Here is a 144,179-nt window from a genome sequence, read left to right as displayed (position 1 = left end):
TGTGTTTTGATTCTGTTTTCTTCTTCTTCTTGTTTACCTCATTCTTTGTCTTTTGTTTTCTCCCTTTAGCAGATCACCTTCCTCCATTTGACCTTATCATGAGCTTTTCAACTGTTGTACCAACCATCTCAATGTAATCTGCATTACATCAGTGCATCTTCTCTCAGGTCTTCCTCCTTCCTTCCTGCCTGGCAGCCCCATCTCCAGCATCCTGAGTGCAATGCATACACTATCTCTTGTCGGCACATGGCCAAATCATTGAGAACCTCCTAATACTAATCGCACCAAATAGAAATGTCACCTGAAGTTTTTTCTCATTGAACTGGCCAAAGATCTGTACAAACCTTTCACCACATAAGCACAACTGGTTTGCTGTGTAGCTCACGCTCCTCCACTCTTACTAAAAACAAAGCACTATGGACTTACAAGCAATAAGTTGCACCTTTCTATTAACTTTCTTTGTCTACATCCTAAATGAAGACAAAGGTCTCTGCTGGGTAAAGTGACTTTATTTAGCAAAACTCCTGGCAAGCCAGTGCATTTCTGTCAGGGCAGGACAAGCTGTGGATTCCTTCATGGCGGTTTTAGAACCATTTGTCTGGTGGTTCACCAGCTAACGTCTGTCACTTGGCCCAATTTATGGCAGCTTTCTTTTTCCTCTTCAATCAGTGGGCTGTTCTCAGTGTTTTCAGTCGCTGGCTTATCATTGCCCACTCTGAGGTTAATGAAAATTTTTTCTCTTGTGACACTCCAGTGTGCTTCGTCAGTTTACAATAACTTTATGTCACCAATCCAATCTGTTGTAATGATCTGGCAGTGCTTAAAGAGGATCTTGGCTGAAACATGCCACTCCTCAGCTTGAAGGCTGGTGTCTTTATTCCAACCTGCTCAAGCCGATAATGAGGCGTAAAAAGTGCCATCATCTAGCATCTCAAATGAATCGCAAGAGTTCACTTAATTTCCCATTTTAGATTTTCTAGTTTTCAGGGACAGTCACCAAATGAAGCCTCCATCACCCTCCACCTGATCATTTCCTCTTACTCATATACTTCAATATAGGCGCTGGTTTTTCTTCATCCTTGGCACATGGAGAAAACAAACGAGTCTGTGATGATGCAAATATTGCTCAAAGCCCAATGTCACATGCCAACATGAAATAATTCGTAACCAAACAAAATAAAACTCCAAAGCAATCAAAGCCTTCCAGTCCAAACTATGTGAAAACACAATATTTGGAGTGTGACGTGCCTCGATATGGTGATTGATCACGATGCGTGTTCAGCTTGTTTTTATGTTTCTACTCTGTGTGCATCTACGCATAAAAACATTCTAATATTCTAATGGTTTTTCTGCAAATCCATCTTTATATAAAATACAACTTTAGAGGGCAGCGCTTGGGTCTTGCATGGATACTTGTGCTGAAGCTGTCAAGGAATGTGTGTGTGGGTGTACGTTCCCACATGTTCATGCATTTTCCTGAGCAGAACAACTGTGGCTGTGTGCTTGATGCAAATATTTATCTAGCTTGTCAGCCTCACACGTGTGAGTGCCTCACTTCAATTTATCAGAATTAAACACGAAATGGAATCAACATATCTTTTCCACAGATGTGATATATTATAGTGGGGGTATTTGAATTGAATATATAGTTATATATGCGTTTGCCATTGAGTGAGTGTCGTCTTTTTCCTGCAGTGAGTTTAAAACAAATGTGAGCAGCCACATTTCACTACAGATGGTAGTTATAGTGTGTGTGGAGGTTCAAGTTCATGACAAGTGTAGGATGAAAGATTTGGATCTACTACTTCCTTCTCAGCCACAGCGGTGTGTTCTTTAACATACTGCTCCCTCCAGACAGGTAACCTCCAATCATCTCATCATTTCTCTTCACGTATCACCAACCAGACGCCTCCTCCTCGCTTCACACTTCTGCCACAACCCATCACATGTCCATTCTCCTTCAATATCATACCTTCATTCTCATCGCTATTGAGCACAACTCTCATTTTTCTGTCTGATTACTGCAGGTACATTCTGCCAGTGCTTTTTCAGCCGTGCTCTGAATTGGGACTCAGTACTGACTCCAGCCGGACACGCCTGGGCATGAATTACTGTTTTCCTTTATACTTCACATGGCCGACTCCCTTCATTTTCACTTTTTGGCTTGCAGACAGAATGAATGTCTCTCATTGGATTCAACTTGCAGGAGCCACTCTACTAGAACATGTTGTAAATTGTGAATAGAGTTCGCTGCATTGTTAACCTACATTCAGAATGTTCTTAGTGTGAAGCTTCAAAAGCCACCTTATATATCATTCACTGAAAGTAGGGTTAGGGTTATAGAAGGACGTCACAATGAAGGGATGGATAAAGGTTTCCAGCGCACATAGAAATCCTGATCCAACAAGGTCAATGGTCATACAGATGTTTGTGTTGCTTTTCTGATGTCAATAATGAGATTCAGCTTAAAGGATTTCTGCCTCCATTGCAGCTCTACCAGTGGTAAGGTTTTTTCTGGTATCAGGAGGAGTTCACCCAGTCTTCATAATAGCAGTTAAGTTGCCTTTATTCTTTATACTAGAGCATTAATTTGAACTTTGATCAAGTAACGTTGCAGCAATGAAATGATTTGCAGAATACAAAAGGTGAATAGATGACACTTTGTATGGAACTCTTGAATGATTATATTGACCTTCAGCTGCTGTTAATGCTCTTCTGTGAATGTTGAGGATGTTTTTACTGCCATACACTGACCCATCCGTCAATACAAACATGCTTACTGCAGACTAAAGTCACCAGAGATCAAGCTTGTCCCACATAACTGGTTAGATCTAGGCTTTTTTATTGTTAGTAGTTTTTTTTAATGACTTTTGTCAGTGATTTTGTTTTGTGGTTGTTTTGTTTGAAGGGTCAGCTGGGATTGAATCAAAGCTCCTGTTATCTGACCACACCGCCTATCACAGTGTTCACCATCTCACTGAGACCTCGTTTTATACAACAACCTTTCAAGTGAAAATACATCATCTTTGCATTTTGGGTGCTGTTGTTTGTGTTTGTAACGACACCTCACACACATCTACAGACAACAAGACACTATGAACATTAATGGTGAGTTCCCATCGGTTCCAAAAGAACTGTTGTCACTGACTCAAAAGGAGGGATACAAGTACTTGTGCGGTTCAGTCAATCTTAATTTTCCTGCATGCCTCCACCAGTGTCTCATGTTGATATATATATATATATATATATATATATATATATTACAGTTGAATCAGATGAATCAGATGAATCCCTGCTATCATATTTCATTTGTTTGTTTCTTATAAATGTACTATATTATTATTTCCAGATTAACTGACATTTTTGTAAGTTATTTTAGTTTTGTTTGCAGACTCAGCCAGGATGATCAGCTCCAGCCTCCTCCGTCTTGCTCCAAGTTGGATAACATGAGTATAGAAGATGGATGGATGTACAGCAGAGCTAACAAATTGGCTCTCTACCACTGAGACTGCGCTGCAGGTTATTGCTGTCCCCAGATTGGATTCTACCGTCAGCATTTAATGTTTATTTTCTTCTTTCTTTCAGGGACTTATCTAGGTTTTCACTTCCAAGTTATAACCAGGACGGTTGTTTATGGATGAGTGGATGTTTCTCAGAGTAGCAAGTAAGACCAGGAAGTCAATAAAATCTGGGGTTTAATGATCTATTTTCAAGTAAATGTAAATAATACTAGTACACTTGTGTCTGTCTCTCTGTTTCTTTTTTAAGATGGGCCAGTACGTTGGTTCCATTGTTAAACAATTGTATTCTCTAAAGCAAAATTGGGTAAAATGTATGTTGTGTTTTTCAATTACCCCGTGATTCAACATGAAAGCGACTATGTCAGCAGATTCAATCTAAATCTGATGGAAGAATTTCAAACAGATTTATTCATTTTAAGAGCATGGAAATGTCTGGGGCACAGTGGAACTCCTTTGTCTTTCCAACAGTGTTTTATGGATTCTGAACGTTTGCTTTCTGGTCTTACTGAAGGTGGCTATACAGCCGTGTGACAAGCTGGAGTGTGTGAGCAGCCAGAAATGTAAAATACCAGCGATGATGAGACAGAGAGAAGAAGCCATCACAGCCAGCGCTGCCGTGTGTTACACCTCAAGAAGCAGCAGCTCTTTTTGGAAAATGAGATGAACTTTTTATGGCTGTTCAAGACGCGTGTATCCACCACGTGCAGGCATCACACACACACACACACACACACACACACACACACACACACACACACACACACACACACACACACACACACACACACACACACACACACACACACACACACACACACACACACACACACACACACACACACACACACACACCTTTTACAGTGATGGGACTCGATCCTATCAAACGAATGAGTGATGACATTCTTCTGGATAACTCTTCCAACCTCTGCCCGTCTGCCTAAAACACAATAATATGAATAGATGGGGTAGTGGCTGGTCCGTTAGGGAGGTTTCGGGGAGATGGCAAGCATGTACCTCGGTACCTATGATTTAGATGTTATGGTTTATAATGTAATATTATATTTTAATAAAATGCAGCATTTAGTCTCCTCAACAGTCATTGGGTATCCAAGGTGGACCAAAATATATTTCATAGATGTGTTGACCAGGTTTGGTCTGTCGAGGCAACCTCCTTTAAGGTGGATCAACCATCTCTGCTGTGATCTCTGTTATGTAACAACGGATTGATCCAAAAATCTGCAGTCAGGCATAAAGGACACTGAAGTCATCCTCATTGCCCTTCCCTCTCCCCATCATCAGTTAAAAAGCAAAAGCACAGCAAACTACACTCACTGGCCACTTTATTAGGTCCTCCTGTCCAACTGCTCTTAACGCAAATTTCTAATCAGCCAATGACGTGGCAGCACCTCAAGGCCTTTAGGCATGTAGACATGGTCAAGACGGCCTGCTGCAGGTCAAAACCAGCATCAGGATGGAGAAGAAAGGTGATTTAAGTGACTTTGAACGTGGCTTGGTTGTTGGTGCCAGACAGGCTGGTCTGAGAATTTCAGAAACTGCTGATCTACTGGGATTTTTACCCACAACCATCTCTAGGGTTTACAGAGAATGGTCCGGAAAAGAGAAAATATCCAGTGAGCAGCAGTTCTGTGGGCCAAATGTCTTGTTGATGCCAGAGGTCAGAGGAGAATGTCCAGACTGGTTGGAGCTGATAGAACAGCAACAGTAACTCCAATAACCACTGGTTACACCCGAGGTCTGCAGGAGAACGTCTCTGAAGGCACAACACCTGGAACCTTGAGGGGGAGGGGCTCCAGCAGCAGAAGACCACCCCGGGTGCCACTCCTGTCAGCTAAGAACAGGAAACCGAGGCTCCAACCCCCACAGGCTCACCAATACTGGACTATAGAAGACTGGAAAAACGTTGCCTGGTCTGATGAGTCTCCAGTTCTGCTGCGACATTCGGATGGTCGGGTCAGAATCTGGTGTCAACATCATGAAAGCATGGATCCATCCTGCCTTGTATCAACGGTTCAGGCTGCTGGTGGTGGTGTCATGGTGTAGGGGATACTTTCTTGGCACACTTTGGGCCCCTTAGTACCAATTGTGCATTGTGTCAAGGCCCCAGCCTCCCTGAGTATTGCTGCTGACCATGTCCATCCCTTTATGACCACAGTGGACCCGTCTTCTGAGGGCTACGTCCAGCAGGATAACGCACCATGTCATAAACCTCCAATCATCTCAGACTAGTTCCTTGAACATGACAATGAGTTCACTGGACTCAAACGGCCTCACAGTCACCAGATCTCAATCCAGGAGAACCTTTGGGATGTGGTGGAACGGGAGATTCACATCATGGATGTGCAGCCGACAAACCTGCAGCCACTGCGTGACGCTATCATGTCAATATGGACCAAAGTCTCTGAGGAATGTTTCCAGTACCTTGTTGAATCTATGCCACAAAGGATTAAGGCAGTTCTGAAGGCAAAAGGGGTCCAACCCGGTACTAGCAAGGTGTACCTAATAAAGTGGCCGGGGAGTGTACATTGATATTTATGACAGTAATCGGTGTTAACACACTGTTACATCTGCTGAAGAGATAAACTGAACATTAGGAATACAGTCGACTGAGTAGTGAAATAGTTTTGCCTTTGGTGTTTCCATAAATATCTAAGAGAGTCACGTCACTGTTGGCTCTACCAGCTAAGAGTGACTGTCAAGTGAGGTTATAAATGACTGTAATATAGGATTTACAATTACCCATGATTACAGAAGGAAAAACAAAACCAGCCTCTGCAGTTAAGAGGGCCTTTGATTGCATGTAATGAAAAATGCATGACAGCCTGACTTGTTTAATTTGCTACCAGCATGGAGTTTCATGACTTTTAACATCAGATTTGATACTGATGGGCAGTGTGACAATTAAAATGTTACACGGTACTTGAAAACGCAAAGCACAAGTGATTCATGGTGCTTTCAAGCTTAGCACTTTCCTCTAGTGAGATTGCTGAATGTTTCATGAATCTTTCCATTATCAGACTTTCACAGCATCTTTAGGGTCATTTTTATAATCAATGTTATGACAATTTCATCAATTTCATGAGGATTTCCTGCCAAAGTGACATATTTTACATGACTGACTCAACGTGCCTCATTTTCCCAAAAACTTTAATATTTGTAACATGACCTGCGGCTTCTTCTTGGCTGGCGATGGCCTTCTTTGCATAGTCCTTCTGGCTCCCTCTTGGGCCGGGTGCATAGCTATCCCTGGGACGCTCATCTCTGGACTTAATTAGAATTAATAAATACCCCCCCCCCACCACACCCCAAAAGAAGACAAAGTTCTTGTTGTGAATTCCCTTTTCTTCCTTTTATCAACCACTTTTATGTTTTGTGAAGACTGCTCATGATAATTTGATTACAAAGCTGCTGTTTTTTAATGATGTTGTCGATGTGGTTTATGTCTCTCTCGGCTGCAACTATTCTATTTCTGTAGACATTTATGAACATTTTTATTATTGCCCTCTCTGTCTGTCCGCTATGCTGACAGTGGGAGAAAAAGAGGGTGGTGTCGTCTGCTGTCATGTCAGACCGTGGCTGTTTGTATGTTGGTGCATGGGCATGAGATAAAGACTGGAACAGCAGAGGGGGGAAGCACTTGAACAACAGGGTTCTGCTGAACGGAAAATAAATAAATAAATAAATAAATAAAATAAATAAATGTGTGTGAATGTCAACCCGTTACATTGGTTTACTGGGTACTCCCTCCTGTCAAAGATTTGAAATAGATGATTGATAAAATGCATAAATTGACCGAAACTGAGCTTGACAAACAATTAGTAACGCTGTTTTTAAGTAGTTTTTGTATTGGCTGTGCAACACAAACTATATTTCTCTCTCTGTTGACTCGTCATGTTCTCCTTGTCTGACCTCCAGCATGAACCAAAGAGAAAAATCATCCAAAGAGTGATTGACTGGAAGTCTCAGACAGGCAGAGATGAAGGCAGAGTCGACACAGCCAGGGAGCTTTTACAGCTCATTACAGACCGGAGTCCTGGAGTTTCTTCTCTAAATCCCTGCCTGTGTTTCTCGGGCTGTGTTTGTGTGTAACCTATGGGAGACAGACAAAAACAAAAAAATTAAATATCTGATTTCAAAAGTACTGACAACTGCAATGAATCATCCTGCCAATTAAACTTGCTATTTTACTTGTCAAATGTGTTTTTTTTTTTTCTAAATGGTTTTTCTTTGATTTACCTTTTAAACCCATAAACAGGAAAAGGAAAATAGACTTAACTTGTCAGTATCTCATTGCTGTGACTGTACTTAGCTGTGAGAGCCTTAAAATGCACACGATCCTGTTGAGACTCTCACCATGACGTCTTGGATTTAAAGGGCTGTTCTTCTCTGGGGGTTTCTTCATAACATTTTCTCACACATTACCACTACCATCTACTTTTGCCGAGAAAAAAAAAAGCTGAGTTTTTCCTTTTTTTGTTGTTGATAAATTAATAGGGGTATGTACTCCCCAGGGAGTGGGGGGATGCTGGGTACAATTCATGAACCCGCCACCCTTGTAACGCCCCCTTCAAACTGATTGTAGGACTGCTCCGCTACTCAGCAGGGTTCACTTTATTCCTGAAATGCTTTTTTCATGTACATTTAAGATCGTCAACGTACTATGCTGCTAAGTGGTTCTTACTCTACCTGTCCTGCACTTTTCCGCACTACTTCTACATTTTAAGTTCTCCAAGAACCTCCTGCTGATAAACCAATGGGAAAAACAAAACAAAAACAAATAAATGAAGCAAATTCTCTCTTACTTTGCATTTAACACGAGATGTGAGCGCCATCGAAATAGCAGATCTGAAGAACTACCACCTCATTTAGCACAACACAAAAAGAACATCAATTACGATTGGCTGGATAAAGTTAGGTGATGGATGAGAAGTTTACAAACATTCAGTTCTGCTTGGTTTCGGCCATTTTGCTTAAAAGAACATTAGTTGAGCGAGTGCACTGGCTGGGCCCCAATGCAGAGCAACTTGGTTAGAATTAGGGATTGTTGGGTCTTTATCAAAAGCCAAAGGAGATTTTAATAAAGTATCTATCTATCTATCTATCTATCTATCTATCTGTATGATAGGGCCACATTTGGGTTTTTTAAAAATCCACTTGTGAGTTTTCCATTTTAGCTTTTAGCAATTACAAATCAGTGGGAAGAAAAACGTCCATAAAAATCAATATTTGACACGACCACAGTTTGTCTTCAAAAAAACCCAACATGGTTTACTGTAAAAAAAATTAGAGAGTAACATTGATTTAAACTTACCACCAGTCTCAAAACAAATTCCGGTTGTCTGATTTAGTTTGGTCTCAACATGTAATTCCATGCTGAGCGACGTTAAGTTCAAGTCTCTGTGGCGGCCACGCCATCTGTTGAAGGACTCATATTGTAACTGGTGTTTCTGAGTTTGCTCATGAAACCCTCATTAAATATGAAAACCTTATTGCCTTAAATGTGCTTACGACTGTGGAAAAACATTGTTTTAAAGTTATGAAAATAGAGAACTTCAACTTCATCAAATGAGGGTTTTGTGTGCACCAGGCCCAGTTTACACAAGAAATATCTTCTGGACATGTTATTGATTTATTAGTCACTAGTTACCCCGGCTAGCTCAGTTGGTAGAGCATGAGACTCACAATCTCAGGGGTAGTGGGTTCGTGTCCCACGCCGGGCGTCATCTTCCCGTGGGCTCACCACCTGCACGAAGGTTCTTAATCGGTGCATTGTGATCTGGGTGACAGCTCAGACTGTCACCCCCGCGGCCTGGAAACGGATAAGCGGAAGAAAATGAATGAATGAATGGTCACTAGTTTGTCGTGGAGCGATTGTGCGGAGTCCCACACGCAAAAAATAAAAGGTGACAGAATGGTGGAGGAAGCTATCAAACGTATTGGAGTGTCGCAGCAAATAAATCACAATTTGGAGAAAATCTGGGCGATGATCAGTCACAAAGCCAAAGTTTGAGGAAAACATATTAGAATAAAGTCTGCAAGCAAAATGCTTCACACCACAATAACAGCAGCTTTGCAGTTCGCGTTAAAAACAGACTCAATCATAAACAACATCGACGTTTTCAGATCAAGTAAATTCCATTGCATGTTGTAAATTAATCTATGAGCTTCGACGCCTCCCAGTATTTTGCACAACTGGGGAGACGAGACCTGGGCTTCGTTAGTATGGGAGGCGAATGCTGTGACATGATAGTGTGCGTTCTTTAGGGCGTCTTTCAAATACAATCCTCGGTGTGCTTCGTCAGGAGAGCAGCTTTTTTATAGATTGCAAACCTTTTGTATGCAGATCCTAATTGTGGTGACATTTTTTATTTTTATAGGAATCAAACATTCTGAAACAACCTCATAGAGGTCCAGCTTGTCACCATTTTCTATTTGACTATTTCTGAAAACTCCTCTCTCCAACAATGTGCCGTGTTTCGTTATGTATTGGCTCTATGTTTATTTTTTGTTTCACTTTTTCTTTCTTTTGTATGTACAAATCGTTACATATTTTTTATACATGTTCGGAAATAAATAAATAAAGTCTAACTAAGGTTACCTAAAATGTATTTTGCGTTTGTTGCACATACGGCATGTTTAAGACGAGCTCGGGGAAGCTTGAAGGTCACTTGGTGATTCAGGTGTACATGGTGGAAATCAGAGAAGCTTTTTGGTCTTTTCATTTTATTGATAGACTGACAGCCAGTTTTGTGAAGATTTCTTCCCTTTTTGGTGCACTGTGACTTTATGTCACCACATAACCACAAAGCAGAATGTTCTTTATCATTTAGTGGTATGTCCTCATGACAAGTCCTCATCAGCTGTGATTCCTGTTTAGAAACTGTAAGCTGAATTTGTGTTGATTTGTTGTCGCCTGCTTTGTAATGAGCTTCATTTGAGATCCTCACTCAGCTACTGCAGCTTCAGAAGGTTACGAGAGTCACAGCACTGATCAGCTCTGTGTCGTTACTTGTTGATGTTTGAACACAAGCTTCAGACATTTTGAATCTGCATTTGTAATTAGCATAATGAATTCCCTGGGTGTCTTCTGCACCAATGGTTCACAATAGAGAAACTGCATAGTGGCTTAAAGCAATCACTGCCCTTGTGAATTGACAGATGTGTTTGATGAAGACAGTTTGGGTGGTGTCATGCACGTATTTTGTCTGACTCACTGTTAATGGTATTAGCTGACTGCATATGGTAAATGTGGTTAAAGGCTTCATTTCCAGATTGATGTACTGTGATAAACTATAAATAAATCAAAAATAATTGGAAAAGGTTTGTTTAAAAAAAACCAACAACAACCATGTGCTTCTGTCTGCTTTTATATTTCCTTAACAATGAAACTATCCAAGGTCAGACTCTCCTTAATACTCTTTGATTTTAAACCCTACACATTTTTAATCTACCAACAAAACAGACTTATGTTAAGTTATGTTGTTTAGAGTGAGATGCCACCCACTGTCCTTCACTTTCAGCCGTGTCATTAACAACAAGAAAAAAAGGTCAAATGTCCTGAAAACAGCTGCTGTCGCTGAAGAAGGAGCAGTACAATTCTAATTTCAGATAAAAGACAGTAAATTGTGATGGCTCCTATTAACAGGGTGGAGGGAATTACAGCACGGCAGACACGTTCATATGTTGGTGTGTGATTAGACTCAACATGTCATGCGTGATTAACATAATTAGCAAATTACAGGATGGGTGTATTACACACAGCTGTTGAGGATCAGGAATAAAATGTACCCACACACACCAACACACACTCAAACAAAAGAAGAGGACAGAGGATGTAAATGTCAATGTCCATCTCCTAATGTCCCCATGAATATGACACAGTGGGTTAAGAGTGTCCATACAGACTGCATAAATCAGTTCTTAACAAGCTCTGGTGAGCATCAACGATTGGCAAAGGTTCCATAAACCACAGATAAGAGGTTGATTATCAGGATAGTGGCTGATGCAAACGGTTGGTTACCACTGGCGTTTGGCTGTTTATGTCAAACTGAGTGTCATGGAATCAGGGACAACGTCCATCTCTTGGGGCGTTTCTGTTTTGTCCTAAATTCATGGATTATTGAGCTCATGCACAGCTGTGAGCAAGTGTTTACTGGAATGGGAGTCTTCAAGGATGAGGGCCGGACTTTTGGCAAAAATCCGTTCCAATCCCGCAGGCTTAGCGCTGGGAAGAAAGGGGGAGTAGCAGCCGCACACGAAGTATGACAGACACTTTCTCTTTCGGTCTCTCGCTACCTCATCTTGCTGCCATTTGTTAAGGACAGAGACGCATTACCTTTGCTGGGATTACAGTGCACAGGTTCACCAAATGGGAATGGTTTTATGAGTTAGATCAACAAACGTCAAGTGGTGCTGTCATAGAAAAAGGGATTTTTGATTTTATTCTGAATCACAAATCAGAATCAGAAAGATTTTTTTATTGCCAGGGATGTTCGGCATATGAGGAATGTTTTACAATTCATCAAGATATTACTATTACTGTTTATTACAATAACAAGAGCAGACATTTGTAAAAGCCTGCTGGCTTGAGAGGAATATTGTAAAGCATGGTCTCTTAGATATTTATGGAAACACCAAAGGCAAAACTATTTCACTACTCAGTCGACTGTATTCCTAATGTTCAGTTTATCTCTTCAGCAGATGTAACAGTGTGTTAACACCGATTACTGTCATAAATATCAATGTACACTCCCCGGCCACTTTATTAGGTACACCTTGCTAGTATGGTGTTTGTGTTAAAAAAAAACTAACAAAAACAAAACATGATTGGTTTTTAAAAAGAAACAACAGAAACAGCAAAAACAAACTGCTGGTATTTCCTGGACCTTTTTGTCTTAGCATACTATACACATACCATAATTTGCATGGTTATTTCTGAGAGGCTCATAGTTATGATAGTTTTGGACTGAGAACTTCATCTGAGTCCAGGCTTAGGGATCATTGTTGCATGTGCTCTGTGTGCATGCATGGGTGTAGTCTGGATACTTCAGTCTCCTCCCACAGTTAAGTAATGTGTTTGAGGTTAATGGGTGAATGTGAGTGTGTGTTTGCTCTGTGATGGACTAGTAGCCTGTCTGCTCTGTGCCTTCACCCTTATTCAGGTGGAATCAGCTTGAGTGCCCCGTGAGCCACAGTTAAGCAAAGGGATGTCCTTGAATGGATGACAGAATCTCTATATTGGGCGGGTTTAGAAGACTTCTGCAACCCACATTAGCTGTGTTGTCACACTGTACAAGTTTTCACAGTCATCAGGACAAGATGCAGGTGAAGCTGAGGATTTGGAGGCCAATAGATACAGCAGTGTTAATCCTCTAATGTCCTCTCACCAGTCACAGCAGGGTCCCATCATGTCAGTAATGGATGCAGGAGAAGCCGAGGTCACTGGGTCTGGAATTAGCATTATGGCCTGAAGCACACAATCTCCCCTCCAAGACTGCAAGACTGCAGGACTTCAAGACTGCAAGACTGCAGGACTGCAAAACTGCAAGACTGCAAAACTACAAGACTACAAGACTACAAGACTACAAGACTACAAGACTGCAGGACTGCAAGACACGGACGCTCCGTCTGCCACAATTATCAAAACAGTGCAAACTACACATATTCCCACTGCGGTCCAGATTTTGTGCTTCAAACTCTATGGTCAATTCTAAACATTGTGATAGGAGTCGGTACTTCAGGTATGTTGTTCTCTGTCCCGTGTGTCTCAACAGCACCCACTAGTGGCCCAACATGAGAACTACATCGTGTCCAGCATTTCTGTTGGTCCAGTGTAAACGGACATTACTTTCAAAACGTTGCTGTATAAACGTGGAACCTTTCTGAAAGGAAAGCGCATTTGACACATTGTTGTGTAAACGAAGCCGGAATCATCTGCAGAACCAAAACAAACTCAAAGTTCAATCTACTTGCGGGAACATGCAATTCAGCTTGCTTCATGTAGAACCTCAATAAATCAAGCCCTAAGTCTTTGACCTGAGGGTGAAGCTGAAAGGTTCAGAGGAAAAGTACAGGTCGAACATGCAAACTCTGCTCATGAAAGCCGAGTCCAGAAATCAAAGTGGAGGCTCCCTCATCTGGACCGAAGCTCTGAATCACTACTTTGCTGTAAAAGCCACGAAATCTTAACGTGAAGCTGAAAGTAAAATGACAGGAGGCGGTGTCGCCTCACATTAACCAGCAATAATTGTTTCTTGCTTGAAAGTATCATGGGAGATTGGAAACTCAGATACTGCCACTTTAGTTTTAAGCAGATTAGTATGACTGAGCTTTAAGGGCCTTCAGGCTTTGTGCTTCTATCTCACTTCTCTTACTGGGTCACTGTGATGCCGCTGCAACAACTTCTGTTCCTTATCAAGGCTGCAGCGCCGCCAACAGCGGCAGGAATGATAACAGGATGCTTGAACGCTCAAAGCATCACTGTGGTCAATATTTCTTTTGCAGCATAGATTCTGAAGCGATCAATTAACCTGATAATTTTACAGCACAACATAGTTGTCTTAAATTATAAACATGTGTTCCAGAGACTTTCGTCCGTTAGGAAACGTCAGTTTATTGACAAAGTCAAACACTGTTTTCCATTGAAGGCAAGTTGAAATATGTCTTGAAGCATCTCCTCAATGTGTAAAATGAATCCTGATATCACAAATGCCCCACAGCGATAAACACAACGCTCTGCTAAACGAAGCATTCGATCATATAGAGCTCCAATTACATGTTGATTGAACTGAACTGTAATTTAACATGTTTTAACAGTTAAAAGGCCCATTTTATGTGTTTTTTAAATTATTTTTTAATTTATAGTAAGAGGCAGTAGTGGTTTGGTTGGTTTTCTTTGTGCTATAGAGGCTGGTGTGATGACGTTCCCACTCAGTTGCTCATATGAGTGCAGACTTGTCCATAAAGACACGGGTATTCAAAATGAAAAAACATAAATGAATAAAAATCATTGGATTGTCTTCCATCAATTACAATGATTGTGGTTCGATCCCCCAAATTAGACAGTCGCAATGTCAAGACGTTCTTGGGCAAATCTCCGATCCCAGTGCGAGATGAGCGAACGGGTGAATGTGACAGTGTGATTCACAGTCAGACTGCTGAATCGGCACAAATGCACTTAAAGAGTGAAGTCCAGTCCCCATTGGAAATATTGTTATGTTGAGGAGGAAAGTGGTGATTTTGGCTCATTTGTTTGCAGAACTATCATTGTGGATTTGGTTGAAATAGTGCTTACTCTTGCTAAGATTGGTTTTATGCTGACTGAATTACTCAACCACAACAATGATGAAGTGAGGCGTCGCAATATGAAACAGATGTTATAACTCAATCATGCCACCCTGCATGGTGAGAACGAGCTGGTCCACGCTCAGATTCAATATCAAGAGTTTATTTGAGTATCAGCAGAAGTCAGCAACAGAAGTCCTCAAAGTCGAAGCTTGCAAAGGCAACTTATTGACTTCTAATATGAGGAGTATTCATTGATGGATGGGGCCAATCATATTGATATGTGAGTGTGTGTGCATACATTTGTAGAAATACGAGTGTATACAACAACCTGACAGTGTTTCAGTCTTTTCTCCAGTGTTATGCTTTCCTGCCAATCACAGAAGGTTTGCAGTCTCCATTATTTTGCCTTCTCATTCTAGGTTTGTTAATTTCTCTTGCCTCTTGATATTTCTTTGCCTCTTCACAGAGAAAACATGCACGTATTTTTTATTTAGTTTTGAAGCATGCGTGTACATTTGCAGTTTTGTAGTTCTCTCGTAGTATTTTTTTTTTTCGTTTTTGTTGACACCTCAGTTTCACATTTCCATCTGGCCAAGCGCTCAGAGAATCAGTGATCATCAGGTTTTTGCTTGTGGCCATCGCCAGCCTCCCTGAAGGTGAAAGGTTGGACAGTTTGCCCCCAGTGGGCGGGGCCCCACTCCCGTAGTACTGACTTTTCCTTTTGGACATTTTGGTATTTTTTTGCAGATTTTATTTTGATTTGTTCATAAATCACTCTAGTTGTCATGTCATGGGTCACAGAATGGAGATTTTAGGATATGCAGTTTCTGTTGTTATTACCACTGCTGGTAATAACAACTGGTGCGTACGCCACGATGTGAGAATCGAGACCTTGAAGGAAAGAGTGACTGAGTTAGTTTTTATCTCTGGCCCAGACCTCCCTGCTTGTTTTGGACCAGAAGTGTTTTAATGTCTAGTTCATGGATCAACCCTTGGAAAATAAAGTGCTCGGGTGCTCGTGAATGTTCAAAGGAATTGAACGTCAAGGTTCCCACCGTTGTAGATGAGCGAGCGAAGGGCTTCACCCACTGAAGGTCAGGAAACTGAACATTAAGTTACTGGCTTGAAAGCACTAAAATTGCATTTATGAACTAGTGTGTTGAAAGATGCTGGGTTTTTTCCAACCGTGCTTTCATGGAAGGAAATATTATTAAGTCAATATATATATTTATCTATTTATGCATTTTCTTTCTAAAGTGATGGGCAATGTGTCCACCTTCACCCAAATGTGATCAGATAAAGAATCAGAAGAAAAGCTATAGATCCAGCACTTTCAATATCTGCTTTGTCTCTTTTTTACCTTCACAAGCATCAGTTTGGCCAAATAGTTTCAAAAACTCTCTGCCGGGTCCCAGCCCATCCACTCGGACTCGTTTTGCAGTCATCTAACATCAACTATGTCCATCATTTTTATTGGTCAACTTTCAGTTTTACCAGCAGCAGATGATAAAAGGAGTCTACAATCTGAATTGGAGCCAATCAAGGAGAAAGTGCCTCAACGAAAATCCTCCTTTGTTTTCAGCTTCATTGAAGACAGTTTTGTCTTCTGCTGCTTGTTTTGCTGAAACAATATTTTATCAGTATATTTCATTTCACACAAAAATAACTTTTTTAGAGAAGAAATATTGGTTGTGTTGTTTTCAGCATATGGCTTTCTGTTGTAATGGCACTGAGCTGAAAGAAATTCTACGGTTTAGATCGAGTTGTCGACACTTTGGCCACAAAGTGGAGGAAGAGGAAGGTTTGGGAAAAAACCCCAAAACTATCAATTCATTCAAAAATCCTTTTTGCTGTGCTTTGAAATCTCAAATACTTTTATCTTCACCAAATTCTCATCCTCCTATTGTGTATTTTATAGGAAATATTTCATTCTTTCATTAAAAAAAAAAAAAAATCATTATTTAAATTAGGGCTGTCCCGATCCGATCGGTAGATATCGGATCGGGGCCGATATTGGTGATTTGTGACTGATCGGGAATCAGCAAATCCAGCCGATCACCCCGCAGATCTAAAAAAAAAAAAAAAAACTTTTCCCGTGAGCTGCCGTAAAGCGAGCCCCGTGTGCGACCTGCCGTAAACGGAGGTGAGCAGCCTGAAGCCACTGAGAGGATCAACCAGCAGTCTGGAGGGATTTTAAGGTTGATAACCAAACCAGTCCTGAGAGGTGGAGCACCAGAGCTTCACCACAGTCCTGAGAGGTGGAGAGGTGGAGCACCAGAGCTTCACCACAGTCCAGAGAGGTGGAGCACCAGAGCTTCATCACAGTCCAGAGAGGTGGAGCACCAGAGCTTCATCACAGTCCCGAGAGGTGGAGCACCAGAGCTTCGTTTAACACAACTAATCTGATAAGACATCTAAAAAGTAAACGTGCGGCGGAGTACGCTCAGGGACGTCCACACCAGGAACCCGGTTAACCTAAACCAGCTGTTTCTGGCCTCTCATCCACATGAGGAGTGTTTAGGAGCCCGGAGACGGGTTTTTTAACACGGGTCTCAGTGGGTAAATTCTAAAACCCCTGCAAAGACGATCATCCGTGGAAAAAAGATGACTTAATGGCCCCCCTCCTCCCCCCACCGCGGTCCACAACGTCCCCTAATAACCACAACAATCAGGGACTAGAAGCTCCGGTGGAGCTTCAGAAGCTAGAAGCAGGTAGAGCGGGGCCATAGACCTATAAAACTAGAGTTATACATAGTGGTTAATGTGTTTCTGTGCAGAAGTCTACTTGTAAATTTGTAAACACACACACATTGGTAGTTGAGGCTGTTTCCATCACACACACACACACACACACACACACACACACACACACACACACACACACACACACACACACACACACACACACACACACACACACACACACACACACACACACACACACACACACACACACACACACACACACACACACACACACACACACCTACCTACCTTCTTTCGGAGGCGTCAGCAGATGAACTCCTGAAATGCGTCGCCGCTCCAGTCTGACTGAGCTGACAAGCTAAATTGATGAAGTGTGTGGTCAAGCTGTCATGTTTAATTCTTCTTGGCGATGAGACAATCCATCACTGATACTTAATAATAAAAAATAAAAAAAAGCTGCACATAGAAAGGGTAATGGAAAGACGATCTGAAGTGGCGAGGAAAGAGTATGACTGTATTGATTTCACGAAGCGTGGCTGCATCAGTTAGTTTGTCACACGGCACATTGTAGGTGAGGCTGACTGTTGGCCTGCGTTACACTCTATCACCTGATTCTAAACTTATTCAATACCCACTTCAGAACATAATAAATAAAACTAAGACTTATCAAAACTGAGACACCGTTTTTTTCCCATTCTTATTCAATTAGGATTCAGTTTAGTTACTTTAGCTAAATATGATGTCCCAAAACACAAAACTTACTATAACAAGCTGCTGTATAGTCACTGAAGTCAAGCAAAGGCGATGGTGAAATAAAAACAACCTTCATTGAACAGGAAGAAACCTGCATAACCACTTGCTGCAGACGTGATGGGGCAGGAGGCTCAGATTATGAACTCAAGTTCTACTGTCATAGATCAGGCAGGAAGGTACAGAGAGGAAGGAGAGAGAGCACAGGCAAGAGACGAATGTTAGTGACATGTAATAGTGAACCATCCCTTTATTCAGAGAGAGAGGCCAGGGTCATCCAAGTAGTGTAAACCTACAGCAGCTTAACTAGAAGGTGGTTCTATAAGAGCCTGGAGCTGTTCTGTTTCAAGCCCAACCTTAAACGTAGAGATGGTGTCAGCCTCCTTAAACTAAAACCGAAGCTGCTTCCACATGAGGGAAGCTGAACGCTGAAAGCTCTGCCTCGCATTCTACTTTCAGAAAACCTAGGAACCTCCAGTAAGCCAGCACTCTGAGAGCGGACTGTTCTTCTGAGGTAATGTGGGACTAACTGTTCTTCAAGATGACTGTTAAAAGCTCTATAAGTTAAAAGAAGGATTTTAGATTCTATTCCATATTTAACAGGGAGTCATTGAGTACTGGGGTGATGAGATCTCTCCTGCTGGTTCCTCCCGGTTCTCTTGAGTTATTTATAACACTCATAATCACATTCACATATTCCAAACCAAATGTAGCACTAGAGTGGATTCGTTTCTCAGGATTTGTGTGGTTGTGTGCCCCCTCTGTGATGGACCGGTGACTCTCCAGGGTCTTCACCCATAGTCGAGTGGGACGGGCTCCAAGCTGCTCCAACTTAGATAAAATGTTAAGGACAATGAATAAATGGAAGCTGTTTTATTCCATTTCCTCTAAAGACGGGCATGTGGTTTGACTCAACCTTCAGAGCCTTATTATTTGCATACCTGTAAGACAGCAGTTAAGTTACACAACGCTCTCCGTTCTCCCCTGACATTTGCTGAAATATATTTCAGCCCTTAGAGCTGCATCAATGTAGATATATTGTGTTTTTTTTATTAAATCCCAGACACTATTGTCATATCTGCAGCATAGAAATGGCACTGTCTGCCACCGCTGATCCCATAGTTCATAAACCCGGGGAGTGTTCAAGGAGGATACACCATTATCTAAAGGATATACGGGAAGTGCATACAGGGTTATTTTCAAGAAGTGACAGCTATAAAAACCAGGATGATGAAGATGTAGGGAGATTAATTTATTCCCAGATGAAAGGCTACTGCCAGCGTGAAGCATCTAAACTGGCAACCAACAGGAACTCATGCCAGTCACAACATAAATGAATAATCAGGTATTCCTCAAAGATGGTTAGAATAATTCATGTGGCACTTCTACACATGCAATCCAAACAGCAACACCGAACATGTGAGGGTAATAATTTGCAATGACGCTTCAGTAATGCGACTATAAAAGCTCCATAAATACACAAATTGGATCAGACATGGCAACCACGCAGCAGTCTGAGTGCATGTGTGCGTCTGTGTGCCGCCTCAACAATGGACGCCGTGAAGTTTCACAAACCCCGAGTGGAAAAGTTGCAGTCAGAAAGAAAAACAAGATGTATAAAAGTTATTATGGTTGACTTTGCCTTCCCCCCTCCTCCCCCGTTCCTCCGACCCTCCCTCGTTTTATCTTTTGTTTTTAGCCGTGAGATTGTTCTCTCCACCTCCTCCCCCTCCATCTTCCCACTTCAGAAAATAAATGAGAGAAAACAAGCACATTTAGTGGTTATTGTCTTTCTCACTCCCCAGTTCTAGAGCAATTCAAAGGTCTGGTGGCGAGATACACCCGCATAAACCGAAGACGCTCCGTCACACTCCAGCACATACATTTTCACTTACACACATCCCTTCATGCGGGCTCACACACAAACTGCAACTTGGATGGCGCCATAAACACATTGATAAAACCATTTCTATAATAAGCTGTGTTTGTCAAGATGTCATCCCTCGGCCCCACAGCCATTATCACAGCTTCAACATTTATAGTGGCTCTTTAAATAAACGGCCCAGGCCTTCATGGCCCACAGTGATACCCATCTTAACGCCCACGCATGCACACAGACACACACACTGCGTCCTCCCACTGCATGTCTGACCGTTGCACTGCAGACTTAATGAGAACATCCACTTTGATGTAACGGGGCCTTTGCTTTTCTCCCTTTTTTGTTTTGGCTTCCAACATAAAACTAATTGACTGTCAGTGGATTTTTCAGACTGTGCATCATGAAGTCCTAAAATAAGACATAACTGGCATAAATGCTCACATAAACACAGAGGAAGGGTTGGTTTTATGCAGAATGGTCGATTGGATGATTTTCATTATTGATGCAATATGTATTTCTTTTTTAATCTGACCTTATTCACACTGTTGACTTTAATAGTGTTGATTCTAACACACAAAACCAATATTATTACAACTACAGGTGCAATACTTAATGGCTGTGAAGAGTTATATTGGAATAAAATGTGCATAGCTTGATATTTCTCACACTTTTATGACGTATCGCCCACGTCTTAAGTTTGTGTCAACTATACCAAGTATTTCATTATATTGTGTTGTTTTGCTGGTTTCGGTGTTATTATCTACCCTAATTGCCGCTATAGTTGCAGTCTTCAGTCAAACATATTTAAAAAACTCAGTGCATAGCAGGGATTAGGGGTTGGTATTGGTCATGCATCTTAAAAAGGACACAGAACACAAACACCAGTGTCAGGCCAATGGGTTCAGGGTTGTGTTGTCAGACTAGGGACCTGAAGGTCTCAGGTCTGAACCCAACTTCCCTCATGAAATCATCTGTTGTTTGATTGAGAAAAACACAAACACATTTGATGCTTGAGGGAAAAGCGTTGTTTTCTTATGTATTCTCTCAGATTCAGATTAAATATGCCTTACATAAATAATTCTCACTCCATGAGAGGTTTATCAGAGTTTTCATGACTCAAAACAATTCTTTTCATATATTTTGCTCATGTTGTGCTTCTTTATTTACCTGAACGAAAACTATTGTTGAGGTTTTTGCTCAAGCACATTTGCAATACCAAGTACTTTGTGAGGATTACAGGTTGATGAGGGTCATAAAAAGTACACTGAAAAACAAGAGCAAGAAAAATAAACAGCCGTCTCCTGTGGGGGGCGCCGGCGTGCCGACCCGAGGGTCACAGGTCCAAACGCCTCCTTAATTAGACTTGTTCCCCGGAAATGAGTGTTTCAAATATGTTTCAGGAAAAGCAACAACTACAAATGTGCAGCAAATAAAAACACCCAAAAAACATAGCTGAAAGAAGTTTTACAATTCCTGGCGTGGTTGATAAAACCTCCAAACATCCTTGAGACGTCTATCAAGGGGCGAAAAAGTCACAATGATTAAATGGAGTTTCAAATCAAACCCGAATAAGTGTAATATATTACTGATATTCAATAATATCATCGGTCTTGGGAATTAAACTCCAAAAGTTTGATGATGAAATCCACATTTGAAATACTAAATACTTTGTGGGGATTAGGGGTTGCTGATGGTCATGGGTTCTGAAACAAAAGAACTGCGGAAAACAATCAGACTTCTCTGGTGGCTCGCTGGGTCAGCGGTTGCAGGTTCTGAACCGAAGGTTGCAGGTCCAATCCCTACTGTGGTCATGACATTTTTTATTGTTTTCGTGTGTGTGTGTGTGTGTGCAAAACACTTACCCACACTTTTTCTTGGTGGGGAAAGTGCTGTTGAGGTGGAAGTACTCTCAGATGAATTTCACTCATTTCTGCTAAATGAAAATGTAAATGTGAAATGTTTTGTTGACCCATCTGGTTCACTCACCTACCTCAGCCTACTTCCTGTGTTGCTCCCATCACAATTACCACAGCCAGTTAAAAGCATCACTGGAGGTCAGAGATTTAGGAGACGAGTCATTGTTTATTGAACATGCTGCTAGAAAGCACTGCAAACTCATGATTTGATGCAATAATAAATAAAGTTTTGAAAAGTGTAAAATCATACAAAATCCACATTCTAAAGGTTCTCCAGCAGGACTAATCGTCTCCATACCTGGACTGACATCCCAGAAGTGAAGACAGTCTGTCCTCTCTGTCCCTGGCTTGTTTCAGGTTTTAAAAAGTGTGTTGCTCCAACCAGCCAATCAGAAATCAAACCCTATATAGTGTCATCGGGGGTTTAGCCAATCCCAATCAAGGTAGGCCCTCCCTTTGACTCCTCCCACAATTAGGCAGCTCTGCTCTGGCACATGGCACCACGAGAGGAAGTACTTCCTCCTCTTCCCAAGATGGGCATGTGTGGGCGGAGCCAGTCCAGCTCACACAGACACAGCAGATTCTGAATGCAGCTCCTATGATCCAATATTCAAATGAGGAAAATCAAGGAGGAGCTAGAAACTTAGAGTACTGAAGGTTTCTGGACCGACCAGACCAGGAGGAGGAGGAGGTGAACAGGAGGAGGAGGAGGTGAACAGGAGGAGGAGGAGGTGAACAGGAGGAGGAGGAGAACAGGAGGAGGAGGAGGAGGAGGAGAACAGGAGGAGGAGGAGGTGAACAGGAGGAGGAGGAGGTGAACAGGAGGAGGTGGTGAACAGGAGGAGGAGGAGGAGGAGGAGAACAGGAGGAGGTGAACAGGAGGAGGAGGAGGTGAACAGGAGGAGGAGGAGGAGAACAGGAGGAGGAGGAGAACAGGAGGAGGAGGAGGAGGAGGAGAACAGGAGGAGGTGAACAGGAGGAGGAGGAGGTGAACAGGAGGAGGAGGAGGAGAACAGGAGGAGGAGGAGAACAGGAGGAGGAGGTGAACACCTGGAGAATACGACTCATTCATTCATTCATTCATTTTCTTCCGCTTATCCATTTCCAGGCCGCGGGGGTGACAGTCTGAGCACCGTCACCCAGATCACAATGCACCATTTAAGAACCTTCCTGCAGGTGGTGAGCCCACGGGAAGATGTATACGACTCCTTGATGACATATTAAAAAAAAAAAAAAAAGCACTTTTTCACTTCAAGTAGCTTAGGTCTAGGGTCTAGGCTCCTCTGAGATGATTTTCACCTTTATGTAAGAAATGATTCATCCATCTGTCATTCAATCCTCTACATTGCTTTCATAAATTCATGGTCAGGGGTGCTGGAACCAATCCCATTTAGCAATGGCCAAAACCAGGGTTCAGCCTGCAAAGCTTGGACGGTGATACCTGGGCAAAAAACAACCAAACACACCCACATTCATACCATCCATCCATCCATCCATCCATCCATCCATCCATCCATCCATCCATCCATCCATCATCTATAGGGAGACGAGAATCCCCAGAAAGTCTGCACAGTGAAAACAATCTGACTTAATAACCAAAATGTGCTCCTGGTCAAATGTGCTCTTCCAACAATATTGCCATCCATCTACAACCGTGAATACTAGTAGCCTACATACTAACAATATTACTGATACATAATACAGAATATGACCAATCTAATCCCGAGAAAGTTAAAAAAAAAAAACAGCACTCACCATCACTGGTCGATGAAATCCATCCCGCTGTAAAATAAAACACAAAGCCTTTGTTGGTCGCAGTTCGCTCTTATATTGTTGGTGTCGGTCTTCTTCTACTCACAGTTTCCATTTCTTCTTCAAACGAGCTCCTTGAAAAAGGCCCAGAAGCAGGTCCGCCATCGTATCACCTGATCGAGATGTTCAATTCGCCGCCATCACCTCCAGAACGTGAGATAATAACAGTGCGTCATCACCACCTGCTCATGGGCCAATCAGTGAAGCTCATTTCAATGACGTCACTCAGACCAGCACGGGAAACTCCGCTTGTCTTGGGACGTTCTGTCAATAAAACTTCACAATCTGATTGGCTGATGATCCTGTCACTCAACATTTTAAGCCAATAGCAGCGTCCAGCTTCCATCAGAGGTTAGCGATGCAGTTACTGCCGTGATGCGTTTAGAGGTCGTAGGAGATTTGAGCTCCACCAAATAGAACCAGTCGTTTTCTGGATAAAGTTGCAGACTGAACAACTGCTAAACAAACTACATACTACTGTGAATGAAAACTTTAGCCATAAAATGAGCCTTTTCATGGCTTCATGTGAAAGAGAACTTTAATCAGTGTGTTTAAGTTGGTTACCATGGAAACAGCAGTGTTCTATCGTTCTACACCTCCATTCCTCCATGTTGAAGCGTTTGATTCAGACACGTCCAGAAATAAAATGAAAGGAGCAGAAATTCACGATGTAATGCTCAAATGTTGAAAAAGTTTATAACTTGAGGGAACAAGTTACTATCTCGTGGCCACAGACTAAATGATCTCGTTCCCACGCTTTATTATTTTTTCTCTATGGCCACTCTGGGGCTCTATAGAAGTGCATGTTTTGTGCAGATTTGAAAGCCTTGCAAAGCCAAAAATAACCATTTTCATTTGACAACATTGTTTAAATGGGATGTTAGTTGAATGAAAATGGATGAATAGACATACAGGCAAGTAGACTCAACATTACCAACTGTAAAAGCTTTTCCAGTTCACTTTGAAGCTCTACAAATAAATTCTCTTAAGGTCTTACGTCAGTATTCTCTTAAATTGTTCCCCAAAACATTTATAAAAATGTATTTCTAAAAATTCATTTTGCTCTGGTTTTCATGGAAAAACAAACGCCATCCTATTTGTGTGCAGGAGTGGAGGTCTTCCTGGAGAGCAATAACAACAGAGCTGAGAATAAAGGATTCATCTTGTTTGAAGTCATTGTTCTTCATTTGTTATTCAAGCCGAACTGAGACAGCAGGAAACAGTGGTAGAGTGCTACGGCTTTCTTTTTTTATTGTTTAATAAATTCTGTCAAGAGCCAGCGAGTGCACATTACACTCACCTCAAAGCTCTTTTTATTGTCTTTTGATGTTACAAAGATTTATTCAATATTCATTCATTCACTCCCACAAAGATTCAGGTGGTTCAAGGTTTGATTTATGAGCACATGCAGCATGTCTGAACATCCCTGACGTAAATTATATGTATGTGCATGTTTTCCTGTATTAGTGTTTCAATTCTGGCCCGACTTTACAACTTCATGAAGGCATTTATTGGCGCTTCCAGTCAAAGTGAGAACGTGGCCCTGAGGTCAGACCTGACGAGATCCTGAGAATACTAAAGAGAGACCAGGATGAGAAGGCACAGGGCGTAATGGGAGGTGAGAGGCCCGACCGGGGGGAAGAACAAACAAGAAGACTTGAAGATAGTGGGAAAATAACAAATAAACAAACGTTAGAGAAAACCGACAGGAAGACGTTCATTCTGATTGTAGCTCAGACGTGACGGCCGAGTCAAATCCAGGTCAAAATGTAAATACATGGCAAAGTTCCCAGAGAAAACTAAAAACCTGTAAACGTGAGCTTCACACAACAATCAATTTTGAAAAGACTGATCAATAGGTGAACGTGACAACATGTCTACAATTAAGATGATATCTTAGTATCTGCATATCACTTAAAAACTGTTTGCTATCCTGGTTTCTTTCTCACGTTCACTTTAAAGTAAAATAAATTCAACCATGTTGTCAGATATTCAGTTTATCAGTTTGCAAATAAATGTTTTATTGAATAAAGCCGAACGAGTGCAACCGAAATGTATTAACAAAATAAAGAAGTTCACCATGACGATACTGAAATAAGGAGATGACTTACAGTCGAGCGTCTCCGGTGGTTTGCAGCTGGCTGTCAGTTGAACTGTTGACAATGTGTAAATCACCTCCATCTCCTTACCTCCACCCGTCATGGTTGTAGCCCACGATTAGCCGTCTTTGTTTTCTTGTTAAGGTTTTCTCAGCTTCTCACCAAGCCCTCTCAAGTTCCTCACACACTCTGAACTGTTTTCTAATGGATATCTTATCATTTCACATTTCTTTTCCTTCATGATCACAGTTTGCTTGCACGTTCAGACAGACACCACAGTCATGGAGGTTTTTCAGTAGTACTGTAGCAGCATTGTCACCTCCATAGTGTCGTCTGCTGGTCCCAGATGATGCAATACGTCCTGGAATGTTTGGATATAGAACATTTATTCTATTCTTTATTTTATTAACAATCAACAATTTAGCTTTTCTTTAAATCTGCCCATAACTTGGTTAAATTCTTAAATGAATTGCCAACAGTGAGGTAATAAAAACTTCCTTTCCATCTACATAATGCTCTCACAATAGTTTCTCTATGGAGACATCTTCATTAACGTCAAACAGAAGCTGAGAACCCAGAAAAACCACATGTGGGAGAGAAAAACATTCAGAATGCTCATCCAGGGGAGGACTTCTGTATGACTGCTGTCTTAACTCCCAACAAAGTGTATCCAAGGCATTAAATTACTCAGCTTTAGTAAATATAAACATCAGAGATGATGGAGGTTATTCCCCATTGAGGGAAACTTCATTCCTGCAATTACAAAAACACAGAAAGTGCAGAGAAAAGGATGAATCATGCAAATCATCAAGTCTCCAAACTGCAGGGCTGTAAGATGCACTAAGACATTAAGACTGTTTACCTCATCCCTCAGGTGACATGCTTGTAGAAGTAATCAGATATAAAGAAGAAATGATGCACACAGGCCATTTCTTTTGGCCCGGAGCTTCCGCTCCGTCTCTGAGACTTTCAATAATCTTTTAATGGCAGGTGCAGTTTAAGCTGAGTGTCAAGTGGAAGTCTGCACTCTGCTGTCTCAGGCAGAGGAAGTGAAGGTGTCACGGCAGCAGACTGTGCATGCAGAACTTTTAATCTCAGTCCCAAATTAACAGCGTTACCCCGAGTACACCAGAGAATACCTGCTAAACCTGATTATCCCAGAAAATCCCATTACTCATTCAAATGCCAGGCAGTGTTTCCCGCTTTCGTCTTCCAAAGAACATTTCAAAGAAATCCACCGCAGCTTCACAGATTCTGTTTGAGGCTAGATATGTAATGGAAATGAAAAAAGACTAAATTGGGATCCTTAATGAGACACAGTGCTATAATTAGGTAGTTTTGGCCATGTATTAATCCCTTTTCCAAATAATTACCTCAAGTGAAAACTTCTTTACATTTTTTGATGCCGTAGAGTCACAGAAGAGCTGAAAACATATTTGCACAGTTGATGCAGGGACCAAGTGCTTGATCAGATCCATCAATTATCTGTACTTTATTCAACTTTATACTTTTCCCACAACTTTTAACGTCAAGTCCCATCGTTTGGAAACTAATATCTGTACTTTCTCCTGCTCACAATCTTCAAACTGACACAATCCTTATTTTAACTTTCCACCAGGAACAAAGCAGCTGATGGTAACAGTTCATATCTGAATGACACCACCATCACCACCACCACCACCACCACCACCACCATCATGGCCACCACACCACCACCACCACTACTACCATCACCATCACTACCACCACCACCACCACCTTTACAACCATCACCACCACCACCATTACCAGCACCACCTTTACAACCATCACCACCACCACCACCAGTACCACCACCACCTTTACAACCATCACCACCACCACCACCAGTACCACCACCACCTTTACAACCATCACCACCACCATTACCACCACCACCACCATCACTACCACCATCACTACCACCACCACCTTTATAACCATCACCACCACCATTACCAGCACCACCTTTACAACCACCACCACCACCACCACCACCTTTACAACCATCACCATCACCATCACCAACACCATTACCACCACCACCACCACCACCATCACCACCACCACCACCAGCAGGCGGCTGTATGGACGTACAGCAGGACTACCTGACGCCGCACTGCAGTTTCTTGTTGTTATTCTTCATCCCAACCCACCATTTGAAACCTTATTTGGAGACTCGTCACCTACCAAACGTCTCACCATAGAGCATATCAGCTCTGTGATTCAGGTTGAGGCTGAGAAACGAGATGCAAAACAAGCCCTCATACAGAGACGCAGCCCCTCTCAGTCACTCTGGCTCCAGAATAAAGTGTATGTATGTGCAAACAGGTGCTAAATCACCTGTTGAGGCCATTTTCTCCCCTCACCTAGTCTCAGAAGGCTTCCTCACCCTTTTACTCTCCATCCTCATTCTCACTTCACTCTCATCTGACATTCACCTCCTCGCTCAGCCGTCCCATTACCATTCTGTTCACTGCGCTGATATTTGAACTAATGACAAAGATATGAAGTCAGAAGAGGAGGCAGTATTCACTCTGTAATGAGTCTGCGTTTATATATACCGTGTGAGATATTTGAGCAAAATGTGCGCTTGCTCCTGGTGTGTGTATGTGTGGGTGTGAGTATTTCTGAGCCAGTGTCACGATTATCATATCCATGTTTTTCTGCTTATTTAATCTGAATTTCATTCTTTCTGCATAGTTTCAATGGGACGCTCGTGGCCTTTGTAGGCTACATAACTATGCATGTGTTTGTGTGTGTGGGCGGATGCACGTTACAGAGGAAACACATTAATTCAGAGCGAGGTTGAGACGATGTCCCTGCAGTTTTATAATGTCTCTCGTTTTCATGTCATTTCCTTTTCAATGTGACTATTTCTGGCATCGGCAGCTTCTGTCTGTCAGAGGAATGAGAGGCAGGTTGGCAGCTCGGCCATCTCGTGTGTCAGTTTCAATGCAGGGAAACGTTATAATCCTTTTCCTCGTCATTATGTCATACAAATACTCACTCATCTTTAAGTTTCTAGGAGTCAGGCACAGATGCATTTCTACAAGCTTTGATCATAATGTCAGATTCTACTGTTTCCTGCTTTTGGATTGTTCTCTTGGTTCTCTTTCTTTTCAAAAGTATTTGTGATTTATTTGAGTGGCAGCCGCCACAGTGAGAGTGTTGTTTTTCTAGAGAACTGAGAACACACACACACACAAATAGTGTACACGTTCACATGAATAAATACATGAGAGATATGCGTACATCATTAAGGCAAAGTTGTAACTTATCTGCTGGTGCAGTACTGGTACCTGGTACTGGAGAGAGATGATATCCACAGCCCTTTCATGATAAACAATGATATTTATAGTTAAGGTGTTGATGGGGGTAGTATCAGTGGTAGAAGGTACGCAATGGTGAAGAAATGAGTAACCAGATGATTAATGGGAAGCCAAGAAGGAAGCGAGGCCATGCACGCTCGATTCCACATCAGCATTAAAAAAAGACAAAGGATGTATGTAAATTAGGAACGTGCAAATACGCCCTTTGGAAAAAATAAAAATAAAAATTTCACCAGAATAGCTGGTTACCTGGTGTGACGGAGCAACTCTGTCGGCGATGGGGCAGCACACACACACACACACACACACACACACACACACACACACACACACACACACACACACACACACACACACACACACACACACACACACACACACACACACACACACACACACACAGGACTGGAGGAGACAGGGTATTGAACCTGCAACCTTGCAAATGAAATGTGAGTCACTCTATTTATGGATGTTGGTCATGAGCTTGGCAGCCCGCCAGGATTTCACCGCCTTTGTTGTGGTTGTTACGACCAAAATCCAAAAAGACTTCATGGGAACTTGAGCAGAAAGTTGTGATCAAAGATGCGGATTGTTTGTTGTTGTTGTTGTTTTTAGGTTTTTGTTGCAGTAGAATTCAGTTCAATTCAAATTTATTGAAAAAGGGTTAAAAACAACACAGTCAGAGAAAAGCCAACATGAGCCAGCAGAAGGGAAGTGGGAAGGAACCAGACCCAGAGGAGGAACCTGCAGGACCAGACCCAGAGAAGGAACCTGCAGAACCAGACTCAGAGGAGGAGAAACCTGCAGAACCAGACCCAGAGAAGGAACCTGCAGAACCAGACTCAGAGGAGGAGGAACCTGCAGAACCAGACTCAGAGGAGGAACCTGCAGAACCAGACCCAGAGAAGGAACCTGCAGAACCAGACCCAGAGGAGCAGTTAAAACCAGACCAACATGGCGGCTCAGACACAAACTTTCTCTTTTGTTACTGAAACAGTTCAGAGAAATGTGTTTCTGAAAACATTTGAATTAAACTAACTGCTCATTGTGAGAGATTAGATCAACTAAGTCAGGGATAAGTAACATTATTAAAAAAGTCAGTCATTCACCAATCACAGGTTTTTTATTCTATAATATGATTCCGGGGAAAGAAGAAGGGAATCATTGTTCAATCGCCTCCAGAAGGGACAACATCTGACCATGTAAGTAAACTGATGAAACTATGCAGTCATTGGTTTTCTGAACAGATGTTAAGGAATCAGTTTACCTGTTGATGCTTGTGAACAAGAGAGCCTGGTACTTGAAGCCATATGCTCATTTTCACCAGACTCTTCCTACCTTGTTAGAGAGTTTGGCAAACGCAGGAGGAGTTGTTGGCGGCGGGCGACACAAGATGCAGCGAGTTGATATCATTAAAAAACAATTTTGAGGGTTATTACTTTTTCACCTGATTCCATCTAAATGTGTCAGGTTGCTGCTGAGGGAGGGGAGACGTGAGGAGGAGAGAGGAAGTGGAACGGCCAGATGACAACAGACAGAATGTGTGATAATTAAAACTTCCTTCGAAGGGCTCTTTCTCTCTTTTCTCCACTCCCAGCCTCTGTGCAGCTGAAAAAAGCTCTTCTCTTTAAAGTCCTCATGTGGATGATGATCTGGGAGCCCCCAGTTGGGTTTAGTGGGGGGGGTTGAGGAGGCCTCCGCTGCCGTCCGCCCACTGGGAGACGGGAGGGTGGGGCTTGTTTGGCTCCTGCCTCCACACTTGAATCAATTTATTAATTATCCATGATTATACTGTTAATTAGGAGCTGATGGTGATTTGATGGGCTGTGATTGTTGTCTTATTCCACATCCTCCGAGACAGAGAGGGGGAAATCCAGAGAAAGCTGGAGTGCCAACGATAGTGCAGCGAGCGTGTGACAGTCACTGTACTGCTGTACGACAAGTTACAGAAAATGAATCTGATCTGTCAAGTTCCAGCTGGAAAAATGGACTTTCAGCAATATTGCTGTGTTGGTGTGAGAGAGACTGTACTTCTCAGCAATACAGTACGCAAACTTGAGGTATTGGAACAAACAGCATCTTGACAGGTCTGAAGGCCGTCACAGTAACGGCATGTAATTAGTCTGCATGGTACAGCGTGTGGATAGAAGTGTGTACAGGTGTGATTATTATACAGTGTATTCACAGCTTTACCACCAGGGAAAGGACCTTTACCAACCCCCTGCTGCAAAGACAATCAACTTTTTAAAACTTAAAAAAAAAAAAACATACCAGGTAATTCAGTTTTAAAATAACAAAATTAAAAGTTGTGAAAATTAAATTTAGCACAGTGACAACTTGTCTCAGAACCAGTGAGCCGGATTACACACACAGAAAAATTATCATTATCAGAATATACAAGTGATTGTGGAAACTGCATAACACAATGTGCCATCCATCCATCCATCCATCCATCCATCCATCCATCCATCCATCCATCCATCCATCCATCCTTCCATCCATCCATCCATCCATCCTTCCATCCTTCCATCCATCCATCCATCCATCCATCCATCCTTCCATCCATCCATCCATCCATCCTTCCATCCTTCCATCCATCCATCCATCCATCCATCCATCCATCCATCATGAATTTCAGTCAATATTCTGCTCTCAACAATAAGTATACTTTCAGGTTTCATTAGAGATGAATAGTGTTGTTGTTTTCTTTTTAATAATAATTTGTTAATCCCTTGGAGGAATTTATGCCAAACCTTCTGAAGGGATTGAGAGGGAACAGCTGAGGAGAGGGAACATCTGAGGGAGGAGAGGGAACAGCTGAGGGAGGAGAGGGAACAGCTGAGGAGAGGGAACATCTGAGGGAGGAGAGGGAACAGCTGAGGGAGGAGAGGGAACAGCTGAGGAGAAGGAACAGCTGAGATCAGCCCCGTGGTTTCCTCTGGCAGGAATCTGACAAGCTCATATCAGACCCTTCATCCAGGTGAAGCTGTGGACTTGGGGTCACTAATTTGATGGTACGATTCCCACAGGTCACCACTGTTGGTCCCTGAGCAAGACCCTTGACCCCCTGGAGCGCCCTCTTGTGGCCGCCCACCGCATAGTAGAAATAGAATGGGTCAATGCCGGAAACATAGACGTGCAGGCTGGATGTGGAATATGAATCCATGTGCAGGGAACAGCTGGACTCATGATTCCATCTCATCTTCTACATCCGCCTGATTGAAGGACAACATGCAAATTACACAGCGAGGCCTGGGTCCAGAATCAAATCAGTATATTTTGTCTTTCAAATGTATTTTTTCAAATAAGCATATGTGTATGGTACATACAGTATTCTTATATTGTACATACATTTTCAATACCTGCTAAGGACATAAAAAAACAACAACAAGACAAACCAAAAAGGACCCTCCCTTTTCTTCCTCCTCCCTCTTCCTCCTCCCTCTACTTTTCCTCCAATAATAGTCTTTTGTCATTAAAGAAATAAAAACGACCTTTTCAATGTAGAATGTACACAGCAGGCTCTCCATACAAACACCTGTTCAGTACTGAAGGTCTGCCAAAAACCTTCCATCCAAACAAGAGAAGGAAAAAGAGAAAGTGAAAGATGGATGCCCTCAGCATCCTTCCTATACTGGGTGTCTACCTCTACTTTTTGTCTTTCAACTCAATCTTTTTTTTTTTTTTAAATATCAGTCAATGATATCTCAAAAGATGGACATTAAAAATATAATTAGCTTCCCTCCATTATAGTAACATTCTAGAGATAAACTTCTTGCAGATTTCTATGATCAAACACAAATATTCACATGGTTACAATTAAGTAGTAATCGTCTACTTGTAGATTTAGGAGTATTTATTTCAAGTATATACAGTATATCTCTGCTTATACATCAGTACAACTTATATTGCCTTTCTCAGCCACTCTTGGAAAGATGAATTACTATTAGTACACCCAAAACTTGATGACTATAATATTGAGCCCCTCTGATGAACATGTTGGTGTTAACAAGCTGCTCCATGAAGATATTCACTTCAACAGTATTATTGATTGTGATGGAGAGCAGTTTAAATAATGTAACGGTAAAGGTTTTACTTCAGTACAAACTTTCAGTCAGTTTTCCACCTGTGGGGTCAAAAACCTTTAAAGAATTGTTGTGGTGAGTTTGCATGTTCTCCCTTTGTGAGCCTTTGTGGACGGAGTGTCACAGAAAACAATGGATGGAAACGATGCTCCGCTCCAATTTGTGGGAAGCGTTCACCACCTCCACCTGCCCTCAACCTGCCCTCTCCTCCCCTCCAACTGCCCTCTCCTCCCCTCCACCTGCCCTCTCCTCCCCTCCACCTGCCTTCCACCTGCCCTCCACCTGCCCTCTCCTCCTCCTCCCCTCCACCTATCCTCCCCCTTTCTGTATTCTGCCTTCGATTTGCTGCCGACTCACCCCCAAACTTCTGAGTCAGCAGAAAGCTTCTCCCGGTGACAGGGCAGAGCTTGTGATGAAAACCCAAGATGTAGAGGGGAGCAGATGAAAGGCTGGCCTCCTGTGGTGCCGCCGAGCTGCTCGGACACACATCCTGCCATCGGTCCGTTCAGCCTGGGAGGGATCCAGGAGGGTGGACGAGCAGTTCACCTGCTTACAGGTGCAACGTCAACAACTCAGTCCAGTGTGAAGTGTCGCTGAAAAGAAACTATGACTCAAATGAAAATTAGTGTTCAATGTTTAATGAGAAGGCGGCAGCTTTGTTTTCCCAGCGTGTGCAGGAAATAACAGTTGGAGAAACTTTTCCCATGATCATTGTGAAGAAAGTCAACGTCATCAAACAAAACAACTAAATCATCGAACTGGTTTTATTAACAAGAATATTCCTCTTCAGCAGAAATGATGGTTCTGTGTGTGTGTGTGTGTGTGTGTGTGTGTGTGTCACACAGCACCAGCTCATGGCCCGGCATGCAAACAACATTGTTTCCAGCATTTTTGTGTGAACGGACATTATTTTTTAAAACGTTTAAACGCCATGTTTTCCCTTGAAACGTAAACAGTAAAACATAAAAACTGTAAACAGGTTCTCAGGATGCAAACTAAATACTTCTCATTCACACACAAAGCTTTATAGGAACTTTATATATAAACTCCACAGACAACTCATTCACATGTAGATGGAAAGAAAACCTTGTGAGAAAGTTAGAATGCAGAGAGCAGAGCATCTTAATGGAATAAAACCATCATGTCCTTTTGAGTATATTCACATTTCTAAACACGCTGGAAAAGTCTTTCAAGTCTGATTTCACAAGTGTTTTGTCATAAATTTGAAGTGATCTGGTCACTAGATATTAAGTTCATGATCAGTTGATAAACGTAGAAAACTATTTGAAAAACTTTAGAAAGGAAAACACTGGGTAGAGTTGATTTATTTTTAAATAAAACTTCCACCAGATCCCATTCGGACTCCCATTTCCTCGCACACTGTCTACACTGTTGTTACAAGCTAGTTTAGTTTTTTTTTTTAAATCAGAAAACCAGAATCGAAACGAGTTCCCCAGAGAATCAAAGTAGTGATATTATTAGTGGGAGATGGTACTCCTGGATCTGGAGTACCACTGCATCATTCAGCATCATGTGGAACCTTATCTTCCTTTACTGCTTCCATTCCTCTGACAGACTGTCATCCCCTCCTCGCCCTCCCATTGTCTCCCCGTCTTCCTCCTTCTCATGTGGCTGTGATTGGTTCTAATCTTCCTCATCGTGTTTCCGGGTAAATCCAGGCTTATCTCCACGCAGACTCTGTTAGGAATGGAGATGCTGATATCAGTAGTTGGTGTAAAGTTGAGCTTTGAATCACTGCAGCATTTTCCTGAAGCATCCTAGAAGCCGATGCTGATTTCAGTGAGTGTTGTGACACATATTTTTTATATCAGGGGAGTTTTTACTGTTGCACGTTACGGAGGGTGTGCATGAGCAGCAGTTAAAGAGGCTTCCTCCAGGCTTGCCAGATCTGACTGACAGTTTCCAGCACAAACACAAGATAAGAAAAAAACTATTAAAAATCTAATCCGATTCAAATCTTAAACCCTATGGAATGTCTGGTTCAAACTGAACTAAACAGGAACAAGAAGGTCGCATCACAAAGCGGCTCCTCAAACGGCCAACGGCTCCATCCTCTGATCAACCACAAATACGTTTTCCAATACCTGCTGCATGAAATATACACCCGAATCCAACTTGCTCAAAATAAAAGTTTATAATACCCTCTCATGTACTCCTGCAATCTCCATTCCACTTTGGCCCACAGCCAGGAATCCCTCACTCAGTACCGAGAGGAGAACATCCCATAAATGACAGCAGTCTTACCTGAGCACAGGATCTCTTCAATGGAGCCATAATCAACATCTATAGACGTCAGGAAGGTCCAGAGGTTTTAAAACACGACAGCTTCAGTTTATCTTGGTTGATCTTCCTATTTGATTCACAAACATTTGACAGTGACAGATTAATCCATGACTATCACTTATGCTGATTTTAACTAGCAGATATTCTGCCATGTGTTAACCATGAGGCCCATTCACACGGGATAATCCAGGGTTTTGCACAAAGGTTCAAGTCTGATGGAAATAATACTGAATGAGGTTGGTAGATTTATTTAATTACACTTATTATATAACTCACAAATCACAAGAAGAACAAATACTGACAACATCTTAAAGATATTGGAACTGGGGACGTTCTCGCTCAGAGGCCGGACATTTTACATAAGTAAGACAAATTCCCTAAACAAAGCCAAACTACGGAGGGTAAATGAAACCGCCTCACTGTGATTGTGTGCTTTAGTTTTATGTTTACTTCCCAATAACAAGAGAATAAGTGAACAGATGCAGCCGGGCATCATCACAGCCAAAAGACAATAAATGATGCAATCTTTATTTCAATGATTGATATTTATTTTTACAGACGTCTCAGGAAGATTAAGCTGATTTTAGTTTGACACTTCTGAAGGAAAGTTTCTCAAATAAGAAGAAACTTTCAAGATAAGCCAGGAAAGATGTAAACATATGGTCTTCTTCACCTCAGTATGCCACACACACACACACACGCACACGCACACTCACACACACACACACACACACACACACACACACACACACACACACACACACACACACACACACACACACACACACACACACACACACACACACAAGCAGTGATGCAACAAAACAGCAACAGCCGAGGCCCTGATGAGGACGACTGGACAGGACATGAAGAAGAGGAAGAAGAGGAAGAAGAGGAAGAAGAGGAAGAGGAAGAAGAGGAAGAAGAAGAAGAAGAAGAAGAAGAAGAAGAAGAAGAAGAAGAAGAAGAAGAAGAAGAAGAAGAAGAAGAAGAAGAAGAAGAAGAAGAAGAAGAAGAAGAAGAAGAGTCGTGGCACGGCGGTAAATCCACACCGAGGTCAGATGAAACGCCAAGATCAGACGGGAAACCCAAATCAAAACCGACGGCTTCACTTGGGAGAAACGACGCAAAGTTGTTCCACATTATTTCTAATGCGCCGAAGTCAGAGACACTGAAGGAAAACTGGAAAGTTGAACGAACTGACAAAGATTGTTTCAAAACCTGATGAAGCGGAGGATGTTTGGTAAGCTGAGTGAGGTTTGTTCCAACACCTCAGCGGCTTTTCAGAGGCAGGAGAGGAAAAGTAAAAGGTTGAAGTCAATGTACATCCTGATGAGCGAAGCAACAAAGTCTGGACAGGAACAACCTGCTGCAACTCAGCAAGAAGGTTGTGGGTTCGAACCCAGGGCCTCTCTGTGTGGAGTTTGCATGTTCTCCCTGTGTGTGTGTGTGTTTCCTCCGGGTTCTCTGGTTTCCCCCACAGTCCAAAAACATGCACTGGGGGTCCCTGAGCAAGACCCTCAGCCCCCCCAGCTCTCCAGGACACACTTAAAAAAGAGATTATTAATCTCGATGTGGGTCTCCTGGCTAAATAAATAAAAATAAATAAAAATACTACAATTGCATTCATTTATTTTCTTGGATCTTCTCATGGATGTATAGAATTAAATAAATCTATGACATCCAAAGCACCGTAGTACTGATCTACTGCTGACAGGATGCTTTACCATAATGACCATTTGTTCAGAAAAAAAGCCTTTTAAATGTTGTTAATCCAGCAATGCTCAATCTGGAAAACATGTAGCCCACTGGTAAAAATATCTATACATCCATCAATCAATCTTCTAGCGCTTGATTCACCTCCGGGCACCGGAGCTGATCTAGAGGTCGCTCTACTATCAGAGGGCGAACAGAGACACTGTCAATGTCCTCAACCGAGTGGAGCAGCGTGAGCGTGAGCGCCCCCTTCTGACAGCAGCCAGGATCAGTAGCTGGTTGTGACTAAATTCAAAGCATTTGCATTGTTGGAGGACAGCTGGAGGTGAAGGACGATGAGAGAGCAACACACACAGAGACAGAGAGAGAGACAGACCGACAGAGAGAGACAGACAGACAGACAGAGACAGGGAGAGAGACAGAGACAGAGAGAGACAGACCGACAGACAGAGAGACAGAGAGAGACAGACAGACAGACAGACAGAGAGACAGAGAGAGACAGACAAACAGACAGAGAGACAGAGACAGAGAGAGACAGACAGACAGGTGGACTGTGGTAGAAAACAACCTTTAAGTAACATTTTTGTTACTTAACTTTGTCACACGTATTTTGTTCTTCATCTCTTTATCAAAAGGCCACTATGTTTTCATTCCTTTGACAAACTCCTCCATGAACATGACGTCTCTTCTCTTCACGTATAAAACTCGGTGGTTGAATTCACATTCTGCACTGGCAGCCAGCTTTGTTTTATCAAAATATATCTTTAATATCATTACTTTTTAATCAATCGGCCTAATTTGGCATAAAGCTGTAGGGTGAACACTTACGTACATTGAGGCTAGAGATTAAGATCATTTGTCTCTAAATTCAGTGGAAATCCGACCTTCTTCTGCAACTTTTAGATGCAATTCATTGCAGATTGACGAATCTCTGGTCGCCTTTACATCCAAGAGGCTGTGTCTCTCCAAATTGCTCCTTTTATATCCATTATCTCGATTTTGTCGCCGTTGTTCAACTTTTTTCGAGACGTCTCAGTTTAAACATGTGATATGCTGATTCTGTTCTATTGTATGAGGAATAAAATGGAGGTTCCTGAGCGTTGATAATCATCACATTGTTTTTACGTGTAACACGATGTACCAAGTTTTTTGGGAAGCGGGATTGTATATTCATGGTTTCTATATATTTATATATGTATGTGCTTTAATAAACTACTGCTGAGACACAATAATATCCCAAACAGTGCCTATATCTGTAAGAAGAGTTTGATATTACAGCAAATAACTCCCTCAATCTAAATAAAGATGTTTGCATTTTCCAAAAAGAAAAGCATAAATCAGGCCCGAGTTAGGAGGAAAGTTATTCAATGTAGATATTCCTGGTGTAGTATTTCTCTTCAGTGAGCAACTGTGAGCGACCTTTTGAGTTAGTTCAGCTCCCCACTGTGAATTTATGTCTTTTTAAGATCAGCCTGCACACAAATACACACAGAGGCAACGGATCACTCCTCCAACGGTTTCAAAACCAAAATAGACAAGAATGGGAGTTATTTTTATAACATTTGTCAAAGCTGGTCTATCCACAGCACCATTCCTCTGCGTGCCCACACACAGCGGGTTACATAAATGGTTTTGGGTCTCGGCCCACTCAGTGCTTTAGCGGCAGGCCACAAGTGAAAGAAAATGTATTCTGTAAATGACCTTTGCTTCTCACATTCTGCAAGGAATGTTACACCACTTCATGTGTTACTATCCTCCTACAGCCATTGTTCATTTACTGCAGAGAAAGTTAAGAGTGCAGGGAGTTGAGAGCGTTTTCGCCAGTGAATTCAGTTGAACATTAAAATTTAATTTCAGCTTTCGGCTGAAAATGACTCCGTACGTACTCAGACTTTGATTGTCGTCTCTTCACAGACATGTTCTGTGAGAGAAGATGAAGTATTTATGTAGGTAATGTGAGTACTCTGGCACCAATACGCCAGGAGGTAAAGATGTCATACAAAACATGATTGGTTTCTACGTGTACTTTTAAAAACCAATGCATTCTTAATGTTTGAGTGATTATCATATGGATATTTGAGCCTCTAATAGTCTTTTGAGCTGATTGCATCCTGACTTGTGACTGAGCAAGTTCCAGAAGTGACAGAGGAATTAAGTTTCAGTTTGGCTGATCGTATTGAGCTATGAATGCCTCTGAAAAAATCTAAACATCAGCAGAGCCTGCAGAATAACGGTACTGGAGCCTGTTTACCACACAGAACAGTCGTAGACCTGAGATCTCCACCCTGCGGGCTTTGGCCTCTCGGCTCCTTCAACGTGGCGGCGGCTCCTGGGTGCTCCTCCACCCCGGAAGGACACTTGGGCTCCAGCTCTGCACACTGCTGACAGTGAAAGCCAACATGAACATTTCTGATGGCTGGTGGAGCTCCGAGGAGCTGCGCCGGTCGTCACACCAGACCGGAGCATGGTTGGTTGTGCTCCACTGACCCTCAGGGTGACTCTGGGATATGACATATGAAAGTTAGTGAGTCTGATGCAAGTGGAACTTTCTTACATTTAAATTGCCTTTTTGTTTACATTATTGACCATCGACGTCTCGTTGGTTGCTCCAGGGTTTCTCACACCTTTTAGCTCGCAGAACAAACGACGGCAAAGTAAAAAAAGTAGAGTTGTTTTTCACTTGTTGACTGAATTCAAAATTTGGAAGAATGTATCGTGATTACAAGACAAAGACTGAGGAAGTGAGAGAGCAACTCATTGAATAGTGACACAAACTGCTTTTTCTCAATATATCATTTCTGACAGGGTGTATTTTGGACTTCTCTGTGTTTCCTCTCTTCTAGTCTTGCTGTGCCTCGTCTTCCTCCTCATCATATTAAATATTAAAGTCCGTCTATCAAACGCAGCAGATGCATATATCCTGCTTTCCACACATTGTTGCTGTACACATGCCACATATGGAAGGAAGTGTTATCTGTCCCACTGATGTATTGTTCCTTCTTCAGCTGTTTTGCTTGTATTTTATAGCTCGAGGAACCTTTTCACCCGCCAAGTCAAACAATCAGTCGGTTCAGATGATGAAGAAGACGAGCCAACTCTCAGGCTTCAGGGGTGAAACTCACTCAACTAACATGCAGCATGTGAAAATAGAACGTTATGGCAATTCTGTTTAATTCTGAACTTGTATTTTCATAATAAATGATGCATTTGGCTGATCGGATTCACAGAGAATCAGTGTTTATCGGAAAACTGCTGTTGGGCGGGGGCGTGGCTCTCTGGGGTGGTTCGCTGGGGTCTCCCCGGGCCTGGGGGGCTTCCGTCTGCCGGGGTGGCGGTGTCCGGGCCCGATGGCCTCGGACCCCGGGGTCTCGCCACGGGTCCCCCCACAGCAGTTCCGGTCCCACCCAGTGGACAAACCACACACACACACACACACACACACACACACACACACACACACACACACACACACACACACACACACACACACACACACACACACACACACACACACACACACACACACACACACACACACACACACACTTCCACTCCTCACTAAAGGTGCTTCTGAAGTTGCTTGTTCTCTATCATCATTTGTTCAAACTTTAAAAATCATGTTCCTCTTTTGTTGTCACCTCTTTGTTAATTCATGTTCCTGCTTCATGTTACTGTCTAGATAGAGCTGCTCATGCTGGTTAATCTAAGAAATCATCTTACTGTCTAGATAGAGCTGCTCAGGCTGGTTAATCTAAGAAATCATTTTACTGTCTAGATAGAGCTGCTCAGGCTGGTTTAATCCAAAAACAGTTGGAAAATATTTGGATCAGTGTGATAACTGCAAATAATATATGTAGCACAACAAGGATATTGTATGTTATCCCCCTACCCCCTCCCCCCTCCTCCCTCCTCCCTCAACCTTTTTCTCTCTTTTCTCTTCTCTCTCTCTTTGAGCGTTCCCCCCCGGTCGTGTACGGCAGCCATGCCATCTTCTGACGGAGAAGGCAACAGGAGGAGACTCCAGGTCTCTCCCTGTTGCTAGACCAAAATCTGTTCTGACTCCGAAGGCTCTCAATCACATCATATTGTTGGCCCAAGCTGCCGAACAGGACAAGGGCGAAGAAAAGAAAAAAAAAAAAAAAAAAAAAAAAAAAAAAGGAAAACTGCTGTTGGCTTTCAATGTGAAGAGTCTGATATAAAAAGCATTGAAATGTGTTTCACAGAGGATTTTCTACTCAACCTTAGTTCTAACTCCTGATTTCGTCACGAATCATCAACAAATCCGAAATGTGTATTTTTGAATCGGTTTAATGAATATTCACCTGCCAGAAGAAATCATAGAGAAATAACGAGCAGAGGCATGTCAAACATTTGTTTTTATTTTCCAGTGTATGAGAAAAGAAATTTCAGGTTCCATTATTCCACTTGAAGACCTCTGATGATAGAAATGAATCCAAATAAAAAAGACATAAAGAGAGACCCCACCATGCACTTTAGGCTCAACAGTGACACTTCTTCCTCTTCAAGTATGTTCAGCTCCTCTTCTCCTCCCCTTCTGTCTCTTTCTTACTTAATGAGGAAGCTAGTGAGTCAGAAGAGAATTAGATGGAGAGTATAGACAGAAAGAGAGAGAGAAGAGATAATTTTGTTGTTTTGACTTGAGATTTTTGTCAAAGCCCCCAAAAGAGAGAAGAGCCTTTTCACAACCTGTGGCTGATTATCTTGTTAGAAAATGTTCCTGCGAGTTCAAACAGCCTGTGGAAGCATGTAATCAGGAACACGTGCATTCATATTTGTCAAGAAGAGGGAAACTGAAGAGTTGCATATTTCCAACATTCAAAACACTTCAATGATAAATAAGAAGTAAAATAAGACGCAGTGAAGCGTACGATGTTATTACACTCAATTCATGTGTCCTTTATAGACATACATTCTGAGTTGCAAATAAACTATTCATCATACATACTTTTTTTTTTTTTTTTTTTTAAATTGCATAGTGTACTATTAGTATTGGTGCTGTAAGTCGTCTAAGAGTGTTTTCTAGATATCGGTCTGTGACGTCTTTATTAAAAAGGGATTTTCTTTCCGTGTTGGTCAGGACACAGCAGCTCAACTGAAACTGGGGGACACTCGGCTTTTTCACTGAAATCATCCTTGTTTTATCGAATTAGGCTCCGTCTACAGGACAATGGTTCACATAAAACTTTTTTTTGGGGGAATTTAGACGGCAAGAAACACTGAAACACCACAAATGATGTAGTAAACATATCAGGCCACTAGTTGGCACTGTTGGTTGTTTTAGTCATGAAACCACACACACATGCTTTATAAATATTAACAATGATGTAACAAGGACATCACTGTGATCATCAATCAAGTGACTCTCCAATATAAAAGCACCACGTCCAGGAGAACACAGAGTCATGACACTCTGGAGGCAGACATTGTTATCGTCCGTCTACTGAGCATGTGCAGAAGCAGTGTTTTCCAGCGTTTCCATGTCAACAAAGTCAGTGTTTTCAAAAAGTTAAACTTGGGAGCTATTTTCAAAAAGTTGCGTTTTCAGTGGCTCCAAGTAAAACTGTCATGTAAACGGACCCCCCAAGATTCCCGTCTTCACTTGGAACTGTTGTCGTCTAAACAGACAACAAAAAGTTCAATTAGCTGAAAACTTTTACAGAAAATGTCAAGAATATTCATGAAACACAATATTTACTAAGAATCCATTAATGCACGAAGTATAATAATAACAATAGTAATTTTAGGTCCCTCCAGTGAAGACAAGGTTCAGGCTCCATGACAGCAAATGATCCCCCGGGTGAAGAAGACCAACCCTCCAGACTCCAGAGGTGAGCCTCTGCAGCTGCTTATGTCTTTAGGTTTTCTGACCTTTAGCTTAAAGTGGAACCAAATGGCCGTTCCGGCTCACTAAGCAGTTGGGTTTTAGTGCCGTACATATTCACAACCTTTAGAACACATCCTTGGCAGCACAGTGATGTTTAATGATCGGTGTGAAGAGGTGAACATGTTTTAAAAACACTGTAGAGCATCAAGGTGGCAGAGCGACTCCTGAGAGGCTCTGGCTTTTTGTTTCCAATCGAGCTGCTGTCCTTAAATCAAAGGAATAATGAGAATGGATGGATTCTGTTCTGGCCTGCATTTCTGCACCGTGTCTGCAATAAGTTTGCAGTGATTTTATGTCAACTTCAGTGATTTTAAGATTTATTGCATGCTTGTATATTGTGCTTGAATAACTGTTCAGTGAGCTGGCATGCAAGCATCTGCACGCCGGTGGAACTGCGGTTACCTGTAGGGGTATCCGTGGTATTTGGACCTGAATATGGAGAGCAGAAAACTGAAGAAAAAGACCACCAGGCCAAGACCAACCAGGCAGATGACTGCAAGAGAAAACACATGTAAAGTAATTAGGTTGGAAGTAAATAACATTTAAAAAGAGAAACAAACCGTTAACATGACAATCTTTGTAGCTGAATTCACTCAATGTCTGATTCAAGTTCAAATCTTTGTAGGACCTGGAAGCTCCCTGATACAGGAAGAATAGTGATTATAAAATAGCCTGAGAAGATTTGATTCCTGGCTGAAGGAAAACATTTCATTCATTCCATGAACATTACAGCCGCTGATGCAACTCTGTGTTTGATCTCCGTTCAAACTGAATCTGCTGGCATGGTTTAGACACGGTACACGCTAAGAGCACGTCTTCTTGCTTGTAGTCCACACACACACACACACACACACACACACACACACACACACACACACACACACACACACACACACACACACACACACACACACACACACACACACACACACACACACACACACACACACACACACACACACACACACACACACACACACACACACGATTAAATGAAGACATGAAAAGAGTAGCAGACAGTTCCCAAAGTGTTTGCAGGAAGGACACAAACCAACACCTGGTGCTCGCCGTCATGGGAAACAAGACTCTTTAATATCCAGCTTTATTTATAAAATTGCTCAACATGTGCTGCCTGCCTCTTTCTCATTATCAACTCTGCCTTGGTGCAGAAAACTGTTTGAAGCCATTATCATCTTATTTCCTCGGTGGCTATTCTAAAGTGAAATATACATAGGCATGATCTTTAATCTGCATGGGAATAATGTGTGTGTGCATGGAAGTTGTTTTTTTGCACACATGCACTTGCAGCAGCTAATCCTTGAGAAGCACTGTGTTAAATTAAACTGTCACCACCGACTGATATTGTTAATCAGGGATTAGGATGAGTACCTCTGCTGGAGACTAAATAGTGAGATATCTTCTCGTTCTCACTGTGTGTGTGTGTGTGTGTGTGTGTGTGTGTGTGTGTGTGTGTAGGAAAGAGAGGGAAAGTTAGAATAAACGATTTGGCTGATAAAATGTTCATGTCAGTTTGTACCTGCAAACCCGAGGTCTTTGGAGGTGTGTGTGTGTGTGTGTATGTGTGTGTGTGTGTGTGTGTGTGTGGTCAGTGATGCACACACACTGAAGCAGCCATTGCTTAGTGTCAGCTGCTCCATGATTTGTGCGCTTTCTGCTTTTCACCATCTATGTAGATCCAAGATTTACAATTCAACATACAAATCTTAGGATTTACGCCATGACAGAGCTGTGTGTGTGTGTGTGTGTGTGTGTGACTTGACACTCCAGTAGTAATCCATCTCCTGCAGACTGTAGCTACCTGCATATGCAAACACACTAAGTGTTTTGGTCTTTCTTCACACCTCTGAACAGCAAAGGGCAACAGCAGCAAGGGTGAAGAGTCATTATTCCATTTAAATACAGTACTTAGTAAGAGGTGAGAGTTCAGTTTCCTGTTAAATGGGAGTCATTGCTGCCGATTAATTCAAGCTCCTGTGGTGTTGGAAGACAATCCTGCGGTACAGAGACTCAGCAGCTTAAATGACAATGATGGATATTTGAGAGGGCGTCTCCACTGAGGGCCCTCATGGCCCCGTGTTTCCTGAACGACCACATTTTCATATGTGGCCCCGAGTGTGTAAGTGTTACGTCTGTGCGTCTTTATTAAGTATAGAGGGACACATTTCCCTTCGCTCATCAATTATGACTGAGAGATCTTGGTATGCGTTTGTGGATAATGACGCTCTGGCACCGAGCATGCTAATATGCTAATACGCTAAGTGATTTATGACCTTGGCCAAATGACAAGTTGGTTAATCTGTATGATTCCCCTCAGTGACAAAGGTGGTAATCCTCCATGTCACTAGGTGATTTGGCTCAGTTCAAATCACAATATATTGGCTGAGGTAAAAAAACAAAAAAAACATTTACGATTCCCAAGTAGCAGGAAGGAACACATTAAGTTAAGCTGATCTCATTAAAGAGGTAAATATGAATAGATTGAGGCACTAAATGGTTTGTTCAGTTTATAGTTTGATCAGCAGCCGGCTGCAGAGGACAAAGTGCCTCCATCTGCAGGTAAAATCCTCCACCAGCGTTACTGTTTTCACAGTCAACTGCTGAACCAAGAGGAGCTTGGAGTTTATTTTGTGAAGTTACAGAATGACATACATAGTGAAGGCTTGTCATGCCCTTTGTCTCCAGTTTGACCATTTTAACCAACTCTGACAGAACTTAAGTGAGAAACAAATAATTGCTGATAATTGAGTATATATTCAAGAAGCGAAGCGCGTTTAGTCCTTCCGTTGCACCTGTACTCCACAATCATGGGGAGAGAGAACCAACGCTGGCCTCTGAAGCCATTTTCACCTAAATCTGACAACCCAGGAGTGTGAACCTCACGCTGTGGCTGCAGGGTCACTGTGAACAACTTTAATTGGCTGTGAACTGCACATGCTGGAAATGTTGACCCGGCTGAGTCACGTCATCAGAATGTAATTATCGTCCAGACAATGATGGCTGCAACCAACGAGTGAGTAGATTGATAGATTGGGATTGTGTCTTCCGCTGTGGTGAAATCACCTTCATGATTCCAGCTGGGATGTAAAATCTGTCAAATGCTGAAGTGTCAGAGACTCCAAACATTAAAAAAGAAAAACATCTTGTTGGGCCGGTTCTTCTATGGAACAGTGATCAAAAGTTTCCTAATGTCCGGGTCAACAAGCCACAACCAATCTGCAGTTGGTGTCAATAGGACTTTGAGTTTCCAGATAAACCAGCTCACAGTGCAGCGCTGGACTAGTTAAACTCCTGCAGCTCGTGCTGGAGCAGTACTCTGCTCAGGTTGGCATATTGATCACACTGCTGAATCCAAAGGCTGGCTCCTGATTACAGATTATACTACAATGGACCATAACACTGGGACGGGAATAATGGTTTTCAAGTATGGGGGAACCTTGTGTTGTCCTACGATGGAGATGTTCAGAGATGTTCTTCATTCCTCGGCAGCGTTGCTTTGGTTTGCTGCTTTGTGGCCAAAGGATTTCTGCACAAGTGGAGATCTGAATTGCAAAAGCAAAGCTGACTGCGATGCCAGATACTTAAACACCAAAGAAAGCAGATCGTCATGGACATTCTTTCAAAAATGACCTGAACCATGAATGTTCCAGGAGAAAAAGTTAAAGTTGGAGGAAGTCAGATCTTCAGGTTGCAGTTTGTGGAACTTGAGTGAATCATCTCTATTATTGCATCACATCTATTGATGTGGTTACAAAACAGTTTAATAAATAAGAAACAAAACGAAGGTACATTGCACATTTTTTAAGGAGTATTTCACACCTTTAAAACTTTTGTTGTCATTTTATAGTTTATTAATGAGAAAGGCTTGTGGACGACGACTTCTGTCACCATTTGCCAAAATATTATTGATATTAATGTGAGCAATCAGACAAAAGTCATCCTTTCAAATGTCTGCTCTGGATTTTACACTTTTTTCCAACATGTGCAGATTTAGTTTGACATCCTCAGACAGAAAGCTTTATGCTCTACCTGTGACATGTGCAACGCCTCACATTGGAACCACTGCCTTATGGGGATCCATCTTTCAATAAGAAATCTTCTGCAAGTGCAGGCTTGTGAAAAAGATTGTAGTTTACAATTATGACTTTTCTTAACTTCATCATAAATGACAGCTCCATCCCGGTTTGGAATCTGCATGTCAGGGTTTTCTCTGGGTACTTGGTCTCCTCCCATCATTCTAAAAAACATTAGTTTGAGGTGAATTCCATATTTCTCATCGGTGTGACGGTTTTGCTCTGTGATGGATTCTTGACCTGTCCAAGGTGTAGCCTGCCTCCACCCATACGAAGCTCACAGAGACCGTAGAGAAGTTGAAGGAAATGGATGCACAGACAGGGCTTGTTTCATATTTCAATAAAATAAAATAATGACATCCCAGTTAAATATGTAAATTGCATTTGACTAATGAGATCCTGTTGTTCTGGACTCCAGTCTTGTAGGCGACCACGGTCCGTGAACCTTCCGGCCATTAGATTTTCATTTTGATGTCGGAAAACGAAAAACCGGAAACCATCCCATTTTCGTTTTTCGATTTGATATTTGGAAACGAAAAACGGGAGAGGAGCCGTCTCCCGTCTTAAAATGTGATGTTCTTGTATAAATTAAATGATTAAAAACTTTAAAATGTCTTTGGACGTAACAGTGGACATGGTCCCCAACGGCAGGACTGCGGGTGAAATTAGAGTTTCAGGGAGAAATGTGTGACGATGGAGCTCCAGCAGAGCGAGGCTTCTCCACCTACATGGCGCTCCAGCAGAGCTTCTCCACCTACATGATCTCCAGCAGAGCTTCTCCACCTACATGACGGAGCATCACCACCAAGCTGAAGCTGCTTCACCTGCTGAGGTGAGCAGCGTTGTACCAGATTAATTAATATACAGAACATGATTAAAATCGCGTCTTTTCATTGATTTGCCTGCAGCCTCACAGCGCCCCCTGCTGTCAGAAGCAGCACAGATTGTCCCCGGAGCTCAGTCACATTAAATGAAACGTTTTTCTTTGTTGCTCTTCTTTTTCTGAGCGCTACTTAGTGAAACTTTCAAGCTCTGATAATTAATATTCTGATGATTACATTTTATGTTGCTTTGCAGGAATGGTATTGTTAAAAAAAAAAAGTTTTACTTTATCATGCATTTAAATCTTTTGTTGTTGTTTACATGCACTCAGAGGTTATTTGTGAAATGCAAATCCATTTTCTTTAATTTCAGAACCGTCACATTGAAAGGATTTGGGGAAGGATTGTATGTTTTTCTTACTGTGAGCCGTTAAGTTTGTTGAACTAAAATTGGAATTATATTAAAATGAGCTCCAACAAAATGTAATTGTCATGTATGCATGACTTTTGTTGTTTATTTCCAAGGTTGTACTTTGACTTTGTCTCTTCTTAAGAGACTAATGTGATCAAATCTCTTAAACTTCCTGAGTATTCTGTCTCCTGAGGTTTTTACTAGGAAATACTCCTGACAACTTTGTAGATAAATATCAGTCAAGTATAAAATAAAGGTGTGTCTGACACATTAGCAGGATGAAGAGTTCCTCAGGCTGCAGGATGGGGTTGCCAGGTTCTGTGTCTCAGACCTTGTTGCCAGGTTGAGTCCTTCCTGCCAGCGAGTGGCGACCCTCCGTCCTCTCTGGAGGTTCTGCAGCTCCTCATCCGGCTCAGCAGGGAACCACAAAGCAAAGCAAGAAAGTGCAACATGGGATTTGAACTAAATATTCATTCTTAATGAGAGAATTTGCTCTTTCCATGAAGTTAGTTGAAAAAAGGTGGGATTTCTATTTTTACTTAAATCTTTTTTTCGGTTTTGCGGCTCAATATTAAGACAAGGTTTGTTCATGAATTCAATAAATTAAAAAAAAAACATTTAACCAACACCTGGGAAATGAAATAATTATAAATTTATTCCATGCTATTTCAAATAACATAAGAAAAATAAGAATTTATTTTGTCATTTGTTTCATTTCAAACATAAATATAAGGAAAAAACAAAGATTGCAGTAGAAAAGCTAACGCAGGTGAAAAGGAGTAGAGGGTACGTTTAATAAATCCTCGCCCCTCTCCAGTCAATCTATTTCCACCATGTGTCATTTTTATCAATTTTTTTTTAAACTGCAGCAGCTGGAAAAACATCTAAATCCACTGGTGGGCAGGTTCGAAGCTCAGACAGCCTGAAGGGGGCAGCAACGCCATGCGCCGTTGTTTACTCTCCCATCAAGCAAAGAAGAGACTCCACTTCCGGGTTTTCCGACAAATCAAACTTCAAATAAAGAATTACGTTCGTATATTATTTCCCGATTTTTGTTTAAGAAACGCATATCTGGAAACTGGAAACCATCCGATTTACGTTTTTCGATTTTCAATTGTAAAACGAAAAACGAAAAAGGGATGCTTTCCGGTTTTTCGCTCTCCGACATCCGGACACGGACACGGACCTACCACATGTTGGCATTCAAACAGGTCAGTATGATAATAATAATCAATTCATTGGTTTTTTGTGATATCATGTTCTTTCGCCAATCATCACACTTTCCTGATTCCTCCTCCTCCCACCAACTCCACCCACTGATACTGCAGCTTTTAGACCTTCATTCACACATCTGGTTTCTGCCCTGTTGAGAAATGGAGCGGCTGTGATGATTTGTGTTGCCTGTGGCAGCAGCAGATAACTTCCTGCAGTTGCAGTCAGCAGTATGGAGGCTGCATGCCGGGGATTTAACACCCACATGCAGTGATTACACTTCCATTCAGCCTAATCCGCTCACCGTTACCGGCAGAAGACCATCATCTGTGTTCCCTTTATAATGCACTTATTTCATTTGTGTGTATGTTTGTGCGTGCCGTGTGGGATATAAAATGTTTTAATTTATCTGGAAGTACACTCATGCAATAGTATATTGCCATCTGCATGATTCTTTAATTTATTATATTAGAAAGTAGTAATCATACAAAAGAAGGTTAACTTAGGGATTTAATACAAAAATGAAAGAAATGAGCAAAATCACAAGAAAACAAAACTGTAGTAGTGAAGATGAATGAGAATAAGAGGAAGAAGACCGGTTTGGAAAATATACAGCACAGAAGTAATGTGAACAGGTGATAATTATCTTTGCGCATATGAATGCATGCCCCTGTATGTATTTATGTGTGTTTCCATGTGAACACATTAGTGAACAAAAAACAAGTCTTGAGGTAGTCATAAAGTCATTATCATTATAATTGCCAAGCATGAACATCTCAAGAGCTTGCCAGTGATAATCTTGCATTTGGATTCTTGACGGTGATGGTTCTCAGAGTGTGTGGGCTCAGAGAGGCGATGGAAAGCCTTCTCAAGTTGCTTTCTCATCTCACTGAATAATCTAATTCCACCCGTGTGTAACTGTGTGTGTTTGACGTAATTACTAACACAGGTCATCTAATATCCTTTTCCTGCTCTGATGATCTAAAGATTATAATGAAACTCTCCTAAGATATTAAGGGGCTGTGTGAATGCTTGCACCTATTTTCTAGGGAACATGAAAAACACCCAGAAAGAATCAAACCATCCAGAGGAAAATATTTGGATGTCCACTGTTTGTTGAATGAATAGTTTTACATCTGAACAAATATTCAGAAAATGTTGTGACTGGAGATAATTTGGAGGGTGTAAAGACTTTCTTTTTTATTATACTTATAATACTGGAGGTGAAGCAGGCCTTCATCCAATATGGTGGTAACAATGAGCGTAGCCCAGCAGTCAACAAGCCGTGCTTCATTATGACGGGAACAGAAAGGAACGTTCTCAGGTGCACCGACAATCCAACCATGTCAGAGTTGGAAAAAAAAAAAAGAGTCAATTAATTCCCTGTTTATGTGACGTTTTAAGTGAAAATGCATAGTTTTTGCTTTTTCGTTTCAGACAAGTTTTGGCATTCACACTGCAAGATTTAAAAACTGCTGAAAACGATGTAGTTTTCACGTCGGGCCACTAGTGGATGCTGTTGGGTTTTTTGTAATTAAACCACACACACACGAGCAGAGACCAGTACACTATAAATACTGAATTTACTCTACCAGAAAAAATCTTAACGTACACTTCACATAAATATCCCTCCTGCACAGAGAATAAACCACCAATACATGAAAAGTCAACCATCAACACTCATTTCCAACCTGCAGTTTCCCAAATTCATCACACCAAAGTCGATGTGTTTACAAGCAAACTGGAATCTGTATCCATCAAACTGTTTGTTTTACTAACTTACACCATGTTGGGAAACCTGCAGCAAGGGTTTCTGGGATATCAAAGATGGCGTCACAGCAGCTCAATTGAAAATATCAACATGTGACCGATTTGGCCCAAAAAAAAACCCTAAAAAAAGCCAGACTTTTTCAAAGAAAGAGTCTTCAAGCCACGACAATAAACTTAAATGTTGTGAAAGACATCGTAGATTGTTGTTCTCCGTGCGACTCGAGATCTTGCGAGATGGAGTTTACAAACAGGATCTTCCGGATAGTTCGGGGGTTCCCGTGAGCGGCAAATTTCCATGAAATTTAAATGCTGAAAACAAGCATTTGTGTGAGTGTAATGATGAATTTCCTTCAGAAAGGTATTGACAATGGATTAGAGATGTCCATCAACAACTGAAACTGGGTCCCAAAAATGTTCATTTTTTTATGTGTGGATTCTGGAAGAGTAACTTTAACAATGGAGAGTAAACATTTGTACGGACAGACAACCATGTTGGATTTCTATGTCTATTGCCACTCTGGAGGTCTCCATTATTACTGTCCATTTACTCAAGTATGTGCAGATGAAGTTTTCACTACGGCTGTGGTACACATGCGCAGGAGCAGCATTTAAAAAATGGTTGCATTGTCCCCATTTCCACAGAGCCGGAGTTTTTTCAAAATGTTCCAACTTAGGAGTCCTTTTGAAAAAGTTGTGGCCCTCAGCACCCTCAGTGGTGGTGGAAACAGACATCCAGAACCCAACGAAGGCTTTTCGATTGTCCGTGGAAAACATTGTAGAGTGTAATAATTTTTATGTGATTCCTCTTGTAATCAAACAAGATTAAATTCCCAGCCTTAATATCTATGCATGTACTTTTTATCTGTGCTCAACCAGCCATGGTTGACCAACACCTAACCGTGAATGCAATACACTGTCCAAAGCCATCCTTAAAAATCTGAAACTTAAGTGTCTATTCAGCTGCTCCATTTACACATTTACAGGGGTCGCCGGAGCATCTAACTGCAACTTGCACTGTCCACGTGGTTTTTAACCTTGAAGTGCTTTGTGCATCATGTGGGAATCAAACTCACCTCAAGGTCAATAGTTAAGCCATCCCCCATGAGGGACTAACAAAGACCTCAAGCAAGAGACATTGTTTTAGCACTGGTACACTGTAATTATTGGACTTCATGATTGCAGGTACCTCAGATATAAATAATGGAATTCTGCTGAATAATTTAAAGGAGGACTAGAAAGGTCCGTTAACCAAGGCATGCCTTCAGCGTGACGAGTGAACAAAAGAAACATTACTGTTTCTGTGTTTATGTGCTTGTTCTGACTTGGAAAAGATTCCAAAGTGCCAGATTGGCTCAGAAACAATTCTATTTAAAAATGTCTAAACTACACAGAAAAAGGTAGGAACATTTATGTCTGGTACATTATTTGTTAAACTATGACTTCCTGGCAGTAAATCTTACACCAATGGAACGTTTGAGCATTTTCTTTTTAAATGGTTTGTAAACAACAGGCATTTGTTGAGATGAGTATAGGAGTAAAAAACTGACACATCTTCCCCCCAATGCTGAACAATTTTGAATCCTTGAATTGTGAAACTGTTGTGAAGGTCACTCCGGCACAATCAAGCCCATCCCTCGACTGTTGGATGAGGTTGAGCTCAGGACTGCTGGCAGGTTATTGCATCCTCTCCACCATTCTAGAGAAAGTCTCTGATAAACTGCTCTGTGTCATCTTGGATGGTTGATTTGGTCCCAGACTTTACAGATATGGGATCGAAACCGTTTGAAAACTCTCCCCTTGCTATTTCTCTGCGGTGGGGGTACCAATCAAACACCGGGGAGAAGCTCCTAACAAGAGTCAAAAGCAATAGCAAAGAAAAGCTGTTTGGCACTGGCAGAGATTTGACAAACTTCATGGGGTCTACCTACTCAGAACATATTTGTTGCACATCTCACAAATGCATGTTCCCCACCACTGTGGTGCCTTCCATAACAGGTCTGTCAAACATCACAACACACCAGTGTGCAAGAGGCTTCAATCCAACCCAGTAAAACCAAGCAAATCTAATCATTTCAAAGAAAACTCATTTAATTTTAAGAGCTGGTTTAATCTAATAACAGTTGGAAAGTATTAGTGTGATAACTGCAGAAAATATGTATATGTATGTGCTTTAATCAAGCTACACAATAACACACCGAGGTTGAATGGTGTCCTTCACCGTTAATGAGATGCTTATTATCACACGAACAACAGGCTGAATCCGTCTGCTTCTTAACTGAGCACCTAACTACATAACCAAGTAGATAACTAAGCTGGAAAGTTGCACGGCGCTATCCTCCCGGCTGCGTGAAGCTGACCTCTCCATCCCCCATCCATTCCTCCCTCAGTGACGCCATCTTGAAGCTCCTGTTCACTGAGATGTCAAGTGGCTGGAGGAGTTTGGTTAATCCTCCAGGGATGATGGCAGGTTTGGAGTTGCAAGCTTTTATTTTCTCTTTCACCTGTGGCGTTACGTGCACTCCCATACTGTCCATCAGAAGACAAGCAGGGCCTCTTGCAGCACACACACATTTCTTTACTTTTTGTGCATGGATATAAATACTATAAAAGACAAATGCATGACCATGAACATATCAACTGAACCGCAACAAACTAACTCTTGTAGTTTAGGAGGACTTTTATAAATAGGCAAGCAGCTGTGAGCGAACGAAGAGCGATATCACTCTATTAGATATTTCACAATCTCTGGCATCATCACTTTGGGTTGTTGTGACGTCGCTCTGATGATGCAGATTTTTTTTTCTTATTATTGAGCATAAGAAACCACTGTTCGTCACAGCTAAATGAATTTAACTCCATTCTCTGATTGGAGTACTATGTTTCTGACGGCATTCATTTCAACCCAGCTCAACATCAGTTCAGATCTTCCGAGCTCGCTGGTCATTGTCGCCCTGAGCCATTAAATGTTCTCTCTCTTGCAAATTGTGTCGTTGGTGGCTGCATAATTAGTCGCTGCTGTTGTAAATCACTTGTTAATTTCAAGCAGATTGTGAGTGCAAATTGAGTAATTAACATTATTTTTTTTCTGTCCTTGAATCTTCTGCTGTTTACCGGACAGATCAGAGAGACCCAGCTGGATTTCATTTGCAATTTCTGGCCATGTGGTGTTCATGTAGAAAATGAACAAATGTGACCAAATCATGCTCATTTCCATAAAGGCAGCTCAAATCTATCTTTCTACATTAACCTCACACACAGTTCCCATATATTGGAATGAACATTTTATCTTAAAGACAATAAATAAAGAGGTGGAGCAGGTCAAAGATAACAAGAAAAACAAAAACAACAACCTTTCCTCAGGCAACCAATCCCTATACTTGGTGACATTTTGTGTTTGTTTCCGATAGTATGAAAACATTTGTCATACATGGAAGAAACATGGTTATTTGATTTGTATAATCACCTCTCGTAGTCTCCCTCATCCTGAGTCTGGTACCTAATTCAAGCTATTCGAGGGTATTTCACTTTAATAGTGTTCCAGTCTGAAAGTGTATGTGTGTTCAAGCTTTCTGGAAAATGAACAAAAGCTTAAAAATGGCAAGTGTCTGAGCTTCCAACGTGTGATTGTTTTATACATTCCACAGGTTGGAGGTCGGGCAGTCAGACACAAAGCCTTGGGTCTCCAATCTGCTGACCACTCCAAGGAGAGTTATGAAAATAAACTGATTTGCTGTTCAAGATATCAGCAGTTTACTTTCAGTCCTCTCAGGAAGCTCAGGTTCAGATGAATGTTTCATAAGGCGGCTCAGAAATGCTCATCAATGCATTATATAGTATTGAGATCTCTATTTGTCCAATAGAGGAAGGTACAATCTGGTTTTGATGTCTTGGTTAACATTCATTTGCAGTTAGCAGAGAAATTGAGAGATCAAAAAACATTTGTTTCCACAAACTGCATCATATATTTAGGCTTCAGTGTTTACAGGAACATGAGATGATAGTCCGTCCATTGTGAGACTGCAGTGGTGTAACTTTTAGCATTTTAGCTTTACAATGAGACGTGCTCAGTTTGAGTAAAGGCTTGGAGGATTTTCAATCTGTAGTTTGCATGATCTTCCTGTGGGGAGGTTTTTCTCCAGGTATATAAATGTCCTCCCACAGTTCATTGGGGACTTTAAATGTGGCAGCCTGTCTCTCCGTGATGGCCCCGAGTTTGACCTGTCCGACCCTGCTGGATTGTATTGACGATTAATACAAATTAATGACAGGCCAGTCTGAACCTGCAAGCTGAAGAATGGTGGATTACTTTCTAGTGGAAGAGAGATGCTTTGCCACACGTGTACACGGCAGCGTATCAAGGATGTTAGTTTAATATACAAGGTGGACACAGAATACCAGTCTCAGGGCCGGTGTTCCTTTTTTTAAATAAACTTTATTTACCAAACAGGTGGTCTCCCGAGGTATCTGATACAGATCAGATTATATTCTCAATAAAATAACCATCTTTGTTAATTATGAATCATGATCGATCATCACCATATAAATGGTACCAGATGAAAATCCCTACATCTGCAATGATGGATTGTGGATGTAAATCTCTGGAAGCCTCCAGGTGGCGGAGAGAGGACTGTACCATCTCCAGCCCAGTGGAACTCTGACATTGTTTGCATCTGGCTTTAAGAACATCATTATTGGCTTAATCCTTTGAATTTGAACTTGATTCTCTGTAGTAAGTCACTCAAACTTGATATTTGAACTCCCGTCTTGTGAAAGTGTCGGTTCCCCTCCCTGCATCAAGCCAACACAGAAATGACCTCAACATCTTCGAAGCCCCGCTCAGAGCTGGAAGGACTGTACTGTAAAAGGTGCAATGCAAACTTACTTCTCCTTTTGCCAACGTCTCCCTTGGAGGTAGCAGCCTCGTTGAGCAGCACCATCCCCATGGTGATCGCAGCATCTGGGACAAGGTTGTCAAGGAAACCACACAAGAGCTTGAAAGAGAGGAAGAAGCTGGAAACAGAGACTGACCGAGGGAGAAACACCGGAGCGCACACACACTCGCAGAAAAGCCGATATACATAGATGTACATACAGGTACACGTATGTACATACAGGTACACGTATGTACAGCATGCAGTGGTCAGCACATGAAGGTGCACTCCTGTGATGTGTTGAAATTGTGTGTAGAGCTGAAACGGCTCATTTTGAGGATTGTGAAGAGGAATTATAACAAGAAATTTCACTTTTCACCCCCCGCCTCCCCATGTTGTGATTTTTCTTTGCTTAAAAAAGCACATAAGGTCCCATCACATCTGCAGTCACAACAAACCAAATAAAGAGTTGAAGCTGCAGTCCGACGTCGCAGTGATAGCTCACCTTTGCCGGGAAAACATCACAACAGACCCCCAGTTCATTGGATTTCTCTAAAAAAGTTAACTCTTTAAACAAACCGGGAAAGGAATAAGAAAACTGCACCCCAACACAATTTATTTTTACCCACACGCACACGCACACACACACACTCTCTTAGAGACCTCATTAATAGGTTAAAAAGAGATATTTATTCTGTTCTCTGTTTACTTGTAGTCAACAAAATCTTTATATTACTGGATCATAAAAAAAAAAAAAGAAAAAGATCTTTTATTCAAGGTTCACAAATGCACCTACATGCATAAAGTACACGGGCAGTAGTACTTGTCAGGATTTTTACTTTCCATTGTCCAAGTCTGATGAATGCATTCTTTAACAAACAAGCAGCGTGTTTATTGTTCCTCATTGTGATGTAAATGTGTGACTAATGTTTAAAGGTTACACCCTGAAATAGTATTCATACTCGAGAGTTTCATAAATCTTTAACAATACCTGGTGATATTTTAGGGGTTTACTTTCAAATGTTTAAGTATTAGGAGAGAAAGATGTATCCTAAAGGAATCTCACACACTATAGCCTTTTAGCCTAATCTTTTTTTACAAGCACATCCTAAAGCACATGTCATTATTCTGAAGGTTTCTATCCAGAAAGTAAGACTGTGATTTGGAAAAGACAAACACAAACATACCTGGAATAACACGGCTCAAACATTAGTCAGATAAGAGTCACAATGTTTGAGAGATGATTTCAGTTTGTGCATAATCAGAGAGAGGAATATAAAACTAATTCTCAGCAGATAAGAATCTTGTTAAAACGTTAAAACAAATATAGCTGGAAAGTTTCCGATCACACACTATAAAAAAACCAACAGAACAACAATTGAGGAAAATAATATAGTCTTTTTGTTTCAAGTTTGAGAGTTGACACATTAATGTGAGCATCTTTATTTAACAGAAGCAAAGAGGGCTTCCTTCAACACCTGAGCTTCTCTGAAATGACTGCGAGTGCAGCCTCTCACGGCTCAGAGCCTAATTACAGATTTCTCTCTCCAGCATGCTCGGAATACAAATCCATGTAACTGAACAAACCCTGATGGGGCGCACAAACACAGACTGCCACGCGGGAAGATACAGTGCAGAAATGGATGCAGCCTCATGATGATATGGTAGAAGACATGACACAAAAACCAGCCACGAAACTGAAGCATCAAAAGTGGCAGTGTGGGTGGCTGTGGAAAGCTATAGTGTGATAGTACAGTCCTGGAAAACAAACCGTATTCGTGGATTGACTAAAACTATGGAAGAGCATGATATTGTAATCATATAACAGAGCCTGGTCTGTGAGTCTGCATGCATGAGATTCTCACTCCTTTCCAAATCAATTCAACTTCAAAACTGTAATTTAGTTTCAAAAGAATCTAAATTAAATAACATCAGTTATCAACTATAGAGTGAAAACCTGCATTCAGAGATGCAATTTGCTATCAGTTGTCACAATATGAGATCCTCATAATTAAGATCAACAATCATCACTGTATCAACTGAAACATAATTAACTATTTCTTTGTACAACCCTCCATTAAAAAGGCAGAAAACAAACGTTATAACTACTCCAAGCTGTCCTGTGTTTTAGACATAAATGTCGATCAAGACTATTTGAGACATGTTTTAGTGGAGGTTATGTGATAAAAAGTAAACCTGCGGCCCACCTCATTGTAACCTGCAGCCGCTGTCCGTCTCAATGCAGCCTCCCTCAGGCTATCAAGGATATCCATCAATACGAGCTAAGTGGCTATCTGATTTTTGTTTACAAATTGAAGTAACCTGTTCACCGATATGCGACGGTGAGTGAGCTGCAATTGATCAGAATAACACACAGCGGAGTATTGTCTTTACTTTAGGGGCACGACTTAGACCTTATAGGAAGACTAACTTCCTCTGTTCATACAACTCTGGACTGTTAGAATCCTCAGGTGTGTGAGCACTCACACTGTTTACATGACAGGCATCATTTTTGCATTTTAGTTTCAGAAAAGTTTCCTGTGTACATGGACACATTTTGAAAACGATGTGATTTGACATGGAAACATGAGAAACGCTGAAAACGATGTCGTTAGCATGCTGGGCCACTGCCGTTTGTTTTTGCAATGAAACCACACGTACATAAAAAAGAATACCCTATAAACATTAGCAATGGCGAGTAAACGGACATCCGTATGGACCGATAACGAAGTTGTACTGCTATTAGAGTAACTCTACAGTAACCATAAAACAAGTCCTAGGAGACTATGGACTGGGAGCCATGACACTCTGGGAGCCACCATTGTTGTTACTGTCCATCTACTGGCGTATGTGAACTAGTCACCATGGCAGTTGTGCACATGCATAGTAGCAGCATTTCTGAAAAAGTTGCGTTTTCCCCCATTGACGGAGCGTTTTCAAAAAGTTCCACCTTGGAAGATGCTGTCAGTAGCTACAAGCATCGTTGTCGTGTTAACGGACAGCCGAATGCAAGATTTCTCATTTCAAGAGAAAACGTTACGTAAACAGGGCTGAGAGGGGAAAAAGACACCAATGTTCCTGTTTCAACTGGGATGTCCAGAAATCATGTTAAAACATGATATAAAAAAGTAAAAGATGAGTTTCTGAGACTGTGTTGGTAAATCGAATACTTTTGGCCCACCATAGAATAGGACAATCTGATATTATGACTGAAATTCCTCAGAGTTTAAAACATCCTCGCTTTTCCTTCCAAGGTCTCTTTAATCTTTATCCAGGATTCACTGTGTTCCATCTTATGTCCAATAATCACATTCAAATGAAAAACAAACACACAAATGTGTAAATATGAAAATGTGAAATGCGTCTAACATATGATCATCCTATGAAATGCACAGTATATTGATAACTCTTCAAAGAATGATGTATGTACCAGAATGTACGAAGGATATGATCACACAACTGTGAGTAGGTGTACACATGTGAGGAACTAAATAAGGTGACGTCCATGGGGAGTCTACCGCTGTGATGGTCATAAAGTGTGTTTACACCTCCTGCACAGGCAACAAAGCAGAGTGTGTTTGTGTGTGTGCCTGTGCGTGTGCGTCGGTGTGTGCGTTTCATTTAGATGTAATCAGATGGGCAGAAAATGAAAAAATAAAAAATAAGCTGTGGACAAACAGATATTGCTCTGCAGCAGGTGTGACCTTGGACCTGCGGTTTCCTATGGGGACGAGAACAACCGCGAGGATTGAACAGTATCATTACCTGTACAAATACAAAAGCAGCAGTGCAAGTACACATGGGCATAGAAGCGGAGAGAGAAGCAGACAAATACAAACTGAAAAATCTATCCAACCAAACAAGTCCACAATCAAACACAGACACACAGAGCCAATGAGGGGTTGAATTTGGAACAAATCAGGCAAGAAGAAGAAGTTAAAAGAGGACAATTTCTTGTCTCTGTATTGTCTATTTGTTCAGGCCATCAGGCAGCCGCTACACGCTGAATGCACACAAATGACGACACCTTTGTCTCGAGAGAATAACAGGAAAATAAAAACAGCAGCAGATCCAGTTTGGGGGATATGAAAGGTGGACTCCCCAGAAGAATCATCACTGAAAGGTAAATTGGTCCGTAGGACTTCAATTTTGCAACACAAACACAAAGAATTTGATGAAAGGATACTCAGAAGAAGGATGATGTGGGACTCCGCCACAAACTGAGCCTGACTGCTGCCATGGATGTAACTCTGGGGAGAGAAAAGAGAGAGAGGAAACAAAAAACAGTTAGCAAAGACATTTTCATCAACACAGGGTTGCTTTGCTTACTGAAATCCCTTTCATAAAAGACACTGAGACCATAGTGGGAATTCAGTCCTGGGTTTTGGATAAATCCCCAAAATACTTTCACATTACTTCACCAAACATTTCTTGCTTGACCTCAGACCAACTCGCACAAAGTGACCTACAGGAGGAAAGATTTATTTACCTGTTAGAATTAGGCTCAATAAAAGGAGACCTCCACATGCGGACAGGGGGAGATGAGGGGTCAAACCTGCAACCTTCTCTACAGTGGCTGAGAGTCAAGCAACAAAGTCCACCTGGACATTTCCATCGTACCACAAACATCCGTCACAGTCAAACTCCAAAGAACGACCACATCATCTTGGATTAAAGTGAGACGGCTGAAAGCCCGCATCCCGACGTGCAATATAGACGAGGCTCAAAGGAATCCTCTTTCTGAGGAACTCAACTGGCAGTACACATTACTAAAGTAGCTTGAACCAATACAGTAGTTTTGGGAAGTAGCAGAATCATTTTTGAAGGGAATCCAGACAAAAAGTTTCATATTAAGAGAAAAGAAAGTTGATAAAACAGGATTGTAGATGATCTGGTCAACAGCAGCTATAAAAAAAAAAAAACCTTTTGAAATACTATGAGACGAAACATTGTCATGGTTCATGTATGAATGATCTCATGATGTACTCTGTACTCTGATGTAATAGTTTCCTTTGTCATCACTGATGGAACCAGAATCCAACAGCTGGTAAAAAGCCTCTCAGGTCTGCGATGCAGTATAGAAGCAGCAAGTCGTGTGTTTGTGAAACAAACATGCGTGAGTGTTCCGTGAAGATTTATCTGGTGTGTAGGTGTGCAGAGGCGGTGGGCCGGGAGTTTAACCCTAAAAGGAACAAACACAGAGGACGACTTCACAAGCAAGCCTCAGCATCAATAGGTCTTCTCTAAATACAAAAACTTTTACTGCAAAATCATCAAAATCAATGTGATGGTTCTTATTTCGTTGAATAAAATCGATGCATGAGAATAATGACCAGTCCATGTTATAATGAACCACTCGGGCTTTTACCTCTGGACTCTGTGTTTGTATCTGTAAAGTGTAAAGGTACAACCTTTTTGTTGGATGTGATGGAAAGTAGTCCACATTATAAACTCATCGTTATTAACCGACGCGTCACAAACTGTCTGCACCAGGTAGAATTACTAATCTATTTATTGATTTTGAAAGCATTTTCTTTCAGCTGCAATCCGAATTCTCAAGTAGTCTATACCTGTTGTATGAGTCAGCCTTTCTCTGCTTCCAGGGAAAAAAAAGAAACGCTTAATGTTATTTACCTAAAATCATCAAATCTCATTAAAATATACCACTTTGTGAACAGATGGCATCATCAGCTAGAAAAAGCAATTCACAAGAATTTCATGCACTTAGGACTTCGACGAGCGTCGCTTATCTAAAGTCGCACAAGCGAATCTCACAAAGACGGGGGAGAAATTGACATGGTGGGAACTGAAAAAAAAAAAAGCTCTCCTCCTGAGGTGTTAGTGTCTGTCCATGTTTGTTCAGCTAAATGAACAACAGACCAATGCCAGGCTCTGCGCAGGGTTGTTGACATGATGAGAGGATTAAAGCATGGCAGCCCAATCATGCAGTCTGAGAGACACAGTGGGAAACAAGTGAAGAAATGACGGCAAGCGAGTTAATCTCACCGGGGTTTCTGGTTCAGCCCGCATATTCTTTTGTTCATTAGCAACCAAAGCCACTTAGCACAAGGCCTGTCAGTCACTACTACAACTGGAAGGCTGTGATACAGAGAACCTGAGGCAGAAAACACTAGACTTGATGAGTTACATGTTCTTCAACAGTGAAACAAAGAGAACAATTATGATTTGAGGTATAAAACATGTCTTAGAGGACTGACCTTTTTATTCGCCAGCCACTGAACCGTCTTTCCTAAGATAAGGAGTTTATACTCTATTTAGAAGAGGGGTGTCAAACTAATGCCATTCTTTCTCACAGCTGACAAATTTCATGTTGCGGGCCGGTTCTGGCCTGTGTGCCGGACGTTTAACATCCCAGATTTAGACTGATGGTCGAATACAGAGTCAAGACTCAAACTGGGCAGAAGTCGGCTTCTCTGATGAGACGTTGGAGGCGTACCATGACTGACGTCTGTTTGTAAGTAATGCTATGAAGCAAAGAGGCAGACAAAGAAGAGACAAAGTGGAGGTCTTGTGGAAATGAGACAAAGGGAGGAGGAGTGAGGGGAAGGAGGTTTCACAATGTCTTTGACACTGTTGAGTCCTCGCTGATAATTAGCATCTAGGTTTACTGCGCATCTTGAGCCTGCTTTTCCACTCCACTGGCCCAGTGTTCATTTTTCCCTATCAGACAAGAATAAGGATGGAAAGATGAATAGGGGATGACAAAGAGGGTGGAGTAATGGGCGGACAGCTTTTTCTTGCTTCAGTGGAGAGAAATGAAGAATTTTTGCACTTGAAAGCAGAGAAAAGGATGACAAAGGCTCAAGGCTGAAACAGATCCTTTTGTCTTTTAAGCTGGGATTTTGAACAGCTATCAAGAAACTTTCCTTACTGACTGACAAGTCCAGGCTCACTCCTTAGCACAAAGAGGAGCTTTGTTTTTGTTTTGCTAAACCCCAAAATTCTAAATGTTTCCTTGAGAAACAAAGTTAAACACAAAGTTAAACACAAAGACATCAATACTTAGGTACATATCAATCATTTTCTAAAACGATACCATATCGATATTCCGGCCACCAATATTTCTGCCTTTTTCTAACAGGAAGTGAAGCAAGTTGTCGGATTTAATGCTGGGGAAAATATTCTCAGCATCTTCATCTTCAAAAGAAGATGTCTGGGTATATTTTGGTTTCAAGCAAACGACGGGAGTAATGGAATGGACAAAACACAAATTATTTGCAAACATTCCCTCGCCGCAATATGGCACTTGAGTAACATGTTCAACTGCAAAGACAGCAGGCTGAAACGGCTGCAGTGTCGCCTCACATATGTGTGTGGTTCTGTCAGCAAAACGTGGAACGTCAGCTCCCAGTGCTCAGATATGCAAATCTCACCACATCCGACCACAATATCTGAGCACCGGGAGATGATATTGTACGTGTTGCAGATGAGAGCCAGACATTGTGGAGGAGGAGAAAGATATGTGGGAGGCAATGTCTGAGTCAACTACTATGAGAGCAGCAGGAGACTAATTTGTCAATATAGTCATATATATCATACCCAAACAAACCATATAGCGCCTAATGAAGGTACGTATCATATTGTGACACACGTATCGAGATATGTATTGTGTTGTGACTTCCCTCACGATACCCTGTCAAAAGGGTCAAAGGGAATCTGTCTTGAAATTAAAATTGTAGAACATAAAACTAATGTGACACTGGTGGTCATCACTATAAATGGCTGAATTTAGCCTCTTCTAATGGGGTGAAAATGGAGGAGACACATGAGCGAATGTGCAGTTTTTAACTCGCCAGGGGAAGAAATGTTCGGTTTTCGTATGTTCAAGGCATTTATGGGGCTTCTTGAATAAAACTGAATAATATGTTTATGAATCACTCTAGTGTGGATTGAGCTTTTCCTGTACTTAGATATGACGCCACTAGAACAGTAAATTGAACCTGTCCAAGTGTTTTGCAAGGTTTGTTACAAAGCAGCTACGACAAAGTAAAAAAGTGTTGTTCAGCCATGAGTCGAATTTTACTACACTTCTTTGGAGTGCATAAAAAACTATGATAAAACCTCTACTCAGGCAAAATCACAAAGTACAGTATTTATAAGAACATAAAAGAACAAAATGTCCTCAATAAAGCATCCATCCATGTATTTAGCCATCTTATTTGGTAATGTATGAAATGATAATTATAGAGCTGAATAAACTGTCGTCTTCTTGTTTGAGCAATTTTTTTTAGGGGTTGCCACAGGTGATCCCCCTCCCTCACTGCAACCTGAAACTCCTCAATGGTTTTCTCCTGTTGCTTGGAAACTCCATCGCCTCCACCTGACTGTACTCTGGTCTTTGTCTTTCCTTTACACTTTGCTGGTTGACCCCAAGTACTAAAACTCCAGTATCTCTGTTGTTTCCACTCACTGCATCCACCCTTCTTTCTTTCTCATGAAAAACTCTCCTTCACCAGATTCTTTTCAACCAGCTCACAACTGTATGATAAACTGATATCTGAGAATAAAGGTGAATATGAAGTTGATGAAAGTAGTAAAATAAATTAGATCAAGAATTAAAGTAGCACAAAGACATGCTGGTGGCTGCTTAGGCCTCAATTCATAATAATAGTACTAGAAATGTGCATAATATCTGTATATGAAGATAGGATATAAACAATTAAAAGGCAATGAGTAAAAGGCTAAAAGTGATCCTCAATTGAAATAAAGAAGCTCACTACACCTTTCATCAGATTGAAAATGCTTATTTCGAAAACGATTACGAGTCAAATATTGTCCAATCAGAGAAGAATAATACAATAAAAATAAATACTATACGAGTCTAAACACTATTACCTGATGACAGCAGTAGTGTTGAGATGGTATTTTTTTCCTTCCTCTTTCAATACCACAAGTAAACCATCATTAGTTCATATTGTGGCGTTTTGTTTTTGGTGGGTGGTTGGGGGGGGTGGGGTGGGTGGGGTTAAGGACTACCTGCTTGTGGCCTCTTGAACATGAAAAAGAATAGAATGCATGTAGAGGCTGCAAGCTGGAGTAGTGCTCAGGAGATGAAACATTCCTCAATCCATGGCCAGGCACATCCAATTAATCTGATGGATTAGAAAGCAGGAGTTTCATTCATTAGTGTGCAGAGCTGAGAGTACACATGTTTGGGAGTATCTAGCTGAGCACAACTATGCTGAAAAGAATCCCGCTGCAGGTAAACGTGGGATTGCAAAGGAGACCGTTCAGGGAGACTTTGTTCATGTGGAAGATGTACGAGTGCGTGCTCGTTAGAAAGGTGCTGCTGAAAGTAGTCCCTGCTTGCCGAGCTAACATGAAGACAAATGGAAGGGCAAACTTAACACTCCACAACTTTCACTCACCTACTTAATGAAAGACACTAGTTACCTGCATAAATCAAGTGATTTGCAGTCCAAGAAGTGTTTGAAATAGTTGGTTGTGCTGAAAATAGACATTTCTTTAAACGATGCACTCAGAAGACAATGTGTAGAGAGTGAGGAGTCTGGAAGACGCCAATGGGACATTTAGATGAAGACGGCTGTCTATGCTGCTTTTTGATTACTTTCATATACTGTTAAAAAGTAAGACATCCATTCAAGAAAGATTGAGCTGTGGAATATAAAAAGAGAAAAGTGAAGTAGCATATCAACATTGTTTAGACACACGGGGTCCAGCAGACCTAAAACATACTATCAACAGCCTCAATGTCTGAGTTCAGCAAACGGCTTTTAGCAGGTAGCTCACATCACAACGCTGCCGCAGCAAATCTCCGAAACTTCCACTTCACTAAAATCACTAAATCACTGCAACAAAAGTTTTCGCTAAGGACTGATAAATATCTAGTTCTGTAGATAGTATATTTGCATTTTTGCATACGTCATATGAACACTGATGTTTAACTGCACAGCATGCTGACACACACATTTCCTCTGTTTTAAATAGACTCACAACAACTCTCAGGCATTCATTTGGGCAGGTGCATGCTGGGGAGCTGTCGGAAACAACTGCAGCGTACTACTACTCCAATTAATCTGATGGATTACTTCCACAATGTCTGCAAATGAAGTCGAAACATCTGCTTTTAACATACAAAGGAGGAATGTGAAACAGAACCACCTGGAAATCAAGTACCCTTTCATATTTGGGGGCGTAATGAACATTTGACCCGGATGAAGCCAATTTAACCGACAGCAAGTTCACAAGATACATTCTGCATTCATTATTACGCTTTGCATTTATAAGCACTAAGCCTGATGCAAACATTTGTTCAAGCATTTTGCATCCCGAGAGAACCCAACCGTGGTTAAAAGGTGTGAGGTTTTGTTGTGGGCTGTCTGAGGCAAGTGTGAAAACTATTTTCTTAAAGGTTACTTCAATCAAACATCGAAATATGAGCAACAGAACTTTAACACTAATCACATCCCCTGGGAATGATATCATACAAAGCTTTTTTATTTTTTTGATGAACAAGCTCCTAGGATTAAGATCATAGGAATACATGCATTTTTTTATTTTTTATTTTAAAGAGGAAGAAGTGATCCACCATATATGTGTTTATTCCAATACATGGACATTAAAGCCTTGTTTATATAAGTACTCTATATTAGAACCCATTTGTCATATTGTGATGCAAATTACTTGTCTGCCCCATTGTACACATATAATAACATTTACACAGACGAAGGGCCGGAGTTATTGCACAAAGCTTGAGAACAGACACTAACAAGTAGCAGTCAATGCGTGACATTCAGACGTGCCACATTTCACAGAAAATATACATGGACAGAAACATGAGTACTAATAAATGTCACGTCATGTACATGCCATTGTCGATGGAAAAGCAAAGCAACACTAATAACTGAAACCATAGGAGCAACGAACACACGCTGCCCACTGTTTGTTTGACCACTTTCTTTTTAAAACAAAGCAGCTGTAGTGTTACTTGTTAATAGCTGAGGGCCTGATAACCTTTGCAAATAGCTAAATTCATCCTTTCCCTTCCTGTATCATGTATTTGTGTGTTGTGTATGTGCAAATGCGTGTTTGTGTGCATTTGGTTTGCTAAAGGTCAAGAGCCACTCCGACAGGAAGAGGGATAAATGAAAAATCAACAAAGCAGAAGTGGGGAGCTATGTGCTTCATTTATAGAGGGGAGGGATGTTTTTGACGTGCATATGTTGTTACTTATGGATGAAATGACCGGATATCTCAGGAGTCAATGTCGGAAATGACTCTGCTAAGAACAGAAGAGGGAAAGAAAAACAGTCCAACATGTGAGGTGATACGGCAGGAGAGAAGCAGATGAATAAAATACCTAAAAACAGCAAGAAAAACACTGCTTATGCTCGGTTTACACTATGTTCACAAGAGCTTCCTCCCAGACCGTGCGCGCCGTGGCTGACCGGAGGAGAACGCAACGTCTTATCACAATCATTGTGATAAGTAATCCTTGTCTCCTGAGACTTCTGCTGGGTGCAGACATTCCTCTGGATTTCTTTTTGGGTGGCAGAGCTTGTAGAAGCTGTTCTGTCGTTCATCGCTCAGACTCCGATGAAACTCCCCTCTGGCCCGGCTTCCTCCCAGACGGTGCTGCGCCGTGGCAGACCGGAGGAGAACGCAACGCGTCAGGTCCACAAACACGCCGGGATAAGCCGGATTAAGCCGCGATTGAACGTGATGAAACGGCTAACATACACCGTAACTCCGCCGTGAGGACCGTGACGAAGCGCAGCGCGACGTGATGAACCGTGACAGAACGCGCACTAAACGTCACTTCCTGTAAGCCTCCCGTCCCACTACGGACCGCCTCCGGGTTCTATTACGGCCAATTGACGGCGCGGATGAGAAACTTAGTGGCCCGTAGCAAAACGGGATGAACGTCACAAAACGTCAAATTTTATCACGTCGCGCTTCGTCACGGTTCTCACGGCGGAGTTACGGTGTCTGGTAGCCGTTTCATCACGTTCAATCGCGGCTTATCCCGGCAAAGCGTTCTCCTCCGGTCTGCCACAGAACGTGAAAAACCAACCTTATGTTTTAACAGTTTAAAAATCTGGCACGGTGCCCACGGCAATCACGACCTGTTACGTTTGTCCATCCCGTCCCCCTGCGTTGTCTCATGTCCATCCCGTCCCCCTACGTTGTCTCATGTCCATCCCGTCCCCCTGCGTTGTTGCACGTTGGGGCTGCCGTGAACATAGTGTAAATGTTCCTTTAGATATTTGTAATGAAAATATGTGCAGTGCAACATTAAGAATGGACCAGCCCACCAAGCAGACTCCAGGAACAGAGTGGTTGGTCTATTTTAGGAATTCAGGTAATGCTTCCAAATCTCATTTACCACTGAATGCTTATGCAATGCAAATCTCCATGGAGAGTTCGGTTTGATTACCGAAGAGACATTTGTAGGTATTTCGAACTGATTTTTTATTTTTTTTTTTAAACATGTCAGTCAGTTAAATATGCTAGACAGATGAGGGCAATGGCAAACTGTCTAACAGTGACTTTCGTGTGATTCTACTGTCTTACTGCTTTAATTTTACTAAAGGTCACCACTGCAAGTCCTTGCACCCACCGACCTGGCTAGACTTTACACCGGATGCCAGGATTCAAAGCCTTTAATCTGAAAGTCATGTGCCACCAGGCAGGGACTCATTTATGTATTTTTATATTAACTAGGTTAGAGGAAAGACGTTTATTTAGGAGCAATGGACTTAAAAAAAAACAAAAGACATTTCTGGTTTTACAAGCGACGCTATGAATCAAGGCACTCTCGGGAGCTCATGGGATTGAAGGGTCTCGCTCAGGGTCCAACAGTGGTGACCTGGGAATCAAACCTGCGAATGCTCAATCCAGATCTAGCCTCTCTCATTTGGTCTGTTATCTGGGACACAGCGGCAGGGTTCATCCCGATCAGTCACAGACAAACAACTTAAGGTAACAAACAAAAACAATATGTCTTACTGAATACATGAAATCATTACAAGATCAAATAGTGAGTTCCCAAATTCTCATCCTAGGATGCCTGTAAGCTGCAAAGCAACATTGTTGGGCAACAGATTTGAACTGAGAACACTTGTGTTGTCAGGCGACGAGCGAACCACTGGTGCTTCCTACAAAATGATGATGTTTAGTAATGTTTATGCTTTAATCCTGCCAACGTCTGCTGGGTTTCTGGGGAAAAGACAAGCTCAATGTCTTCACCTCTTCATCCGGTATTTTGAGTTAAATGAATTGAATACATGTGTGATATGGATCCGAGTGTAAAAGGATTCAGGAAGGATTTTCCACTATCTTCTCTAGCTTGGCTCTACTACTGGCAATAAAGTGCTCACCAATCTCTAAGTTACTGGTGTGCGTATGTAATAATTATAGCTGCCGATGCTACTTAATAATCCATTATGCAGGTAGTATATTTTGACATTTGACACTAAAACCCTGTTTAGTGCACACTCCCTCACAGTTTCTGAATTTCAGAGAATGTTACAGATTATTCTACAATTACTTTTCAAACCATCCTTTTTTTTTATTGACATCAAAACTGACTTTTATTGAAATTGAGACACTATTGTGATGTGGGCAGTTGGAAATGATCCATCATTTCTCTGTAGTGTTAGTGAGTGATATAAAACTCTTAAGATTCGTATCACTGACACAAACTCAGGAGAAATAAAAAATCTTAACTACAATAAATGTTTTTGTCCACTGTGGAACAAAAAGTGATTAGAAAAGTACAGAAATTATCATTTCCTGATCATTTAACAATTCATTTTTAAATAAATGTGAACATTCAGGCCTGAAGCCCCCCCCTGCTCTTCCACCTCCAAGATGCTTTGTGCAACATATCCTCTTTCTCTTCTCAACATTTTCTGCAAATTATTCCTCTAAATCGTCTTTTTCTTCTATCTTGTCCATTCTCCTCATTTCCAAGGAGAATCTCAGCATCTTCATATCTGCCCTCTTGAGCACAACCTGCTGGTGTGTGTGTGTGAGAGAGAGAGAGAGCGAGAGAGAGGCTTTATGTTTGATCTGCACACACACACACACACACACACACACACACACACACACACACACACACACACACACACACACACACACACACACACACACACACACACACACACACACACACACACACACACACACACACACACACACACACACACACACACACACACACACACACACACACACACACACACACACACACACACACACACACACACACACACACACACACACACACACACACACACACACACGTCCTCTGCAAGCCAAAAGTCAACCATTTGCAATAAGCCAATAAAAGTGACAGCAGTGCTTCTGTAAATTATGAAAGGTTAGCAGTAAAGCAGGGAGGAGCCGCTTCCAACAGCTGCTGAGTGCCATCTACCAATCAAATGAAATCAAGCGGAAATATGGAAATGTCGTCAGCCAATACTGTAGATTATAACACTGTTGGTCATGATAGAATAATAGTAAAATCACTGGCGAAAAGCCACTTCCCAACGTTAATGTTAAAATGCATACCCTGTCATTTTGAATTCCTTTTTTCTTCTCAGGTGAAACACTCAGGCTGTAACATTAAATCAATGCAAGTAATTGGGTATGGCACTTTCTTTTTATTAGTCACGAGTGAGACTTTCTTTTCTTTAATATTTCTTGTGCATGATGATGCACCAGTGGTGGAGGTATTGATTAACACTGGAGAGGTCACTGTTTCATTCTGGGTCACCTGTGAGGTTTAGATGTTCTCCTTGTACATGGATTTTTTCATGTTCTCTGGTATCTTTCTAGAGTCCAGAAATGTACAATTAAGGATAACTGGTGACTTTAAATTGCACCTAGGTTACAATGCACATGTGTGATTTTCTGTTTCTGTGAAGGATTGGTGACCTGGCCATGGTCTACTCTACTTTAACCCCCAGTGAGCGAGGGCCGGCTCCATCGCCCTCAACCCTGAGCGCTACAGACGATGGGAAGACATTTTGTGTTTGTAGCCGATTGCTGGTTACCTTCTGACTGACATATTACTGTATAAGCAAGGTTGCATGCATTGTATGACAATGTAATGCATATGTAAATGACATTAAAATGATATTTTCTATGCACGTTGTCATCACCCGGCCAGTTCAGTAGGTAGAGCATGAGACTCTCTGTCTCCAGGTAGAGGGTTCAAGTCCCACGCCGGGCGCCACCTTCCTGTGGGCTCTCCACCAGCAGGAAGGTTCTTAATCAGGTGCAATGTGATCTGGGTGACGGCGCTCAGACTGACACCCCCACCACCCGGGAACAGATAAGCGGGAGAAAATGGATGGATGGATGGATGGATGGATGGATGGATGGATGCACAATGTCTTGGGAAGTGAATGTTTACAGACTTGCTTGAATATAGGGATGCATTTTCTAAAGCTGACTTGGTGTGGAGGTTTTCGTTTGCATCACAGAGAGAAGGTCTGAAGCGACAGCACCTTTAATACAATCCAGAGGGTTGTAGCAGGCTGGTGAAACTACATGTTAATGTGGCTGCATGAGTAGATCTTGGAAGCCGAACTTCCACACAGGCACATTTTACATTAATTAAGCGATTTATATATGACTGTACGGGTGTATACGAGTACATGTGGCAGGGCTGATTGACGGTGATTTGTGTGATGACTAGAGGCAGCTGAGAATGGCTTTAGGCGCCAATCCGGATGGATGTATGGATGGATGGATGGATGGAGGGAGAGGAATCTTTGTTATGGCAACAAAAAAGTCCACCCACATGAGGAAAATCCTTAAATATTTCAATGACCACAACTTTTCCGTTTAGGGTACGGTGGGTTTAAAGCAGTAAGCAAGCAATAGTTTGAGTTAACAGCCAAGGACAGGAGAAAGTAAGAAGGTGTAAAAAGAATGGCTGTGTGTGTGTGTGTGTGTGTGTGTGTGTGTGTGTGTGTGTGTGTGTGTGTGTGTGTGTGTGTGTGTGTGTGTGTGTGTGTGTGTGTGAGCCAGCACTATTTTCTATGCTGTAAAGTCAGATGCGCCGTACAATTTCATCTGCTTGGCCGTCCCACTTGTCAGTTGACAAATCCTTTCAATGTGGTCTACCTGGCCTCACTCGCTCTCCTTTTGAAGGAAACACAGTGTCTGGGGAGAGGGCAGGATTACAGAAGCAACACAAAAGGTGGTGGGAAAGAGAGCAGGAATATAAGATAGGCATCTTTTCAATATCACAACACCTTTTAGAAAAAACAAACAGTGCTCAGGTGGGATTTATAGAAAGCATTAGGGGAGGAGTCGAGGGTGAGAACGGTGCACGGGTAATGAGGTGAATGAAGTAGGTTTTGTGAATCAGACTAAAGTACAGTAGCTAAACCTGCTGCTGTTGTGATTGTATAGCTGCATAATATATCAGTTGCATTGGGGAAAAAAAGGATGACTATATGTGTTGTATGCCACTATGGCAATGAGACTGCTGCCTTTAGAGAAGAATAACTCCAAGGTCACGGGAAGCCGAGCCTGCAAGGCCGACCTGCAAGGCTCACATGAAACAGGCATCTTTTACTGCTCAGAAACTATACGAGTCAATTATACACAAAACTTGTAAAAATCATTACTGGCATAACTTTAATTGAAACGGATAAAAAAAAGGATTTAAATATTTAATGTGGATTACACTAGTGGTAGTACTAATTAATGTTCTAATAAATGCTCATACAAATGGGGCATCTTCATCACTGTCAGAACCATTTAGTGTAATGAACTGATAAAAGTGGACAGAACAATATTTTGCGGTCCACAGAGCAACACATGTCTGAGAAGAAAACCAGTCGTTCCGTTATAAACCTGGGCGACACCCCCTCCACCACGCCCCGTCTTATTACAAAAAGAAAACGCTGAAGGAACCTCATACCACTCTATAGGTGAAGGAAGGTTTTATTGGGTCTACTTTGTAAGGCCGAGTTCTTTTCCTGTGAGGAGCAGTTTGTTTTCCATGTTGCTTTTCTCCAAGTACAAAAGCTTCCTTTTCCATTGTTGCCCCAACATGCAGCTTTTGTATTTTTGGGGCATCAACAGTCCGTGCACCATTTCTCAACATGACAGTCACACACAATCACACTTCATTATTTCTTCCTTGAACACGATTTTAAATTGCATATTTTTGTTTGGATTTCCAGTTGTCGTAGCAGTGGGTCTGTTCATGGAAACTTTCTTTCTGAAGTTTTTTTTTTTTTTTTTCAATCATTTTTGAACTCTGGCCACAGCTCTTGAGATTTAGATTGCTTCAGTTTTGCACACATCACTATTGGCACAATCACGCTGGTGATGGCTCTGAAGACTCAATCAGTCATATTTGCTTTGCCAGTAAATCTGATGACGCTGTGTATTGGGGAACATTGCCAGGCTCAGGCTGCAATAACATTTGGCACTAATCAAGTGATTCAGATGGTCCAAAACAATGAAAAACAATATGAACTTCAAAAATATCTAAAGATTTGAACAGTGCAAGTTTAAAACTTTAATGAAGCAAAATATGTAAATAGCTTGTTACTGAAAAGAGCCTTTCACTCAGAATCACTCGAAGCAAAACATAAAAAATTGAGATTTCATTTAATTAAAAAAATTATCAACGAGGGAAAAGACTGATGTGGGCTCCACTTATTCCACTTGTTTCAGAACTTCTGGGTAAACTACTAAGTTGTAGGTGGCTTTAAGCAGCCCGACCCCCAAACCCCCCCACCAGGTCGCTGGCCTCACCTAACTAGCATAAATCTGTTTCTGCAAGCTCAGCAATAAATTGTTGGCGAACTTCTGACCTCTGAATTTGAATCAGATGCCAGTGGCTACTGCTTCCTAAAGATGTTGAATTAATATCTGTCTTTATATAAAATGCTGTTTCAACACTTGACTGAGAGGAAGCTTCAATGCCGCCCTCAGTCCGCTCAGTTCACGTAAAGACAAGAACAGGAGAGGACAAGAGGACGCGAGGACAAGAGGACCGCAGTGTCAAATTAGCTGACTGCACCCTTTTTTCCCTCTGGAGGCTCTGACATGGTTTGAGGATGGACAGAAAGAAAAACAAAAGGGGTGAGAAGTAGTCAGAATTAATCAGCGAATGAGGAGAATTAATATGGAACCAGATGTAATGAAGTGAGGAAGTCGTTTTATATATATATACTAATATATATATATATATATATATATATATATATATTAGTATACCAGTCACAGGTAATGATTTCTGTCATGCCGTGAAGCAGCATAACAAGATATCGAGAAACTGAAGACGTGAATCTCGTCAATTATCCCATGTCATGCAAAACTAATGCGTTAAGAAGTTATCATCATTTCCCATCCGCTAGTTATGACAAAAAAAGGAAATAATGTTGATCACCCAGGGGCACAAATATAATATGAAAAGTAAAAAGAGGGCCAAATCTACATTCAGGAGCAACACTGAACATTTTATGTCTCCGTTGTGAGACAAACTGACAAAAGTGCCTTAAAAAAACAATTGCTTCTTTCACAGAACAACAAGAAGGACCAGGAACAGAAAAATAAAAATAAAGTGACAAAGGGCTTGACGGGCAGGCTTGAATATTGTTTCTTTATCCATCTTTATTTATTTTGAGTCGATGAAAGTCTCCACCTCCCCGCGTACCGTCTGTCTTTCTCTTCTGCTGAGAACCAGGAATCGACGAAACCTTTTCAGCTTCTGGATGGGGTGAATTGACTTTTCTAACAACGTCACCGCTGGAAGTTCTTAGTCTCGTGTCCCTTTGAGTTACTGTCTTTAGTTTAGGGTCATGTTTGTCACAAACGCATGAGTGGCGTGCACATACGCTGAAAATACAGCGGTGAAGATACCTGATTACACTTTTTCCTCACTCTTTAATTTAAGTGCCCTTTTCCCTCTCCATCATTTTATATCTAAAGTTGTCGTAGTTTTCCAATATTTTTCATTTTAATTTCACACTTGAGTGAACAAACTTAATCGATGACCAGCAAAACTCTAACTGCAAACGCAAAGCATGTGTGAGTGCTTCCACACGCCTTGGTGATAATTGGCAATTGTCCAAATATCAGTGAAAATGTATAAAACTTTGCGGGTTGGATAAATATCAAGCAGATAGAACATGGTAATGGCATATTCTCCATTTTACTGAAGGTCAGTATACTTACAGATGTTTTACTTGGTTGTACTCGATGATCCAGTACAAACACAACTGATAATATGAATATCACGGAATAAACAAAGCCAGCAAAACGGCGGTTCTTACCACTTGTCCGTTCTGAGGGTTCTTGTGGGCGTAGGGAGGACCTCTGATGTGATTCCACATCTGGCCAGACGTCATTGCAAAAACCACACACTGTTACAGACAGACCACAGAAAAACATTGAAGGACAAACTGGATGTCAAAAAATAACCTGAGACCACTTATCTCAGTTCTGTTTTACTTTGGCACAGCCCATACATAATCTCTTTTCTATTGTTTTATTATTAAAAAGTGGGGCCGGTCCATCAACATTTCTCTACTGAGCACAGTCGATTCCAACTTATCCACAGAAGAATAAATGCCTTTTTGTCACTTTGATATGGAAATGTTCACGTCCTGCTGCTGTAAGCGTGTAGGAAGAAGACCAAACACTGGATTGTAAAGCTGTTTTCATCACTGACCTGGCAACCCACTGGCTTTCACCCCCTCTGGTGGGTGCAAGGTCAGTGTGACTGTGTCTGAATGACTATTCTGTCCCGAAGGTCCCGATGACGGTTGACCTGGATCACATTATGAAAGGGTCGTTCCAATGTGCTCAGTGGGACCAACTGGGTCACCAAGGAGCAAATTTGTCAAAGCCAAAGTGTCACCGACCCGTTTCAGAAATCAGCCTAACTTGTCAACTTCAGTGTGGAAATGGTTAAAAAACAAAACATTTAATTTTAAAATATCTCCAGACAGTTTAGTCTAGAAATCTGAAGAAGTTTGCAAGTTGTATAAATTGGAACGTTGAGTTTGAAGTAATTCAAAGTTACCAGACTGAGGCAGGCCACCATATGTTTGCACTTTGAGAAAAAAAAAAAAACCATCACATTTTGAAGTTGGGAACATCTTCAGAGTACTATACAAAAACTGTACAATTACGTGCCATACCAGTGCAGCCATGGCCCAGCCAGTCTTGTTGTATATGAATTCCAGGTTGTTCCTCCTCAGGTACAGCAGACCCCCGACCAGAGACACTAACAAGGCCAAAGCAATGGTGCCTGAATAATTGGGTGGACGAAAGACACGTATCTGAAAAGATGGAGAGGCAGAGACAAAGAGGCACGTGAAATTATATTTATAGTGGGATGTAGAGAATGTGACCTTGACTATATGTCTAAATATTCATTTCCTAAATGTCCTTCACTCATCATGTAACTTAGTACACGGTTTATAGAAACATGTTTACAGCGGAGACATCTTATTGCATTGGGAATGTTCTCAAGTGGCTGAAGAACTTCAGTTTGTGTTCAGAGACGTTTTTCTTCTTACGGTATCGGGAGATTTCAACATTCAGCGTTCTTTTGTGTTTAATCAACTAGTTTACTGATTATCAAAATAAGTTTCATTCGAGTGCCACATTAATCCTGTGACTTTCAATTGTCATAAATGTGTGAAAAAATACATTAAATATTATAATTAAGAGATAAATGTGTCAGACTAACACACAAATAACATGATTTGAAAAATATAGTCACCTGATTAGATGTGTCACTGTGTGCGTGAGGACTACTACTTAGTATGTTTAAAACTGACAACGTTTCCTTTTATAGCCAGTAGTTATTCAGTTGAGTTGATTTCTCATATTTTGATGATGGTGAATAAGTTCTGTTCTCATGATGGTTGGTGATTTTACTCAAAATGAGTCTAAAGTTATTTAACCTGAATTTACTGTGAAAAGGTGAAAAAAATGGTTAAATCAAAGTTATAATAAATATATAATACATAATGAATTTAATCTAATCTGATTTAATCTCGTAAAATCTCAATTGATAGTTCTAAATCATCAAATCATCAAAACAATCTTTTAATCAAATACACGGTTGAAAACCATATGAAACTAGATATACTAAAACTATTATAACAAAAAAAAATAATAATCAATTCTTGTCACTTTAAAGGAGATTGGCAAGTCTTGTTTGAAATCCCTGAGTATAAAATGAGTACAGAAATAAACAAAATCAAAAGAAGGATTTTTTTTAGTGGAAAATAAAATTAGTTATTTAATAAATGTCTCATGTTCTTTTTATTCTACTTTTTGAGCAGAAGATCTAATCAGTCAGTCACAAATCAGGGACAAGTTCCATCAAGATATGCAGACACAATTGGGACAACCAGCTCTGGCTTAGAATATTTAATTAAATTAATTTCACTGAGATCAACTGGGATTCACAAACACGGCCGTCTTTAATAGACAGGAAATGATCTGTAAATATGAAGTGAGCAGCAGCAGCAGGTGTCCAAGCATTATGGACAAATTAGACCTGAGATTTGTGTCAATAAGTGTCTTCTTTAATACTTACTTCATCTTTACTTTACCAGCAAATCCAATTGAGTTCCCCCCCCCCCCCCCCCCCCCCCCCCCCAAGTCATTTTTGCAAGGCAGACCTATGCAAGGTAGCAACTGAAGGTAAACTAATAAAGTAAGAAACGTGGTGAACTCTGTATTTTGTGCATTTTTCACAGTTCTCAAAGGAACCCTGCCTGCTGCATTTAACAAAAGTATTGTATTCTTAAAAACTGGGTATTATATAAGGAATCGACAGAATAACAGAATGTTTGCCGGTCCATTTCAGAACATGGGCTTCCAGTTCCTCCATCATACAAAAGTGTTCATCTCCATCGATCACATATCGGTCCTTTTGTCTCTTCTGTTCTGTGCTTAGTTTATAAAGTCACACTGCAGCGTCTGAAAGCTTGCACCTTTTGTAAACGCTCCCCATCAGCTTCTCTAAAAGGCAGCCTTTTGAATAAGGATCTATCAGAAAAGTGCCAGCAGGACGCTTCCACAATGTCTGCCGGTGCAGCGCTGAACAGGCCCTTCAGACAAAACCACAATTTGATCTTACATGCGTCGACAACTCAGGAGAGTGAGTGTGGGAAGCTGACTCCCATGAAGAAGTGACATTTGGTGTTTGCACTGCATTTACAGAGAAACGAAAACAGCTGTAAAATGCTTGGGAATATTTGAGGAGTAGTTATTATACAAAAGAGCCGAATTGTTTTGAAGAGTTGATACGTAGAAAAATGGATCTGTTGTTGGAGAGGCGTGACAGTCGCTCCTGCACTTCTGAAACTCTTTGGTTTCCGTATGCATGAGTCGTCTACAACACGAGAGTTTGATGCGAGTAAGAACACAGGGAAGCACTTGTCGCGCTGAGACGACCTGAAGTGATGGTCAACGATTACGTCTAAGCAAACGAGATGAGAGATTATAAAAACCACCGACTTTAAAATGCAAACGCTTAACAAGTGAGTCCACCTGTGGGCGTAGGCCTGGTGGCATTAGTGAGTGAGACAGCGAGCAAAGCACGCAAAGCACACAGCAGGCATACCAGAGCGGGAAAATCTGAAGGTCCACTGGACAACTTCCCCAGAAAAACACAAACTATGAATTACTTTCAAGCGAAATCAAGCCCAGTTAGAAAAGATAGAAAAGCCAAACCATATTGTGTGACAGTTACAACAGGAGCAGGAAATAGGATGAATTGCAAGAGGACCATTAAAAGATATCTTAGAATATGAAAACAATATTACCAAACATGACCAGAATTGTGGGCGGGGCTACTCTTTTGGTTAACTAAAGGCATTAGGAAGGACAGACGATGGAAAAACACAAACATTTCTTAAGAAGTTACAAAATCAACACTCTCTACTCTAGTTGGTCAAGAAGCAACTTTTCTTCCATATTTCTAACAGATGTACTGTGAGTCTATGAAGAGTTAGATTTTTCAGTACCTGGACGTCTGTGCGGTCTGCAATCCACTTGGCCAGCTGCTCGGAGGCAAAGCCGATCCTCTGCAGGTCAAACGTATCGGCTCTTTTCGGTTTCCCCTTCGCTGGGAAATGCATGAAGGTTGGAGCGCTGTTCATGTTCAGCTGGGGAGGCAAAGAAAATCAAAAGGAATGCATCAAGTTAGTGGATTATGAAATGTAAAGCTTTTCCAGACTGAATATACCTTTTCTGTCTGACAGCAATTCAGTATTTTACACATCTTCATATTTGAGAGAATTAACTTTTGATCAAGACACATGAAGGAAGATTTCTATTGTTTTTATCCCAAACAAACATTAAATGGGGGTTCACCCCAAGCAGTCATTGTATTCTTATTTAGCAAACTATCCATCTATCTGTTATCCAACTTGCAGTTGCACAGCGCTGAAGCCAATCCCAGATGATTACAAGCGAAGGCAGGACACAGAGTTCATGACAGGGCAGAGGGACACATAATGACACACATTCACATCTACAGTTATTTTACAGTCATCACGCGTCCTTCTTCTAAATCATCTGATATCCTGTTCAGGGCCATTTGGAGCTGGAGCCAATCCCAGCGGACTATGGGTGAAGGCCGGCTGCATCGCTGGTCCATCACAGAGCAAACAGAGACACAGAGTCTCCATTCAACCTCACATGCATGTTTCTGGACTGTGGGACAAAGTAGGACTTCCTGGAGAAACCTCGTGCATGTGCAGGGAGGACATGAACTACAACTGGGGATATTCTGACCGTGATGCCAGAGTGCCAGTGACTGAAGACTGTAAATTCAATTACTACAAGGTTCTGAGTGGGATAGCAACATTCCTTAAGCCAAATCCAAGATTAGTCTTGACAATAGCCCATAGCAGCCAAAGCCTTTTACAGCCATTAACAAAAGAAAACAAGTGGCTTCCATCCAAAGAAGCAGAATCAAGTACAATATGTAAAAAGATGTACAATCTAAGATATTTCCAAGAGATAAACATACTATTGTGTAAAGATACAAACACATGACTATATGAAGGTTTTATCTGATCTTAATGGTGCACAAGAGGAACAGACTCCTTTATGTAGAAAGCCAATCTAAATCTTAACCTTAGATTTGAATAGAACTAATTCAGGAGGCAAACGACCAAGACCAAACTGCATCAGTGGCTCAGCTTCTGCACGTTCTCATAGCAGCACAGAGTACTGCTGAAGTCACGTGGTTTTGTTGAATATAAAAGGTAAAGTCTGACTTTCTGATCCTCTATTGAGCTAAAGTTGTCAGACGACCTGATAATGGCCCTGGACTATCAGGAGCCTGACGGCACCGAGGGTTTGATGAATCACACAGTATTGATAAATTCTCCCTCAGGGGCGTCGCAGCTGGTCGTAACATTCAGCAGGATGATGATGAATGTATTGAAACGTAGTGACATAGGCCGTGATGCATTATGCATTCCTCTGGGCTTTAAATAGGAACCGATTTCTGAACACACACACATTATTAGAAGAACCGCTTCATATACAAACGGCTTAATATCAGTCAGCAGTTTCATGAAGGCATCAGACACTCTGTGCTTCTGTATCCGAAACACTTTGCAGGTGGCCCAGGTTTCTAAAGTGCTGCTTTCAGCTGAAAACTGCATTTAAACTTCAACATTTTCTTCATGCAGAGAATGGTAAGAGGTTGCCCAAATCCTGTTCACATCTTCCATCTACATTTTCAGAATGACGCTTCTCTGTGGATTTTTATTAAAAACATAATTACACACAAATTGCAGAAATAAAAAGAGAAGATTACCATGCTGGTTATATTTCACTACGAAGAAGGACTAAGCTCTCGAAATAATTCACCAGATTTGACAAGTTTGACTGCAGTACTGTCAACCTGCAGTGGAACATTCATAAAGATAATAGAAGAAGGCGTCGGACTCAAAACTGAGCAAACCCAATACTGGACCACTTGGCACAGAAGCAATGACAAAAGAATATCCTTCAAACGGTTATTGGATAAAACAAACTCCATCAGTGTATTGCTCTGTACAAATACTCTGGCTCAACATATAAAAATGGGAAGGAAAGCATTTCCAAGGAAAAAGTTAATACTCAGATCCTCCTGCACTCACATGACATTAGAAATGTGTAATATTCTGAAATGTATATATCTATATAAATATTCACGATCACAAATTTAAAACGATAAACTCAAGTGTCTGGACATACAGTCTGACGATAAGCAAACAAGTACAGATTAGGACCCCACATTAAATGTTCGGTTCTTTAATCAAGAAAAGTTCACATACTGACGTCTAATCTTGTTTTTATTCGTCTCTGGAAAAGAAAGTGATTTAATTGCAGGTAAACAACTAAAATTTACCTTGTTTTACTCATTAAATAAATGATAAACAAAAAAGCAGATTCTTCCATAGCACAGAATTTTCCATAGCAATTCTTTGGTTTCATGGAAAAAATTGATATTTTCATTACGTATACTATACGCAAAAATAAAGAAAACGCAAAAGTTAAAATTTAAAGGTTATTACAACACTATTTTACCTGTTCAAGAGGAATTCGGGCTGCTTGTGGTCCCTGGATTAAAATGTATTTGACATTAGGATGTGCGATATGGGCAACAAAACTAAAACCTTCTTTCTCTCTCAGCTGCATCAGTGGCTCCTCTCCTCTCCATTCTCTCCTCTCCATTCTCTCCTCTCCATTCTCTCCTCTCCTCTCCATTCTCTCCTCTCCATTCTCTCCTCTCCATTCTCTCCTCTCCTCTCCTCACCATTCTCTCATTTCCTGTCCATTCTCTGGTCTTTCTGCCCTCCGTCTCCTCTGCTTCACCTCCTTCCAGCTAATATCACTGGGAAGAAAAATATAACGTGCCCCTGAAAGGTTTTGAAGGACATTATACTGTTTGTGATATTTACACCAAGTCTGAATATTATTAAATTTCACCCAAGATTGATCCTTCAAATGCCGTCTGTTTCTTTCTTCTACCTTGCAGTAGTTGTGTTCTCTTTGTCCTTCTCTTTATCCCCCTCATGCCATTTCTCAGCCCCATCAAAATAAAATTTTTAAATCTGACCGCAGACATTTCTTTCACTCCCGCCTGAATCGGCGCTGTTTTGAGCGCCGCTGCGTCTCCAGAACGTTCCTTAAAAGTCTGATTTCTGTCTTCCTGACCTGGTTAGGACAAAGTCATGGTACAGCAGCAGCATGTGGACCTTTAGAGACAGAGACGTCTTCTTCTTTCTGCACACTGCGCTCCGGCCCGCTATGTGGCAAAGAGGCTGTGGTTTTGTTTCCTTTTTGAAAGAAAAAGAAAAGGGAATATAACCACACCCACAGATGTCAGATCTGAAGCCCACCCACCACTAAATGTGGAGATATGGACGCACACGCACTATAAAGAATAGCTTAGCGGGAATTGCAGAAAGTATGTGCAGATTCCTGCATGTTCCCTCCATGTGAAACTCTCCTCCGTGTGTTCTGCTATCACACCAGACAAAAGCACAGATAGATTCTGGTATTTTTTTCCCCTTAAAGGTACAAGAACATCTTTGAAGTGAAAAACTCTGATATCAGCACATTTTCTGAGCCGTTGTCAGTTTTAGTGTTTTACTTGTACCGGTGGTCTATAATTGGTCGCTGCTGTTCCCTCGCAGTCACACAGGCTGTCGAGATCACTGAGCTGCACAATCTGTTAGTTGGGCCCCAAGAACTGGTTATTACATCACACGTAGCCAATAAAACAACAATTTAGTGACATGTCGCAGTGATTAAAGAAAGTGTGATGTGGTCGACGTAATTCGATGAGCAAGTCTAATTTGGATCATCTATCCTCTTCATCCCCGTGCAGCACAGATTACACTTCAATTAAACAACAAATCATTAATACATGAGAAAAGACAAAAATCAAGAAAAACATTTAAAAAATAAATGAATCTATTAGTGTTGATTTTGGGAGAACATATTTGAAAATAATTCTCCATGTATTAATTAGTTACCTGCTGGAAAACATCTGCTCCTTCATCATAGTCCACAACGGTGAAGAAGAGCTTGTTGGAGAATGCAGAGGAGTAACGCCACGAGTTGGCCAGGACCTGGTACTCCTCGTTCGCCTGCCTGGAAAACAACAATCCAACAGGAACACGTCATGAAGAAAAATGGACAAAGACTATCAACTTCTCACGTAAGACTTTGGAAAAAGCTAATTAATGATTAAATGTAATGATACTGAAATGCACCCCCCACCCCAGGTTGGGGGGTGGGGGCTGTGTGGGTGTGGGCGAATGAGGGGGGGTGCCCTGGCCACTGGCCTCCGGCTGGGCTCGCACTGGGCCCTGCGGGTCTCGGACTCTGCTGTCTGGCCGTTGGATGGGGCGGGGGCTCCCTGCCCGGGTCCCCTTACGGCGCCTTGTTGGGGGGGGGGGGGTGGCTCCCCGGGTCCTAGGCCGGCCACTCGGGGGTGGGGTGGGGCAACGCGGGGGGTCCAGCTGGGCCAAGGTCCTAGCGACGGGGGGACCCCCTCCCTCAGAACCCTCCCTGCCTTACCTCACCTTATATTACTCCACAATAGGGAACAGTGGGGCGGTGCCTAGGTGGGGGGTCCGGGCTACTTAACTGCGGTCTGGGTCCTCCCCCGACTTTGCACCACCCACAATTTTAACCACACTTAGTCACGCAGGGTCTTGAGGGGGTAAGCCGCTTTCGGGGTTCTGCCGCTTGTCAGCGGTAGAACGCCCGGGCCCCCTACCCCCCAATTTTAAACCGCACCATAGACACACACATTGCATCCACCTTTTCAAAACACAAAGACACACCCTTACATACATCCAACACACATATAGGGCAGGGGAAGGGCGGGAGACGTGGCTCCTCCCGCTGGGGTCCCGCCCCGGCCCAGGGTGAGTGCGGCTGGAATGCGGGGGGCGCGCTCCCTCGGGCATGGCGCTCGTGGGGGGGCTGGGGTGCGGTGCTCCTTCTCCATTTGCTGTTGGATTGGTGGAGGTTGGGATACCGCGGTGGCCGGGTGGGGGCCTGGCCGGCGGCCTGGGGGGGCGAGAGTCATCACTCCCCCCCCGTCGTGTGTGTGTGTGTGTCGGTGGGGGGTGGGTCAGGGGTTGGGTTCTTCCAGGAAGATCGGGGGGGAGGATCATGGGGCGGGTGGGATATGAGGCTCCTGGGGGTGTAGAGTTGACTGTCCTCCGACCGGGGCCTGCGCCGGCCTTCGCTTTCCTGGGTCTGGGGGCGGGGCTGGTCCGGGGCGCGGCGGCTGTGGCCGTCTCTGCCTTGCCGGGTTGGGGGGGGGGGCGGTGGGTGGGCCTGTTCCCGGGGGTGCGGCGGGACTCGCCGCCGGGGTTGGGGGGGCTCTCGGCCCGGGGGCCCTGCTCCGGCCTTTTCTCGGCTTGGGTCGGGGCCTGGGGCCCTGTGCCCTTTATCCTTCTCTTGTGGGCTCCTCTTGCCTGGGGGGGATTCCTCTCTGCATTCTCCGCCTGGTGCTTTTTGGGCGGGGACGTGGCTCTCTGGGGTGGTTCGCTGGGGTCTCCCCGGGCCCGGGGGGCTTCCGTCTGCCGGGGTGTCGTCATGGGCCCCCCCACAACAGTTCCGGTCACACCCAGTGGACAAGCCACACACACACACACACACACACACACACACACACACACACACACACACACACACACACACACACACACACACACACACACACACACACACACACACACACACACACACACACACACACACACACACACACACACACACACCTCACGAAAGGTGCTTCTGAAGTTGCTTGTTCTCTGTCATCATTTGCTCAAACTTTAACCTCTTTGTTAATTCATGTTCCTGCTTCACGTTACTGTCTAGATAGAGCTGCTCAGGCTGGTTTAATCAAAAAACAGTTGGAAAGTATTTGGATCAGTGTGATAACTGCAAATAATATATGTAGCACAACAAGGATATTGTATGTTATCCCCCTCCCCCCTCCCCCCTCAAACTTTCTTCACTCTCTTCTCTTCTCTCTCTCTTTGTGCGTTCCCCCCCGGTCGTGAGAAAAAAAAGAGGAAGAAGAAGAAAAAAAAGAGAAAAAAAGAAAGAAGAAAAAAAAAAAATGAAATGCACTAAAATAAAAAGGTAAAATAATTTAAAATGTATTGAAATCCTTTATTATTCTAGTGTTGCTAGTAGAAGACACACACACACACACACACACACACACACACACACCCCTATCATGATGATTTTCAATCAGAAGCAAAGTTATTTTGTGAAAGCAATAGCAATGCTGACACTCTGACCAATAAACTACACTCACAAGGCGATTACATGAGGGGTTCTCTTACTATGATCAAACTCCAACAGTAGTTTGTTTTCCTCAAGTTTGTTTCAAGGTTCTTATCCAAAGTGAAAGACGAGGACCACGTTTACATGTTTAAGTGAAAAAATATTGTTTTTGCATTTTTGATTCAGAAAAGTTTCATGTTGGCAACATTTTGAAAACGATGTCTGTTCACACAGAAATGCTGAAAACAACGTGGTTAGCATGCCACACGCTGACTCAGCGCCGTCAGTTTTTGTAATAAAACCACACACACAGTAAAGAACAATAAACTACATGAACAATGGCAAGTGCAAGTGGACAGACCACCAAGACTGTTATTACGGTGACCGTAAAAACAATCCAACTTGGTGGTTCTATTTTGACAGTGACTGTCAAAATAAAACCACCAAGTTGGATTGTTACTACTGTGACTGTCAAAATAAAACTACCAATTCCTGGAGAATATGGACTGGGAGTCCTGACACTCTAACAACAATGGCAGCTTCCATCATCTTGCACATGTGCAGCAGAACTTTGTTCTACGGAGGTGACCTTCTGGCAAAGTAACGGCATTTCAGAAAATGTGTGTTTTCCATGTTTCCCTGGCGACTGTGGTTTCAAGAAGTTTTATTTTTTTCCCCAGTTTACAAGGAGACATTTTCAGAAAGTTGCGCTTTCAGTGACTCCACTGTTGCGTAAACCGACACCCTCAAGTTTGCAGTTTTTCACTTGAAATGTGTGTGAAACTTCTCAGTATGGGAAACTTGTCACGGATCCTTTCATTGTAAGTCTTCACATGAGCCACGCTGGGTAACATTAGGTAAAGAAAGTAAAAATATTTGAGAGTTTGTAGTTGAAAAGAAACCTATACTGAGGCAGCAGCAACAAAACACACGTGTCGTTTACCGAGTCAGCACTTATTCCCCGGAGCTCTGAGTGTGCTTTCTTAGTTTCACTGTCTTTTAGATTTTTATTCTATTTATCGCTCTGCTCCTTTGTCCTACAAGAGACGTTATTTTCATTCTGACACGCCATGGGTACAGACACTGCACAAAGGATGAAATTAATGTATTTATTCATGAAGAGACAAATAGGTCTGTGAAAAAGGAGGACACCAGGAATACCACAACTGCTGACCTGAAAACAGATAAATGGGCGAGATAGTGAAAGTTAGAGGAAGCAGGTTGTGAGTGAAAAGGGCTGCACCACGCTTCCAAACAAAAACTAAAAAAAGGTGCCGAGTCAGAGAATTCACAGGTAAATGGGAGGAGATAAAGAAAATCTATGGCATTGTCTTCCTCTTCATCCAACGATGTGGCCTTTATTCAAATATTACTTCCTCCTCCTCCTCCTCCAGCCCTTTAGAGGCTCGTTTGTCATTTTATTTCCATCTCAAGCATTATGAGCTTATTTAAAGAAGCAATGGTACAACAGTCACTCTCTCTCCTATCTCTGAAGTCTCGCTTGTTTTGGACTTCATCTACACATCTCGTCTTATTTTGTGTCTCATGTCAACCGCCTCTCATGTTCCCTTTAATTAGTGGGAAATGATCTGCCGAGATGTGTTATGTGTGCTGATGATTCTTCATTATCTTCACTGCTAATGTTAGGATGGTCTCTTTGAAGTGTCGGTTTTAAAAAGGGAGAGCAGCTGAAGTTGAAACTCAGGCCAGCGGATTGTCTGGATGGCTCGTCTCTCTATGAACGCCACCAACGTTTTGCCGAAAATCAGGGTTTACCGTCTTAATAGTCCACGTTTATTCATGGTTTTATTTACCTACCTTCAAGACTGACATGACAATAACATGACACAACAGAGAACATTGAACAGCCTCCATAGCAGCTTCAACAGAGCAGCATACATTAACCACTGCAATTAGTTTGTTGCAGAAAGCAGAAAAGAAAATAACTTTTTTTGGTCATTGTGATATTAATTATTTAACAAACAGTTAACATCAAATAAAGGCCAACATCTAAACTCAGTATTTTAGTACAAGCTTTCATAAAAAATGCATTACAGTGTGCTACACTGCAGCCGTATTTTAAGCTGCAGTGTTTTTCTCATAGATACACTAAATAATCAAAATATTAATACATTTAATTTCCAAGCACCTTTCAGGGACACACAAGGTCACTATACACTATGACATGTTGAAAGGCAGTTCAAAACAAGTTAAAAACAAGTTAAAAACAAGTTAAAAACATTCAAAGCTTTAACATGAGCATGCTTATCAAAAAGAAATCACACTTTAAGATGGGATTTAAAAGTGTCCCAGGATTTAATGTTTGGGATGTAGGGTGGGAGTGAGTTCCAGAGGTGGAGGGCCGAGCGGCTGGAGGCTCCGGACCCCATGGTGGGGCTGGAGGAGTGGTGAGGCTCGGTGAGCAGATGAGGAGAAAGTCAGTGAGTCAGTTTTAATAAAATTTTCTTTTTAGTTGACAAAGAAATTGGCCCTACTGTTGATTACTGCAAAACAGTCAACATCAGATTCACTGCTACTCATAGAAAACTTCCTTTATCTTCTTGCCCAAGAAATAAAAGCATCATGACAGAAAAGCCATATGAAGCAGCAAAAAGTCTAAATAACCTAAGTCAGCAACAATATAGGCAACTGCAGTATGTGACTTATCTCTATAATAGATAACTACATTTATTAATAACAACGATAAATACCACTAGGCAATAAATCATTAATTACCACCAAATTCAACAATAAGAAGCACCTTTGCTCTTCTTTTAAGAATCAAAACAGTAAATATAGACTTCAGAGAAAAACCCCAACAGATAATGCCTTTCAAATTAAAAAAGTGATTTGAGTGCCAGAAATTGGTGCTGCATAAACAGTGTGATCCGCCAGTAATTACATGTTGAAAACCCGTTCAGTCAAGGATAAAGTATGAATGTAAACAATTTTTTTTTTAAAAAAAGAAGCAGAATATAGGGAACTGCATATTGTAATATGGCATGAAATGTTGGTATCTGCTATAGAAAAAGATTTGGGAATTAAAATACACCCATCTGCTTTCACATGACGGTGCTTTCAAGTGAAAAATGGAACCCTTTCATTGCGCTTCAGGTGTCCATTTACACGACAACGGTGCTTGGAGCCACTGAAAATTCAACATTTTGAAAACTGCAAGCATAGTGGAACTTTATGAAAATGATCCGACTCACAACTTTTTTTGAAATGCTGCTACTGTGCATGCGCCGCAGGGCCGTACTAAATAGCTCTTCTGCACATATTTGAGTAGATGGACAATAACAAGGTTTGCCTCCAGAGCAGCAGGAGATGAGTCCATATTCTCCTGGGAGCTGGTAGTTGTATGTTTGACAGTCACCAGTAATAACAATCCAACTGCGTGGTCTGGCCATAGGAATGTCCTTGTACTCCCCATTGTTACTTTTTACAGCATATTGTTCTCTGCAACCATATGTTCATGTGGTTTTATTACAAAAACTGACAACAGCACCAAGTCAGGGTGTGGCATGCTAACCATATCGTTTTCAGCATTTCTGCGTGAACAGACATCGTTTTCAAAATGTTGCCATGCAAACCTGAAACTTTTCAGAATCAAAAATGCAAAAACGGTGTTTCACTTGAAATGTCAAACAGGATCTTAGTCTCTTCCTCATGTTAAGATCCTTGAAACAAACTTGAGGAAAACAAACTACTGTTGGAGTTTGGTCATAGTAGGAGAACTCCTAATGTCGCCTTGTTAGTGTAGTTTATTGGTCAGAGTGTCAGCATTGCTATCGAACCTACATGTGGGCTGACACTGTAAAGAAGCCTACGTTCAAAAGCAGTCGAGAGCTGTTCCATTGAATTTAAGCTGAGGTCTGCAAGCCAAAATACAGGAAGTGAAAGACACTATAAGACACTGTCAGAGTCCAGCTGTTTTTTGCTCATAAGGGTCCCTGTTGGACTTACTGTAATGTTGGGAACATTTCCAGGGGGTCCACAGCCTTTCTTAGGAGTAAACTAGTAAAACACGTTGGAAACAGCAGAACCTCAAAGTGCACGGCTCCAGCCTAAGTACCTTTCAGGACCAGGGACAGCTCTACAGGCCGACACTGAGTGGAGCTGTCCCTGGTGCTGAAATACAATTCAGAATCCTTGTTAGGGAGATGAAATAAGTTTCATTTTAATGAAAGATTTCACTCCTAATCCTCGTGTGCTTTCTTACTTTCTGCTGGCATAAATGAAAATCATAGTTGAAACAAATCATTGACATTTTTGGAGTAATTCACCCAATATATGAACCGCGAGGGCCTGAGAACCCACAGGTTCTTTTTACATTAGGCTGTTTTCTGTGGATCCCATGCTGTGAAACTCTATATCAGTGTGCGCATCACAGCTGACAAATTCCTCCAGTGCAGGTCACAAAGTAAACTTGAGGAAGGACAAAAGAATGGTTGTTATAGTATGAGCTATGCTCCATTGTGGCCTATAGCACTGGCTTCGAGCGCGAATGTGTGCGCGTGCATACCTGCAGACAGAGCACTGCCTTTGAGGCTGCAGGGCAGTGAACATGACGATGACAGAGTAGTTCCTGGGTGGGGCCTTGACAAAACGACGGAACTTATCCCCGTTCATCCGGACGACCGAACGCCGAGAGGACCACTCCATCATCTGGTCAACCTTCTCTGACAGCATGTTCTGAATGCACAGACAGAAGGACAAAGAGGACGACGCATCCCATTAACATTTTTAGGTTCAAACAGCACAATAAGATTACAAAAAAATAGGCATTTCAAATCTGAAGGAGGATGAAAATATTCATGACAGATTTCTTTTTTTAAATGCTTCAGTGATCAAATGAAAGTATAAAGAACTGGTAAAGACACTCCACAGACTTCACTCTGCTTCAGAATATCAGCTTTTCTTGCCTGAAGAGCAGACCTGCCAACTATTCCAGATCCATGGGAAAAGTTTCTCTGTGAAAACTTCCAGCTTTGAAACTCCGAGGCTTTTAACAATGAGTACTGCGAGATGGGAGTGACAAAGCATAAATTGTAATGAGTGTGAATCTTGGCCTGTGTTTACCAACACAAACAGAGAGCTGAGCATTGACGCTTGTTCATGTAGAGAAGCACCGACTGACCCTGGATCCTCTTAGGTGACGTGACAATACAATCAATTACAAGCTGAACAAAGCACAATATACATACAACAATATAAACACAACACTTTTGTACACTTTTTCAGAGTACAACATGTATTCAAACACATCACACTGTGCCCTATGTGTAAGAATGCTTATAATGAACAATTATCTTTGTTTCTGTGTCTGACATACAAGCCCCTGAATTTATTCTAGAGTGTGAGTTCTCTGAAGGACAGTTTGGTTCCTACCAGCATCTTATTTGCCAAACTTCAGCTCTCCAAGCTGATGAGTGATGAAACAGTAAGACTGCTGATGAAACACTTGCCGTTTCCAGCCTCTGCTGATTAAACTGTACAGCAAAAATATTTAAAATAAAAATAGGAACAGAAAAAAAACTAAAAACTGTGCAAAAAGCATATTTCAGTTTTTGCCACAAGCTTTTTTTTTTTTTTTTTTTTTTTTAATCTTAGTTCTGCTTTTCGTTTTTGAACTAGAAAAAAGCCAAACCACAGCTGAGTACTCGTCATGCATTTTTCATTAAAGACGAGGTTTTTAGAAGCATCTAGCAGTGAAGTTACAGATTGTAATCAGTTGCATACCTCCTCCTTTTAGTCTCCTGACAAACATGGAGGAAATGCAGTAGCCTTCAAGGGCTCAGTCCAGAACCGCACTCTGTGGAACCACACTCAATTCTCTAAAACAGCTCAAATTTCATTTCATGTATGACTGATTTGTATTTCAAGTCTTGCCTCACAGTGAGAATTTCGCACAGCTTTTCCAGGTGAAAACGGAAAACTTTAATTGCATTTTGTCTAAAGTAACAAAGGGTGTCAAGACTCCAAAAATATAGGTCAGTATAACTTCTGTATGAAATTAACAAAATACAACATAAAGTATTCTGTGGCAATCACACAAGAATGTCCAGTAACATGCTCAACATTTTTGTAATAGAAATTGAAATTCTCCTTTTCAAAAGGGTATATGAGCTGAGCTCTCAAAAATAAAACATCAGCCAACAAATACAATCAAGTCCAATGGAACTGTGCAATGCTGCAACCATCACCTATTATGCTTATTTTTCTGCAAAAGAATAATTCTTATTTGCTTTTTCGGGAACGTTATGCAATCTTTCTGGACTAATGGCGTCTCCAGCTGTGGAGACGGGGTGGAGGACACCTGCACACACAGAAAGCTTTTAGCCCGTCCTGCCAGCAGGGGGCAGTCTCGCAGGGGATGAGGGGGCAGGCTTCTGTACAGCTGGATCAAATTTACAAAATATTCACTTTGCGAGTATTGCAAGTTGTCCTGTTGTCAACCCTTTCTCATGATATGTAACAAAACTTTGGAGCGTTTGTGCTGCTTGGGCGCCATGTTTCCTGCCGGCGGCACCGTTGAATGATGTTGCCGCGTAAAGTGCGTAACGATGTCATTTGTACCCACTGGAATCGAAACAGGAATCGATCGATTAGCAAACGATTGATGTTAATAGTGTATTGTTCTCTGCATGCATGCGTGTGTGGTTTCATTAGGAAAACATCCAACAGCACCGACTCCAGGCCTCTCATGCTTACCACAGGATTTTCGGCATTTCTGCCGTTTTACTCGTGTAAACAGATAAAACTTTCTAAGGTTTTCTTAAATGAAAAGAAAAAAAGATGCATTTTCACTTGAAACATCCCCGTATGTACTTGACCCAAGTCCCATAGTGAGAGTTCACGGAGTGAAGTTTGCACGGTTTCCCTTCGTTTAGCTTGAGTTTTTCTGGAGAAACTCCTCAGTCCGGAAACATGCATTCGGCTAATTGGTGACTCTCTAGTCCCGGTCGGTGTGAATCTTCGTACGAGTGGGTTGTCCTTCTCTTTGCGTTTGCTCTGTGCTGGACGAGCGACCTGTCTGGGTGTGTCCTGCCTTCAGCCATGTATAATATACTGAATCTGAGTAATCGTTTTTATGCAGTAAAAAAGGCTGCCAGATCGTTCAGCGACCTTCACAATGGAGTTTTTACTACTTCACAATACTGCTGTTTTTGTATTAGGTCGACTAAGAAAAAAGAAGAGCACACACCCACTGATCTTCAAACTACATTTTTCAAAGAAGGAAGCAGCCTCGAATGCAAAGGCCGGCACACAGAGCACAAGATGTGCAGGAGACTTTTTTTATTTACATTTGAAAAACATGATAGACAGTTGAGTAATGTTGACCTTTCAGCCTTGACAGGAGGTACATGTCCTGATGCTGGCACTGCTAGTTTTCACACCGAATGTGTATGGATGTACACAAGTCTTGCAAATGTACTCGGGCATAAAACTCTAGTGGAGCACAAGTCTGACACGTAATATTTGAGTGCAGTTCATGGGGAAACATATAGAGGAAGTTTCTTTGAGCAAAGAAAAATTGGGAACATTAGGAGCAACTCAATATTCACTTTTTTCATTTTGAGTCAACATATATCTCCTTGTGATATTTCTCCTCTTTATTTATTGTTATTTTCTTGTGCTGTTACTCACAAGAGCTATGAACATGTATTGAATTTCAGAACATATTTAAACTAGTCTTAGAAACGTAATCCATACATTATTGCAGATAAATACTTGATAAACTTCTGATTATTTGAATCAAATGCCAGCTTTGGATTCTAAAGGAGATACGTAATGATTTAGGAGAATGAAATTATTTTCATTCTTGAAATAATTGTTGTAAAAAGTTTAGAAGAACAAGCTGCTCAGCTTGGACGCGGCTACAATGGACACAGAATGAAAAGCAGTAGGCCACACAGTCAGTACATGGACGTACTACAGTATTGTACTTTTAAAGAGAAAATCTTTACTTGAATTCCACAGTGCAACACAGAGCTAAATAATTGGGGAGATCGCTCATTAAACAAACAGTTCTAGTCCAGGTGTGGAGTTTTCATGTTTTCCATGAGCATGCATGATTCTGTGGGAGGAAGCTGGAGTGTCCACACGGCAATGCCATTGTGAAAGACAATGAAAGAGGGTCAAATAGTTGGTTTTAGTTGGTCACTATAAGAATCAGCCTGAATCAAGCAGGCAGTGGTACGATGGATAAACAGTCTGCTGATCAAATGATCACTCAAGATTTTGAAAAAGTCGGCCTCCACTAATGGCAGAGCATAAAAGTGGCAGTTTTAATAATATCAATACGTTTTATGTATTGAAGAATTCCCTGTGAACTCAGACACTACTTGTTAAAATCCTGGCAGGATCCCTTTATCCATCCATAATTATAAGTGCTTCATCCACGTTAAGGCAGCTGCACACGGTGAGACGCTGCTGGGAAATCATGACCATATATTTGATCGCGGCCTAAAATCTGTGGTCTTATGTAGAACACTGAGGAGTTTGTGCAACCACAGGCTGTGATCATTCTCTAACAGTGTCGGAAATTTCAAGATCATTTCTTCTCGACACTGAACAGCATGGCTGCTGCTTTGAGCTACAGATCCTCCCAACCAATAGAAAACCTGCAGAAAATGACCTGCTGATCAAAGAATAGCTGGCAATGCACCACACCAACAGAAAGACAATTCAGAGAGGTCCAATGTTTTACCACATCAACTTTCTCAGACATTTAGATTATATGATATGAAAAGAGACTAACGAACCGACTTAACTCAGAGGAAAGCATCTTATAATTGTCGCGCCTTGTTGCTGCCAGCAAGCATATATATATATATATATATATATATATATTCCAGTTTTGTTCAGGCAGAGAAAGCCTATAATCTGAGTCCATTGAGAATCAGAGGTGCTTCAGATTGTGATTTTGTTGATATAATCCCTAAATTATGCAATCAGTTGACAGCATGAATGCAATTTGCACTTTATGCACAGTAACTTTCCTTCACCAACTTTCCATTTCTGCCCAAAGTTTGCTCATATTGGATCAAGTAGACGGGAGCTAAATAATTTAGCACTGCGCCTCACTGCTACTGCTAATCGGGCTCAGAATCTCATTCTTCTCTCTCTCGATCACACAAACACAGGTCTCTCACTCCAGACTAAATCTCTCCGGTGAGCCGCTTGCAGACCGGATCGACTGGGACAAACAAACGCTGAAAGGTGAAAGGGGACGAGGAGGAGAGTGATTTGACAACACCAAGAAGCAAAACCCAGCAACGTGGACATATGCACATCCTCTGCATGTCCAGTGAAGGTTCAAAATACTTTGTGCTCACCTTTCCTTTGGTTATCTTTAATTCATCCACCTCGTATTTGCTGGTGTGCACTCAGCCCCAAACGGAGAGCTGTCAGTTCGGGATGCCAATCATACAGGCAGTAACGATGCACTCTCTCACCAGTGTTGGGCGGCACACACAAACAATAGCGATAAAAACAGCGAGCAGAACTGTGCGAGGGTAGAATAGATGATAAAGGTTCTGCGAAACAATGGAGCACAAAGCAGCAGCAGAGAAAGAACACTTGGCTTATATGCTTTCAAGCTTGCTCTATATAATCACAACGCTGAGGAGATTTTAAAAAGTGTCTGGTCACTATGTGACAAATGTTATCGAGATATCAATAAGATGTAGAAAAGTAAATAATTCATGAAAAGACAAAATTATGGAATTTGAAATAAATAAAAAAATCCAGAATTTTTTACGTCCCCATTTACAAGACATTGTTTTCAAGTGAAAATGGGAAACTTTCATTGTGATTTAGTCCATTTTGCAATGACGATGCTCAGGACCACTGGAAACGCGACTTTTTGAAAACAGCTCCTAAAGTGGAACTTTAAAAAAAAAAAAAAAAACTCCATGTAAATGGTAGAAAAATTTACTTTTTTGAAATAGCTGCTGCACATCTGCATCACAGGCCATGGTAAACTGTTGTTCTGCACGTGTGAGTAGAAGGAAAATAACAACAACAACGTTTGCATCCAGAGTGTCGTGACTTCCGGGACTTGGTTTTATAGTCGAGAGTCATAATAACCATAATAACAGTCCAACTTCCTCATATGTCTATAGAAAAGTCTGTGTACTTGCATTCTTAATGTTTATAGCGTATTGTGTGTGTGTGGTTGTCTGCCACAGCAGCCTCGTGGCCCAACATGCCAACATTGTTTTCAGTGTTTCTGCAATTTCTGTGTTAATGGACATTGTTTCCTAAACGTTGCTGTGTAAACGTGAATCTTTTCTGAAATAAAAAAGCAAAAAACCGGCCCCAAGTTTGTGTATTTACCCCCCCCCCCATATCAATTATTACTGCGTTACATTATTATACATTAACAAATTCAACCTGAGCGCAACATTAAAAACACTACTCAAAGGTATCCAGTCCCACGGTCATGGTCTTGTCAGTTTGTATTCTAACATCTTGTTATTGAAATATTATAAGTTCAAAAAAGTGGTCAGGAAAGACAGCGACGTCCTAAACTTCACCTCATAATGTACTGATGTCCTTCAAGAGGCGGAGCTCATATTTCTGTTCCAACAATAACATGTGAATGTTCAATCAAGTGTCAGTCACCACCAGTACACATACACACACCATTCTGAAAATATATAGTTAAAAAGGACAGCAGGAGGCGCCTGCTCCTGGCCCGACACCTTGATGCAGTCGAAATGAAGGGAGTTGCAATGAGTCTCAATCTGTGTGCCGACAGTCACTTGGACAACTTTTGCCAAGCTGGACGAGTTCTGCAATTTAGAAGCCTTCAAAAAAAAAAAAGTCCCCAAACAATTTCATCTTGCTGAAAGAGTGAAAAGGCAGAAAAGCACACTCATGCTGTACTAATGTCAGGTGGCTGTGAACCCACCTACAGAAAAGATACTGAACCGTACTGATTAAGATATTATCAAACAGTGACGGTAGATCAGCAGGTGAAGAGGATGATAGTAGAGTGAAACACTGTGCTGATATGCCTCATCAAACATCCAGACAGACAGAATTCCTGCTTGTGTTTCACCAGAAAGCTGCACTATTCAAGTGCAACACATTAAAAACCGCTTTGCATTACATTTCACGGCATGCATTTAGAGTGTTATACCACCTTGACCCATGTGTTGAAGTTTGAAATTACTTCTAATTATGATGTTGTGTAATGATGCAGAAACAAGTGGAGGGACTTTGAAAAGCTGCGAGACGCTGCAAATATGGATGAGTTTTATTGTATATGAATTAATTACAACAAAATATTGGAATTGTTTCTGGAGCGGACGATATTACATCACAACCAGTAATGTCGCACATTTTAATGAACTCTGTCAAATCGATAAAAGGAATCTGACCTTGAAAAACAGAGGAATCCACAAGAAAAAGACCAACGGAAACAGAAGCTCTGGGAGAATCAGTCTCTAGACGAGATAAGTCAGGTCATTAATTGATAGGTCGAACTAATGAACTATAAATTATGCATGTAAACCACAAAGTATTTAAAACACACCCAAGGAGCTTATCTTATCGGTTGTTGTTCCTTCAGGTGACTCCTACACATCACTTCCTGCTTTTACCTGACCTACACACAAACATGTCAAATACACATGTCAAACAGCCCAGAACTATTAAAAACGTTTGTTTTCTACCTCACTGAGCACAAAGGGCAGAATGAAATGAATCACGTGTCAGATGTGTGTATGATGCAGGCTCAGCAGATATCCTTGATAAGTTTGATTTTCTGTTACTCACTGCCTGAATGTCATGACCTCTCTGCAATACACACAAATGAGAGGTCACAGGGTGGGCAGTGAGCTGCATCAGTGGCATTGAACCATGGCCTCAACCTCTCATTTTCCCTACATCAATTTTAGACTTAGACTTAGAGTGTAGTCATTTCTCCTCTCACTTATTTTCCTGTTATCTTTTTTTTTTTTTTTCTTGCGAGACATTGTCATGTTCACTCCTGTAAGGCAAAGTGACTGCAGTGAGCTCGGATCTGGAAGTTACGGCCACATAAAGAATAACTGTCAAATGAATAAAACTACTTTGAAACAATAAGATTGTGTGAGCAGAGCACTGAAACTGAAAGGGAAGACTCGGAGTCATCAAATAGAAGTAGTCCATGAGAAAGAGGAGAGAAGAACAAAACAAAAATGGTGGGGAGAACAGGTAGTGAAGTGGGAAAAGGAATATGGTGAGAGAAGAGAAAAATAAGAGACAGGAGGAGGATGACACACCGAGTAGAAAGCAACTGACTCATGGACTGATGACCGCACAGTGAGAGGTTTGAAGGGGTATGGTAGAGAACAACAGGGTTCATCAGCCCTCCAGTTATACAATCACACCTTTTCTCTGCTTGCTGTGTCAGCCACTGTCAGTCTGATCCCAAACCATTTTGTAAGAGCATGGAGAAATAGGTGGTCACTATAAGATTTGGCCTGAATTAAGCAGGGAGTGGGTGGGTTGGATAATAAGACAAGTCTGATGATGACTGCTCAATGATTACTCAAGATCTTTTTGTTGTCCTCCACTAAAAACGTACACATTTTCGGTGTATTTCCATTTTGACCTTTTTGCCCTGCACATGAAAACTACATAAACAGAGGTTATTTGTTACCTTTGTTTATTTACTTCCTGAAGGCATACAGTAAGGGGGTCAAACTCATTTTAGTTCAGGGGCCACATACAGCCCAGTTTCAGCTCAATTGTTCAATAATAATCTTTAAATGTCAACTTTAAAGTGTGCAACAAGGTCACTAGTGTCCTTGCCAGCATCACCAATCATCTCAGTATTGCGTTGCTACTCCTAAGATTGGTTTTTCTTTCATCTATGTTTCTTTCAATTTGCTTGTTTTCTTTGAAGTTTGTTCAATTTGCAGACGGATGACAGGATGACTATAATTTGTGGGGGTAATATGCTACCTCCACAGAGGAAAACCCAGAGTCCAGAATCGAACCAGGGTTTTGTTGCCGAGCACAAAAAAGTGCAAACCGCTGAAAAGTTCATGTTATCGACTGCCAGCAATAAACAATAACAAATAACATTTTTCATCACGTTATTTAAGTGCTCCAAAGTATATTTCTAAATCAATAATAATGCATCACTTATGACAGAAATTAAAACAACAACAGACGTTTCTACGAGTCCTCAGAAGAAACAATGTTGTCCAGAGCAAGAGGACAGGAACTGATCCAACCAGCGTGATTATTGTTTTAATCCTCGATGATTAGAAAGGATTGACCTCCCTCACTGTTGTCATCTGGTGTAAAAAGCCTCAGCGAACTCTTCACTTTAACTTTTAGTGCATGAGCAGGAAAAATGATTTGTGATGCTGTAGCAAACAAATGATTGATGTGGACCAATCTCGGGGCTGGTATAATCCACCTTATTCAAAATAATAACACTGGTTCTAAACAACTATTATATCTTAACAGCTCTGTTGGCCATCTTTTGCCGATATTCTATTTGTATATTCCAAAGACCTCCATCAGCACTTGAGATTACATGGTAAGAGTTTCCACATGTGACACTACTCCATAGCGCCAGAACTGTTCGACTCTCCACAGGGTGCCTTATAATAGATGGTAGAAATCAGCTACATTGAACCGTGAAGTTCACATAAAAAGCTACCTGTATTTGTTCAATCATCAATTTCCTGCACAACCCAATTTTAACTCTGGTCTATTGTAAGTGAATAGGTCTCAGCCTTATCCATCAGCCTCCTACAGGACCCTGCAATTCTTCCATTGAAAGAGGGATTATTGGAAATTGGCTTCTTATAACAAGGGACAAAGAGAGATCTCACTCACACTTGTAATAGGTTTTTGTTGGTTTTCCAATTTCCTGTAATCGTTGAGTCTCTTTGTTAATTCCAGGACTTTTGGTTAAACCACAGAGATGCATAAAACACACACAACAGTGTATGTATGAGCTCAGGGGGACAGAACAAATGAGAAACATTAAGCTCAGGTTCAGTTTGTTATACTATTGTATGAGGACAGAATAAAGAATTCCAGCAATAAAAAAAAAGGGTGTGACTATGAGATTAAAGTATGGAGTCTAAATACATGTATTGGTGGGATGAACAAAGCGCATACGGAGATAAGCAGGAGAGCGGTGGGAAAACTAAAGAGGAAAGCAAATGTAAGCACAGAAATGAAGAAATGTTGTGGAAACCTTGGGAGACAAATGTAAGACGGGATTTTAAAGTGACAGAGCGGCAATGAAGATACACAAGTGAGCTCAAGATTGAAGAACAGTTTTACTCGGCAGCAAACCAGCCCACACACACACACACACACACACACACACACACACACACACACACACACACACACACACACACACACACACACACACACACACACACACACACACACACACACACACACACACACACACACACACACACACACACACACACACACACACACACACACACACACACACACACACACACACACACACACACACACACACACACACACACACACACACACACACACACACACACACACACACACACACACACACACACACACACACACACACACACACACACACACACACACAGAGGAAGAAGTGATAATGTGGTGCGATATAAACACATATGCCATCACACACGCTGACAGCTCGTCTCAGAGTCAGTTTGTCTGTTGCCGTTATTGTTTCAGTCTCTCACCTCCACCGAATCAAACCAACAGGCTTTCATATTGCCAGCTCTCCATTTGTCAGCCCATAATCTGTGATTCCCAGAATTATCCTGACTTGTCACCAGAGGGGCTGGGGGAAGGGATGTGTCAGCTTATCTGCCTAATAACAATTATTTTTGAAAAAGAAAAAAAAAGAAGCATTTTTCTGCTTTTGTCCATGGATCTCCTTGTGAGTCATCCTTTAGGGATTTTATTTTACTTCATATCTTTCCTCCATTAGTGTCACCGATCGTGTCTCTCAGTGACGCTTATGGATATCTAAAGAGTTCTCTTTTTGCTTACAGATCAGCGCTTCCCTCTAAACCTCCCAGACACACGGTGTGACAATTTAAATCTTCTGTCATTTCTCTTCCTTTGGGTGCCTGTCTAAGTCTTCTGTGTTTGTTGGTTTAAGGTGTCTGTGACTTTCATCATGTTAACGTATAAACTTCTTTTTGACTGTTTAAATGCCAATTCGGGGGAGATTTACGTCAAAACATGTAGATGAAATAAAGTGAAGCTAATAAAACACAATGTGCGTTGGGTGTGAGTGACTTGGGCTGAATGATCAGAAGCAAAAAAAAAAAAAAAACCCACTATAACAGAATCCAATTAAAGTGACAAACTAAATTAGGACTTGAATAATAATGCATGGGTTTTATATAACTTTTTTTTTTTCTGGGAACTCAAAGACGCTCTACATTGCATTATGTATTCCCTCCATACTGGACGGCGGTAAACTACACAATCCACTGGTATCTCACGAGGTTTGTGCAAAGGTCATCATTATTGGACCTGAAGTAGAACATGTTCCTCACAGCTCTTAGTAACCGGATTCTGTCAGAGTTCAGTTAATATACCTGTAAACACATATTGCCCATACATGCATTTGGTATTGACTTTTTACATTAAGCATGATCCCTCAGAACATGCAATCGTCACTGCTGCTTTTACCAGCATGAACCGCAAGATGACTGCATCTACTTTCTTACAGAAAGTACAAGGTGACACATTATTCATTTTGGTTTTTTTTGTTGTTTTTTTTAAATCATATCATGGACAAAACACACCCATGACTAAAAACCCTTTTCACCTGATTTTGTAAGTACATAGAATATCTAGTAGAGAAAGTAGAGGGGCACAAATACACTTTGTCTCAATTCAACTCTTCACCAAAAATGTTAACGATGAACAAACGTGCTAAACTGAACCCACAATAGTCAAATAATCAACGGAACCAAATTCATCTACTGAATAAAAGAAACAAGATGGAGAGGATAAAACTATGCTTGGAATGCAGGACATTGTGCTCACAGGTGATATCTTAGTGTGATTTTTTGAAATGTGGCCAATATTCCATTGTGATGTGAAATGCTCACGGCCCTGAACATATCAGCTGAACAGCAAAACACAATAACCAGTGTGTCAGGTGAAGCCCTCTACAGTTCACAATTACATACCAAGGCCACTCAACTTAGTGTTTACGGAGCAGTTCAGCAAGGATTTGAAAACAAAACCATGCAATTTGTGAACAAATGAACCAGGTGATGATACTTTCCAATTATGGCTCTTTGTGTCCTTTATGTTGGAGTGAGGACATTGAGTGGGCTCACACAGTGGACGGACCGTGACACAAACCGCTTTGCAGATACAGATTTAAAGTGTGTCAGCAGGCAGTTTCATCAACATTGGTTATCACGTCTCCTGAATCCTGAAAGATTCAGAGTGTGGATGGACACAAACGACACAAGGGACGAGTCGAACTATAAAAACAACAGGGAGTCAAGGCAGGCGCCCTGGGAGCAGATGGTCACTATACCACTCCCAGCTATAACGCCAGGAGATGAAGGGAATGAAGGAGGAGTGGAAACTCAATTAGAAAACATTTGGAGGAATACAAGGGTGTGGAGCAAAAGGAAAAGGACAAGTCAAAGGTAAAAGTATCAGGCGAACACAGCAGAATAAAAACAGAACATCAAAGTACGTGAAAAGGTTTTTCCAAAGCTGACCTGCAGCAGAATTACATTGCTGGGATGGAAAACATGTTAAAAGTAAATTTATGAAAGTTTTGGCCAGCGGCTAATAAACTAGATATTTGTTAAGTGTTAGGTCGAGGTAAACTGCAGTTGTATGGAGTACTCATTCTTTTTTAAATCCATTGTGGTACACTGTTTTCATCTTTTATATTGTGTTTTAGTCTTGCTGTTTAAATTTTGTGATTTCAATATGGCACATTCTTTCGTGAATCATATTTTTGGTGTATAATTTGAATGTGTTTTGTTGTTGCTGTGTTATTTAAAATTCCTCTCGGGTCCAGGCAAAAAAAAAAAAAAAAAGAAAGAAAGTCAATGAGTAACAAAGATGAACGGGAGCCTTTTTGTCTCTAGTACCAATGAGCCAGGCAGCAAGTCAGCGAAGGCAAGTGATCGGATCATTAATACCTTGTGTTTCCCACTGGGATCAAAGTGACTCTGCAGTGAAACCATGAGAAATATTCAACTGTTCAGAATAACCTTGGAGAAAAAGATCTTTACTTGTTGGCAAGAGCAAATCCATATATTAACATGCAGATTTACATGTTGGTACATGTTAAAGATTGGTGCATAGTTGGAATTTCTGGTTACCAAGTCCTCCTTTCTCTTTACAAGGCCGAAGCATTCAATGCAGCCTTCTGACTTCATTTGACTTTCAGCTCAGAGATTTTCTTTGTGTAGTCTGATAGTTGATGGAAAAATCTTTTGCAGGTTGTAGTTTATTTTCTCAAGTTCAGCTTTAAATAACCACTTGACGTTGAGAAAGTTTCAAAAAGTAAAACTATGAAATTATTCTTTCTGTAGAAAAACGAGGTCAGAAAACGAATCCAATCCAACTTTAGGGCAAGAATAACAAATAGTAAATGGGACCAATTTGAAAAACACTGTGGAAAGGAACTCATGAAAGAAACACAAATCTAATATGAGATCCCCTTTATTTGCATGAAATGGGGCAAATTCATCAAGTCTTTTGATACCTTCGTGCCTGCAGCTAAATAAGTGCCCACTTAGTCCATGGGCCCAGGCATATATCGGTACCATCAGAGGAAACCAAACTTTAGGGCTACTAAGTTATTGGTAGGGACTATATGATTATTTCAATATGTGATAACCGTTCTAGAAGAGCAGCTTAGTGTATGTATTTTGCATTTTTACCATTTCACCATTCTGAGATATTGACTTTTTGGGGGAAAATCACACAATGGACTATTGACACATCCCATGAAGGTAATATCATTCAATAACAGCTTCGGATATCCAGAATTGGACGCATTGATGTTGTCTTCGATGTTTACTGAGAGACGTCCATCAAAGACGCAGAGAGATGCAACAGAGGTGCAAGCACAGCAATCCAGTTCAGGAGCATCGCACCGGGTCACAACATTCAGCAGTGGACGAAACTGCTCTGCAGCTCTTCCAACAAGGCAAGTCTAATCAAGTTCCTGGTAGAGGAGTGGAAAGAACCAAAGAGCAGGGAGAAACTGAAGGAAAAGGTTGCTCTATGTAACCTGCGAGGAGGTCTGCTACAAGCTCACCAAGGACCACTGGGAGGAAGTGGCAGAGCTGAAGTCCACGCAGGAAGAAGCAGACACCCGAATGCTTCTGCATGCTCTGCATGCAGCAGAGGCCGGGTACAAGGCTGTGGTGATCACTGCCGAAGATACAGATGTCCTCGTGCTGTGTCTTGCCTTCAATAAGGATATCCCATGCCCCGTGTATCACAAGTGTGTTACGCAAACCCGCACGCGGTTCCTAGACATTGACAAGCTTGCTAGAGCGATGGGAGGCAGTGTCTGTGATGCCCTGGTTGGACTGCACGTGTTCACCGGTTGTGATACAGTCAGTGCCTTTGCAGGCCGGGGAAAGATGGGCGCCTTGAAGCAAATGAAGTCGGATAAGACCTACCAAGAGGCCTTCAGTCAGCTCGGTCATTCATGGGAAGTATCCACCGAGCTCTTTCAGAAGCTGCAAGAGGTCACCTGCCACATGTACGTGTCGTCTACCAACACCACGAAAGTCAATGAACTCCAACATCAACTCTTCTGTGCCAGCCGGGGAGAGATAGAGTCCAGTCAGCTTCCACCATGTGAAGACTGCCTCTTCATGCACGTCCTCCGTGCAAACTACCAGGCTGCTATTTGGAGGCGCTGTCTGCAATGCCAACCCTATGTTCCAAGTCCCAAAGGTTGTGGATGGACCACTGATGATGACGGGAAGCTGGCCATCAAGTGGATGCAGGGTTCTCCGGCACAGGATGGAGTCTTGCAACTGCTTTCCTGCAATTGTGTACGGTCGTGCAAACTCCCAGACTGCACGTGCCTTGCCAATAGCCTGAAGTGCACTGACGTGCAAGTTGCGAACCTGCAGCAACCAGCCTGCTGATGTCGAGGAAGAGGTTGTAGACCTCGAGGACTCTGATGCTGATAACAGTGATGAAGACTAGACTACTGATCCATGGTGTGAATGTTTTGGCACAATCACAAGGACATTCATGGCTACAAATATGCATGAGTAAAACATAGTACATAAACATGCCACAGTAGCTTGGTGAAATTTCGGTTATACATAAATTTCACTTTTTGGACGCCTGTTGGAACTAGGGTAGGGGAAGGACAATTCCTATAACTGTGGTAAAAACTTGTAAAATGTTCATAAATGTTTTCCTCATATAACATGTGCATGTTGTAGGCTACTGCGGTTCAGTAGAACTCCCAAACTTGTATGACAATATTATAAATTAAAATGTACTGAAAATCACATAATCAACAACATTTTGATAGACCCTTGTGTTCGCCCCTTTCTGCCATAAAACAAATTCTGCCTTCAGGAATGACAGAAAGGATTATTCGGATGGTATCAATAAAGCATTTCAGACATGTATTTGTGGTTTGTAGTTCATTCTAGCCCCATGTGGAAAAAAGCAATTGCATCATTAGTGAATGTTTCCGAGTTTGCTTTTTCGCTTTCATTATGCGGAGGGTGGGTACATTCCAGAGATGAAAACTACCAATAAGCTGTCAGTCTGCAATGGTTATCACGTCAAAATATGATCTATATATATACACACCAATTAAAAAATCATAACTAGGATTGGTTTCCTTAGATGGTACCGACAAGTGGAATTTCTGGTCTGGGCCCATGGACTAACTCAGGGCAAGTTGAACCATGCATGTTTAAACTCCTCAGTACAAACTGGCCGTCTGCCTGACATTTCATTTTTCAAACATTTATGCGACAAAATCATTCAACGAGGGTATAAAGCAATTGCAAAGTTTGTGGATTCAAAAGCCGGGGCCCAGCCACGGTGGTCTTGAAGCTTAATAAGGACCAGGTGAAGAAACCTGGGGGTGCATCCGAATTGTCTCTCCTCTCTCCTGATAGCCCCTCTCCTCTCTCCTAACAAGTCCATCCTATTTCCTAATAGTCCCTATCGCTCCTTTTCTATCCACTTCTCCTCAACCCCAGAAGTGTTTAAGTGGCGGTCATGATAAGGAGCATTGGAATTCTCACGAATCTAAGGAAAGGAGGCTCAGTGCTTCCTTTAGAACCTCCTTTAGCCTAGGAAACACTGACAGCTTTCCTCACTCCTTTAGGAAGCACCCTAACACCTTTCCTTATCTCCTTTAAGAAGCCTCCTAACACCTTTCCTTAACTCCTTTAGGAAGCCTCCTAACACCTTTCACTAACTCCTTTAGGAAGCCTCCTAACACCTTTCACTAACTCCTTTAGGAAGCCTCCTAACACCTTTCACTAACTCCTTTAGGAAGCCTCCTAACACCTTTCATTAACTCCTTTAAGAAGCCTCCTAACACCTTTCACTAACTCCTTTAGGAAGACTCCTAACACCTTTCATTAACTCCTTTAGGAAGCCTCCTAACACCTTTCACTAACTCCTTTAGGAAGCCTCCTAACACCTTTCATTAACTCCTTTAAGAAGCCTCCTAACACCTTTCACTAACTCCTTTAGGAAGCCTCCTAACACCTTTCACTAACTCCTTTAGGAAGCCTCCTAACACCTTTCATTAACTCCTTTAAGAAGCCTCCTAACACCTTTTCTTATCTCCTTTAGGAAGCCTCCTAACACCTTTCACTAACTCCTTTAGGAAGCCTCCTAACACCTTTCCTTATCTCCTTTCGGAAGCCTCCTAACACCTTTCTTAGGAAAAGTGAATAGTCCCGAACAGTCCCTTCTTTCTCCTTTCCTAAGGAGAAGAAAACAAACCAAGGAAGCACAACTTCCTGTCTTTTTCTCATCCATCTTACACCAAACAAAGTTACCGACTAAAATATTCTCTATCTCAATATGTGTAAAAAAAAAAAAACTGAAGGTATAATTAACATAGCAACTAAAGGTTAATGTTCACTGTGCAATTTAGGCTTGTCAATCATTATTCCATTCTGTGGTTTAAAAATGTTGGCCTGTCAGATAATGAGAATGTTCACTAATGGCCATTGTCATTATGGTGCGACCACAGAAAGCCTGTGATCGTCTTCTGACAGCGTCAGAGATTCTGCAGCACACGGTGCGACTGCAGCTACTAACAGACAGAAATGCAGGAGAAAATGAAGTGACTATCAAAGCACTGCCCAATTACCAATGAGGGAGATTTTCCACCAGGTCCACTTTCTCCATTTAGCTTTTTCCTGCACATTAATGGTACTTGAACAACTGCTGGATTCTTGGTCTGCTTCATTTATCCATTTCCTGAAGGCTCCGGCAGTGTACAGAGACGACGTGCAGGATTACGTTATCGAAGTACATTTTATTGGCTGTCATCTCCGATCCAACAGGGAGAAACATCACACAGTCAAGTTTACTGTTGTAACCAAGTTTATGAGTCAATGTGTCACAGAACTTATAAAAAAAACTGCACACAGTCGATGGCACTTTTGAAAAATGTGCTCGACAACCAGGGACAAGATGAAGAAACCGATAAAGGCTTAGCAGGATAACTTTTTCTGGAAGGAGATGAATGAAACATTACAGGCACACACACAAATCTGAAGATTAAACTGAGCCCAATGAAACTCTGCTGAAATATGGGAAGTAGAATGAATCTGAAAAACTAAAACAGGAAGAGACAGAAAGCAAGTCACATTTTCTTGAAAAATCGATATATTTATAAAAGCCACTTTGTCATGAAATACAGACTCACCTCAGTGAAGACAAAGGAACTGTCAATAAGATAAGTAGAGAAAAGCCCCTTTTTCAACTGAAGGGTGGAAATGCATATTGGAAAGGGAAGTTTGTGGTGAGATCTGTGTGAGAATTAGGACTCCAGGAAGTTCACATCTTGTGAAGGTTTGAGCTCAACATAGAGGCAGTGTCCTTCCAAAACTCTTGTCAACCGATTGTGACGAGTCTGATTCTGCTGGAGAACAATTTCAATATCAACAAAATAGGAATTTTAATCACAACTAATCATGGAGTCCAAAAAAAGGATAAAAATTCTGAAGTCTTTAACTTCAACAAGTTAGGTGGAAGCATCTATGATGTCCCATGGACCATTCAATACGTACGCCTAGGAGCGATGTATTGAATGACAATAAAGCATTATCTATCTATCTACTCAATCCAGGTTGGGCCACAGATGATCCAAATTGTCAAATTGCCCCGAGTGTAATAGGCTCTGCTCATCATAGCTCATTGCCCATTGGCGAGGTCATGGTTTTTTCTTTTCTTAAAAATCGCACAAACTATCTTGGTTTACTTTTCTGAATGAGTGTGTGTGAAAGGAGCTTCTCTCCAGTTCACAACATATCTTAAAACAAGGGTTTATTCAAGGCTCTGTAGCCTGGACTAGTGTGGGGCAGCTGCATGAAAGTGAAGCTGTCTTTAGGTTAATTGGCTTTCAGTTTAATTTAAGTGAGTAATATTTCTGGCTTGTGACAAGCAGCCACAGACCTCCAGCAACACCGAATAAGTTCATTTTCACTTGACAGAAATATTTCTTATCAAAATGTATTACAGTCCAATTTTAATGAGTGTGTATATAATTATGATTATTCATATTGTGATTATTAACATTAATATTAAAAGCAAAAGGCACAATGTGTGAAAACATTGACAGAGGACTAAACAGTATGTGGGCTCATCTATAATACGGAGAACCACAGTAACTTAAGGAGAGGAACACGGGATAAATAGGGCATGACGAGAACAGAAGAAAAATGTCCACCACTATTATTTGCATATTTCATTTAGCCCCTTGTCGAAATTATTTATCCACATTTAACCCACACTATCTCTAGGAGAGGTGGGCTGCCATTACGGAGGCACCCACAGACCTGCTGGTAGTCAAGGGTCCTACTCAGGGACTCACATTCCTCTTCTTTAACCTCGAGGCCACCACACCAAAGTATGTGAAAGTTGCACTTATACAAGGATTTTTCACATTTTATTGTAACCAGACATGCTGCAAAATAAGAAGAGTGCCAAATAACACTAATACAGCAACTCATGTAAAGTATGTGAGCACAAACAGCAGACCTCCACTCACTCTTAATCCTATTTCTGAAAACACATCAGGATACCTACAACAGCCTCTTTGATTGCAGTTTCAAAATTCTAAATATGAATGTTTTTCTATATGTCGGGTTTAATCTTTCGAAATAAATTCATGCCAAAATGGGAACCCATCTCTCCTCACACATTTGCAATACTCAATCCTTGAACCATCCCATCAGGAGAGCCAGTCACATCCTTGTTTACGAGTTGAATTCCCTTCATTTACCTACAATCATGTAACCACAATAATTAGTGTTTAAAACAAAACAAAAAAAAGATTTACCCGCAAACGGAAGACTAAGAAACAGAAAAAAGCAATTGCAAGCTTATCTGTAGGTGTGGATTCACTAAAGGTCATGAAGTCACAAGTCTGTCTGACAACACGGTCAGTTGTCTCTCTGGCGGAGTGTGTGACCTTTAGAGTACCCAGAAAGCCACCATTTGCCCCTCCCTCTCGCCGGCTTTACTCCTGTGCACCTGCCCGACATAGCGACTGCACCACGTTACCTACAAGATCTTTTCTAATAGTCAATGTCATGGCCGAGCACACAATGCACGTATAAGCACATTAGAAATACAAGTGTAATTGGCCTAGCACGCAACCTCATTAGCTTTTGGAAGCTAACACTAGTATTAGTGTGTAATAACTGTGGGTGTAATGTGCTCCTAATTAGCCTCATAAGCCATTCACATTTGTTACTCGCTTCTGCTTAGGTGAGCAGACTTGGTCTCATTAGACCCATTATGTGAAGGAACAGCAGCCTTTAAAAACAGAATCCTTACAATAGCCCACATATAGACAACAAGGTTTCAGTATACTATGGAAACTCTAACTACCCATAACTCAGAGTGACCTGGTTACCTTATAATACAACTTACTCTTGTTTATTTAACAGGGAAAAACTACAAAAAAGTATCATCAGATATGAAAATCATTACTGTATGAATAGGGTTATTTGTTTTTGGCTGTATTGACATTCAAAAATAACAAAAGTCAATAGCTATGAAAAATGCACTCCAATCGCACACAACTCATCTGGTTTTCCTCTCTTGTTCCTTGTTAATTTATTAAACCTGTTGAAAGTTTAAAAAAAAAAAAAAGAGTATTTTTCACCAACACTAACAAAATGTTTTATTCTAACATTTGTTAACAAACGGTTGATTTTGCTCCTCGAATCCACAGAGCCACCATGAACGCCACGATCTCACACACTATTCTGCTAAATTCAGTGAAGTAATTAAAACCTCAAAATGTTACTGTATGTGGGAGTGAGTGGAGGTCAGGGGTGGACGAGAGGCTTTAATCCGGCCCGCCAAACAACAAAGCAAATTGTTAAAATTTCTAAAAATACGTCAACTTTTTTTTTTTTTTTTTTTTCTTTTTTTTTTTTTCAGTTCTTAAGAGTCGTGGACACGACAACACCAGACCTGCGCTGAGATATCGATGATGCTGCCATGGAATCTAACAACCTCGCTGCCAGCAATCTGGCCTCAAAGCCGTGCTGTCAGGGGGAGTTTGTAAAAACATGCATTAGAAAAACTGCGAAGGAGAATTTTTGGACATTTCACTGTATTTTGTACAGTAACGTTTCATTAAAATTGGCATTATGTTGAGAATATAGTCATTTTCAGTATTATTTCGTTTTAGCGAAAATTCCATCATGTGTACTGTGTCCCACAACAACAACAACAAAACTTATTATGGCACTATTTTACCGGTCTGCCCACTCGGTCAACAGAATAAATAATGTCTAATACCAAGTCCCACAAGTAATACTATCCAAAAGTATGTGTACATAATTGTGTTCTGTGTTAGAGGTGTTTCCCATAATCTGTCCACCCCATTAAAAGAACAGAGGGGCATAAAAATAAAACTATAACAGAGTTGAAACCTTTCAGACAATCTGAGGAAAAACTGCACATTATTGTAATTGTATGGCCAAATTGTATGGCAGATAACCTGATGCACCTAATGAAGTGGCAGGTGATTGTAGGAATGACTGGGCATCTAAACTGGTTGAGGAGCTCAATTCAGAGCAAAAGGGACAGAAAAGTCCACAAGAGAAAAGCTCATGTCCGTATTCTGCCTTGCTTTATTTTACAGCAGCAACAGTTTCACCTCCTGCTTGAATCAACTACAACTCAAAAATCAACTAAAAACCCATCATACATTGCCCTCGAAGATACAGCTATGAAATATACAACTATAAAGTAGCATCAGTTTGGCAGGAGAGAGTATGAGCAAGTTGCAAAACAAAAAAACAAAGAAAAGGCTTTTTGTTGGAACAGCCCAAACAGAGTCAGCTGGGATTGGCTCCGGCACCCCGCGGCCCTCAGGTGAACAGAGGAGGTAGAAAAGGTGGGTGAGATAAGTCCATTGGACTTCACAGGTAATGACTTCGTTAAAATGTCACCAAGCAACTAATTACATTGAGTAAAAGTTGTAATGTTTTACTCCACTTCATGTGGATATTTGCATCAATTGCATAATAAGTGACTTATCAGAAGAAGTAATAAGAGTAAATATTGGTGGTCGATGAGAAAACCAGCAAGAGTAAAAGTGAGAAACTGAAAAGGAGAAGAAAAGGGAGGGGGGGGCAGGTCTGACACTAAATGTCATTTAGAATGTATCCTGACTACAGGTTTATGCATTCTAATATAGAATTGCTCTGTGGGTGAAGTATGTGTGTATGTATATGTGCATGTCTCTCCAGTGTGTGTTTAATAACTCACTCCAGGGCCATAAATAAGTTGGCAGACAGTGGAGCTAAGACAGAATTGCAATTCCTAATAAATCTTGACGCATTCGAGCAGAGGAAGATGAGCACTTTTCTAACTTTTTCCTCTTAGGACTGACACTGACTGAATTTCTCTGCCTTAATGACTGAAGCCAAACCCCAGCCCTGAGAACCACACCCACCACCACACCATCCTCCTCCCACATGTTTAATACTGCAGCAAAGCCTCTCAGGTTTTACTGTTGACTCATGACTGAGTGAATGAGAAGCGCCACCATGGTGATTAGCTGACATTCCCAGGATAAACACATGCTTTCAAAATGCTATGTTAACATATATCAATAATTCATAACCACTTCGAATACTTCTTGGTAACCACTAGACCAGAACTCACTCCGTGGCCACCAAAATCACTGTCTGCAGGTGGAACAAGCCAATGCAGAAATGAGAAAATTAAATCACATTCTTTTGAAGTTCTTTCTTCTTTGTGTCTGCACTTATCCCCTCATGACAAGTGTTTTCAGCATGGTAGTCTTTCGTCTTTTGACACACGCTTCCATTCAGTGAAACACAAAATAAAACAAGCACACACTTGCATGCACTGTTTTCAGCCTCATGTTAACAGGTTCTCCACTGGTGGAGCGGAAACTCTAAGAGTTTAATGAGAGGCAATAATCGTATATCTCTGACAAGCAGCATCAACACAGACGCACACAGACCTACACATGCACAATAGCAGAAAATTGAACTCAATCTGACAGCCTGGTACATAGTAAAGACTGTGTGCACGTGTGTTAAGTGTGTGTATGAGTGTGTATGTGGCCTGTGAACCATCATGGTGACACAGGTCTGTCTGGGAGGATAAGAGTGTGACGTCTTATCAGCCACGAGCCAGACAGACACACAAGCACACTTTTCCAGACACAGACGTACACAGCGGAATAATAAGCCACCAAATATCAGCTATACAGGAAAGCCTGTCACCATGGGTGGGGGTGCGAGTATGTGCTGGGCGTGGGGAGGGGGCGGAGGAGAGAGCTGAAGGTAAGAAAAGAAAACGGAGAAAAGGGGCAGAACAAGTGGGGTGATGCAAAAGAGGATGAGAAATGGGGGCAAAGGAGAGAGTTCTGTTCTGACAAAGTTCTCTATAGAAATCACAAGTGATTACTCTGCACTGGGATTACTGGGCTGACTTACTGAACAATCAGATAATACCACAGAGTCTAGTACAATTCACTAAAGCAAAATACTGTGAAACAAGACGACAGGCGATAACACCAACATGTGAGCACAATACAATCTCATCATGTATTACATTGTGCGATTCACAATAGTATTTTCCACAACTTAGATCCTGGCTGCTGTGTTACTTTATCTGGTCTGAAATCAACAATCTTTCTTAATGTTTTCTGTTGCTACTTTGAACTTCACCTTTCTCCTCCTGCTGCTAGTGTTGATATTTACCTCAACCAGGATGTGTATGTTTTTATTGCTTTTGGTTTGTTAACGTGTTTGTTGGTTTGTCTGTCACCAGGATAAGTCAATAACTTGTAGACAGATTTTGATCCAATTGGGCACACCAACAGATAATATGCAAAGAAAAAAAGGGATTTCATTTTGGTTGACATTATACGGTGGATCCAGGATGCATATATATATATATATATGTATATATATATATATATATATAAAAAGCCAAACGCATTCTTGTAATGCGTTTGGCTTTTTAATAGGCCGAAACCCATTCAGCCTATTATTTATATATATATATATATAAAAATAATAGGCCGAGTAGTTATGTGCCGAGACATACCTAATACATTTTGAGGGTTATCATGATAATTTTCTGGGTAATAAATCTGTAAGTATCAAGATTCCTAATATGATCTAAATAAGTATAGCGATGTACCATGGGGATGGGGAATTGTCCTACCAGGGAGACGCATGTGCTCCCAGTCGTCTTCTTCTTGTTGTATTAAGGTGAGACATTCTGTGTCCCTGGTATTGTCCTGTCAAGGTCTCTCTCCTTCGACCGCTGCTACATCTTCAATGTACTGAAGATGGAAATTAGCTCAGGCCACAAATTTACATAATTACGCGCATATGTTCCTTCATATGAACTGTTAATCTTATAAATGAAGAAATCTGAAAACTGATGACAAACCTCTGGCACAACGTAAAGTCAAAGATCACAAGATCTAATAAAAGTAGCAGAGAAGATGTTTATGTTTACAACATGCAAATGTTCACCTGGATCTCTGCTGGGTCTCTAACCCCAACATCACAGTAGCAGCTCTGCAGCCTGCTGGGACCACGTGAGCAGCCTGCAGCATGTCCTTAACAAGTGACTGGAAATGTTCGAATGAACTCCCTCAGGTGGGATTTTGGACATAATTTATCGGATGTGGTCTGAGTAATGAAGAAATATGTTTACAAAAAAACCTGATCTGTTGATGAATCTTAATGGCAGTAAATGTGCATAATAAAGTCAAACTGCATTTTTTTTTGTTTATCGATCAATGTTTGTGGAAAGTGTCCCTTCCCACTGGTCAATACCTCTGCAGAACAGCACTCTGCTTTATAAACCTGCTTCATAGTGTCAAGAAAGTTATTACGTCTGCCAAGGACATCATGAAATCATTGGCGTATATTTGTTTGTCTTTAAGCAAGATTACTTCGATACTACATGATGGACTTTCACCAAATTTTCACCACTGAAATCATTTCTGTTCCGGGTGTGAATTTTAGAGAAACATTGTAAATTACCTATTCCTGCTATTTCTTGACTTCTTTATTCTTGTCAAAGTGAGGAAAGTTTGTTTTTTTTTACCCCCGCGTCCAGGTCAACCTTTGGCAGAGGTCAGAAATCTCTGATTACTCTTGTTACAAATATGATGCATGGAGCATCATTTTGGCATATTGGAATTTATGTGTGAGAAAAGAATTTAAATTCTTCAGGCAATTGATTTTATTTCCCACACCTTGTCTTGTGGATAGTTGCTAAATAATTCAGCCACTGAGTAAATGAATGGATCAAAGTTTTAGTATCTGAGTGAACGACTACAGCAACTTACGGAGAGAAAATCTGACATAAAGCAGTAATGGTGCAGATTTATTACTGACTGATAGCAATAATACATAGAAACACTGAGCCATAATGTCAGTATAATTACATGGCTGAATGGTGATTTTGTGAGGGAATTATTGGCAGAATGACTATAACCTCAAAACAGAAAGAAAAAAAAAAAAAGAACAATGCTGAAAATGTTGATATAAATTTTAAATACATTTGAAAACTGAAAGATGCACTGTACACTTTAACATGCCAGAACTTAAAAGATCAACCTTGACGCTACAGAAGTTGTTAAGAGGCACAAAGGGACATAAGAGGAAAGCCTCTTGATGAAATATTCCAGTGTGAAGAAGAAAACTGGTGAATGAAAAGAAAGAAAACAGAGAAATCATTTTATGACACCACATAATTATCCAAATGCCACAGGATGAAGTGTGGTTGATGGAAACTATACGGAAGAATTGACGTGGGAGCAGAGGAGGAGGACAAGGGAATCGAGAGCGGGAGATGGAAATTCTTTTGTCATGTCGAAAATTAGTTATGGACATTTTGGAAAGGGAGGAGGAAAGGGAGGAATAACAGAGCAGGAAAATGACGTGGAACCACAGGCCATCAGTCACTGAGAAAACAGGCCTGACACTGGTGCATCAATAATTCAGATAACGATGGCTAATGAGCGGGATCCAAACCAATCACCCCTGAATTCACTGGGAGAATATTGAAACATTTCACTGCACAAAATATGGCGACGTAAAGGATGTTTGCCGCTGCACTTCAGGATGTATCAGCAAAACAGAAGGAAACGGAGAACGAAACACAATAGTCACCAACCTTGACCATCGTTTTCAAACGAAAGGAGGGAACATGAGCAATAGCACGACTGTGTGAAAGGAAGAATGGTGACAAATCAGAGATGTCAAGGCAGAAATAACCACTGATAAATAAAGCATGTGAGAATGAAAAGGAAGGAAGAAAACATGCAGTAAAAGTAGAATTTATGGTTTCTTGGAGCGCATCGTAGGGGCATTCTGATTTATGAAGCCAAATCAAGCTTTTAGATAAGAAAATTAAACCTAAATCAAAGGGTGTTTTAACATTCCGCAACAATTTGCCTAAAGCATTTATGATATCTCTTTTTAAATTTTTGTAGAATCTGAAACTATCGTGCTCTATTCCCATACTTAGATGTCAGAATTTATATCATTTATGAGATCTTACTATTTTAAAATGTAAACATTGTGACTTTTCATTGTGTATTTGAAGATACCTGAACTTCCCCTTCACTTAAATGTATCCATCACCCAGTCGTGAATCATTAATTCTCTCGCAATCGGTAATAGAAAAGACAGTAATCTCTTTTTCCAATTGTATCGCAATTTGTTTCCAAACTTGAATTGTGTTTTCACGCCGTTGGTACCGATAACAAGATTTATGTAGCCGAGTGAGGGACATGATGGCTACAGACAATATTCACGCTCCATCTCCAACCATGCAGGAAGTATCACTGTGACATCAATTCAATGAGCAACAGACGCAGGAGTTGGTGGCCAAGTGTGAGAAAATGAAATGACATAGCATCAGACAGAGATGGTTCCTCTTAATGCAATGTGACGCTTCATTCTATACAAAAAGTGAGACTCACTGAACAAACGCATTGTTTTTAAGCTTTTAGTAAAGAATATAGGATAGATTCAGGAAGAGTCAAAGCATCAGTTACAGAAACATTATTTTGATCAAATTAGTTGGCCATTACTCCCAATCCTGCAGTGTATGATTCATAAAGAGACAATAAGCACCCGGGTGTTGGGCCGTATCAGAAGCTGCACTGTTTGCCGAGCAAATTTGGTTGGCAAAGATCTTTTGATTGAATTTTTTTTGTTTTCCCTTTGATCCACATTCTCCGATTTCTCTAATCTGTGAGGAATCAGAATGTCCACATGTGAACGTGTGAAAATGCAATGCATGCGATTGGAGAGATTAATAGAGGAAAACCCTGGGTTTTCTTAGAAAGTACTTGGTAGCCCTGCATCACCCTGGGGGCAAAAATACACTGTGCAGAAAGTGTACGCTGTGGTTTATTCTCCAATGAACAGGTCGGGCAGAAAACCAAGAGTCAATACTGCTTACACAGTGTTTAGCTTCATAAGCCCCGGTCTAAAGTCTGCAAGTGGCTCGGGCTATACCCTGAAGGGCTACCTGGTGGTTCATTGGGCCTCCGTGTGCAGAGGTAGCAGGCTCTTATTATTCCGATCCACTTATTAGACCGGTCCCTGGGTGTGGTTGCAAGCTCACAACTGTGCAATCTCTATCTCTCTGAAGATATATAACTCTCCAGATATATAATTCTCCTTGCCCTGGACCTTTTTTCCTCTCCTTACCTCCCCTGACTCCACATGCCGAGGTATAGGAAGTGCTTACACTGGTTCTTTCTTTGTGCTGTGGTCAGCCTTAAGACAGAAACACAACACAGGCTATAATATCTAGCAGAGCTGGGGTGATGAACGAGGGCGTATCGAAGGGATATAAATATTCTTTCTCTCTTCATGACTATTTCTTCCACTGCCTGAGGGACAGATAGTTGGACTTCAAGAAGCAGGGGTTCACAATTGCTGCCCTGACTTCTTTTTTTTCTTCCAAATTTATTCAAATTCTTTCCTTCTTACTTTCTGTCTTTCTTGAAGCTTAATTTTCTTCTCAATTTCTCCTTCTTTCTCTCCTCGGAGGGATTTATGGTCTATCCGTAGGAAAGATTGAAACCCTGCACACATTTTCAACTTTCTGAAAATGGCGACGTGACAATCACACCTACTTGGCATCGGCATTGGCAAGATGTGTGTCAGTGAGAGAGCAGCCAAAGATTTACTTCCTGCCTCCTCATTTTTATTCCTTCTTCAACTCATTGTAATCATTTTTATTATCTAACACAACTATCATCAAAATGCCTAACTAAAGAGTGAGCTGCCCAACTCCACGTACCATAACAGTAAGACGGATACCTATGTGTATTGCCTCTTTGACATGAAGTTGAAAGTTTCCATTCAATGCTATTAAAAAAAGATATTTAGACCTTCCTTGTGAATGATATACTTAACCATTTGACGTAAACAAACAAAGGAGCACTGAGAGGCTAAGCTATCGTCAATAATACTGGCACATTTAAGATTATTTCACATTGTAAAAGATGTACGAAGGCTCTGTTGACACAACGTTTCCAGTGAAAACACATCGTTTCTACGTTTTCCTTTCAGAAAAGTTTTGTGTTTATACGGCAACGTTTTAAAAATGATGTCCGTTTACATCCTATCAGTGGGGGCTGTTTTTGGAATGAGACCACGCACATGCAGCAGAGAACAATACGCTATGAACATTAACAATGGGAGAAAAGCAACACGCTCGTGGACAGACCACCAAGTTGGATTGTTGTTCTGGCGACGGTCAACTATAAAACCACCAAGTCCCAGGAGAATATGGACTGGGAGTCATGACACTCTGTACAGAACTATTTACTACAGCTGTGGTGCAAATGACCAGTAACAGCGTTTCAGAAAAGTTGTCACTTCAAAACATCGTCGCATCAACGGAGCCAAAATCTGTCAATGTCTCTCAGAACGTTGCTGGTGTCTTTTGAATGTGAAGTAATACAGAAAAACAAACGGTGTCTTTGAGAACATTTTCACAGTTAGTTGGCTTTTTGTGAAATCATTACAATCAGAGGAATACGACTACTCAGCTGCTTTCTGACCCAAAAAGCAGCTGATTTGAACATTCTTAGTCGGCGCAGCCTGTTTCTTTTCATTTGAACTCACGTCAGCGGCTAATGCAGCACAGACTAACGCATTTCAAAAAGCAGCTTAACAGATGCGAAAAAGGGACTCATTTCCCTATAGACTTACTTATATTTAGGTCTTTAATCAAAAAATCTATTTACAAAACTATCTCAAATGACCTGCCCAGGTTAGATCTGTTTCAGTTTTTAAATAAACAGAAACATAAATGCTGATGATCCAGTTTGTAATTACAGTAATCAATTTCTTTTTTGGACTGGAATGCAAACTAAACTCTTTCAATGGCACTTTAATAAAAGAGACAAACAGTCATGCCTCTTTCTTTCACACCTTCGTATGCCTTCATTACACTCCCCACAGTGTTATGGCCCAATTTGATTTTTGTGAAGAGCAAAGATCAGCTACACAACGAGGAGGTGGCACCCTGGGAACGAGTGGAAGCATTTTGTAGGACTGAAGCAGAGTTAAGAGGAGAGATAAAAGCCCGAACATAAATAAACTCATAGAACAACCTTCACACAAACAAAATATGAAGCTTGATGTCATCTATCCATTTTGATACTGATTTATGGAGTTAATCAGGGTTATGGGTACTGGAGGTGACCATGGGTGAAGACAGATTCACTCACACAATACATGCCATACATACCGACACCATTTCATCAAAAATAGATGATTTGTAAGGAATGACAAAACACTACCTAAAATATAGTATAGTATTACAATTGACAACATAAGGTCTATAAGAGTTGGAACTACAAAGCTTTGAAGTGTTGTGAACTACAGAGAACACCACATCTAGAAAACTTAGGATATGTTTGGGAATAACCAGACTTTGGATCTTGAAGTATTCCAGGCCTTGCTCATAATACACATACAGAGTTAAAGTATACAATGCCAGGGCCAGACTGAAGGGCAGTGCAGGGGAGCAGAAGCTGGTGAGATGAATACAAAGTGCAGCTTCACCATTTTATCCATTTCCAGCTAAATAAGATCTTCCTCCACCTCCTCCACCTCCTCTGCCATGGCCCCAGGCAGGCAACAGGGAAAGTACATTTCTCACATTATAACTCCTCAATATCTCTCCTGTGGCTCATTGAAAGTATGGCTGGGCGTGCGTGCAGACCAGAGTGCCACTATTTCGGTGGGGAGTCCATCCAATTTGGATGACCCAAAAAATTAAATGCTGGCACAGAACACATTTACCTCAAAGTTTGAAAGACAGCTGTTTGAAAGTCGGGGCGGGGGTGGGGGACCAATGATAACCGAATAAATTTCTGCTTGGTAAGTGATTGAAAACAAGCTCTCGGTGTCACTCATTAGATAATGTAGAGGTGTCCTTGACTCGGTCAGTGCCTAACAGCAGACTGCAGCTATAATGGGCAGCTCCCCTGTGTACTTCTATGAATGTGAAGCAAGACAATGCTGAAAATAAACAGTGATGTCAGCAAGCGGTTCCCGAGTGTCAGAAAAAACTAAAAATGGCTTTAAAGGACGAGCATGTAGCATCTATCAGGGAATTTGCAGATTGCAAGTGAATATGTCTGAATTAATGTAATCTCCAGAAGGTATTAGAGGATGTATGAAAGGCCCTCTCTAAACTGAGTACATGTTGGCCCACTGTGGGAGAAGAGGCTCCCAATAAGTTCAGGTGTAGGATGGTTGATGGTGTCCATAAGGACACAAAGATTCACCGCACACATTGAAAACTTTGCCATTCTTTTGACAGCTTCAAGCGAGTTTGGATTATTATTTAGTTAAGTAAACACAGAAAATTAATCTTATGAAATACAATATTTTCAGATGTAGTCTTTTACATTGACACTAGAAATCAATAGATCAAACATCCTGGAAGATTTAGCCTTAAAAAAAGATCATTTCTCCATTGGATTTTAATTGTTTTGTAATAAAGTACCAAAACAGTATACATGAATACAGTACATATAATATCTATACAACAATATTTAAATGGATCTTATTGTATTCAATAATGAAAGCATTCTAAATGCAATGTGACATGTTTATTACACATACGCCTCATAAGCAATGAAAATTAGTGACACAGGAAATGAAGGGTTGAAGCAAAGTGCGGGGCAAATATGTGATTGTCAATTATTCATTCATACATATGCCTATTCATCCAAATGATTTTCCAACAGCGGTTCATCTGTGAGGTTATTCATTTATTCTTCTCCTCAGTTGGCTCTTGGCACATCCGTTTGTTGACATCCTCAATTCATTCATTTAAATATTTGTTCACCTGACTTGTGTCTGCCTGTGCATTCTTCTTTCCATCATTGCTCTTCTTGCTTTTTTAATTGTCACTTCATTTGCAAAGTCCTATCAACACACAAACTGAGGCAAGCCTTGCCTTGATAATACGAAAACTGCAGAAGAAACAGAAAATAGCTGCAAGTGTTTGAGCTCCTCATTTCCTTTTCTGAATAATCTCATAACAATGGGTAAAATAATGCGGTCCATCCATGCACATCGTCGCCCGTTCAGGTAAAGGTCATCACAAGGACATTGAATCAGGTCAACTGGTGTTAGTCAGGTCTCAACTCAAGCAGTACGCCTTCACAATAACATATTCTGTTTGGCCAAAATAACTGAAAGTGGTCATTAAAACCAAATTTCTGGAGGATGACAAAAGACACACAGGACCTCAAACTAGTTGGTTCAATTAGATTACATTGAAAATGTCTTTGCATGCATGACAACTTCTATTGATGCACCAATAATGTTCACTGCAGGAAAAACTGCAAGTCTCCAGAAATATTGTGTAGATTTGTAGAATTTACCTCAATTTGCTGCAAGTTGAAAGATCTTCATTTGATTCATCTTAGAGTCGACACTGCATGCTGCCTCAAACTTGATGAAAAGAGAGGGGAGTGTACGGTCCAGGATTTGACTATCAAACTAAGATGAGAATGCACATTTTTCATTTCATTTCACATTATCATTTAGAGATAAAATAATTTACCTCTATGCAAATATTCCATACCCATGTCACCGCCGAGGCAACCACAGAAACAATGCATTGGTGAGGCACAACAGGCATTAAGGTGTGCGTAACTACCACAACCAACAAAGTAGAGGCAGGGCGGCTCGATCAAGACTCATTAGTGGTGGAAGTCCCTTAATCATCACTGCACTCTGTATGACAAGGAAATATGGTTTTCTTTGTCTGTCAATTATTGGGCTGCTCCCATCATACACATAAATATTTTTTATTATATATATATATATATATATAGTGTCGCTGTTTTACTGTATAGTACTGTCATAATCTTTGTTTTTGTGGTATTCTCGTGTGTTGTGGTCTTTCTTTCGCTCCTCAGGATCCCGTTATTTACTTCTCTGCTCCATCCAGCCCTCTCCTCCTCATACCCACCCAACTATGGAACATAACCCATCCACAGGTCTTTCTCTCTTTTTGCTTGTTTATCAGTTATGTCTTCTCATGTGTCGTCTATCATAACTTCCTCTACACTTCTCATTCAGATTAACTGATTAACTAACTAACATAAATCCATCAGTTACATGACTAAACGTTCAAAACCAATTTAAGGTTACTAAGATGTTTTCCAGCAGCTCGAATACTTCTAATTGGAGTTAATGTGACAATACCCCCGCCCCCCCAAACATAATCCTTGCTGAAATATATTGTTCTACACAGCGATCCGGAAAACCGCTGAAAGGCTATTTCCAAAAAAGTGTGTACGTATATAACGAGATACTTAATCGCTCCCTCGTGTTTTATTAAACAAAGAGCGACAGATCGCCTGTAAAACACAAGATCACATCAGAAAAGCTACACATTCATCCCCACTTCCGCCTTTCTTCCTCACAGCGCCAGGCGCACAGTTAAGACTTTTCCACAAAATGTAGAATCGTAGTATTTGATAGAGCCCTGAATTGATTGAAATCGCACACTATTGTTGCACAAACACGATCCCAGCATCCAGAATCTCCTCCATTCTGGCTGAGCCTCGCTCGCTTCACCAACGCCGGCAGGTTCAACCTGCCCGCTCCCTGGCAAGCGGAAACACGGCATATATCGCTGAGAAATGATTTCCAAAGGGTCAAACATTACCTCCTTCTTCTTTTGTCCTCCTCCCGGTGGCAGACATAGCAGCAGTAGGAAGAAAACAGGCAGAAGCTGCAGGTTAATGAGGGATTTGGCCCAGGCAGACGCCATGACGGAAGGATGCTCTGACAGCGAGGCACGTCTCTGCCACGCCATTGGACCCCGAGCGGACCAATCAGCGGGCAAGGATTCCACCGCAGTGTCTCATGGGAGTGGTAGTTTTCTTAGTGAAAAAGTAAGCTGAGTCCAGCTCATACATTTTAAAGAGTTGTAGAGGTAATTTCACAAACCATTCATTTAAGCGACGGGCGAGGTTCAGGTCAGATTGTATTGATAGCTCGGCCATGTTTCTTCAAACAGCACTTCTATTAAATCTAATCTTTACACTGAATAAATATCACACACACACACGCACACGCACACGCACGCACACACGCACACACACACACACACACACACACACACACTCACACACAATCTGATGAAATGAAATGCATGTTGTAATATTAAAGTCAATGCACCGTGAAACAGTCCGTCTGTGTTGCAGTCGTGGGATGTCTTGTTAAACCAAAGCAGTTCATTTATTCTATAGCAGCTCAATCATGGAAACGTTCCCAGATCTGCTGGGCTTGGTTGTTAAATGATTTCCTTTGAATAGCTTTGTAGGATCCTTGTGCATTGCTAAGATTCCTGAACTTTCAGTGTCAAAACATGTCATGTGCAATTGTAACAGAATGCCAATAAAGAAATAACTACATGTCTTATTTTCCTCCAAACAGAAGATGCCAACCTTAAATTGATGCCTTTGTGACTTCAAGATTAGATGATTGTAACTCCCTAATGTCAGGATGTCCAAACTCCTCTGTTAGGATCTTACAGCTAGTGCAGAACGCTGCTGCAGGTTTACTAACCAGAACTGGAAGAAGAGAGCACATCTCCCCAGTCTTAGCATCCTTACACTGGCTTCACATCAAATCGAATAGAATTCAAGATCCTTCTGATCACATATAAAACTCTTCATCACCAGGCTCCGTCCTATATGGAGAAACTTCTAGAAGTGTCTCACCCTCCACGAGCCCTTGGCTCTGAGGATGCAGGACTGTTGGTAATCCCTAAAGTCCTTCAAAGTAAAACAGGAGGCAGGAGTTTCAGCCATATGGCTCCTTTACTCTGGAATCAACTAGCAGCCTCGGTCCGAAGGGCCCACACCATTAGTTTATTTAAGAGTAGACTAAAAACCTTCCTCTTTGATAAAGCTTATCATTAGGAATAAAATAGGAGCACTAAGTTGAGCTGCTCTGGGCCTAGACTACTGAGGGGATTTTCTCTCTCCCGTTAAAGGGAGGAACTCTACATTTGGAGCTTCTGTTTCTTGTCTTTCTTTCTTTCTCTCTGTGTAACAACATTACTGGAGCCACCAGATACTGCCGCTGTCTGTTTTTCTCCCTGACAGGAGGGGAGCAGGATCCAGGGGATCAGACCCAAGACTCCCAGAGTGGAGTTACCACAGTCCTACTACCCGACCCCACCACGGCACCGGGACCCCACCGCAACGGCACGGCCCTTAAACTCCAGACTGAGATTGGTTCATCATCAGACCAACGCTCATCATAGACTTTTCTTAGTATTTGTACTTCTCTGGCCTGTCTGCCACTCTCTCTCTCCCTCTTTTATTCCTCTCTCTCCCTATCCTATCCCATGTACTTCTCCCCCCAACCGGTCAAGGCGGATGGCCGTCCATCCAGAGTCTAGGGTCCGCCCCACGCTTTCTTCCTGAAGAGGGAGTTCTGATGAACTTTTCTTCCTGCAAGGGAGTTTTTCCTGGTTTCCACTGTTGCTTGTTCCATCTGCTGCTTTGGAAGGTTTAGTTGGGTTCTGTTGTTCTCTATCATTGTAAGAGGCTTTGAGATGTTTGTTGATGTGATTTAGCGCTTTACAAATAAAATTGAATTGAATGGAATTGAATTGTTGCATGCATCTTCTATGTTGATTTAAAGAAGGATTATGACTAACCTGCAAGCTTGTGTCAAACTTGGTCATGCTCGGCATTGCCGAGTCGGCAACATGTATAACACCAGTCTTTCCATGACCAGTTGTTCTGATTGCAACTAGCAGAGCAATCAGTTGTACTTTGCATCATTTGGGCAGAAGAATAAAGCTCTTCTCTGATCACAGCATCGAGGAGCGTGGAAATACAAAGAGCAGAGTGATGGAGTGAGACAGAGATACAAGATGAAGGTATTGGAACTATACAGGTGTGACATAGATGGCAAAATATAGTTGCCAGAAAAAATGCATGACGTTGGATGATTGTACAGAAGAAAAACGTTTTAGAATGTAAAAAAACACACCAAAAAGCAACAACAGGAGGCAGAGAGAAAAGAGAGAGAGAGAGACAGACAGAAAGAGAGACAGACCGACAGAGAGACAGACAGAGAGCAAGAGAGAGAGAGAGAGAGAGAGAGAGAGAGAGAGAGAGGAGAGATGGAAGGGGAACGTAAAGATGGGTCATTTTGAGGCTTGCATATACAACTACATGCCAATATCTGAGGTCAGATACTCTCCTTTGAAAACTAATACATCCAAAGAAAAAATGATTAATTGCCTGACAGCATGAAATCTATAGAAAAGACAAAAAAAAGATGCTGAGGCGACTGTGGTATGGTTTGCTCCCTAAGTTACAGAGGAGCCGATTGTAAGAAAAAAAATGGCAGATAACAGAAGTTAAGAGGGTGAAAGATCAAACGAGTAACAAAGACATAAAAAAAAGAAGAAGAAAGAGATCTCAAGAAGATTGGAGCGAAAAAATACAGGATGTATGAATCTGATAAGTGAAGGAGGTGTGTGTATTGAGAGAGCAGAAAATGAAGAGTCAAACAAGGAGGAGTGGAGAGAATGAGTGAGGCAGTCATTAATATGATGTTCGCCATCTCTCCCTTAACCCCTTAACAAAAGAGCCTGTGTTCCCTATAGTGTGCCTCCTGTATGTGTGTGTGAGGGAGTGACGGGGGGGGGGGGGGGGGAGAGAGAGGGAGAGGGAGAGAGAGGAAGAGAGAGGGAGAGAGAGAGGGAGAGAGAGAGAGAGGGAGAGAAAGAGAGGGAGAGAGGGAGAGAGAGAGAGGGAGGGATAGAGAGAGAGAGGAAGAGAGAGAGAGGGAGAGAGAGAAGGCGAGAGAGAGAGGGAGGGATATATATATATAGAGAGAGAGAGAGAGAGAGAGAGAGAGAGAGAGAGAGAGAGAGAGAGTATTTGTCTGTGTGCATGTGAATTTGTCCATCTTGTATCTGAGCTCTGTACAGGATGAATGCATGACAGCGTTTGTATTGCTTCACTCTCAAAGGAAAATCCATTAAATTGCACATAAGCCTGTTGCACTTGAAACCTGTAGGAGATTACAGCAGTGTAAAAAACATCCACTTGAAATGGGATCTAATATTGCACAGATTTCCTCAAAGCCGGAGCTATTACAACACGATGATGTTATATTTTATGAACTCAATAGGACCCCCAATGCAGCAATTCAGACTCGGACACAAACGATCTAAACTTAACAAACAATTTAATGGGAAGATCCAAGAAAAAATGCCCATCGGACAAAAGTGTAAAAACAAGGAGGTAGAGAGTGGACAGGCAAAAGACAATCTTCACAGACGAGGGACTGACACGAAGCAGGGCGAGGCCGGCTTAGGAGATGAGACCGCTGTGGGAAATTACCGATCTGACAAATACTGGAAGTTGAGCTGGAGTCTTTAGTGAACAGGCAGGTGAGTCCCTGATTGGCTGGATAGATGTCAGGTGTGCAGTGAAGGGAGCTGAGGCAGAGAAAGCTTGGACACCAGGGACAGAGGGAAACACCAGAAACAGGAGGGAAGCAGGAGACACAACAGATGGAATAGTTGGGAATGAGCAAAGTGTGAGTAGTGTGATGTCGTTCCACAGCCTCTACAACTTCTTTCTTTTTTTTTTTTTATTATGTTACAATCATGCTTTCTTGTGGTCTGGTATATTATGAGGTGCGTGTGTGTGTGTGTGTGTGTGTGTGTGTGTGTGTGTGTGTGTGTGTGTGTGTGTGTGTGTGTGTGTGTGTTTATAGTTCTCAGGTTATATTTGTTGAATAAACATCCTGAAAACTATTATCACACGAACAATAATAAAGCAATTAAAATGCATGAACGCATGATAAAATAATAGTTCGCATTAATTAATTCATGCATTAACGCAATAGCAAGGCGTTGACTTGCCCAGCCCTACCTCATCAAGTCTGGGTACTCGGTGGTACGATTAAAAAAAAAAAGAAAAAGAGAGAGATACCCACAATCATTGAGCTGCAGATTCGCAGGGGGCTGCTATTTTCACAGGAAGTTGGTGTTCGGCCAAATATGGCCGGTGATTTGCAGTGGAATTTTTACTTTACAAATTACAGACATGGCGCATTTGCATGGGATTAAGGCTCCGTTTACACGGCAATGAATCCAAGTGTATCCGCAAAACTTTCTTCACCTTTGAGGGGTCCGTTAACACGACACCGGTGTCCCGATCCACTGCATCTGTGACTTTTTTATAGCGGTTACCAAGGTAACCAAGGTGCGCATCCCTCCTTCTGCTCGTCTGCCAGTAAATCAACATGGCCGAACCGTAGTGGTTTGACTTGCGGTCGTATTCTAGTTTTATCCTCCATATCAGTAGTTTAATGACTGAGAAAAAAATTAAATAAAATAAAATAGTTGAGAACGGCCTCCCTCATCTGAACCCGAGCGGTGTTCTGTTATTGGACTTCTGTGCTAGTCACAGTTTGGCCATAACGAACACCATGTTTGAGCACAGGGGTGTCCATAAGTGCACTTGGCACCAGGACACCCTAGGCTGGAGGTCGATGATAGACTTTGTGGTCGTGTCATCTGACCTCCGGCCACGTGTCTTGGACACTCGGGTAAAGAGAGGGGCAGAGCTGTCAACTGATCACCACCTGGTGGTGAGTTGGATGCGCTGGACGGGGAGAAGGCCGGATAGACTCGGCAGGCCCAAACGTGTCACGAGGGTCTGTTGGGAACGCCTGGCCGAGCCCTCTGTCCGCGCAGTCTTCAACTCCCGCCTCCGGGAGAGCTTCTCACGGATTCCGGGGGAGGTTGGAGACATTGAGTCCGAGTGGACTATGTTCTCCACCTCCATTGTTGAAGCTGCTACTTGGAGCTGTGGTCGCAGGGTCTCTGGTGCCTGTCGTGGCGGCAACCCCCGAACCCGGTGGTGGACACCGAAAGTAAGGGATGTCGTCAAGCTGAAGAAGGAGTCCTATCGGGCGCTGTTAGCTCATAGGACTCCTGAGGCAGCTGACGGGTACCGGCAGGCCAGGCGGGCCGCAGCCCGGGCCGTGGTGGAGGCAAAAACTCGGGCCTGGGAGGAGTTCGGGGAGGCCATGGAGGAGGACTATCGGTCGGCCCCGAGGAAATTCTGGCAAACCGTCCGGCGCCTCAGGAGGGGGAAGCAGTTTTTCACCAACACCGTTTACAGTGGAGGTGGGGAGCTGTTGACCTCAACTGGAGATGTCGTCAGGCGGTGGAAGGAATACTTCGAGGACCTCCTCAATCCCAACATCACGTCTTCCGCTGAGGAAGCAGAGGCTGGGTTCTCAGAGGTAGACTCGTCCATTACCCGGGCTGAAGTCACCGAGGTAGTTGCTAAGCTCCTCGGTGGCAAGGCACCGGGAGTGGATGAGATTCGCCCTGAGTTCCTTAAGTCTCTGGATGTGCAGGGACTGTCGTGGCTGACACGTCTCTGCAACATTGCGTGGCGGTCAGGGACAGTGCCTCTGGAGTGGCAGACCGGGGTGGTGGTCCCTCTTTTTAAGAAGGGGGATCGGAGGGTGTGTTCCAACTACAGGGGGATCACACTCCTCAGCCTCCCTGGGAAAGTTTATTCCAGGGTACTGGAGAGGAGGATCCGGCCGTTAGTCGAACCTCGGATCCAAGAGGAACAATGCGGTTTTCGTCCAGGTCGTGGAACACTGGACCAGCTCTATACCCTCCACCGGCTACTCGAGGGTTCATGGGAGTTCGCCCAATCAGTCCACATGTGTTTTGTGGACCTGGAGAAGGCGTTCGACTGTGTCCCTCGGGACGTCCTGTGGGGGGTGCTCCGGGAGTATGGAGTCCGGGACCCTTTGCTAAGGGCTGTCCGGTCCCTGTACGCCCGGAGCAGGAGTTTGGTTCGCATTGCCGGCAGTAAGTCGGACCTGTTCCCAGTGCACGTTGGCCTCCGGCAGGGCTGTCCTTTGTCACCGGTTCTGTTCATAACTTTTATGGACAGAATTTCTAGGCACAGCCAGGGACCGGAGGGGGTCTGGTTTGGGGACCACAGGATCTCGTCTCTGCTTTTTGCAGACGATGTGGTCCTGGTGGCTTCATCAAACCTGGACCTTCAGCGTGCACTGGCGCGGTTCGCAGCCGAGTGTGACGCAACTGGGATGAGGATCAGCACCTCTAAATCCGAGGCCATGGTTCTCGACCGGAAAAAGGTGGCTTGCCCCCTTCAGGTCGGTGGAGAGCCCTTGTCCCAAGTGGAGGAGTTCAAGTATCTCGGGGTCTTGTTCACGAGTGGGGGGAAGATGGAGCGTGAGATCGACAGGCGGATCGGTGCAGCGTCTGCAGTTATGCGGTCGCTGTATCGGTCCGTCGTGGTGAAGAAGGAGCTAAGCCAAAAGGCGAGGCTCTCGATTTACCAGTCGATCTTCCTTCCTCCCCTCACCTATGGTCATGAGCTTTGGGTCATGACCGAAAGAACGAGATCCCGGATACAAGCGGCTGAAATGAGTTTCCTCCGTAGAGTGGCTGGGTGCACCCTTAGAGATAGGGTGAGGAGCTCAGTCACCAGGGAGGAGCTCGGAGTAGAGCCGCTGCTCCTCCGCATCGAGAGGAGCCAGCTGAGGTGGCTCGGGCATCTGTTTTGGATGCCCCATGGACGCCTCCCTCGGGAGGTGTTCCGGGCATGTCCCTCCGGTAGGAGGCCTCGGGGCAGACCTAGGACACGCTGGAGAGACTAGGTCTTTCGGCTGGCCTGGGAACGCCTCGGGGTCCCACCGGAGGAGCTGGAGGACGTGTCTGGGGCGAGGGAAGTCTGGGCTTCCTTGCTTAGACTGCTGCCCCCGCGACCCGGCCCCGGATAAGCGGAAGAAAATGGATGGATGGATGGATAAAATAGTTGAGACTCTCCCTGATAGCGTCCGGTTCCTCATCAGTCACTAGGATGTCGGTCCTCGCCATTTTTTTCGCGTATTGTTCTCTGCATGTCGGTTTCATTACCAAAACAAGCAACAGCGCCCTCCCATGGCCCGGCATACTAACTACATCATTGTCAGTGTGCTGCTGCAGTGGAAACGCAACACTTTTCTTTACAGATTAGGTGCTGTCACATGAAAAGTTGTTGTGTAAAGGTGTCCTAAGATCACAGAAATCCTCCACAAATATTACAAATCACCATTTGAACCTAGGTAATACTAATCTTGCGCTAATAGGGGTTAATACAGAACCTTGTAGAGCTCCATGTTTAATTTCAGTCTGAGTCATCATCAAGATTAACAAAGTGGACGTTGCCTATTAAATATGTTTAGGGCAGCACCTTTAATCCTGATGAAATGTTCCAGTCTGTGTAGTAGGATATTATGATCAGTGGTATCAAATACACTGAAATCTAATAAATGATGCAGCTAAATGTCCTATAATGGTGTGAAGTGAAGGGTTGTTTTTGGTCTAAAGGATGAATGAAAGGTTCATTTTGGTTCCAGTTTTCCAGGACAAAACATTATTTTTGCGCATTCAGTTTATAATAATGAAATGTTTTCGCACGCAAACTTTTTTTTTTACAATCTCTGTGGCTGAAATAGTTATAGGCTAAAGCCAAGGCTTATTTTTGCTTATCTATGAAAAAAAAACCTTAAAACAACCTTGAACACCAGTAATTCAAAAGAATTGAAAAAAACTGAAACACAAAACATAAAAACTTGCTCTTAGTTATTTTTCTTAATCATTTCTGATTTCAGCCATTTTGCAGTGTAACCCTTAATTATTTTACCTTGTGGTTTTTTTTTTTGAAGCACAACAGAGATTTACACAATTCAAAGTCATCAGAAAGTCCATTCCATGATATAACTCCCAAAAAGGAAACACACCGACATTTTACATTGGTTCTCACATTTACTCTTTCAAATCAATCGATTGAAAATATAATTATTTACTCTTAATTTAGAAGGAATATGGACACCGGTGGGAAAACATTTATTTTTTAATCAAAATACTATTTCTAATGTTTTTCAGTTTACAATATCTACAAATCACAAGGTGCAAGATTCTATAAATAGTTTATCAGTGGATTCATGATACAAAGCTTTATCTATTAGCAAGATATATAAGATAAACCACCTCAATAAAACAATTAAAGTTAGGTGGATAGAATATCTGCTTGTGGAGCTCATTGACGCCATCACGGTCAAGTACAATAGGCTATTTGCAAACACCAGCAATAAAAGTCCTTCTATGATTAAATTATTAGGTTTGACGCTAACTGAGACTTTTGTCAGACAAATAAGGGTTTGGTCTCCTTCAACAGGAGTGGTTCACAATATTGCTTTTTTCACAGTTATAGACCGATGTCAAACAATACTTTGACTAAGTGTGACATTGATGTTAGAGTTTTTAGTCATTTGTAATATTCATTTATGAAAAATTGATCTCCCCTAGACCAAGAGGCAGACAAAAGAAACACTTGTCCCTTCAAGTACCAGCGTGACCATGAGGTCTGCAGTGCCACCACACGAGGACTCGTCTCAGAACAGCCCCCGTCTCTTACCTCACCTGCAGCAACACTACAGGTTAATGTGTCGACAATAAAGTTAGTTATAGCAGTAAAACGTTGAACTGCAGAGGACAGTGTGTGTCTGCACTCTGGAATCAAACTTCATGTTCTGTCTTTCAGTGATTGGTGCTCAGGGATTCAGCCGCAATGAAAATAGAAAATATGTCACTTTTTTTTTTATAAAGCTCTTTTTTTTTTATAAAATATTCTTTTTTTTATACAATTTGTAATGTACCATAAAGCAAACACTCTGCCATAGAGTGAGATGATAATAATAAATAATAAATTGACCAGATTGTTGGGATGGATGTTTGCAGTCCATATCTCCTCCTCTTTTGTCAATTTATGTTGTATTCTATGTGTTTCCACTGGTATGCTATAGTCTTTTCTTTTAATCTCTATACATCCTTTTCTACCCTTGTCTCTTCTGTTTCTTTCTCCTCTCTATTGATCTCCTCTGGTATTAGCCTTTCCTTTTCTAATCCCATTTGGTTTTCTTGTTCCCACTCCTCTCCACAGTCCCTCTCTTCTATTTGCGTTGGTTTTTTTTTTTGCCATCACACTTCTGATCTCATCATTTTGCCCTCTATTCTCTGCTGGTCTTCTTCACACCCCTCTTTTTTATTTTAACACTGTCTCTGCTCTCGTCTTCTTCTCATTACCAGCTCCTTGAAGACATTATTCAAAAGGTGTATTACAGATAATGAAAAGCCCTTGTGGTCGGCAGGCGGCGACACCTTATTATGCAGGAGAAGGATTAGGACACTTTGCACCATAACAGGGAAGAAAGAAAAGGGAGGAAAAGTTTTGTTAAGGCTTAAATGTGATCATTGATATTTTTCCCATTCACGGGTAGTCGCTGTGTGATTATAGATCTGTAATGTTTTGTACATGGAGGCACTGAGTGGCTTCAATACCTACACATTCACTTTAACCTGCGCAGAAAGACAGAGAAGAGAGAAGAAGAAATGGAAAGGGAAGGGGGGGCACAGAAAATAATCAGGGGAAAAGAAAGGGGAGACAAGAGAGCAAGAGAGATATTGGGGAAAAAAGAGGAAGAGGAGGAAAAATAGAAAGGAGAAAAGAAAACAAGGAAAGAGAGGGATGGGTAATGGGAGATAACTAGAGAGAGAGAACGCGATTATGAAAAGAGGACAAATGGCTGAGAGGGTTGCAAAAGAGAAAAGAAGGAAAAAAGATGAAGAGAGTGAAACTGAGGGGAAAGAAAGAGAGAATGATTTAGGGTGAAAGTAAGAGAGATGAGATGGTGAAATAAGAAAGAAGGGGAGATGAAGAAACTGAGGGGGGAGAACCGACAGTGGGGAAAGGGATGAGGGAGCAGACTTTCCAAACAGCTCCTGCATTTTAAATCTCTTTCTTGACTTTAGTGGCAAAGCAGCATTGTCGATTCATCTGCTTGATCAGCTCGCGCCCCCTCCCTGTCACAAACACGAGCGAACACACTGGTGCGTCAGTCATTGAAATTATAGACACCGAGCTTCCTTCCTCCCTTCAACTCCAGCAGCTCCTCTCTTCATCCCCTCCTCTGTCTCTCTGTCTCTCTGTCTCTCTGTCTCTCTGTCTCTCTCTCTCTCTCTCTCTCTCTCTCTCTCTCTCTCTCTCTCTCCCCCCCCCCCCCCTCTCTCTCTCTCTCCCTCTCTCTCTCTCTCTCTCTCTCTCTCTCTCTCTCTCTCTCTCTCCCTCTTCGTGGAGAGCTGATATCTCTGGCGGTTTGCCGCATGGAAGTCGCCCAGGCAAGGCAGAATCTCATCTCTCTGATCCGGACGTCTCCTCTCCACTTTGCCTCTCACTGCAAGAGCAGACACAACACCTCGCGCTCACGTTTACCGAGATTCAACGGGAAATCACGGCATTTATCCGCTGGCCGGCTACTAGGAGAGTCTGGATCCGGCTTCATTCCAGCAGAGGGGGATTTATTTCTGACTCAGATGTAACAACATAACAGCGGCTCGTCAGGTGCGCAAAAGCCGCAGCTTTCCAACATTACGCACGGCTCATTTTCATCCTTTTTTTCTGTTTGGTTGTTTGTTTTTCTTCCCTCCGTCCCCTGCACGGACCAACCGGGGCCGGAGGTAAGGGGGCACTTCCGCGGTATGGAGTCTCGGCTTTACCAGGCGAACCACCAGGCTTGAGACCGAGCAAAGCCACCACCGTGCTGGAATATTAACAACACAGTCCGAACAATAATCCGAGGGATGTTGCAGCAGAGTTTGGGACTCTAGAGAGCACTCGAACTTTTCTGCTCTCTGTTTTTGTTTTTTTCGATTTATTTAGTTCCCCGTCCCTCCCGTCTCCTCCGCCGGTGGGACTTATATATTCGTGACTGGTTTGCAGGTCTTCACTCTCAGTCATGGACCGGTCGACGTCTTTGGATATAGAAGCGCTCAAGGTAAGACGCTCGCAGCCGGGTAAGGCGCGCACGCATCCCCGCAGAGGGCTGGGCGCGTGCGTGCGTGCATGGAAGGACAGGTGACCGTGGGGTGACTGGGTGCTCGTTTGCACGAATTCGTGATGGGTGTAGTGTAAGGCACTGCTGGGAATGGAGTCGGTGGCTGGATGAGTGAGCAGGTGGGTTTTGTTGAGGGGGGCAGGTGGAGGCTGGACGTGTTCAGATCCAGGGGAAGATTTGGGTTCGCCTCAGTTCTTGTTCCCACATTGTCTGGATCCAGTTTCTCTGTCTCACACGTCGACGACAAACCGACACTCCTGCAACGGTTAAGGAAAAGAAAGAGAGCGAGAGAAGTGCAAGTAATACCTAGAATCTGTGTGTGGGGTAAATCCCATTATGTGTTTCTGTGCACTTGGAGATGTAACAGCTGCTTTGGGTGTCTGTGGGACGCTGGAACCACAGGGTGCTTGATCCCAGCATGTATTCCTCTGAGCAGGGGGGCTCTATCAAAACCTAAAGGAGACATGAAAAAGCTGTCTTCTTATCACATCTCTCAGTTGTCACCCCATTTCTGTAAATACCCCTGTTCAGTTTCATTTCCAACATAGTATGTAAACATATCGCGGCTGAGAAATAAGATTCAAAATCTAAAAAAATCTTCTTGTGTGTGTCAGGAAAGATTTGGGTCACTGTTTGTGACACCTTCCTCTGCCTGTAATCTGATTTTTGGGTAGAGTTTTAATAACAATTTCCCATTACCTTCATGTGGATTTGTAGTTCATGTCCATTTGTCCAATGTCAAGTGAATTACAAGGCTGAACAACAGTACAGAGAGGATCTATATACAGGTCAATAGAATGAGTATTGCTGCACTTACTTGTAATCAAAACAAAGGGTGAAACACACTGCAAAATGTGGGGTGAAGCAACCGGATGTCCACCGGAACGCATCACTTCTGTAGCTAAATTATGATCTGGAAATGTGTATTCATACATTATTAAATTCTAGTAGGGGGTTTTTACATATCTATTTATGCAGGGATTGGGAGTATGTGTCAGAAGTTGTCCAAAAAATGTGATACATCTTCATTATAATTACACAATGAAAACAGCATTCTTGGCTCCTCATTAAAAAATCTGAAATTTGCATACATTGCACCAAATGTGATGTAAAGCAACATGAGAAAGTCTACAGTATGTTACACAGAGTTTTCAACAGGGGAGGTAATGTAGACTGGAAAAGTAAATGGAAATGTCCATTTTCTTTGTGCTGCTGCTACTGATAACCAGTGACTGGATAAATCAGCAAATCGATGAGATTCCCCAGCGGTTTGACATTTCAAGTAGCCTTTTATGTGATCAAATTTCAGAGAAGGAGACCTTGATACTGCGTTGCTCCAAATTGTCTTTGACTCAGCTGGCTGCTTGATTCCAAACAAATCTTAATTGACATTGTGATTTAATGATGACCTTTACTGTGAGTCTGTGAACTCCAACCTTCAGAAATGTGAGAGCGTGCCAGGTTTTTGTCACATGTATGAGCTGCTCTGGTGTTGAGCATCATTTGCCGGCCACTTCCATTGACCTGTAACATGGAAAAAGTCCCTGGGAATTCCACATGCCAATGAGGAAGAATCGAGTGACTGTTAAATTAGCCTTACAGCTTGTGATTACACATAATTCAGCACCACAGATATTTCCAAAGCTTTATTGTGCAGAAGGGCATGTACAGTAGTACCAAAAATAAAGCCATACCCTGGGCTTTTGAGTTTGCTGCTTTTGCTGAACGCATAAGGACTTGTTTCCCGCTCTCTCTCTGTGGGCTAAATCATGGTGTCCCACAGGAAAACCTATTTTAAAATATCACCTATGGTGAAAATCCTTGAATCTTCGAGTAACCTGTGATGACACTTTGTCTTCCAAGTGGTAGCCTTTGGTCACCAATCAAATTTCAACCCCTGTGGTGTTGCTGCATCACTTGGTCCAGTGAGTTTAAAGGATTTCATCCTCTTCCACCAGACCGTCTATTCATCCATCTGCTGGTTGTTTTCTGCAGAGCCAGTGTCGTATCCTTGGCAGTGCTGACAACTCTGAGGTTCAAGTGCACCGGTAGTTGGCAAACAAAAGTACACACACACACACACACACACACACACACACACACACACACACACACACACACACACACACACACACACACACACACACACACACACACACACACAGCTCACGACCTTCACTTCAAATAGCACACACTGCATAAGGCAGTGACTGTGTGTGTGCGTGCGTGTGCGTGTGTGAGTTTACGTTCACTGCCGAGAACTAATCCTTCACAACCCACTTCACGACCAACATGTACAGACTGTAAATCAATATGGCTTCCTTTCATACAGTACATAGCAAAACTGAGTGTGCGATTGTGTTTTGCTGGCCTTCCAGGCTTTGAAGAAAACTGGTGACAAACATATCTGGAAATCCAATCTAATGAAAAGCCAGTGTTATTTATTTATTTGGTTTTGTAGTTAGTCAAGTGTGTGCCTCAAGGAGCAATCACAGGACAGAACAGCGCACAAGGAGAGTATTGGGACATAGGGGATATACTGAATCATAAAAAACATACAAATGTTTGTGTGTGTGTGTGTGTGTGTGTGTGTGTGTGTGTGTGTGTGTGTGTGTGTGTGTGTGTGTGTGTGTGTGTGTGTGTGTGTGTGTGTGTGTGTTTGTCTTTGTCTTTGTGTGAATATGTGTGTGTATATGAATGCATGTGTGTTTGCATTTGACCAAAGACCTATGTGCTTGTAAATCAGTGCAGGTTTCAATATCAATGGCACAGTTTAAGTGCTATTGATCTTTAGTAATAGCTGCACCATAAATTATATGCAGTATAATAAAGGGAGTCAGATTGAATTTTACCCTCCAGATCAGAGGCATTTGACTTGTAACAGGAATTAGGAAAGCAAAGGGTAAGTTTAATGTTATAGAAATTTGACTTCACATAGATAATGCTATTTATCTGAACTCAATAATTTCAGCAGCCTGATTTCAATGGAGGACTATATTTTCCTGTCAGTGAATCACACAGGAAACGGCCAGAAACCGTATTAACATTAACATTCCGGCAAACTGAAATCGGTGCAGGACCCCTAAACTATGTGGTCTGCTGGTCCCAACATATTTATCAAATATTCAAAACATTTTACATGCCAACTAGATTTGCAGACCGAGGCAGAACTTCCAAATGGTGATTAGTTACCTGCCAACATGGCTGGCAAAACAAACTAACTTATGGTACAAGTCTCAGCCAGAAGGATCCAGCATTCGCAGGGTGGCTGTTTTCCCACCCTGGTTGCGCTCTTTCACTCAACCTCATTTGGTAACCACCCAGTGCAGCCACCATTTTGCATTTCTGGCCACTGAGCAACTCAATTGGAGCAACTGGAGGTTCAGTGCCTTTTCCAAGGGCACTTCAGCAGTAGCTGCTGAGGGATGGGAGAACATTACTCATTCATTCAAGTCAGCCAACCCAAAAGCCTGCCTCCCTAACCTTCAAACATGCACAGTTCCTCATCCGTTCACCACCAGTTTTAACTGTGTTACAAGCAAAACAAACACAAATTGATGACTTAATGCGCTCTATTTCAGAACTATTTTATATTGCTGTGACAATCATGTTTGCTAAAGCTGCCAGTGAGACAGCTGCATGGTCTTTTCCAAACCAACTTCCCTCTGCTCTCCTGTTATTGTGGAGACATCCCAGTCATTCCTATGTGCCACCAGTTCATTTCTGAATTCATAACAGATAGGCCGAGATAATACATTGACATTACCGAGTGTGGCACTGCATGAATAACGAAGCCTTCACTGAAGCCAAAGTGTTCTGTAGCTGTGTATCTATAGGAAAGCTGCAATATGGGACTTTAACCACTTGGCAGTTCCTGGACCTTCTGGATGGAACCTAACATGGCATTAAGTACAGAAACCTTGTACGGCTGACATGTTGACATCATGAACTGTTTCCCCATGGCTTCTGATAACATTTATAAAGAATTGAGTATACCTAATATGAAACTGTTTTGTCTTTGTGCACCACATTTAGATTTTGGATATTCCAAAATAACACAAATGCACAATAATACACAATTTCTTTGTTTCTGATATCTGCCTTAAGGTTTTTCCATATGCTGGAAATAGAAATGTGTTCTCTCTCCCATGGCTGTCAGAAGAGATTCACATCTTTCTTGACTCACAACCCTGGTTACTTAGTGCTCACAGCTTGTGTTCAACACATCATCTGGTACATCTGGAATCTGACAACTGTTGTGTGATTGACTGGAAACTTGAAGTGGATGCTACCCAAGCTTAGTCTGTCTTTCTCATCACTTCCTAGGAAATATGAAATTTATTGATGAATGACGCCCAAATTTCTCTGTTCTTGCAGTGAATGGATTTAACTTTCTTAAGTTCAACTCACACAGTTTGTGTTTCTGCCACTTGAATTAAACTATAAGAGTGTGTCACGTCGAAAGAGAAGTTTCGACTGATCAAGAGGCACATTTTGCACTAAAGCTTCTATAACCTGTCCTTGTGTTGCTGTTTTCATGTGACTCATCAAACTGCCTTTTCATTCATTCTTTTTCATTTCTGATTGCTGCGTTGGAATGTAAATTCACCATAAACAACGGTTGTCCTATTTTCAATGATGTTATGATGTCTCCGTAAAGGATCCAAGGTGCAGACTTGGATTCATAACAGCATGCAGTCTTTATTGAAGATGTTTCTTGAAAGACAGACAGAGACTCCTCAAAATGGTGCAACGAACCCTGCCCAAATGAATAACCCAAGTAACTACAAACAGATGAGTTTAAGCAGTTCATCAAACTGGGCTCACTGAACAGACCACACTAAGATAGATCGACTGACACAGGCACAAGGACATATACATGTTCAACACATTATAGACGACGGCAGAGAGGGAACAGCATTATTAGTTGGGAAATGCAGATTTATCATATCACAGAATTAAAAGTATTGTATTTCGGGGGGAATTATCACACAACCATCATAACCAAATATAAAACCTTACCATGTCCTAGACAGGATTTTGCAGGATACAATCAGTCGTCACTACTCACAGAAGCTTTACACTGATTTGTTCCCCAAAAACATGTCGGGTCGTCTGCAGCGGGCTGATTACCATCAACGATATGACACGTTCATGAAACGGCCACATTATCATACATTCTGCCTTTTTGGGGATTTATGGATCATACATTGTATAGTGGGACAAATTATAGTACCAGTTCAGCAATTGTTGTACACCTGGCAACACAGAACGGGAAAACGAGACCCAGATGGTACAATCCATCAGAGGTGGAGCCAATCAAAAGGGAGGAGCACAAGGCCACATACACACACAAAGAAAAATGTGTGACAAATGAGAGCCACACGGAAATTGTAAAATGTGTTTACATCAGTATCAAACTGATAACAGCCATTCAAACGACCGTGACCGATGATGGAAGGAGTGGTCTGTCATTGTAATCCAGTGGTTTCCATGGTGACAAATGTGGCGGTGGCGGAGGTCTGCGACCGACTGTGTGTCCGTTCTAGTTGAATGATGCAACACAACCTCGACTGTATGTTTTCATCTGAGAACACATGATCATTAATATTGGAACCCACCTGTAGTCCGTATCCAGCTGTGATGTAAGTGGTGCCCGCTGTTGATATTTAATTATATAACGGGGCGGTATATCCATTTAGCTTTCTCTCCACTACCCTTGTGTACACGATGAAACACACTTTTCACGTCCGACGGAGGAGGAATATAATTCCCATTCCGATGTCACACAAATGTGGAAGCTTGTCTTCATTCTCATTCATTCTCTTGCTGCAACACTGGATTTAAAAGGATTCGAGCAAGCAGATTTTATATCCAGAGCAAATATCTTATGGGTTTTCATGGGAAAAATGGTAGTGAGAAAACTGAACATTTTGATTGCCCCGCTTTATTATATGAGGTTATCAGAGGACAATTCCAATTTCCTCTTGGCTTCCTAATAATGTGTCATACTCCTGCAAATATTTGATTTACTTGATCAAACAAGCCCATGTTCATTTGCACGTACGAATGCACACACACACACACACACACACACACACACACACACACACACACACACACACACACACACACACACACACACAGCCCAAAGCATTAGAATTCAAGATAAAACACTGAGTACAGTAGTCGGTCACCCTTTATATCCACGTCAAGCCATTTTACTGTTAATTACCTTTTTTCACAGGAAGCCTATCGCCATTGCAATTCAGTGTGTGTGTGTGTGTGTGTGTGTGTGTGTGTGTGCAGACATAAGTGTACAGAGGGATAGGGTTAGAAAAAAAAGGAAAATTTTAATGTTTTTGTTTTGTTTTGTTTTTTAACTTAAATACACTTGATCCTGATATTTATTTTTATGTTTGTGTATTGCACGTGTGTGCTACTCAAGTGGCAATGTTTAAAGGTCTTTTGGCTGTGGGGCTTTTAAAGGTTAACAGAGTATTTAAACTGTGTGTTTGCGTGCGCGCCTACATATTCATGATTGTGAAAGAAGTTATCAGAATGTTTGTTAGGCAGCAGAGCAGAGTGATTCACACTGTGGGTCCTCCTCATCTTCATATATTCACATAATGAAGAAAACCAGCTGTGCTGCATATCATGCACCTATTTGCTTTTCTCCTAGAATTCAAATAAGATTGAAATTGATTTCTTCATAAAGAATTATCTGCGATGTCTATAGCTTCCTGCTGAGAATGGGCACAGCCGGTTTAATGCCACCAAACGTGCATTGCTTGTCTGCAGATGTATCCCTGATTAATTGACATTACATTGTTTAACATGGGATCAATAACAAACACATACCAACATACACATTTCCTTCCTTTCATCAGGCGGTGGATTGCAAATAATTAATGTAACCTCATGAATCCTACATCCAATTAATTCTCTATGTTCCCAGTGTTTAGAGAATAATAAGTGAAAAAATAATTGCCTAAGGCTATGTTAAATTTGAGTGTAAAAGTACATCTGTGTCTATGTTTGTGTCCTGAATATTTACGTCTAGTTTATCATTGTTTTATTGGAAACTCTCCACAGCTCTCACTGACTGTTTTTAATTAGTTCAGATATAAAGGACAACAGAGTAACAAGTGTAAAATACAGCATGATGTTAGTTGCAGGGGGTGAATATAGAACCAAATTACACAGCCATTGCGCACATACAGTACGTTCGCTTGTACAAGTGGGGTAAGAGGTTGTTCACAAATTTTACTATCTGCTGGAAAGGCCAGGTACGTGAAGAAACCCTGAGGATCGGGGGCTCAATAGCGGACATTTGTGAACCGATACTCATTTAATACAATAAAACTAAATGTAACCTGCCCTTGGATGGTTACCTGTAAACAATATTGACACAGACATACAGTAGCTTATCCAGTATGCGATGGGAAGTGTGCAAATAATGAGCTTTAAAATGCATTTATTGATTTATTTATATATATATAAAATGCATTTATTGAAGGAAAAGGATGATAGGTAGAGAATGCAGCTTTTTCCTGACAGCAAGTCTTTGTACAGTAAAACCAGAGGATTGCAAGAAGGCGGCATGTAAAGCAACATGCATAGACTGGTGGGATGGTAAGAAAGAAAATCATCCGTATAAGCCACAAACCCACATGTCATCTATTAAGATTATTTCAACAAGTATAAGAAAACACCTTGTCAAGTCAAAGGTTAATGAGATGCAGGCTAATTAGAGCAATTTTGATTATCCTCTCGGAATCCAGCCACTGTGAAGGCAATGTTTTGCAGAACCCAGTAAGCCCTGCCAGTTAAGCTGTGTGATCTGCAAGTAAATGGTGTTGGAAGCTAAACACACTCTGCATGAAATTACACAGCGAACACTGACTACATTCAAGTAGAATTTACTCAAGCATCCAAGATGTTTAAGGGACACATGCACCATCCCCCGAGTCACAATTGCTGACATCTAAGACTTATTTTTTTAATCCCATGGGGAAGAAATTATAGAAAATGGAATGAGTGCAGATATGTGCTGGTTTCTAGAAGTTTAGAGGACAGAAGTGAAGTGACTGCAGAGGTGTGGAGAGAAAACATGATGTTGAACTCGACCCTGGGGGAGGATCCAGGGTCCACATTACTGTACTGCAGTTATAGTAACACACACACACACACACACACACACACACACACACACACACACACACACACACAAGACACATTTTCATGCTTTCTGGGGACATTGAATTGACTCCACAGACTTACTAGAAACTTACGCTGAGTGACCATAAACCTGTGTATAAGGATTTTGTGTTTGTGTTGATGTGCGATCATGCTGATGTCCTCACCAGTCTAGAAAAACAGAGGAACAAAAATGCTTTATTCACAGGAAACATGGGAATGAGCACAAACTAGTGTTGCCTCAGGTGTGTTTACTGTGTATTTCAGCCCAAGATCACCACTCATGGCAGTAAACACACACACACACACACACACACACACACACACACACACACACACACACACACACACACACACACACACACACACACACACACACACACACACACACACACACACACACACACACTTCCCCATAGAGCTAAGAGTTCTCAGCCGAGCAATCAGTCCTAACGGTGACTGATGCTTCACCTCTCTACCTGCCACTCAGCTTTTCCTCCATGAGCCACAGGGTCCATGTGACAGTGTGTATGGGTTTGTGTGTGTGTGTGTGTGTGTGTGTGTGTGTGTGTGTGTGTGTGTGAGAGAGAGACTTTTACTTCCCGTGTTAACCAACCCTGACATAAGGGAATACTTTCCCCGCTTTATGTTCTGCTGTACTCCTGCACCGACATTAGTCGCTCTTGCGCTGCAGTCACTTTGTGTGAGTGAAAGCCGGGAAATGTGGGTCTTCACAGAGCTGAAGTGTGAGAGTGTCTTTGCATGCCGGATCAAAATTAGTTCAAATGCAAATCTTATTGCACTATACACTTTTGAAACAGCATTACGGCTTACAGGATAAAATGTTTTCCATGTTACACAGTGTGTTCCAGTTGCCATATTTGGATGTGACTATTCTTCTCCACACTGCTTCCTGGTTTATCTTAATTTATGTGGGTGGACTCATGGCGTCAGCTTCTTAAGAGGTGTCTCTCTATATTCTAGTACAGCTACAAACAAATAACTACCACAGTTAAAAAAACAAAACAAAACAAAATATTTAATACACATGACAAGAGCATGTGGTTCTCTCCACAGCTAAGATGATGTACTGCATCTGCTGAAGTGTTTGCTGGAGATATATTTCAGACAGCTTTTTATTATTCGAAGGAAATGTGGATAAAGTTGGCCATGGTGAAGCTGAAGAAAAAGTCCTTGATGTACAATTGCTAGAATGCCCTTTATTTAATCATAATGTACACGACAACAAGCTGGATGGATAAAAACATTATCATGAACTAGAAGCTGTGACTTTGCATCAGTGAACATAAACACTGGGAGCATAGCTCACTAACACAAGATCTGCTATTTTTTCTTCCAGTACTCTGAGTTGGGTGCAGTTTACTGTGATCCTGCAGTATTCCTGGGTAGTTTCAAGTAGTTACATAAGCCTCAAAGCCATTGGGACCCTGAAACAAACTGCTTAACTTTGAAATCCAGATACCATGTCGGTTCACTAGAATGTATTTTAATTTTAACACATTATCAACAAAGGGAGAAAGAGATGTGTTTACATTTCTCAGGATTTAGTTTAGAAACAGGAAACAAAATCTAACAAAGTGGTTTAGAGGATGGACAGGAAGGTTACGTTTTTTAGTTGAAATTGTGGCGTGGTCTTAATAAACGTACTGACATGATCACAGAGGAGAGTGAAAGCAGGATCCATCCAGTTATTTGAAAAATTATTTCCCTTCATAAAATGTCAATGGTTAATGGCAACCTTCTACCAGTTGGTGAGATATTTAACTCACAATTACAACAGTGTGCCCGAGACTATTTAAAAACCCAAAGAGATCAGCAAAGTCACATTGACGTACAGTATCATTAGGGAA

At 41.7% G+C, this 144,179-nt stretch overlaps 2 protein-coding genes across 3 annotated transcripts in view; one reads left to right on the top strand and one right to left on the bottom strand.

The window, feature by feature from the left end:
* Positions 1-41,741: 41,741 nt before the first annotated feature.
* On the bottom strand, positions 41,742-122,942 carry LOC308109460 (dolichyl-diphosphooligosaccharide--protein glycosyltransferase subunit TUSC3-like). Its single transcript, XM_080463029.1, has 10 exons — positions 122,801-122,942; positions 90,360-90,529; positions 83,554-83,671; positions 79,537-79,677; positions 76,690-76,830; positions 75,820-75,909; positions 60,711-60,774; positions 56,536-56,610; positions 43,750-43,840; positions 41,742-42,024 (listed from the first exon to the last, which is right to left on the bottom strand). Exons 1-10 carry the CDS (start codon positions 122,903-122,905, stop codon positions 42,009-42,011), a joined length of 1,011 nt encoding a protein of 336 aa, XP_080319155.1. The 5' UTR covers positions 122,906-122,942; the 3' UTR covers positions 41,742-42,008.
* Positions 122,943-134,010: 11,068 nt separating this feature from the next.
* Positions 134,011-144,179, top strand: part of sgcz (sarcoglycan zeta) — a gene marked incomplete at both ends in the record, with an annotated part of 356,107 nt that continues 345,938 nt past the window's right edge. For both annotated transcript variants that reach the window (XM_080464784.1, XM_080464783.1), the window contains one exon: positions 134,011-134,049. In XM_080464784.1, the coding sequence (XP_080320910.1) occupies positions 134,011-134,049 (39 nt within the window). The remainder of the gene's footprint in view (positions 134,050-144,179) is intronic.

Source organism: Lipophrys pholis (genome assembly GCF_963383615.2).
Source record: "Lipophrys pholis genome assembly, chromosome: 5".
Classification (NCBI taxonomy): Eukaryota; Metazoa; Chordata; class Actinopteri; order Blenniiformes; family Blenniidae; genus Lipophrys; species Lipophrys pholis.
Note: the sequence above shows the minus strand (reverse complement) of the source record. Positions and strands in the feature narration are given on the sequence as shown.

Bases quoted from the DNA above. Each gene is read 5' to 3' on its own strand.
- LOC308109460 (XM_080463029.1), bottom strand. From the start codon at position 122,905: ATGGCGTCTGCCTGGGCCAAATCCCTCATTAACCTGCAGCTTCTGCCT. The intron at 76,831-79,536 runs GTACTGAAAAAT...CCATCTTTTCAG, and splicing joins CAGACCGCACAGACGTCCAG to ATACGTGTCTTTCGTCCACC. The intron at 56,611-60,710 runs GTATCCTTTCAT...ACCTTGTCCCAG, and splicing joins CCACATCATCCTTCTTCTGA to ATGCTGCGATCACCATGGGG.